Here is a 144,179-nt window from a genome sequence, read left to right on the forward strand (position 1 = left end):
GACGCAAACCACCCTCCTTTTTCTTCACAAAAAAGAAACTCGAGGAGACGGGTGACATGGAGGGCCGAATGTACCCCTGTCCCAGGGCTTCCGTGACATATGTCTCCATAGCCAATGTCTCCTCCTGGGACAAAGGATACACGTGACTCCTGGGTAGTGCAGCGTTTACCTGGAGGTTTATCACGCAATCCCCCTGTCGATGGGGTGGTAAGAGGGTCGCCTTCTTCTTACTGAAGGCGATAGCCAAATCGGCATACTCAGCAGGAATGCGCACGGTGGAAACCTGGTCTGGACTCTCCACCGTTGTCGCACCGATGGAAACTCCTAAACACCTGCCTGAACACTCATCAGACCACCCCTGGAGAGCGCCCTGTCTCCACTAAATTTTAGGATTGTGAATAGCCAGCCAGGGAATCCCCAACACCACCGGAAATGCAGGTGAATCGATAAGGAACAGACTAATCCGCTCCTTATGATTCCCCCGCATAATCATCTCCAGAGGAATCGTGGCCTCCCTGACCAGCCCTGACCCTAACGGTCGACTACCTAAGGAGTGCACAGGGGAAGGGGGGGTCTACCTTAACTAACGGAATCTTCAACCTCTGGGCGAGTCCGCAATCTATAAAATTCCCTGCTGCGCCTGAATCGACTAGAGCCTTATGCTGGAGAGAGGGGAAATACTTCAGGAAACAAATTAACAAAAACATGTGACCAACAGGAAGCTCTGGGAGAGTGTGGTGCTGACTCACCTGGGGTGACCTAGGAGTGTTCTGCCTGCCCTCTCTCCTCCCAGATGGACTCCTCCAGCACCGACCGGAAGTGTGCCCTCTCCAGCCACAATGGGTACAGGAGGAGCCTCCTCCTCCGGTCTCCCGAGACGCAGCCCCTCCTATTTCCATCGGGATGGGGGCGGGGGGGCCAGGAGGTGGAACTGACAGGACTCTTTCAGAACGTCCGCTAGCAGCCAGCAGATGGTCTAGCCGGATAGACATGTCGATCAGCTCATCCAAGCTGAGCGAAGTGTCCCGGCAAGCCAGCTCCCTGCGGACGTCCTCTCTTAGGCTACACCTGTAATGGTCTATCAGAGCCCTGTCGTTCCACCCCGCTCCAGCGGCCAAGGTCCGGAATTCCAGCGCAAAGTCCTGCGCGCTCCTCCTCCCCTGCCGGAGATGGATCAACCTCTCACCCACCGCTCGACCCTCCGGAGGATGATCGACCACAGCCCGGAAGCGGCGGGTGAACTCCAGGTAGTGGCCCCTCGCTGAGTCGTGCCCGTTCCAGACGGCATTGGCCCACTCTAGGGCCCTACCCGCCAGGCAGGAGACGAGGACACTCACGCTCTCCTCATCCGAGGGAGCCGGCCGAACGGTGGCCAGGTAGAGCTCTAGTCGTAGCAGGAATCCCTGGCACCCCACTGCCGCTCCATCGTACTCCCTCGGAGGCGTGATGCGCAGAGCGCTGGCACCGGATCCCGCTGGAGGAGATGGTAGAGTTGCTGGTGAGAGGGTAGTTGGGGTAGTAGGGAGACCACTCCTCTCCCAACGGTTCATCCTCTCCATCATTTGATCCATTGCTGATCCGATGCGATGGAGGATGGACGTATGATGAAGGACTCTCTCCTCCATCGTGGGGAGAGGGGTGGTCGCTGCTCCTGCTGACTCCATCTGGTGGTGCGGGCTTCTGTAACGGTGGGTGAGTGATGGGTGTGGAGTCAGACGCAGAGAGCAAAAGTACACAGGAAAAAACGCTTTAATGTCCTCTACAAAGTAACAGCTCCAAACATGGGGAAGCCCTAAACACAGGTGCAAACAAACCCAAAACCTTAGTTACAAAACCCGGACAGCGAAAACCCAAAAGACAACGATACACCACAAACGTAACAATAACAACAAGCCCGCACAAAACACCAGCGGGCAAAACGAACTAAATAACACCCATCCCAAAACCCCAACAAGGAACAGGTGAAAACAATTAGACAAAAGCAAACGAAAAGGAAAGGAAAAAGGGATCGGTGGAAGCTAGTAGACCGCCGAGCGCCACCCGAACAGGAAGGGGAGCCACCTTCGGTGCTATTCGTGACAGGTATTTTGTCAACCAGTACATTTGTGTTCAACCATAATATTTGTTCTATGTTCTGGGGATGAAATTGAAGTTGTAGCCAGCTCTGCAATGCTTGTTTGAAAAAGACAGATGCTTTGAAAAAAGTATAATTTTCAATTAGTCAAAAATGAGACATGGCAATCTGCACAAATGCAAAAAGACTCTTTTTAAACAATGGATGAGCTTTTCTAAGTAATCTACTTGAGAACCATTTAGGGTTCAAATAAAACTTTTGAATGAGTGAAGCTTTTAGAGAGAGGTTTAGTGTTTTTATATTTAACAATCTCAACCCACCTAATTCATATTCATTATATAGATAGGCACGTTTTCTTTGTCTGGTTTAGCTTCCCAGGTAATCCAAAATATTTTTGGCTCATATGATTTGAAAAACGAATCATCAGGAGTAGGCAGCGCCAGAAGTGAGTAAACTGAGATATGACTAAGGAGTTAATCAGGGCAATTGTTCCATAAATAGACAGGTATTTACCTCACCATGGTTGTGGATCTGTCTTATTTCTTGTTTGTTTCACAATAAAAAAATATTTTGCATCTTCAAAGTGGTAGGCATGTTGTGTAAATACAATGATACAACCCCCCAATAAATATATTTTAATTCCAGGTTGTAAGGCAACAAAATAGGACAATACCAAGGGGGGGTGATTACTTTCGCAAAGCCACTGTATATCATACATAAACACCTTCCTAACATTGAGTTGCACCGAACCTTTTGCCCTCAGAACAACTTCAATTCGTTTCGGCATGGACTCTACAAGGTGTTGAAAGCATTCCACAGGGATGCTGGCCCATGTTGACTCCAGTGTGTCCCACATCTGTGTCAAAGTGGCTGGATGTCCTTTTTGTGGTGGACCATTCTTGATACACACAGGAAACTGTTGAGCGTAAAAACCCAGCAGCATTGCAGTTCTTGACACACTCAAATACTACCATACCCTGTTCAAATGCACTTAAATATTTTGTCTTGCCCATTCACCCACCCTCTGAATGGCACACATACACAATCCATGTCTCAATTGTCTTAAGGTTTAAAAATCCTTCTTTCTTCAACCTCATCTACACTGATTGAAGTGGATTTAACAGGTGACATCAATAAGAGGATCATAGCTTTCACCTGGATTCACCTGGTCAGTGTATGTCATGGAAAGAGCAGTTGTTCCTAAGGTTTTGTACACTCAGTGTATGCATGTAAGTATGCATGTACCTGTGTGTATATATAAGTATGATCATTTTATTTTTATTTACAACAAATAGTGTCTAACAAGCCCATGTGAGCTGGGCATCATGAAGATGCATGACACTATAATAAATCAAACTGATGTCTTTTCAACCAGGCTTTGCGTACTGGACACCTTCACTGGCTTCCTGCTTTTCACTATGTGATTGCAATACTGTTAGTGCTGTAATGACATAAAGGGTCCTCTTGAATCTTTATGTTATTACAACACTCTCTGATTACTTTACAGGTAATAAAGACAATGTGCAGTACGGCTGTTTCTCCTCCTCTGGCACCCTCTGCTAAGACAGAATCTTAGCAGAGTTATTAAGGAGTAAGCAAGAACTGCTGAGAACCATCTCAAGGTCGAAATCCCCCTTCACAGAGTGGCAGTATGATTTCAAACACCGATTCAATAGAACCATTGAGAGCTAGACAACCTACAGGAGCACTGACCCTCTCAACACAATGACTGACGGATTTAACAAGGTTTATTAGAGATATATAGATTTAAAGATCTTACTGAGGCAGTGACCTGAATCGGAGCTATATAATGAAAGGATTTAGAAGGGTTGGTCTTGTTCTGGAAACACTTAGTGAATGTTAAAACCTGTAGATTTCCATTTGGACATGGTGGGGGAATGAACCTGAAGGGAAGTTCACTTGTAGGTACAGATGTAGGTACAGATGTAGGATCTTAATATGATCACTCTTTTGTTGCTGAGAATTTTCTTGTTAAACAGGAAATGCAAACTTCTAAAGTTTGTCATTTCCATTCTCAAATTTCCGACCTAATTTGCCATAAAGAAAAATGTATCAACGCCTAAATAAAAGTTCCATTAATTATAATCCACATAATAATTCACATTTCCTGTTGCTGCAGCATTATTTTCCTGCTCTAGCAAACTGCCTGAAATTAACCTCCTACATCTGTAACTATAGCTCTGTGCCAAATATTGTATATGCCTTTGGGAGGGCCAGACACGTCAACAGCAGAGGGAACACTCACTGCACACAAAGCACAAGTCGTGTTGTCGTCTGATCTGTTTCACCTGTCCTTGTGACTGTCTCCACCCCCGCACGTGTAGCTTATTTTCCCCGGTGTATTTATCCCTGTGTTTTCTGTCTCTCTGTGCCAGTTCGTCTCATCTTGTCAAGTCAACCAGCGTGTTTTTTCCGTGCCTCTGCTTTTTTTTAATCTCTTTTGCTTGTCCTCCCGGTTTTGACCCTTGCCTGCCCTGACTCTGAACCCGCCTGCCTGACCATACTACCTGCCCTGACCTCGAGCCTGCCTGCCACTCTGTACCTCCTTGACTCTGAACCTGCCTGCCCTGACCCCGAGCCTGCCTGCCACTCTGTACCTCCTTGACTCTGAACCTGCCTGCCCTGACCTCGAGCCTGCCTGCCACTCTGTACCTCCTAGACTCTGACCGTGTTATGATCTTTTTGCCTGTCCACGATCATTCACTTGCCTGCCCCTTGGATACTAATACATATCAGATACTCTAACCATCTGCCTCCAGTGTCTGCATCTGGGTCTCACCCTGTGCCAATATAGTTTTAGTCAGTTTGTTATATACCGGAATTATACATTTAAGGCTTAATTTGCATTATTTTCCAAAGAGACAGGTTTAGTGAACAAGAGAAGGGGTGCCAGAGATACAGAGAGGGGAGTTTGCCATTCCCCAATTAACCTGTGGCAGCATGCAAGTGTGTGTGTTCATGTGTTTGTTTTGTGTATGTGATAGTGAGGTCATAAGGGTCCATGATAGTTAGTGGGATTTTAATTAGTAGGTAAAGTGTGTTTATGTTGACACTGCCCTATTAGTCTTCACTTCAGAGAATGTTCAATGCAGACACCTGGGGCCATCACCTCTCTTAATGAGCTATTACATCAAACAGACTCACGCACGTACACACACACACACACGTACACCCTAAGGACTCCACACGCTACATGCGGCCCCGGGTTAACTCTCAAACACTTGTGTAACACTTAAGCTTGATTCCTCTCTGACCTTTGACAGCCACATCAAACAGCTGTGTAAAGTGCCATTCAATACCTGAAGAACATTGCCAAACTTCGTCCCACCCTCACTCAGTCTGACTCAGAGGAGCTTGTCCATGCTTTTATCTCCTCAAGGCTGGATTATTGCCTATTCCCGAAAGATTGGAAAGCTGCTTTGGTCCTATCCTTCTTCAAAGGGGGAGACCGTCTAGACCCAAACTGTTATTGACCTATATCTATCCTACCCTGCCTTTCTAAAGTCTTCGAAAGCCAAGTTAACAAACAGATCACCGACCATTTCGAATCCCACCGTACCTTCTCCGCTATGCAATCTGGTTTCCGAGTGGGTCATGGGTGCACCTCAGCCACGCTCAAAGTCCTAAAAGATATCATAACCGCCATCGATAAAAGACAGTACTGTGCAGCCGTCTTCATCGACCTGGCCAAAGCTTTCGACTCTGTCAATCACCGCATTCTTATCGGCAGACTCAACAGCCCTGGTTTCTCAAATGACTGCATTGCCTGGTTCACCAACTACTTCTTAGAGTTGTCTGGACCTCTGGCAGTCTCTATGGGGGTGCCACAGGATTCAATTCTCGGGCCGACTCTTTTCTCTGTATACAACAATGATGTCGCTCTTGCTGCTGGTGATTCTCTTGATCCACCTCTACGCAGATGACACCATTCTGTATGCTTCTGGTCTTTCTCTGGACACCATGTTAACAAACCTCCAGACAAGCTTCAATGCCATATAACTCTCCTTCCGTGGCCTCCAACTGCTCTTTAATGCAAGTAAAACTAAATGCATGCTCTTCAACTGATCGCTGCCCGCACCCGCCTGCCCTTCTAGCATCACTACTCTGGACGGTTCTGACTTAGAATATGAGGACAACTACAAATTCTTAGGTGTCTGGTTAGACTGTAAACTCTCCTTCCAGACTCACATTAACCTCTTATGCAAGGGGGCAGTATTTTCACATCCAGATGAAAAGCGTAACCCAAAGTAAACTGCCTGTTACTCATAACCAGAAGCTAGAATATGCATATAAATAGTAGATTTGGATAGAAAACTCGAAAGTTTCCAAAACTGTTAAGATAATGTATGTGAGTATAACAGAACTCATATGGCAAGCAAAAACCTGAGAACATTTTAACCAGGAAGTGGTAAATCTGAGGTTTGTAGTTTTTCAAGTGATTTCCTATCCAATATACAGTGTAAATTGGGTCAGATTGCACTTCCTAAGGCTTCCATTAGAAGACAACAGTCTTTGAACGTTGTTTCAGGCTTCTATTGTGAAAGGGGAGCGAATAAGAGCTGTTTCAACCAGAGGTCTGGCAGAAAGCCTTTAGTTTAGTTACGCACGCGGCCGTGAGCACAAGCTCCGTTCCCTTCAATTTCTAATGACAAAGGAATTGTCCGGTTGGAATATTATTGAAGATTTATGATAAAAACATCCTAAAGATTGATTATATACATCGTTTGACATGTTTCTACGAACTGTAATGGAATTATTTGGACTTTTCGTCTGGACTTAGTGCCCGCGCCTTGTGCATTTGGATTACTGGACTAAACGCGCAAACAAAAAGAAGGTATTTGGACATAAATTATGGACATTATGGAACAAAACAAACATTTATTGTGGAACTGGAATTCCTGGGAGTGCATTACGATCATAAAAGATCATAAAAGGCAAATGCATATTTATAATGCTTTTTCTGACTTTTGTATGGCTTGTTTTGGTGGCTGAGCGCTGTACTCAGATTATCGCATGGTGTTTTTCGGCGTAAAGCTTTTTTGAAATCTGATACAGTGGTTGCATTAAGGAGAAGTTTATCTTTAAAACTACGTATAACACTTGTAATTTTCATCAACATATATGAGTATTTCTGTAAATTTATGTGGCTCTCTGCAAAATCACTGGATGTTTTGGAGGCAAAACATTACTGAACATAACGCGCCAATGTAAACTGAGATTTTTGGATATAAATATGAACGATATCGAACAAAACATACATGTATTGTGTAACATGAAGTCCTATGAGTGCCATCTGATGAAGATCATCAAAGGTTAGTGATTAATTTTATCTCTATTTCTGCTTTTTGTGACTCCTCTCTTTGGCTGGAAAATGGCTGTGTTTTTCTGTGACTCGGAGCTGACCTAACATAATCGCATGGTATGCTTTCGTCGTAAAGCCTTCTTGAAATCGGACACTGTGGTTGGATTAACAACATGTTTATCTTTAAAATTATGTATAATACTTGTATGTTTGAGGAATTTTAATTATGAGATTTCTGTTGTTTGAATTTCGTGCTCTGCACTGTCACTTGCTGTTGTCAAATCGATCCCGTTAACTTCTTATGGTATAGCGGACGCTTGCGTCCCACTTGGCCAAAAACCAGGGAAAATGCAGCACGGCAAATTCAAATAAATTGATATGAAAATCAAACTTTCATTAAATCACACATGTAAGATACTCAACTAAAGCTACACTGGTTGTAAATCCAGCCAACATGTCAGATTTTTAAAAGGCTTTTCGGCGAAAGCATAAGAAGCTATTATCTGATGATAGCGCGACAGTAAACAAAGAGGGTAGCATATTTCAACCCTGCAGGCGCAACACAAAACACAGAAATAAAATATAAAACATGCCTTACCTTTGACGAGCTTCTTTTGTTGGCACTCCAATATGTCCCATAAACATCACAATTGGTCTATTTGTTCGATTAATTCCGTCCATATATATCCAAAATGTCAATTTATATGGCGCATTTGATCCAGAAAAAACAGCGCAATGTCACTACAAAATATTTCAAAAGTTGCCTATAAACTTTGCCAAAATATTTCAAACTACTTTTGTAATACAACTTTAGGTATTTTTAAACGTTAATAATCGATCAAATTGAAGACGGTCTATCTGTGTTCAATACAGGAAGACATCACACACACTTTTCAAGTCTTGCGCAACTGTCAACAGTGTTACGCAGTTCCTAGTTGGCCCTACTTCTTCATTGCACAAATGAATAACCTCAACCAAATTCCAAAGACTGGTGACATCCAGTGAAAGCAGTAGGAACTGAAAACAGTTCCTAAGAAATATCGTTTGCCAATGAGAACTCAGTGAACAGACAGAATAGACAACCGTTCAAAAACATTCTGAACGGTTAGTCCTCTGGGTTTTGCCTGCTACATAAGTTATTTTATACTCACAGACATGATTCAAACAGTTTTAGAAACTTCAAAGTGTTATCTATTCAAATCTACTAATAATATGCATATCTTATATTCTTGGCATGAGTAGCAGGAAGTTGAAATTGGGCACGCTATTTATCCAAAAGTGAAAATGCTGCCCCCTATACCTTAAGAAGTTAACGGGATTTGAGCCATAAGAAGTTAAGCATCTCCAATCCAAAAGTAAATCTAGAATCGGCTTCCTATTTCGCAACAAAGCATCCTTCACTCATTCTGCCAAACATACCCTCGTAAAACTGACCATCCTACCGATCCTCGACTTCGGCAATGTCATTTACAAAGTAGCCTCCAACACTCTACTCAGCAAATTGGATGTAGTCTATCACAGTGCCATCCGTTTTGTCACCAAAGCCCCATATACTATCCACCACTGCAACCTGTATGCTCTGGTTGGCTGGCCCTCGCTTCATATTCGTTGCCAAACCCACTGGCTCCAGGTCATCTATAAGTCTCATCTCAGCTCACTGGTCACCATAGCAGCACCCACCCATAGCACGCACTCCAGCAGGTATATTTCACTGGTCATCCCCAAAGCCAACTCCTTCTTGGCCGCCTTTCCTTCCAGTTCTCTGCTGCCAATGACTGGAACGAATTGAAAAATCACTGAACCTGGAGTCTTATCTCCCTCACTAACTTTAAGCATCAGCTGTCAAAGCAGCTTACCGATCATTCCACCTGCACACAGCCCATCTGTAAATAGCCCACCCAACTACCTCATCCCCATATTGTTATTTAAATGTTTTGCTCATTTGCACCCCTGGATCTCTACTTGCACATTCATCTTCTGCCCATCTATCACTCCAGTGTTTAATTGCCAAGTTATAAATATTTTGCCACTATGGCATATTTATCGCCTTACCTACCTAATATTACTACATTTGCACGCTGTTTCGTCTTCCGCCGAAGTCGAGCCCTCTCCTTGTTCGAGCGGCGTTCGGCGTCACCGGCTTTCTAGCTACTGCCGATCCACTTTTCATTTTCCATTTGTTTTGTCTTTGTTTCACACACACCTGTTGTCAATCCCACAATCACTTGTTCATTATTTAAGCCTCTGTTCCCCACATGGTTTTTGTGAGTGATTGTTTATCGTATTTCGGTCCGTCTGTGTGTGCTCAAGATGTTACATTGTATCATTGTAAAGCACGTTTATTTACTTGTATCTGCTGTCCTGCGCCTGACTCTCTCACCAGCTACACACAGGACTCTACACACGCAGTGCTATTGACTGTAGGTTTGTTTATTCCATGTGTAACTGTTGTTTTTGTTGCACTGCTTTGCTTTCTCTTGGCCAGGTCGGAGTTGTAAATGAGAACGTGTTCTCATCTAGTCTACCTGGTTAAATAAAGGTGAAATAAAAAATGTAAAAATAATAAAATTGCAACTCACTCTTCCTCGGGATCCCTGGCAGGAGTCTCCAGAATCTCCAATACATCCAGAAGAGCCTTGCCAGGATCTTGATGAGAGTGTGGAAACACCATCACATCTCCCCCACCCTGGCATCTCTTCACTGTCTCCCCATCTCATTCATTGCAATGCCCTTCCTTATCTTAAAATAACTGCTCTCCCTCCATAACACCACCCTCAGATCAAGCGATAGTCTGCTCCTCCACGCCCCCCAGGACCAAATGCCGCTCCTTGGGGTATCGACTGCCCCCAGCCTCTGGAATGCCCTCCTGGACCACCTGAAGGCACCACAAACTGTGGGCTCCTTTAAAAACGGCATTAAGACATTTCTCTTTAGGAAGATTTTCTGTTGATAGCTGTGCTCCTTGGTGTGCTTGTACTTTGTAGTATCAGCTGGGTTCTTTGTGTCAGTTGCCCTGTCTAGTTGTGTCCCCAAATAAAATAAAATGCACTTTTGAGATGATTCTGTACAATGAAAAGTGCTTTACGAATGTAATAAATCATGATAATTCACAGTACATCCACCGACACGAAGACTAACTGTACTTTGAAATAGGCAAACAAACACAACCATGATGTTATTCTGTAATTCCCTGCTACAGAAGAGTGTGTTGTTGGTAACAAGGTTATAATGACTTGATATGAGCTTGGAGGTTATGAGACACCCACAGGACTCATTAGGACCCTATCTGGAGGAGGGAGGGGGTGTCAGGAGGGGGCAGTGTGTGTGTGTGTGTGGGAGGGGAGGGGTCATTAAAAAGCGACTGCCCCTATAAACCAACTAATCCCTTTGTGCGACTGCCCCTATAAACCAATTAATCCCTTCGGGGCATTGATATGAGTCAGAAACATTTATTCTTGTGAAAATTGACTACATATTGTAAATAGGATAATTTGGGTCATAAAGTCAGTCTCATCTAAAATGGAGTTTGGAACCTCAATGCTTTACAACAAGTAAATTAAGGTTGGGTTTTGGATGACAATTATGTCTACAAATCAAGCCCTCAGTTGCCAGTAACAGTAATGGCAACATTGCCATCTCTGGCAAAAGTTGTTTCCTACCAATTATTTGCCTACTTTAGTAATGTCATCGTATTTCCATGCCACTCTAAGTTAGTGTAATTCAGAACTAAACAGTCCACAGCCTCTGAGGTTAAACCCATGTCTAGGGAACAAATACAGAAGGTAACCCACTTCATTCATTTGATAACCCAGTTGTGAAACATAATTTATGTAAACTGACATTATTAGTTGCTTATTTTCTATTTCCAGGGCGTAAACTAGCCTGGTGGATTCAGCCTGATTGCTGTGTTCACCATTCTATTTCACTTCACATTTTATGATATCTGAAGTGAAATAGAAAGGTGAACACAGTGATCAGGTTAGTTCCATTATACTGTACCTGACATGTGATTCGTAATAAGACTAAGCAAATAGCCTATTCAATAGACTCCACAAAGATAATTTAAACATACAAGCAAGCATTTGGAAACTAGTGACGTTGACTAGAAAATAATTGGTCTGAGAATTGGCTATATAAAAAGGTAAATATTTCATTAACATTGTGCACAAACAAGACATACAGCTTACGTTACAAGCATTAAAATACATTATTCTGAGAATATAGATCCTAAGGTTAACTTACATGACAAAGCATGAACAAAGAGCTGCTTACTAGGCCAGAGGCCTATAAGCATAGGTAATGAGAATTGCTAATACAACCTTCCTCAATGGACTGGATACAGGATAAGAGGGAGAACAAAGGCAGTTAATTATAACATCTGAAGGTGTAACCTTTCAACCCAAAACCAACAGCCATCGGCCAATCAAACAATACCAAGTTTACAGTGTAATCTGACCACCAAGGCCCACTCTCCACATGGTGTCACAGCATCAAAGAACTGGTGATGGGGATGACACCAATGTAAATAAGACATAATTCATGAGAAGATAATAAAACCCCTTTCCATAATTTAATTCAGAGTTCACCCTGTACAGATACAAGTAACCACAGATATAATACATCCACATAGATAGCATCAGAGTTATCCTCAGTGAACAACTTCAGAAAGAATAATGCTATATTATCCATGTTTGGTATCTATAACTCATTCAATAGTTAGTCCTCTGAATACTGTAACAGAGATATTTTGGACCCCTCAGAGGGGGAAGGGCTTACTAGTCCTTGTGTTCCTGGACCATTTTCCATGCAACTCCAGGTGGCAGAGCACATAAATTAGAGTCTACTGTTTGTCTGTGACCAACCAGTATCTTTGATGAGGGGCCGGGAGCTGAACTATGCCCATCAATGGGGCTCTGGCAAAGACCTCACCTCCAGCCTCACCACTTGTCTGCTCATCAACGGTTGTCGATGGGGAGAACAGAACTAGGTAGGTTTAGTCAGACCTGTTCAAACTTCAACATTGTACCTGTTTGTGTGTCAGATATTAACTATCCTAACTGCCATTGGTATAGATCAGTGACTATGTGTGTACGTGTTCATAGAAACATGTATGGAGACTTGCAAGATGATGTGATGAAGTCCAGACTGACAGACAGGCTTGATAGTGATGTCTCTGAATGGAGAGAAACCCGGCATTCGGCATTACAATTTTACTAGACAACTTTTACTTGTATTGTCTTTTTTGAATGGTATCAGTCAATATGGGGAGGGAGAAACCATTTGTATTCTGCACCAGCATCAGGGTATTCCAAACATTACACTGAGTATATATAAATATTAGGAAGGTGTTCCCTCAGAAGGTGTTGCCCTCAGAACAGCCTCAATTTGTCAAGGCATGGACTCTACGAGGTGCCGTAAGCATTCCACAGTGAAGCTGGATCCATGTTGACTCTAATGCTTCACACATGTCTCATGCTGTCTGTCTGTCCTTTCGGTGGTGGACCATTGTTGATGCACACGGGAAACTGTTGAGCGTGAAAAACTCAGCAGTGTTGCAGTTATTTACACAAACTGGTGCGCCTGGCACCTACTACCATACCCAGTTCAAAGGCTTTTAAATATTTTGTCTTGACCATTCACCCTCTGAATGGCACACCTACACAATCCATGTCTCAGTTGTCTCAAGGCATACAATTCCTTCTTTAACCTGTCTCCGCCCATTCATCTACACTGATTGAAGTGGATTTAACAACTGACATCAATACGGGACCACATCTTTCACCTGGATTCAACTGGTCAGAAAGAGCAGGTTTTCTTAATGTTTTGTATACTCAGTGTTTACGGGACACCACACAGGAAGGTATGACCACTCTGACATGTTTGCCAAGGTAGCCCAATAACCACCAGACAAAATGTTGAGAGGCACCGTATCTGTATCAGCTTGGAATGACAATAAAAGATTAACTGTGCACATTGTTATATTAGCAGAACACTGCTAATATATATACTTGTTACTACATTTGAAAGTTTGTCGTGACTGGACTACCATTAATGTGATGACTGTTATTTTATCAAATCAATTAACTACGTTTAATTGTTACATGATTAAATTAATCATGTAACAATTAACACATTAGCAGTCATGGGGCACCACGGGAAAAGTTCTTTAACCTCTCTGGGATATGTTAGCGTCCCACCTGGCCAAAAGCCAGGGAAAATGCAGAGCGCCAAATTCAAATAAATTAATATAAAAATTAAACTTTCATTAAATCACACATGCAAGATAGCAAATTACAGCAACACTTGTTGTGAATCCATCCAACATGTCAGATTTCAAAAAGGCTTTTTGGCGAAAGCAAATGATGCTATTATCCGAGGATAGCACCTCTGTAAACAAAGAGAGAAAAGCATATTTCAACCCTGCAGGCGCGACACAAAACGCAGAAATAAAAATATAATTCATGCCTTACCTTTGACGAGCTTCTTTTGTTGGCACTCCAATATGTCCCTAAAACATCACAAATGGTCCTTTTGTTCGATTATTTCTGTCGATATATATCCAAAATGTCCATTTATTTGGCGCGTTTGATCCAGAAAAACACTGGTTCCAACTTGCGCAACGTGACTACGAAATATCTCAAAAGTTACCTGTAGACTTTGCCAAAACATTTCAAACTACTTTTGTAATACAACTTTAGGTATTTTTGGAGTAAATAATCAATCAAATTGAAGACGGGATGATCTGTGTTCAATACAGGAGGAAAACAAACTGTAGCTAGCTTTCTGGTCACGCTCCTCTAACAGTACACTACAAGTGACCCTCGTTCTGAACAGGGCTACTTCTTCATTACACAAAGGAAAAACCTCAACCAATTTCTAAAGACTGGTGACATCCAGTGGAAGTGGTAGGAACTGCAAGAGGGTCCCTTAGAAATCTGGATTCCCAATAAAAAAACATTGAAAAGAGAGTGACCTCAAAACAAAACAAATCTGAATGGTTTGTCCTCCGGGTTTTGCCTACTAAATAAGTTCTGTTATACTCACAGACATGATTCAAACAGTTTTAGAAACTTCAGAGTGTTTTATACCCAAATCTACTAATAATATGCATATCTTATCTTCTGGGGATGAGTAGCAGGTAGTTGAATTTGGGCATGCATTTAATCCGGACGTGAAAATACTGCCCCCTGTCACCAAGAATTAATGTGTTACTATCTCTAGACTTAAACTCTAAAGATATTTATATCTCTTACATCAATCAGTCTAATTCTGAAAGTCACAAAATCCTTGGATATCTGCACAAACCCTAACCTAATGTATGAATCAGCAATACACATATTGGCTTAATTATTTATTTACTAACTAACTAACTAATCACACAAAAATACATAAATACACACAGTATAGGTTGAATTGATTACTAACATAATGCAATGAAAAGTCCCTAGTGGACTAACCCGATATGATGACTTGTTACACAATGGAAAGGGGTGGGGAAAGAAAGAACGGGAGAGACAGAGGGGACCCATTGTACATACAGTTGGAAAACTATGCTTGTGGGAATGTGAATACTTTGCACATGAACCACCGCTCATTCAAAAATAATTGCAATGTACATTTTTACGCTTGGAGGTCTTTGTTGTCTCTCTCTATTGAAATTGCCTGGTCGAGTTTACTAAACTAAAGTACTGAATGTTCCGATGTAGTCTTTATCTTCTTCACTCGAGAGCTTCAGAGTCTTACCATTTTCTGGTCTGGTAGTTTTAATTGTAATCATTTCAACGTCTGAATTGTCCTCACATTCTCTGGTCTCAATGATTTTGATTATTCAGGGTATAGCTAGGACCACTTTACACACCAGCAGCAACCCGGCATGTTTTGGTCTCTAGAGATTTTATTCTTCACTCGTATTAAGAGTTTCTAACCATTTCGTAACATTCAGCTCACGCTGTCGGTCACGCTGGTTTGTAGAGATTTAACCATTTGTAACATATTCAGCTCACACTGCAAGTGTACAGGTCTAATGTAAATTTAGTTAGCAGTCCTTTTATGCACTCACCTTGGAGGGCGGTTCCATCACGTTGCCACAATGTCTGTGCTCACGTGGACGTGGATACTGACTTGGAGTTTATATGAAAAACAATTCTCATTTAGAAGGCTAAAATCACATTCAATCTTCTCACAAATAGTTTCATATTTAATCATATGTTTTACAACATTTAAATCTGATAACTGGGACATATACATTTGTAGAGTTACAGTTATCTTGTTATACCAGCCTTAATGACCTCACAAAGGAATACACTTTTGATCATTGTTTGGATCCCCACCAAACATTTTCCACATTCTTTATGTTAGAAATATTGTTTAATTATCCACTTTTGGATGTTGGAGTTTTGGCGGCAGATTCTCTCTCTACACACATTAGATTACTTTGTTAAATACTGCCGAGCCAGAGAGAGAAAGTTTACGACCGGACGTTAAAGTCATAACCTCCCCCACTTCCTCTCTGGTGGGAGAGAGGGGAGGGGGCTCTCTGATCCTCACACAAGAGTGAAAGTCATGACAAGTTATTAAAACACTTAGTTTAGAATATCTATCTACATCTAGCAATTGCATTCTTCTCATATTACTCTGTAGGCTACTGACCTATTCAAAGCTTCTTCTGGCATCTTACCATACATCTGCTTGTATATATTGAACTCAACCTGCAGGAGGCTTGTTTGTTGTGATTGAGTGGGCGGGCGGGAACAGCTGCAGGTAAGGTTCTGACAGATGGGTGTTGCTTGGTGGTGGCAAGGACACACCCAAGAAACACCCACATCAAATCACAACCCCAAGTCAACTCATGTTTGGCTTCTGTCATGGCCGCCACAGCATTTCTTGAGGAGCAAGCTAAAAAATGAGGCCAAATCAGCAGGTGCAGTTCCCCTTTAAAATAGTTCCGTCTCGGTGAGAATGGATGGGTAAAGGTAGTAAAATAGTTGCGTAGGGCTGGTTCATGATATACCACTATCTCCATTGGCCATGGCATTTCTCTGTGCTCTGTAAACAACTGTTCCCTCTTAAAAGAACATATCACTGTAGTAAGTAACTCAAAGTGCTTTTAAAGGCTATGGCCATGAAACTCACTAATCCGATGGATGTCACGCAGGCACGAACCCACACACACGTCACTATTTGGCATTTTTTGTGTGGGAGGGATACAAAGGTCACTGCTTTTACATGGATTCAGTTTTAAGGGAATTTAAAAGCTGGCAAAACATCCACTCTCATTATTGTCCCAATGGGTATTTGACATCATCAGCTCAAATACCAGCAGAATTATTCAGGAGTTCAAAATGTCGAGGATACATACAGGTAACTGCCAAAATAATGAAAACACTTGAGTGACTGACGGACAAAGTATATTGAAAGCAGGTGCTTCTAAACAGGTGTGGTTTCAGAGTTAATTAAGCAATTAACATCCCATCATGTTTAAGCTCAAATATAAAAATGCTGGGCAGGGCTGTTATTTTGGAAACCATGGCTATGCCCCTATAGAATAACAATGCCCCCATCCACAGGGCATGAGCAGTCACTGAATGGTTTGATGACTATGAAAATGATGTTAACCATATGCCATGGCCATCTCAGTCACCAGATCTAAACCCAATTGAAAACTTAGGGGAGATTCTGGAGCAAAACAAAACAAAATGATGACATTTCTTGTGGAACAATGGTGTTTCATTCCTCCAATAGAGTTTCAGACACTTGTAGAATCTACACCAAGGTGCATTGAAGCTGTTCAGGCTCGTGGTGACCCAGAGCCCTTTTAAGACACTTTATTTGGGTGTTTCCTTTATTTTGGCAGTTACAGTGAGCTCCAAAATTATTGAGACAGTAACGTATACACCGGGAGTCCGGTGCAGAAGGTGAGTCAAATCAAATGTTATTGGTCAAATACGCATGGTTAGCAGATGTTAATGTGAGTGTACCGAAATACTTGTGCTTTTAGTTCTGACCATGCAGTAATATCTAACAAGTAATCTAACAATTTCACAACAACTACCTTATACACACAAGTGAAAAGGAATGAATAAGAATATGTACATATAAATATATGGATGAGCGATGGCCAAACGGTATAGGCAGAATGCAGTAGATGGTATAGAGTACAGTATATACATATGAGATGAGTAATGTAGGGTATGTAAACATTATATCAAGTGGCATTGTTTATTAAAGTGACTAGTGATACATTTATTACATACCATTTTCAATTATTAAAGTGGCTAGAGATTTGAATCAGTATGTTGGCAGCTGCCACTCAATGTTAGTGATGGCTGTTTAACAGTCTGATGGCCTTGAGATAGAAACTGTTTTCAGTCTCTCGGTCCCAGCTTTGATGCACCTGTACTGACCTCGCCTTCTGGATGATAGCGTGGTGAACAGGCAGTGGCTCGGTGTGGTTGTTGTCCTTGATGATCTTTTTGGCCTTCCTGTGACATCGGGTGGTGTAGGTGTCTTGGAAGGCAGGTTGTTTGACCCCGGTGATGCGTTGTGCAGACCTCACTACCAGATAAACTGAACAAACATGAGCGATGGGCGAACACAACACTACCTAATGACTGACACTACTGAGGGCTAAATAAAGGGAGAGTAATCAGGGTGATGATGAAGTCCATGTGTACGTAACGATGGGGAGCAGGTATGCGCAATGATGGTTGCCAGGTGTGTGTAATGTGGGTTGCCAGGACTGGTGTCATCGTGAGCAGGACCGTTGATGTTGAGCGCCGGTAGGAGGGAGCAGGAGTAGGTGTAACAGACAGTGACATTTACTTTTGTTTTTTTGGCTCTGTACTCCAGCACTTTGGATTTAAAATGATACAATGACTATGAGGTTAAAGTGTAGACCGTCAGCTTTAATTTGAGAGTATTTTCATCGATATTAGGTTAAACGTTTAGAAATTATAACACTTTTTGTACATAGTCCCACCAAATGTATTGGGACAAATTCATTTGTGCATTAAAATAGTAAAAGGTTTAGTATTTGGTCCCATATTCCTAGCACGCAATGATTGCATCAAGCTTCTACAAACTTAGATGCATTTGCTGTTTGGGTTGTTTCAGATTATTTTGTGCCCAATAGGAATGAATGGTAAATATTGTATTGTATCATCTTGGAGTCACTTTTATTGTAAATAACAATATAATGTTTTTCTAAACACTGCTACATTAATGTGGATGCTACCGTGATTACAGATAGTCTTGAATGAATCGTGAATAATGATCAGTGTCTCCTGAAGTCCACAATCAGCTCCTTCATTTTTTTTTACGTTGAGGGAGAGGTTATTTCCCTGGCACCACTCCACTAATCAAGTTTAAGCGGTCCGGTTCAAAGCCTATGAAAATCCTGTTATCTACAGTGTGTGTAGTTTGGGAGTGTATATGAATGGTTGTCATCGTGAGCAGAATTAGTGTCTGGCAGTGGATGAGGGAGATTACCCTTGTACCGTCACAACAGAACTCTCCAATGGGTTTTAAAGTTGAGGTTAAATGGCTTTTCTAATTCATTCACAAAGCCCTAATGATGTTAAAGGGTTATTGGATTACATTACTACATGTCCTATTGCACCGTCCCCCTCATTCTCTTCCATGTATCCTGTCCTATTCCTCACTACTGGAATGGATGAGTGTATAACAGTATTCCTTTCCCTTTCATGACTCACTCTGAAATGTTATCCTGGGGTTACAAAGTGAAAAAGTCAGAGGGATTTGGATATTATGAAATATTTAATACATTTAATGGCGTACTTGTACATATGCAATATAGACAAGTGATAAGCATTGGATACATTAGTCTTCTTAAGCATGGACCACTACTATTATTTTAGCATTGTCATTCTATACTATATCTACACATCAAATCTTCAACAGCGTCAAGTGCACTCAAAGAAAGTGTGCACTTCTCAGGTGTGCACTCATAAAGTACTGTCGTTCTCATGTAGTGACTGGTAGACCTGAGAAGTACACTTAAAAATACAATTGTCTAATGGATTATTCACATACAGTAAATCAGTAAAAGGACGAAGAGCCTTAAAAGTTATAGTAATATAAAAATGTGATCTTGTTAAACTGTGTGTCTTTGTGTTTATAATAGTCGCCAGGTGGCAGAAGAATTACTTTGGCTCCATTTCACAGATGAAGTTTGTTCCTGTCTCCCCTACAAAAACTTTAGACTCACAGAAAACTACTTCTGTATGAAATGAGATCAATTAAGTCCACCTCACATTGCTGAATATTAACAGCTAGTATACAGTACATACAAAACCCCACACACAGTATCTCCTGTGGTAAAAACTGAATGTTTTAGTTGGCCTACTGCCCCTCGGAGTAGGATAAAGTTACCATTAGACACTCATCTAAGGTCAGTTTGGGATCCTCCTTAATGGTTAAGGTCAGAATTTGGGAAGGGTAGGATCTGATCTTAGATCTGTGCCTGAGGGTCACTTGTAACTGGAGTCTTTTCCCTCTGCCCTCTGCACGTGCTCAGACGGCCTTGCCCATAATGAGGAGGCTCATGAGGAAGACCATGATAAAGAAGAGCCACATGAAGAGTCGGTCCATGACCTTGGCCACTTTCCTCCACTCACCCGTACGTCTCTGAGTGGAACGCTGGTCATGATAGCAGCTGGCGATGTACTCTATGTTCCTGCGGAGCGCCTGGTGCTGACACACACACTGGACGCTCACCACCACCTCCCTCCTACCCCTATCCTCTGCACCTCCTAATGATCCTTTCCTTCTTTCACCTCCTCCTTCCACACAGCCTCTCTCTCCTCCTCCTCTTGCACCTCCTCTCTCTCCTCCTCCAACTTTGCCTCTTTTTTCCTCTGCCCCTCCCATGCACCCAATTTTTCCTCTGAAACGCTTCTCTCTTTCTGCCTCTCCTCCTTCTCCCTTCTCTCTTCCTGCCTCTCCTCCTTCTCCCTTCTCTCTTCCTGCTGCTCCCTCCTCCTCTTCTGCATCTATACTTACAAACAGGTCGTCTTTCCACCTACTGGGCTCAAACATTTGGTATGACCCTTTCTTCACATCCAGTCTATTCCCCTCCTCTTTCTCTTCTGGAGTCTTTACGCCCACCCCTCCCACTTCCTCTTCACCCCTCCCTTCCATGCCCCCCCAGGCCTGCCCGTTCACATCCCAGTTAGTACCTCTAGTTTGGGGGTTGATATTGTGGTCGGGTGGGGGCTCAGGCGGGGCCTGTTTCTTGGGGGTGCCAGTGAAGCAGTTCTCTCCCACCTCGAAGACGAAGCAGATCCGTGCCAGGTAGTGCAGGATGAAGCGGCGGGCCCATTCAGGGACAGGACGCGCCTCCGGACCACAGTGATGGATATTCATGATGAAGATAGTCAGGGCGGTCGATGCGGTAATCATCGTCATGGTAGCAATGTAGTACTTCCCTGTGGAGAAATAGTGATCAGCAATACAGTCTATTCAATGTATAACAACACAAACATTCAAACATAATCATTCAATGTAATGGTATACATTGGCTAACATAACATCACTGCCTTGCAGGATTCTAGACCGTGTTAAATAGACAGACAAGTATAATTGCTCCAGAGAGAGAAGGCAGGGTATAGGTTATCACGCTGTGGTTGCAGCACATTAAATAATCTGGACAGCCAATATCGACTTGCCTGGCCTCTGTACCATTACATCAACATTATCCTACAGACACCAACACAATTTAGTACAGCAGCTCTCTAAGCCAAGCACACACAAATACTACAACTCACACACAAATACTACAAATCAAATCATTGCTATATTGAAATACAAATGCAAAAATGCCTACACTCTTGTTTAACTCTGCATGCATTTCAAAGTTGATTCAAATTGAATAAGTGCTTTTTGCTCATCCCAATACTATCACAATAAAATATGGAATAGTATAGTGAATGTACATAGAAAATATGCTTATTCAGTATTCATAAAGGTCTCCCTGCTGTGTATCACATATCTACTATTCCAGGCAGTTAAATGGAGCAGCAGAGAGAGGCTGTATGAGGACATTGTGCTGAGCAAGACCCCTTCAATATTCACTAAACATTTCTGCCCGAGTTTATGGGAGAAGAAGATCTATAAAAGTCTCTGAGGCGAGCTGGTCAGTCTCTGGTAGTGTTGGAGAAGGAGATAAAATGACCTCAAAAGCCCAGAGAAAAGCATATATTCTAATGTGTCTCTTTCTCTCTGATTGCTGTACTCATGGCAAGCTGTTTCTCTCTCCCTTTCTCATTCTCTTTTTCTCCCTCCCTCCTCCATATCTCTCCCCCCTCTCTCTTTCTAACACCCCCAAGCCCCTCACCTATGAGTGGTACGTTCTCCGAGGGTGGCATGCTCTCTGCCACCAGCAGCTGGAACACGGTCAGTGCCAGCAGCACGGTGACCCCCAGGGACACTTTCTCCCCAGAGTCAGCCGGTAGGTAGAAGCCCAGCGGGGCCAGGAAGGAGATCATCATACAGGGGATGAGTAGGTTGAAGATGTAGAAGGAGGCCCTGCGTTTCAGGTGCAGGGTGTAGGTGATGTCTGGGTAGGGGTCTGAGCAGCAGCCATACAGGATCACGTTCTTCTTGGCTGGCATACCCAGAACCTGTTGTTAGGATAGCATGGAAAATAATAGAAATGCGTGGCCTGGGGTAGTCTAGTGGTATAAGAACACACGTACACTGTATACACCAAAGTATGTGGATTCAGCTACTTCAGAAACACCCATTGCTGACATGTATATACAGTGCCTTGCGAAAGTATTCGGCCCCCTTGAACTTTGCGACCTTTTGCCACATTTCAGGCTTCAAACATAACGATATAAAACTGTATTTTTTTGTGAAGAATCAACAACAAGTGGGACACAATCATGAAGTGGAACGACATTTATTGGATATTTCAAACTTTTTTAACAAATCAAAAACTGGGCGTGCAAAATTATTCAGCCCCCTTAAGTTAATACTTTGTAGCGCCACCTTTTGCTGCGATTACAGCTGTAAGTCACTTGGGGTATGTCTCTATCAGTTTTGCACATCGAGAGACTGACATATTTTCCCATTCCTCCTTGCAAAACAGCTCGAGCTCAGTGAGGTTGGATGGAGAGCATTTGTGAACAGCAGTTTTCAGTTCTTTCCACAGATTCTCGATTGGATTCAGATCTGGACTTTGACTTGGCCATTCTAACACCTGGATATGTTTATTTTTGAACCATTCCATTGTAGATTTTGCTTTATGTTTTGGATCATTGTCTTGTTGGAAGACAAATCTCCGTCCCAGTCTCAGGTCTTTTGCAGACTCCATCAGGTTTTCTTCCAGAATGGTCCTGTATTTGGCTCCATCCATCTTCCCATCAATTTTAACCATCTTCCCTGTCCCTGCTGAAGAAAAGCAGGCCCAAACCATGATGCTGCCACCACCATGTTTGACAGTGGGCATGGTGTGTTCAGGGTGATGAGCTGTGTTGCTTTTACGCCAAACATAACGTTTTGCATTGTTGCCAAAAAGTTCAATTTTGGTTTAATCTGACCAGAGCACCTTCTTCCACATGTTTGGTGTGTCTCCCAGGTGGCTTGTGGCAAACTTTAAACAACACTTTTTATGGATATCTTTAAGAAATGGCTTTCTTCTTGCCACTCTTCCATAAAGGCCAGATTTGTGCAATATATGACTGATTGTTGTCCTATGGACAGAGTCTCCCACCTCAGCTGTAGATCTCTGCAGTTCATCCAGAGTGATCATGGGCCTCTTGGCTGCATCTCTGATCAGTCTTCTCCTTGTATGAGCTGAAAGTTTAGAGGGACGGCCAGGTCTTGGTAGATTTGCAGTGGTCTGATACTCCTTCCATTTCAATATTATCGCTTGCACAGTGCTCCTTGGGATGTTTAAAGCTTGGGAAATCTTTTTGTATCCAAATCCGGCTTTAAACTTCTTCACAACAGTATCTCGGACCTGCCTGGTGTGTTCCTTCTTCTTCATGATGCTCTCTGCGCTTTTAACGGACCTCTGAGACTATCACAGTGCAGGTGCATTTATACGGAGACTTGATTACACACAGGTGGATTGTATTTATCATCATTAGTCATTTAGGTCAACATTGGATCATTCAGAGATCCTCACTGAACTTCTGGAGAGAGTTTGCTGCACTGAAAGTAAAGGGGCTGAATAATTTTGCACGCCCAATTTTTCAGTTTTTGATTTGTTAAAAAAGTTTGAAATATCCAATAAATGTCGGTTTTATATCTTTATGTTTGAAGCCTGAAATGTGGCAAAAGGTCGCAAAGTTCAAGGGGGCCGAATACTTTCGCAAGGCACTGTAAAATTGAGCACATGCGATCTCCATAGACAAACATTGGCAGTCCTTACTTATAGCTCAGTTACTTTCAACGTGGCAGACCTTTCCAACAAGTCAGTTTGTCACATTTCTGCCTTGCTGGAGCTGCCCCAGTCAACTGTAAGTGCTGTTATTGGGAAGTGGAAAGGTCTAGGAGAAACAGTGGTAGGCAACACAAGCTCACAGAACGGGACTGCCGAGTGCTAAAGCGTGTAGCTCATAATGAAAACATTTCTGGCCTCGGTTGCAACACTCACTACCAAGTTCCAAACTGCCTCTGGAAACTGTTTGTCGGGAGCATCATGAAATTAGTTTCCATGGCCAAGCAGCCACATACAAGCCCAAGATCACCATGCGCAATGCCAAGCGTCTGCTGGAGTGGTGTAAATTGGACGTTGGAGCAGTGTAAACACTGGAGTTATGAATCACGTTTCAACATCTGGCAGTCCGATGGATGAATCTGGGTTTGGCGCTTGTCAGTAGAACTCTACATTCCCGAATGCATATTGCCAACTGTAAAGTTCAGTGGAGGAGGAATAATGGTCTGGTGCTGTTTTTCATGGTCTAGGCTCCTTAGCTCCAGTGAAGGGAAATCTTGACACTACAGCATAAAATTACATTCTAGACAATTCTTTTCTTCCAGCTTTGTGGCAACAGTTTGGGGAAGGCCCTTTCCTGTTTCAGCATGACAATGCCACCGTGTACAAAGCAAGGTCCATACAGAAATGGTTTGCTGAGGTCGTTGTGGAATAACTTGACTGGCATGTACATACTCTTGGATCTCGTCACGGTATCTCTGTGCATTCAAATTGCTATCAATAAAATGCAATTGTGTTCATTGTCCGTAGCTTATGCCTGCCACTATGGGGCACTCTGTTCACAATGTTGACGTCAGAAAACCACTCGCCCATATGACGCCATACACATGGTCTATGTTTGTGAGGCCGGTTGGACGTACTGCCACATAGTCTAAAATGACATTGGAGGCGGCTTATGGTAGAGAAATTAACATTAAATACTCTGGCAACAGCTCTGCTGGACATTCCTGCAGTCAGCATGGCAATTGTATGATCCCTAAAAACTTGAGACATTTGTGGCATTGTGTTGTGTGACAAAATGTTTTAGAGCGGCCTTTTATTGTCCCCAGGACAAGGTGCACATGTGTAATGATCATGCCATTTAATCTGCTTCTTGATATGCCACACCTGTCAGGTGGATGGATTATCTTGGCAAAGAATAAATGCTTACTAACAGGGATGTAAACCAATTTGTGCACAAAATTAAACATAATTTGTGCAGAGATAAAAGATTTTTGTATGCATGGAAAATGTTTTATTTCAGCTCATGAAACCTGGGCCCAACACTTTACATGTTGCAATTATAGTTTTGTTCAGTGTAAAAATAACATCAAGATAAGACAGTCTTACAAATGCAAAAGTGTTTACAATCAATAAAGTGCAAAAAGGGAATAAAGATCAGGCTTAGCCTGTATAGAAAAGTGGCAAAATAAACGAATCAATCTGACCTCCCACTCTACGTTGGCCACAAAGTCAGCCAGGTCAGCGCTGTCTAGGGCGTTGACCAGGTCCATCTGGTTGCCGTTGTGTGTCCAGGAGCCGAAGGTTAGGCGACACTGCTGGGCATCAAATGGGAAGAAGGACACATCCACGGAGCACGAGCTCTTAGTGATGGCCGGCTGGTCCCACATGATCTGTCCGTCGTTACGGATCACCACGTTGGTCTCCATAGAGCTGGAGAACTGGTCATCAGCACTGAGGGGGGTGCGAGGAAGGGAGAGAGTATGGGTAAAAGGTGAGTGGGAGGAGGGTGAAGGGGGAGTAGGGAGTTTGGAAAGAGGGGGAGTGTATGGGGGAGAAATAGCAAAAGGATGATGGGAGGAGGAGAGACGGAGGGAGGGAGAAGAGCCAGGGGAAAGAGTATGTGAGGAATTCATTCGCGAACAAAGAAGGCAATTAAAACCATAGAAAATGATTTCTTATCTACAATTGATATTAAAGAAAAAGAGAAAATATATACTTACTGTCAAGAGACTAAATACTCTTTAGAGGTGTGACTGGAAAAAGACAGAGGGCAGAAATGCAGGGAAGGACGATGGGCATGGAGTGTCTAATACCTTAATGACGGACGGACGGACGGACGGACGGACGGACGGACGGACGGACGGACGACAGACAGACAGACAGACAGACGGACGGACAGACAGACAGACAGACAGACAGACAGACAGACAGACAGACAGACAGACAGACAGACTTAAAGACAGATGGAGTGGTTGAAGAGGCAGATGAGAGGGTTAATGACAGTTAACGACAGGAAACCTGAATGACTCACAGAGAGATAAAGGATGTCATGATGGTCAGGCAGGATGATTGAAAGGTGATGGTCGAGGCACAAAGAGAGTGGGGAAGGCAGGAGTGGAGCCCTCCTCTCATAGCCAACTCCTACACTCAGCACTCTCACTACATTTCTGACCTTGATCACGGGGACTGGACTGAACATAGAACTTTAATAGTCACCACCCTCAAAGGAATTTTTTCAGAAGCCATATTTTAGGAACTTAATCTGCATCCTGTGGCATCCCCCTGCTACCAACCATCCTCCAACAGGGATTCAATATTTAAACAGGTAGAGTGTTAGCTCAGGAAGGGGATTATTTTGAGTTTCATGTAACACACATCCCTCACACCTGTCCAGATATAATCTCTGGTGAAAATGATATAGAACATGTTCAAATCAAACCCATCCTAAAGGGTTTACTGATTCAGTTGTGTGTTGTAATTACAACAAATAGAGATTAAATCATAACAAAATAAAGGGAGAAAAAGATACTGTGAAATAATAAACAGAAGGACTATTCCACTTATACTGTATTTCCCAATGCAAACCCCTATGCACAGCAGTACGTCAAGATCCAGGTGCTAGTTTTGGCAAGAACAACTAGTATCCAAAAACAAGCGTAAAAACCGCATACTAGAAAAGACAGGCGACCAACCTTGTCTTTAGTTCTATTTATTTTTCATTTCAGGTTGACATTGCCATAAATTATAACTAGTGCCAGGCAACCGTCCCGTCTACGTAACCTAACCAGGAAGAACCCCTGACACTAGTGAAAAAACTACTGCTCCAATACACTGTGATGAGCATCAGAAGCACACCTGTTGCCTTGACAACCCCTGAGTAATAGCATCTAGGGTGTCCAGGTTGTGTCGATAGCAGAGGAGGGTGAGGAAAAGGAATGTGAGGAAGAGGATAACAAACCCCTGCAGGAAGAACCGATGTGTCTCAATACCAGCCAGACCTACTTGTTATATAGGACAATATCAGGCCTCCATACATAACTACTAGGTATGCGGATGGTATCGAGACCATCGTAGTCCTCCTTCTTCCAAGTGAGGTAGGCGTCCGTCCACACCATCCGGATCCACAGGTACGTGGTCAGGATCTGGTTACGCTCATCCTGCAGGGAAAACAGTATCAGAGGAGGCCTATACAGAGGATAAGTAGTGCATGTGGGGTCATCGTGGTGACCTTGTGTATGTATGCATTTGTGTATATGTTTTTGTGCGTGTTTACCATGTCAATGATCTGTGAGAGGGTGATCTGCAGTGTGACGTTGATGATGTGGTCTGTGTCCTCTACCGGTCTCAGAGCGTTGGTGTAGTTAGCGAACAAATCAGTCAACAACTTCTGAGCATATCTCCCATGAGCACCCAGACACACTGCCAGAGAGAGAGAGAGTGAGTGAGTGAGTTGTAAGCACAGTAAGTAAAGCCTAGCAGAACTTAAGGAACCACATTAAATCCACATCACTCACAACCTTCATTATTATTCTAATTCAAGCCTCAGTTCCTCAAAGGAATGGGGCAAATTGACTCAACAGCATCCCAGCTTGATTAACCTAAGTGGTACCTTGTAATCCACTAAATGACTCCAAAGCTAGCCTACATGTATGTCTGGTCCTCCATGCATGACTCACTACAACCATTACATTTGATAATGTTACAGTAACTTTGGTAAGCCTCCTTCCAATACTGAACAAGACATTTTCCATACACTCAAAAAGCTTACTTCTCTCAAATGTTGTGCACAAATTTGTTTACATCCCTGTTAGTGAGCATTTCTCCTTTGCCAGGATGTTCCATCCAGCTGACAGGCGTGGCATATCAACAAGCTGATTAAACAGCATGGTCATTACACAGGTGCACCTTGTGCTGGGGTCAATAAAAGGCCAGTCTAAAATGTGCAGATCTGTCACACAACACAATGCAACAGATGTCAAGAATTTTGAGGGAGTGTGCAATTGGCATGCTGACTGCAGGAATGTCCACCAGAGCTGTTGCAAGATAATTGAATGTTCATTTTTCTACCATAAGCCACCTCCAACGTCGTTTTAGAGAATTTGTCAGTACGTCCAACCAGCCTCACAACCGCAGACCACACCCCTACCTTTTGTTAAGGTATATGTGACCAACAGATGCATATCTGTATTCCCAGTCATGTGAAATCCATAGATTAGGCCCTAATGAATTTATTTTAATTGACCTATTTCCTTATATGAACTGTAACTCAGTAAAATCTTTGAAATCGTTTCAATTATTAATTCATTCATGAGAAGTGGTGGGAGAATCCTGCAGTCTCTCAAGCCTTTGTTGGAAGAGTTGCTGTTGGGTTTGGGACAGCTTATTGAGGCCCAGTTATATTTGGAATTGGTTTGGCAACAAACAAATAAACAATACAATTCCAATCTCATGTGAATTTAATTAGAAATACAATTTGACAGACAGACACAGAGACAGACAGGCAGAGAGAGAGCGATAGAATGAGAAAGAAAGAGAGAGACAGACAGACAAACAGAGGATGAGAGAGAGAGAGTATTGAGGGAGATGAATGGAAACAGAAATGGAAAATATTGGAGTGATAAACATGGAGTAGTAAATTAGGAGTGACTTTAGGGTAAGATGAGGAAAGACACGAGAGAAAGGTATGGAGGGAAGGAGGTAATTACTGAACGCTCTGGAGAGAAATGATGGAGAGACGTTAGAGAAGGGAGGAGAAGGGAGGAGAGGGGAGGAGATAAGCAGGTAGGTAATTATAAACAGTAAATGAGATAACGTGTCCATCTAGAGCTGCTAAATGCCTGTCCATTCACTTCCTACTGCAGACCGCAAAGTGCAGCACAGCCACGCTCTATCTGGCACTACACCACCGATAGCAAAACATTTGACACACTCATTGTCTCTACACAACGGTGAACCCAGCCAAGATCTGCCCAGTGACGTGAGCCTACCAGACGAGCTAAATGCCTTCTATGCCCACTTCGAGGCAAGCAACACTGAACCATGTGTGAGAGCACCAGCTGTTCCAGACGACTGTGTGATCACGCTCTCTGTAGCCGATGTGAGTAAGATCTTTAAACAGGTTAGCATTCAAGGCCACAGGGCCAGATAGATTACCAGGACGTGTACTCAGAGCATGCGCTGACCAGCTTACAAGTGTCTTCACTGACATTTTCAACCTCTCTCTGACCAAGTCTGTAATACCTACATATTTCAAGCAAACCACCATAGTCCCTGTGCCTAAGAACAACAAGGTAACCTGTCTAAATGACTACCGCCCCGTAGCACTCACATTTGTAGCCATGAGATGCCTTCAAAGGCTGGTCATGGCTCACATCAACACCATCATCCCAAAAATACTGGACCCACTCCAATTCGCGTACCGCCCTAACAGATCCACAGATGACGCAATCTCTATTGCACTCCGCACTGCCCTTTCCCACCTGGACAAAAGGAACACCTACGCGAGAATGCTGTTCATTGACAACCGCTCAGAATTCAACACCATAGTGCCCTCCAAGCTCATCACTAAGCCAAAGAACCTGGGACTGAACACCTCCCTCTGCAAATAGATCCTGGATGTCCTGATGGACCGCCCCCAGGTGGTGAGGGTAGACAACAACACTTCCGCCACGCTGACCCTCAACAGGGGGGCCCCTCAGGGGTACATGCTCAGTCCCATCCTGTACTCGCTGTTCACCCACGACTGCGTGGCCGCTCACGACTCCAACACCATCCTTACGTTTGCCGATGACACAAAGACACACTTTACGTATGCTGCTGCTACTCCATTTATATATTCTGACTGCCTTGTCACTTTTACCCCTACCCACATACTGCATTACCTCAACTACCTCATACCCCTGCCCATTGACTTGGTACTGGTACTCCTTGTATATAGCCTCATTGTTTTTGTGTTAATATTTTCTTTATCAAATTTGTCTTACTTTTTAACCTTGCACTGTTGGGAATGGGCTCGTAAGTTAGCATTTCACTGTTGTATTCGGCGAATGTAACCAATAATATTTTATTTGAGACACCTACTACTGCCAAAGATTGTACAGGCACTAATTCTCAAACAATGCATGCGTGTGTTTGTGTGGGAGAGAGAAATTCGAAAAACAGGCAAATCCCAGCTAGCACATAACATTGAGAACTATGTTTCTTAGCACTTGGTGAGTGTGGTTGTCCTATGGTTATTTTCCATACAACCCTCCCACAATTTTATGGGAATGGTGCTGGATAGCTGCTTGACTTTGGAACAGTATCCGCACATAAGGAACTTGGAAAAAAACATATTTTCTTGGTATTTCATCACTTTACATTTAATTGAGTAGTTCAGAGAATGTTAGTAACATTCTCCTGTGGGAATTTTAATACCTCAGCATAACATTTCCTAATGGTTCTATTTAAAGTCATGTTCTCAAACTGTTCAGAGAACGGTAAGAAAACTTTTCATAAAATCTTTAGTAACGTTCAGAGAACATTAAGAAGTGTGTAACGTGTACTTAAGAATCGGGAAGCAAGTACAGGGAGTGAATTTAATAAATTAACAAACAGAACAAGAAACACGTAGCATACAGACATGAAACAAACAATCAATAACGCCTGGGGAAAGAACCCAAAGGGAGTGACAGATACAGTATAGGGGGAGGTAATAAGGAAGGTGATGGAGTCCAGGTGGATCTCATGAAGCGCAGGTGTGCGTAATAATGAGCAAACTGGCAACAACGAGCGCCAGAGAGGAGGAGCGAGAGTAGATGGGACAGTACCCTTTCCCTGATGCGCAGCTCCAGCCGCCGACCAAAGGGACAGTCCCGAGAACCAAGAACCTGCAGAGCCAGCTGAGGCGCGGGAACCTGCAGAGCCAACTGAGGCGCGGGAACCCCAGTAGCGTCGGCAATGGAAGCCTGACAAGCCAACCGAGGTTTGTGAACCTATCAAGCCAGCTGAGGCATGGAAGCTTGACTAGCCAGCTGGGGCATCCCCGGTTGCGTTGGCAGCCGCCCTTGGACCCGACGTCACCAGTTGAATTGTATTTATTTTTTAAATATGAAAAAAAAGCCCTGTTGCTTCCCTTTGGGGGAGACGTTATTCTGTAATATGTACACTAATAATCAGGAAGCAAGTACAGGGATTGAATTTGATAAATAAACAAAACAAGAAACACGAGTAGTGAACAGGCATGAAACAGAGTCAATAACACCTGGGGAAAGAACCAAAGGGAGTGACAGATAAAGGGGAGGTAATCAGGAAGGTGATAGAGTCCAGATGAGTCTCATGAAGCACAGGTGCGCTTAACGATGGTGGCAGGTGTGCATAATAATGAGTAAACTGGCGACAATGAGCGCCAGAGGAGGAGCGGGAGTTTGTTGGCAGCCCCTATTAATTGGCCACACCTGATCTTAATGAGTGCTTGTTTCCTTTGAAATGGGATCTGTTTGAACAGCTTTGTATGAGTAAAAAAGACATGGCATGCTAGCTCCACGCTGGATAGAGAACAGAAGATCATACGTTTGAATCTCACTGACGGCGTGCCACAATAAAAAACAAAACGTCATAACTTATGCCATGTTAACAATGACTAACGAAATCAATGAGGGCCCCCTGGAGGTCAAGGCCCCTGGGCATGTGCCCTGCATGCACAGTCGGTATTCAGCCATGATTACTACAAGTTTAGATAGCTGGCTAGACTAACTACCAATCTAAAAATTGTTAGTTGACATGGCTTATTGAGTTACTGTCAGTAGGAAGGGTTCCATTGACCCAGGTTTATTTCACAAAAGCAATGTTGCAACAAAAATACATTGCAACATTTGTAACATTTGGGCTCCCGAGTGGCACAGGGTTCTAAGGCACTGCATCTCAGCACTCGAGGAGCCACTACAGACACCCTGGTTCAAATCCAAGCTGTATCACAACCGGCCGTGATAGGGTGGCGCACAATTGGTCCGGGTTTGGCCGGTGTAGGAAAAGCAATGTTGTAACTAAGAATTTTTCTTCACTGACTTGCCTAGTTAAATAAAAATAGAAATGGCAGCTATAAAGATCAACAAAAATGTTATCTGTTCGTCAGGGGTAGATTTTTCTTTTGTCAAACATTCTTTATTGATGGAAACAGTGTTTTTTGATTAAATTATGATTGCAGAATAATTTTGAAGGTACCTCAGGGAATGTGATGTCATTGTGTAATATTAAAGCTCCACTCCACAATTCTAAACGCCTTGGCTAAATAAATAAAAAAGACTGTTTCTTTACAGGACAAGGATTGTGCTGACTTTAAAGAATGCCTGAAATGCTTCGCCTTGCTTTTCTGGTTGGCTGGATGCAAGTTTCACCATCCAATTATTACAGATCTACAAAAGTGCAAGTTTTGCCATGACACGGTTAATTATGGCTTGAATCCCACTAACGGGATCGATATGACTACAGTCAGTGAAAGTGCAGGGTGCCAAATTCAAAACAACAGAAATCTCATAATTAAAATTCCTCAAATATAGAATTATTTTACACCATTTTAAAGATACACTTGTTGTTAATCACACCACAGTGTCCGATTTCAAAAAGGCTTTACAGCGAAAGCACAACATATGATTATGTTAGGTCAGAGCCTAGTCACAAAAACACACACAGCCATTTTCCAGCCAAAGAGGAGTCACAAAAAGCAGAAATAGAGAAAAAATGAATCACTACCTTAGATGATCTTCATCAGATGACACTCATAGGACTTCATGTTACACAATACATGTATGTTTTGTTCGATAAAATTCATATTTATATACAAAAATCTGAGTTTACATTGGCGCGTTATGTTCAGTAGTTCCAAAATATCCGGTGATTTTGCAGAGAGCCACATTAATTTACAAAAATACTCATAATAAACATTGATAAAAGATACAACTATTATGCATGGAATTATAGATATACTTCTCCTTAATGCAACCGCTGTGTCAGATTTCAAAAAAGCTTTACCGAAAAAGCACATCATGCAACAATCTGAGTACAGCTCTTAGACAACAAATCAAGCCATACAGATATCCGCCATGTTGTGGAGTCAACAGAAGTCAGAAATAACATTATAAATATTCACTTACCTTTGATGATCTTCATCAGAATGCACTCCCAGGAATCCCAGTTCCACAATAAATGTTTGATTTGTTCGATAAAGTCCATAATTTATGTCCAAATACCTCCTTTTTGTTCGCGTGTTTAGCCCATAATCCACATTCATGACGCGCGAGCAGACGAAAAGTCAAAAAGTTCCATTACAGTCCGTAGAAACATGTCAAACGAAGTATAGAATCAATCTTTAGGATGTTTTTTTTATCATAAATCTTCAATAATGTTCTAACCGGAGAATCCTTTGTCTTCAGGAACTCAAGCTAACTCTCACGTGAACGCGCGTGGTCAGCTCATGCCACTCTGCCAGACCACTGACTCATTCAGCTCCCATTGCCCCCTCCTTCACAGTAGAAGCATCAAACAAGGTTCTAAAGACTGTTGACATCTAGTGGAAGCCTTAGGAAGTGCAATTTGACCTCATAGACACTGTATATTCCATAAGCAAAGAGTTGGAAAACTACCAACCTCAGATTTCCCACTTCCTGGATTGTTCTGTTATACTCACAGACATCATTCAAACAGTTTTAGAAACTTTAGAGTGTTTCTATCCAAATCTACTAATATTCTAGCTTTTGGGCCTGAGTAGCAGGCAGTTTACTCTGGGCATCTTATTCATGCAAGATACTCAATACTGCCCCCAGCCATAAGAAGTTAAAGCATCAGACAATCTCACTGCATATGTAGTTGATTTTATTCTAACACATATGGTGCGTCTGTCTATATATGGAAAAATAGGTTTAAACATTTCGATATACTAATAATATGCATATATTAGCAACTGGGCCTGAGTAGCAGGCAGTTTACTCTGGGCACCTTATTCATCCAAGCTACTCAATACTGCCCACAGCCATAAGAAGTTAATCCTGCTCATGCCCTTCACTCAACTCGCTCTCCTCTAGCAACTGGACACACACACACACTCACACAGAGACACAAACACATGCACACACACACACAAGAACTTTGGGATCAACTCTAATGGTAGTTTCAGAAGCCAGGACCTAATTTACTATGGCTCTGGGTCATCACTATCTGGACATAATTAACAAGCTTTCTAATCACAAATAATTGTTTATATCACTATCACTAACCATAACTTTAAACGTTACCCCTAACCATAGTATGTAACATACACTATATGACCTAAAGTATGTGGAAACCTGCTCATTGAACATCTCATTCCAAAATCATGGGCATTAATATGGAGATGGTCCCCCATTTGCTGCCTCCACTCTTCTGGGAACGATTTCCACTAGATGTTGAAACATTGCTGTGAGGACATGCTTACATTCAGCCACAAGAACATCAGTGAGGTCGGGCACTGGTGTTGGGCGATTAGGCCTGGCTCGCAGTCGACATTCCAATTCATCCCAAAGGTGGAGTTGAGGTCAGGGCTCTGTGCAGGCCAGTCAAGTTCTTCCACACTGATCTAGACAAACCATTTATGTATGGACCTTGCTTTGTACACAGCGGCATTGTCATGCTGAGACAGCAAAGGGCCTTCCCCAAACTGTTGCCACAAAGTTGGAAGCACAGAAATGTCTAGAATGTCATTGTATGCTGTAGCATTAAGCTTTCCCTTCACTGGAACTAAGGGCCTAGCCCGAACCATGAAAAACAGCCTCAGCCCATTATTCTTCCTCCACCAAACTTTACAGTTGGCACAGTGCATTGGGGCAAGCAGTGTTCCCTTGGAATTGCACATGGTGATCTTAGGCGTGTGAGCGACTGCTCGGCAATGGAAACCTAACAAACAGTTATTGGGCTGACGTTGCTTCCAGTGTCAGTTTGGAATTCGGTAGTGAGTTTTGCAACCGAGGACAGGCAATTTCTTTATGAGCTACACGCTTCAGCACTCAGCAGTCCCGTTCTGTGAGCTTGTGTTGCCTACCACTTCATGGCTGAGCCGTTGCTGCTCCTAGATGTTTCCACTTCACAATAACAGCACTAACAGTTGACCAGGGCAACCCTAGCAGGGCAGAAATTTGATGAACTGACTTGTTGGAAAGGTAGCATCCTATTTCAGTGCCACATTGAAAGTCACTGAGCTCTTCAGTAAGGCCATTCTACTGCCAATGTATATGAAGATTGCTTGGCTGTGTGCTCCATTTTAAACACCTGGCAGCAACGAGTGTGGCTGAAATAGCTGAATCCACAAATTTTAAGGGGTGTCCACATACTTTTGTACATACAGTGGATTCGGAAAGTCATCATGCCCCTTGACTTTTTCCACTTTGTTACGTTACAGACTTAATCTAAAATTGATGAGGAAAAAATGTATTTAATCAATCTACACACAATACCTCATAATAACAAAGCGAAAAGTTGATATATATATAGGATGGTGGTAACAGCATCATGCTGTGGGGATGTTTTTCAGCGGCAGGAACTTGGAGACTAGTCAGGATCGAGAAAAAGATGAACGGAGCAAAGTACAGAGAGATCCTTGATGAAAACCTGCTCCTGAGTACTCAGCACCTCAGACCGGGCTGAAGGTTCACATTCCAACAGGACAATGACCCTAAGCACACAGCCAAGGTAACGCAGGAGTGGCTTCGGGACAAGTCTCTGAATGTCCTTGAGTGGCCCAGCCAGAGCCCAGACTTGAACCCGATTGAACATCTCTGGAAAGACCTGAAAATAGCTGTGCAGCGACTCTCCCCATCCAACCTGACAGAGCTTGAGAGGATCTGCAGAGAAGAATGTGAGAAACTCCCCAAATACAGGTGGGCCAAGCTTGTAGTGTCATACCTCCAAAAAACTTGAGGCTGCAATCGCTGCCAAAGGTGTTTCAACAAAGTACTGAGTAAATGTCATGTTTCCGTTTTTTATTTTTAACAAGTTTGTAACAATTTCTTTTGCTTTGTCATTATGGGGTATTGTGTGTAGATTGCTGAGGGAAAACATGTATTTAATACATTTTAGAATAAATCAAATCAAAAATCAAATCAAATTTATTTATATAGCCCTTCGTACATCAGCTGATATCTCAAAGTGCTGTACAGAAACCCAGCCTAAAACCCCAAACAGCAAGCAATGCAGGTGTAAAAGCACTAGCTAGGAAACATTTTTCCTGGCTAGGAAAAACTCCCTAGAAAGGCCAAAACCTAGGAAGAAACCTAGAGAGGAACCAGGCTATGTGGGGTGGCCAGTCCTCTTCTGGCTGTGCCGGGTAGAGATTATAACAGAACATGGCCAAGATGTTCAAATGTTCATAAATGACCAGCATTTTTCGAATAATAATAAGGCAGAACAGTTGAAACTGGAGCAGCAGCACAGTCAGGTGGACTGGGGAGAGCAAGGAGTCATCATGTCAGGTAGTCCTGGGGCACGGTCCTAGGGCTCAGGTCCTCCGAGAGAGAGAAAGAAAGAGAGAATTAGAGAGAGCATATGTGGGGTGGCCAGTCCTCTTCTGGCTGTGCCGGGTGGAGATTATAACAGAACATGGCCAAGATGTTCAAATGTTCATAAATGACCAGCATGGTCGAATAATAGTAAGGCCGAACAGTTGAAACTGGAGCAGCAGCATGGCCAGGTGGACTGGGGACAGCAAGGAGTCATCATGTCAGGTAGTCCTGGGACATGGTCCTAGGGCTTAGGCCAGTTGAAACTGGAGCAGCAGCATGGCCAGGTGGACTGGGGACAGCAAGGAGTCATCATGTCAGGTAGTCCTGGGGCATGGTCCTAGGGCTCAGGTCCTCCGAGAGAGAGAAAGAAAGAGAGGAGAGAATTAGAGAACGCACACTTAGATTCACACAGGACACCGAATAGGACAGGAGAAGTACTCCAGATATAACAAACTGACCCTAGCCCCCCGAAACATACACTACTGCAGCATAAATACTGGAGGCTGAGACAGGAGGGGTCAGGAGACACTGTGGCCCCAACCGAGGACACCCCCGGACAGGGCCAAACAGGAATGATATAACCCCACCCACTTTGCCAAAGCACAGCCCCCACACCACTAGAGGGATATCTTCAACCACCAACTTACGATCCTGAGACAAGGCTGAGTATAGCCCACAAAGAACAAGGCTGTAATGTATCAAAATGTGGAAAAGGTCAAGGGCTCTGAATACTTTCTGAATGCACTCTGTCCTACACCAAATCCTCTTATTTATTATCAGTGATATAATAATTTGTACTACTATTATGGTTACCACTATTTATTATGATATATTATCATTTGTATTATTACTTTCATTGATGTTATTACTACAATTAAAATTATCCTCATTATTGATATTATCATGATTCATATTATGGTTACTAACACTATTAATATTAATTTCATTACTTCTGATACTACTTATCATTATTATTGGTACGAGGTATGACCAGAAACATGGACTACATTGAATCTCATGCTATAACATAAAATAATATCTGTTTGCTTAAATGCTTAATTTCAACTGAATGCTGCTCCTGGTTAAAGGTCATTTGATTTTTGTATGAAGTGCCTATATTAGTACGTGTATTATCTGTCTAATTTGAAAGGAATTCATGCATTCAGGCATTTTTTTTCTATAATTGTACAAAAGTGATATATTACAACTGAGGTGAAAGGGTAGGAAATGCTTACTGCTGCTAACCTGATTTTGTGCTGTAAGTGTCACACCACAAGGGAAGGGTTCCAATTTCTTATGGGCCCTAGAATCCTTGTGACGAAACAAACCTACCCAAGGAAAGTGGTCGCACCCTTGGAGGTCATTTTATTCATGATTTTAAATAGCCTTTGGTTTGGGCTTGGTAATGTCTTAATGTACAGTTCGAACAAAAAACATTTATGAAGACAGTGCTGGAAAAAAATATGTGCAGTGGATCAAATACAACTAAAATAAATACAGTATTATGTGGAAATGGGAGGAGACCAATGCATTTGGGGTCTACAAGAAACAAAGAGAATAACCCCAGTTAGGAAGAGTTCTCAATACTTACAGTATACATTTAAATGGCTGGCGGAATAAAAATGTAAATGGCCTTAATAGCACCATAAGTAGGAAAACAATATTGTTAAAACTGGATGTGATATCACCTTTCTCCAAGAAACACATTTATCTAAAGAGGAACATAGAAAACTAGAACAACTGGCAACAGGACAGGTGTTTTCCTCTTCCTACTGTTCAGCAAGAAGAGGGGTAGCAATAATGATAACAAGAAAAATAATAATATCCTCTTTCACTCAGAACGAACCCTTGCAAAGACAGACGATACATACTAGTAAAGGGAAGGATTGAGGGCACGGAAATAACATTATTAAATGTATATAACCCACCCGAACTAGGACCCAAATTCATATCCCCCCAAAAGATTTGGCCTCCACATTATACCTTGCCATATACTTGTCATGCACTGCGCTCTTCTGCAGTGACTCCATCATAGTCCCAAATTCAAATGTATTGGGGATACATGGGACAGACTATGATGACTCCATGCATCCCCAATACATTTGTAGTTCAGTTTAAATTCTGTAATGCTAGTATATCAGTCTATCAACCATCGACGAGTGAAAGAGACTCCGTTACTGAATTATCACTAATCAATTATTTGTCGGAAACCAAACTACAGTCGTTCTGCCAGCGTGTACTTTTATTTTTCTTGGTAAAACTGTTTAGGCCTCTACTAAATAAGAATCGGAATCCTGGAATATAATGCAATCCGTTTTGATTTTTTTATGTTATGTTATATTCTATTCTGTGAATCTTTGAGCATTTTCCAGACAAATTGCCAGCAATAAAGTGCAGAATATGTCCAAACTGATGCGCATAGCGTTCTCTAAGCATGAGCGAGGCTACTGTCCAATTTGAAGTACATTATGAAGGACTCTTTGGATTTACACTTCATTCATTTATAAAGCCATAGTATTTGCTTTACATGCATGCTCCTTTTATCCATGTTCATAATTCGACCAAGCGTCTTGCTGTAGGTTACCATAGAGGTTCTTCAAAATACAAACTTTTGGTATGCTACTCCTTCTTCAGACCTCCCTAAACAACTCAGCATACAAAGCCGTTTTACTGTTTTTAAAATATAAGGTAAGGTATATAAGATATATTAAATCATATTTATTTGTACAGCTGTGGACAGGTCGAGGATATTGAGACAGTAGCATATTATGTCGCATATCAGTCTTAAATATAGGCTGTAATAATGTGTAAAACTATTGACTATAAAAGTGTGCTGTTTTCTGTTGATTTACTGTATACAGCTTGTATCATAAGGAAGGTCCAAGGCAGGTGGATTAATTTGCATACAGGGAAGGACCAGGGAATCTGGTCACAATACGGACACTATGGGAATATAAGAGACATTTTATTACCATAGTTATCGGATCATCTTGATCGGATGACCACAACCACATGTTAATGCAAGGTGTAACCACGGCTCCTGTTTCCCCTTTATTCATCTGCTATCTTTTGTCTCCTGTCAGTATCTGCAGGACCAGGCATGAGTCTGGGTTAGAGGTCACAGGGATGACAGCATTAACCCGTTGACTGCTGGCAGATATCACGTGTCCAGACAACAGAGTTTGTAGGTGTAATGGTGTAATCTGTCATTCTCTCATCTGCTCAGATCTCTTTGTGTGTGTGTGTGTGTGTGTATTTGCTCTTTCAGCTCAGTGGTCACGTCAGAACACACGAACTGTTGGTTTGAGACCCAGATGGTGGGGATTATCAAGGGATGATATGGAGAGCAAGATAGAGGAATTATGAGAGGAACAGCTTGCCATGAGTGCAATCAATCAAATGTATAAAGCCCTTTTTATATCAGCAGTTGTCCCAGTGTTTATAAAGAAACCCAGCCTAAACCCTCAACGAGCAACCAACGCAGATGTAGAAGCATGGGCACATCAATCAGGTATTAATGCACAAACACAACATCATCTCCACAGCTTTGTGAAGAGTGACACCAGCAATAACATTAATAATAGGGTCAAGCACTATGACATGGTAGACCATCAAGTACATCACATCATATCAACACCTACGTTTTCATCCTGAAATCACCAACCCAGAGTACATAGTGACAGTTCATGGATGCATGCATGTCATATCCACAGTCCACCTTTGCCCCTTAATACATCGTTGAGGGGTTGTTCATTCATTCAGCATCCAATGTGAATGTATAATCTGCCACATTTTCAATGTTAGGTCAGTTAGGTCACTATATTGTAGTTGGCATTTTAGAACACTCAGGGAATAAAACGAAATGGCCTACTGTTAGGCTACGGACTGCCAAAGTGAGAAAAATTGCCCTCAAATTCTTCCATCGATAAGCAATCAGAACCTCTAATGCAATACATGTTGTAAAATTGTTAAGCAAAAAATGAGCACGTACCTGGAAGAAAACTAAAACAGAGGAAGAATAGCCACGTAGAAAAGACTCTCCATAGATGCATGGTGCTGTACTGGCACAATATGCCGAGTTGTTTGACACAACGGGCAGAAGAGCAAAATAGCCCCTACAGCTGAGAGAATTTAGCGTATTTGGGGAGTTCAGTGTAGGCCTGAAACGCGCTGCGAAGAGACAGCTGCGCACAGAGCTGGTTTTGGATGGACTGCCGCTGTATCCAGTAACCTAGTCTTCTTACCGCGCCCCACATGGTGCAAGAGGAGGCATGGCGCGCCGTGCGATGTTATATACACTGCCCTTAAAGTATTCACACCCCAGAACTTTATCCACATTTTGATTAAAGCCTGCATTTAAAATGCATTAATTTGAGAGAAGAAAAAGAATAGTCACCGGCCTACACAGAATACCCGATAATGCCAAAGTGGAATGATGTATCTCGATTTTTTTTTTTTTTTTACAAATGAATAGAGTTAATGAGTATTCAACTCCTTTGTTATACGAACCTAAATAATTACAGGAGTAAACATGTGCTTGAGTCACAAGTTCCAGTGCCCTTCTTTGAGTCATCTATCGGTAGATGTAAAAAATAAAGCAGACATTGAATATTCCTTTGAGCATGGTGAAGTTTTTACACTTTGGATGGTGTATCAATACACCCAGTCACTACAAAATTACAGGCCTCCTTCCTAACAGTCACCAGAGAGGAAGGAAACTGCTCAGGGATTTCCCCATGAGGCCAATGGTGACTTAATCAGTTAAGAGTTTAACGGGTGTGATAGGTAAAAACTGCAGATGGGATGAACACCATTGTAGTTACTACGCAATACTAACATAATTGACAGAGTGAAAGGAAAGAAGCCTGTAGAACATGTCAATCCACGGAGGGCTGAATGTATGCGGGTTTTCACTCTTTCCTTGATTGATAAATTAAGGTCACTAATTAGTAAGGAACTCTCCTCACCTGGTTGTTTAGGCCTTAATTGAAAGGAAAAATCAAAAGCTATGCCCTCCCTGGAATTAGTTTGAGACCCCTGATGGAGAGAATAAAAATATTCCAAAACATGCATCCTGTTTGCAGCAAGGCACTACAGTAATACTGCAAAAAAAATGCAGCAAAGCAATATACTTTTTGTCCTGAATACAAAAGTGTTATGTTTGGGGCAAATACAATACATTAGAGTTCAATTTTTTCAAGAATAGTGGTGGCTGTATCATGTTGTGTATATGCTTGTAGTTGTTAAGGACTGGGGAGTTTTTCCAGGATGAAAAGTAATGGAGCTAAGCACAGGCAAAATCCTAGAGGAAAACCTTGTTCCATCTGCTTTTCACCACACACCTTTCAGCAGGACAATAACCTAAAACACAAGGCCATATCTAGTTCACTGTCATTATGGGATATTGTGTGTAATGGGTGAGAAACAAAATCTATTTCATCCATTTTGAACTCCGGCTTTAACAATTAATTGTGGAATAAGTAATCAGGTAAAAATACTTTCTGAAGGCACTGTAACAATGTGCAGAATGAATGGTAGGTTACATGCAATACTGTAAATCCATTTGAAACAAACTTTAAAGTTATAACACGGGGCACCAGAGAAGAGTCCAACTGGCACGGACTCCATAACATAGGAGGAAAACCCACCATTAGTTGTTTAAAGAAACATCTGGAAGGAAGGGCAGGTGATGTGAATAATTGAACAGAGAAGGTAGGCCACTTGTCTGCGTTCAATGTAATGGTACCTAAAGCTGCTTGTACCGTGGACACGTCAGGTGTCAGGTACTTAACGCAGCCGTCCGGCCATCGACACGCATGGTCCCACTCAGCAACCCTGTTCATTGTAACACAATGTAAGCAAGGAACTTCATCTGGAGAAGGGAAAGCCCTTTAAAAATGCATTAGGCCTTTTAAAAACAAAGTAAATGCAGATTCTGTCCGATACAGAAGATGAACAGCCTAGAGAAGAATGGCTGCATTACAATGACTAAAAATATACCTAGTGAGGGATTCAAGATCTGACAGGGAGTGCATGAGTAAAGGTATATTATTGCGCATAATTGTTGAATACAATTCAGGAGAAAATAGAATGCATTTTATTCAGACTAATAAAAATGTTATCACCATCACAATCGTGCACAAAGCAACGGCAGCAACAGAAGTCCGGAGACCTTCCTCGTAAAAGGCACTGTGCACGAGGGGAGCGGTCTCCCACCCAAAATATACTGCGGCAGCAGCACATCAATCAATAAGTACATTTCTCTTGAAAAATCTACATACAGAAAATTAGAGAGAAAGGGGAACAAAGAATGAGATTGGAGGGTGGTAACACCAAGGACTTGTAAATAATATTTAAAATATCCTTCAAACTCCTTGCAAAGACCCGAGAAAATGGATTGGCTCATTAAAAACAAACTATTGTTGGATCACTGATTACAAAAACCAGCTCTGGTAGTCCCCATAAAATAGAAATCTGAAACATATGTGATGAAGTGCTAGTTAGATTCCATTCCAATAAACTACACACATACTCTGGGTTTCAGACAATATACAACAAAAAACTACAAAAATATAAGTTTATCCATTCTCATTTTACATTTTCTCTGTCTTTTGGTATCCAAAAACAAGAATTGTTCATTTCAAGCCTGCTATTTGTACAATATTACAATGAGTCTTGTCCATTTTCAGCTATAGATCTTCCCTACGTATACACATAGACAGTTCATCCCTGACAGCTCCCGAACCAATCTTACTATAATGACCTTTAAGTTTCCACGTTGATGTAAAACAAGTCAAACAGTTTGCAGAAAGCATTTATACTGGCTGTACACACACCAGCCAATGAGATTGTCCCTTTAAACAGGGTCAAACGCTGGGAAAGGTGAGTATTAGGAGGGTTCAGCAGTTCAATTTTTAAACACATCTTACACAAACTAAGTACAACAGAGCTATACAAAAACTTGCAAGTCATTCATTTCCACACACTGAGGAATGCTTCATCCAATAATCTTGTGCCATTTTCTTCAGGAGAAACCAAAGTCCCAAAGGAGCACACATCAAGTCCATCGCTGCATTCATACCAAACCCCAGTAGTTCTACTAAACTGTCCCAGATAGTCCCCTACCCCCACTGTTCTCATTGGCTTCCAAGAAACTACCTCAGTTGCTATTGGGCAGGGGGCAGATCATTAGCTGACAATGAGCTGTCTCAGATATGATTGGGTGAGACTGCGGAGCTCCTCGAGAGCATAGTCCTCGGGCATGGGCAGACGGCCGATGTTGGACGCAAGCTGGGACAAGGGGATCTCGCCACCCTCACCACCCTGCTGCAGACTCAACACCACACGCAGGATGTTAGCCACACGCTTGGCCATCTCTGGAGACAGGAGAGAGAACAGGGTTAGATAGTGTTGTGTGTTCCTATTTCTAAAGCAGACAGCTCGATTTCCTCACCTGATTGGGCGAGGTGGTCCTTGGCGGTGGAGCAAGGGAGGAGCTCTATCCTGCTGCAGAGTGACCTCACCTCAGTGTATAGACACTCCAGCTCATAACCAGTACTGTCCATCTGAACACACAAACAGAGAGAGAGAGAGAGAGAGAGACTCATTAATATACCATTCCAGCTGATAAACAGCCATGTTAATCTGAGTACACAGTAGAAACACCCTCCCATTAACATGCCCAAAGACACCTAAATGTGCGAGTGCTCCAGCTCATAGCCACTATTGTCCATCTGTATACGACAGAGACAAATAATCAGGAGATTAGCAGCATAAATAATTGGCTAACATAATTAACAGTAATTGAGTGAACATAATGAAGACGACAGACAAGTGGCGCTAGCTGATGCGCTGTGGGACTAGCTTTCAAATGTCTGGACGTGCTGATTATTTTGCACATTTCAAGGTGAATTTTAGGTTAATTGAGCTGGGATATTGTGGTGACGACTTTTTTCCTGCGTCTTTTGGGAATCACGACGGCACATGGCTACAGCTAGCTCAACTGATTTAGGAGAGCATAACTGACAAATTCCAATTTTGGGGTTAGAAATCTTTAGCGCGCAGGCAAAATCCCCCAAACTCAAAGTATGGTATGCATATCTGTTATAGTGTAGTCCAGACAGACACACGTACCTGTTGTATGGCGTGTAGGGTCTGTACGACTCTGATGTAGTCCAGGTAGACTCTGCCCGCCGTGTCCCAGTCCTGGATCACAGCACTGCACTCAGGAACTGCAAGCCCCTCCAGGAACTTCAAGAGGTACTCATGATTATCATTAATGATGCAATCTACAAGGGCAATCGCACAGAGACAGGGAAACAGGGTTAGAGGTTGTCTGGGTGTGTGTGCGTGCGCGTGCGTGCTCACATGCACACCTGAGGCAAGGTGCTGCATGACCAGACTGTGGCAGAGGTTCCAGTGTCCTGCTCTGTACAGGTGAAGGGCCTCTCTGTGTCTGTCTGTGTCTCTTCTGGCTCTGGTAGCTTTGGCCTGGTGGAGCCACTGTTCTGGGATCAGTAGTCTCTCTGTGAGAAAGTGCTCTTTCTTGGCAGACTCCTCAGTCTCCAGCAGGGGGCAGTGCAGCTGCAGCATCTCCCTCACCGCCCGCTCACGCAGCCTGGACAGAGGACAAAGACATGTAAAGTCGTATGAAGTTAACAAGCAAACATGTTTTAAGTTCCAACAGTGCTTGCTCACGTAATGTGTAAGCTTTCCTGAGACATGATTACTTCCTTTAGCTCACCGAGCACAGAGGGCTAACACATTGCGCAGACTAGTCGGGTTTGAACTTTGAACCCAGCTGGTCACAGTAGCACTTGTGAGATTATGATGAATCCTTGTCAGCCCATCCAGGTAATCTGCTGAGAGCACTGACCCTCAAACTCTCCTCTCACTCATCAACTTAACCTTCCTCATGACTAGGCGTCAGGTAGCCTGGCGGGTAGGATTATTTGGCCAACAACCCGAAAGGTTGCTTGATCAAACCCCTGAGCTGACAAGGTAAAAATGTGTCATTCTGCCCCCGAGCAAGGCAGTTAACCCACTGTTCCCTGGGCACCGAAGATGTGGATGTCGATTAAGGCAGCCCCCAGCACCTCTGATTCAGAGTGGTTGGGTTAAATGCAGAAGACACATTTCAGTTGTACAACTAACTAGGTATAAGCAAACCACATGTCCCTATGAGTTTATATATATATATATATATATATATATACACACACACACATATATACACACACAAATGTATGAGGACACCCCTTCAAATTAGTGGCTTCAGCTATTTCAGCCACACCCGTTGCTGACAGGTGTATAGAATTGAGCACACAGCCATGCGTTCTCCACAGAGAAACATTGGTAGTAGAATGGCCTTACTGAAGAACTCTGATGTTCAACGTGGGACCGTCATAGGATTGCCACCTTTCCAACAAGTCAGTTTGTCAAATTTCTACACTGGTCAACTAAGCTGTTATTGTGAAGTGGAAACATCTAGGAGCAACAACAGCACAGCTGCGAAGTGGTAGGCCAAACAACCTCAAAACAGGACCGCTGAAGCGCATAAAAATCATCCGTCCCTGGTTGCAACACTCACTACAGAGTTCCCAAACTGCCTCTGGAAGCAAAGTCAGCACAAGAACTGTTAGTCGGGAGCTTTATGAAATGGGTTTCCATGGGAACTTGTTCTTAACTAGCTTACCTGGTTAAATAAAGGTAAAAATAAAAATAAAATGGACGATCAGCCTCACACAAGCCTAAGATTACCATGAGTAATGCCAAGGGTCGGCTGGAGTGGTGTAAAGCTCGCCACCATTGGACTCTGGAGCAGTGGAAAATGTGCTCTCTGGAGTGACAAATCACGCTTCACCATTTGGAAGTCCGACAGACAAATCTGGGTCTGGCATATGCCAGGAGAACGCTACCTGCCCCAATGCATAGCGCCAACTGTAAAGTTTAGCGGAGGAGGAATAATTGTCTGGGGCTGTTTTTCAAGGTTTGAGCTAGGCCTCTTAGTTCCAGTGAAGGGAAAGCTTAATGCTACAGCAAAAAATAGATATTCAAGAAGATTCTATAGCTTCAGATTTTGTTTGGGGAAGGCCCTTTCCTGTTTCAGCATGACAATGCCCAAATGCACAAAGCGAGGTCCATGCAGAAATGAGATCGGTGTGGAAGAAATTGACTGGCCTGCACAGAGCTCTGACCTCAACCTCATTGCACACCTTTGGGATGAATTGGAATGCAGACTGTGAGCAAGGCCTAATCGCCTAACATCAGTGCCCGACCTCACTAATGCTCGTGGCTGAATGGAAGCAAGTCCCCAACATCTAGTGGAAAGTCTTCCCAGAAGAGTGGAGGCTGTTATAGCAACAAAGGGGGGACCAACTCCATATTAATTGCCATGACTTTAGAATGAAATGTTTCGACGAGCAGGTGTCCACATACTTTTGGTCATGTAGTGTACGTACGTGTTGTCAGGTATGTGCAGCAGTACGTAGATGGCCATGTCCCAGAGGCCAGCACTCTCCAGTTGGGCAGCATAGCTGGTGTGTATGAGGCCCTGTCGGGCCGGGCTGAGGTGTGTGTAGTGCAGCGCCTGCAGGACCGACCACAGATGCCAGCTCAGACGGTAGTCAAGACGATCCCACGTCACCGCCAGGGGGTCCAACAACTGCTGCAGGCTGTAGTGCCTGGGAGGGAGAGAGAGCCATCACTTAAATCTGACTCTAGAGGTAGTTTACTGTTATTCTGTTAAATCTGCTTGATAACGATAATGTAGGATTAGTTATAGTCAGAGAAACCTACAGCCCCACTCCACCCCTTAGTAAAGCAAAATCATTTATTTTGAGAAACATATACAGTGCATTGTGAGAAGTGTATGTAGGCACAGTGTGTTGTGGGTAGTGTAGTACCTGTTGCTGTAGAGTTTGAGCAGGTGGAAGCAGATATCGTAAAGCGGCCGTTTAGACTCTTCCTCCTCCATGTCCGGCTGGTCTGATTGGTCGAGGTAGGGGGGAAGGGGGGCGCAGGCATACTTCTGACCCTCAGCAGAGCCCTGGAAGGCAGCCTCGTACTTCACCAGGGCTTCAGCAATGGAGGCGGTGGGAGGCAGCATGTACCACAGGTGGACCGCCATACAACGCTTCCAGTCCAGTTCTGAACACACATTCACCACACCGTCTGTAGACTGCCACACCTAGAGAGACCAGTACATACAGCTCAGAAAACATAATTCATGTATTTTCCAACAAATTATGTGGATTGCAAAACCTACACACACGACAATCCAGTTAATGGCGGTCTGAACACAACGAACGGCAAGAGCTGGACACACACAGTTACTTACAGGTTTCCCAGCGAGAAGTGCAAAGATCCGTAGCCTCTCCTCCAGCAGGAAAGAGTCTGTCTGCATCCTGTTCCAGTCTCCAAGCTGCAGTGTCAGCAGCTCCCGGCCGTACTGAGAGCCCACCGCCTGGGACAGCAGCAGGGAGAGACGGTGGTCCCCTACACACAGGTTTAAGACAACTTAATGAGATCCTACAACCTGTCCCAACGGTTTCGTAAGACACCACTTGTATGCAGCAGGGTTTAGCTTCCTACCCCTCCCCTGCTCTATCCATTCCCTCGTCTTCCTGATCTCCCTTCCTCAACATCCTCAATTTCCAATCCCCCCACCTCTGTCACCCCTCCAATCCCCGCTCTCCTCACCACTCTTCTGAGCCAGCCTGCAGGCGTCACTGATCCGGTGTCCAGTCAGGTAGCTAAAGATGGCCTCCACGTTTCCTCCCCCCTGGTTCAGGCCCACTTCCTGCTCAATCCTCTGGGTGGCACTGTGGGACAGCCAGGCTGAGAAGCTCCTTCTCCTCTCCATCTGCTGCAGGTAGCCACTGGTACCAGGCCCTGCCGAACACCGTCGGCCCCACAGGGCCTCACACAGAGTCCACACCTGAGCCCAGTGACCCAGGACTGCTACAGGGAGATGGACATAAAGAGGATAGCACTAGCAAGCATATTTTTATTTTTATATCTGAACACATCGAGATTGCCATGGGAGAGAGGATTAAAACAGAAATATACAGGGGTGATGTCAGAATAATAGGGAAGTTTTGGAATTGGACCAATAATGAATGTGCACCATCTACCATTGTGTGTGTGTTGCATCTCTTACCATCTCCAGCCCCAGCCTCCTGGTTGAGGTCAGTAATCCACTCTGCGTACTCGTGCAGGGCGGCCACACCGCTCTGGGGTTGGATGAAGGGGCAGGCCCCCTCTGTACTGATGCTGCTGTGCTTCAGGCTGATCTCCAGGGGCCGCTGGTACACCGCTTGGCTCTCCTCACTGTTCCGCGGCTCCAGACCAACCACCTGCTCAATCACCACCTTGAATGGACTGTCTGACAGTCTGTACAGTGAAACACAGAAGGATGGGGAGAAAGATGGATATAGAGGAGAGGAACGAGGAATGTTTAGGCTTTAGTTTTGAGCTCTTTAAACAAACGTCAAAACAGTCCTTTCATACAAGTCTGGATCCCATTCCCACACTTCTGTGTAGATTTTCTATTTATTCCACTTATTTTACTAGAAAGTTGACAGACCAAATTCTAATTTACAGCAACAACCTGGGTAATCGTTACAGGGGAGAGAAGAGACAAATTGTAAGCTGGGGATGATTAGGTGACTGATGGTATGAGGGCCAGATTGGGAATTTAGCTAGGACACCCAGGTTAACAATAGTCTTACAATAAGTGCCATGGGATCTTTAGTGACCAGAGTCAGGACACCCGTTTTAACGTCCCATCTGAAAGACGTCACCCTACACAGGGCAATGTCCCCTATCACTGCCCTGGGGCATTGGGATATTTTTTTTAAGACCAGAGGAAAGAGTGCCTCCCATTGATCCTCCAAAACCTCTTCCAGCATCTGGTCACAGTCAGGAACCGACCAGGACCAACCCTGCTTAGCTTCAGAGGCAAGCCAGCAGTGGGGTTCAGGGAGGTATGCTGCTGGTCAAGTGGTCTGATGACAGTGGTCTGGTGTGTGTGTTGCTTACAGTCTACTCTTGGCAGGTTTGGGCAGGAATCCAAAGCCTGCAGCTCCTGTGTCTCCGTGGTCCTGCTCCTTGTCCCCGGCCCCACTTAGCCCGTCTCCACAGTGGACCAGAGTCCAGCCAGGACCCCAGCCCACCCGAAATGACCGGCCCGTGAACAAAGCCGCATCCATCAGAAGACGGCCCTGGATGGATGGGAATGGATTGATTACAACAACCCATACTTTACAGCCCTATTCACACATAATAAAAAGTGGAATCATTAAAATTATCCAGCAAAACTCAATGTCCTTGATGTAAAGTTGCATTGCTTTGCCCCATGTACATCAATGTATCCTTGTGTAAATCAGTCTACTGTACCTGATATTTCAACTCATAACTATTACAATTATATCATGAAGTCTCTAGCAAAAATTCCAGTAACTTTCCCCAAATTCCCAGGTTTTCCAGAAATCCTGGTTGGAGGAGTCCAGATTTCCTACTTAGTCCCTCTTAATTCTGTTAATCTTCCAACCAGGAGTTTAAAAAAAACCTGGGAATTTGGGGAAAGTTCCAGGAAATGTAACACATTAGAAGTATAGCTATCAATACCTTCCCCAGTGTGACTGAGTTCTCTGGGTCCACAGGTCCCCCCAGGCGCCGAGCCCCTACTGTCCGTACAGTGGCCTCGGCCGGTGGGGCTAGCAAAAGAAAAGAGGGCCAGGGGGAGACCCGCGAAGGCTCAGGCACCGCCGGCGACACCCGAGACATGGACAGCCTGCCGGGAAGGCCCCCACCGAAGGGCACGTCAGGGTGCTGAAAGAGACCGGCACCGCTGAAACGAGTCTGCAGGAGACCACCGACTGGAGAGAGAGAAAGCAAGGGGGGGAGGGGGAGAACTCGATGAACACAATCCAAGAAAACCACCTTTAATTCATCCAACTGTAAAGCTTCATTCAGAAGGACTGCTATATTAGCATTTTAGGCCTATTAGGGTCTGTAAGTAAAGGATGGTGACTGTTTGTGAGGGTTTAAAATCAGTGTTTGGGCTGTGTGTGTAACACTTACTTGAGGGCCTGCCCTGCGTGCCAGGCAGGTGGATGCGAGGAGAGGCCACATCTAGAGAACTTGTCATCCCTCCCTGCTCCTGGAACATGTCACCATCATCGGCCTCAGCAAAAAGGGATGCCTTCATAATCTGAGAAAAGGGAAGCACACACTACCGTCATTAAGCGAGTGAGGGAAAACACACCACCCACCCACATCATTAAACAAGTGGCGCATGAGGGTGTACAGTAGTATGTTACCTGTAGTGTGTGAGGGTTGATCCCCAGCGAGGAGGCGATCTGACTGGACGCTGAGACAGAGTCGTGTTCCGAAGGGGTCACATTCCCCAGCCGACTTCCCTTCTCCCCCATGCCACTCTCCCCTTCCTCCTCCCGCAACATGCTCTCCCCTGGGGCATCCTGGGTAATGTCGGCCATATCACTGTCCACCTCCGACATGCGATTCAGCAGCTCCAGCACTGCTGTGGACTGTACACACAGCGGGTCGACAAACAACACAGCAGGGACAGTGCCGCCAAACACCAAGAAGAGAGACACACAGACAAAATCAGTTTAGTGTTATCAGATTACGTAAGTTAATGTAAAATGTCAGTATGTGTATTCAGAGCAGTTGGTTCCAGGTCAGTGAGCTCCACTGGTCAGAGCAGATGGTACAGGTGTGTGGACTAGAAGACCACATATGGTGGACATCACTCTCAATAAGCATTCTTTTCTTCTCTACATACACAAGTCTGACAGACCAGCAGAATGTGTCATCTTTAATGAGTTTATTATCAGATATCACAGATGTTTATAGGAGCAGGTTTTACATAATAAGATAAGTCGTAGCTTGAGTCAATAATACCTCAAGAGTAGTAGTTTCTTAAACCCTCAACCAGACAGAAGACTTAATCCTGAATATATTCTGCAGGACTGGCAGAGTTGCCCAAGAACTGCAGGTTATCGCACATCACTCATCTTTGGTAAATTTTTTAAAGCTTGTTTGACAAAAAAGATAAAACATAAGCAACTATGAATCTGTGAAGAGATTTTTCAGGTTTAACATCTCTGCATTAATACTGGATTTTAATGAGGTACAACCTTGGTAATGTGATGTTTTCTGAAGTTACCATAATCCGTATGAATCAGTTTGTACATTTTGACTTTAAACACCTAGCAGAAGAGACTAACAGTTGGTAAAAAAATAAATAAATTACAATACAGATTTAATTTAAGAAAAATAAAAAACTTCAGAGTTAAACATTTCCTTAAGTCAGTATGATTTATTTTTATCCAGAAACCTCATTCAACACTTAGCCCTTAAAACATCTTATTTTCAATCCACTAATTACTTAATGCCTTTGCTAGTGATCCAGGCTGATGTTAAGCTCAGGATATTTAAGATTTAGAAAACAGATGAAGGTGTGCATTCTGAATCGGTTGTGAGGGGCAGAACTTAACCACTAACCAGGACTGACAGACTTGTGCAATCCACCCTGCCCACCTCCTGTCTGTGATTGGTGAGTTGCGGCACCTCAGGTACCGGTGAACCTTGGCGGAGAGGAGAACTCAGACCTCCCCACACCACTGATATATTGAACATGTGGATGTTTCCCATCTCATCATGTGATGTCAGATTGATGTTTAAGAGCCTTATTGGGGTGCAGAGACACCCATCAACCAAAGCTACCAAACGTAAAACCTTTTTTCATAGAAACCTATTGAATTACAACCCATAATAGGAGTGGTGAAACAGAGATATAGACAGAGGACCCAACACACTGCATGTGGTAGTAATGGTAGTGGAAAGGAAACACTGCTTCTTTTCAGATCATCTGGGATATTTAGGTTGTATATTGACTAAGGCCATCCAGGTGATGTAGAAAGCAGTGAGTATGACTGTCAGTGTGGATGGGCGCACTGTGCTGCTCAGTCTACCTGAGCCTGTGGTGCCACCTGCTGCTGGGAGGGAGGCAGCTGCAGCAGCCCTGGTGGAAGTCTTGTTGCCGTCTTCAGCTTCTTGGGGTCCAATTTGAGAGGGACTTCCTCATCCTCGTCAGAGTCCTGCAGGCCGTACTTAGAGAAATGGGCCACCTACAGACACAGGGAGAGAAGAGTTAGACATGGAAGGGAGAAATTGATTCACACAGACGCTGTGTGTGTCGAGGCATGCTTACCTCAAACACCCAGGACCCCGTCTCCGAGCGGTACTCGAGGAAGCGGGCGCCCTGTTTGCGTGAGGCATTCTCCAGGCGGCCCTCGTAGTTCATCTCAGACAGACGCTCAGGGCTCTTTATTTGAGTACAGGTGGTCTTATCATTAGGCCACACCCCATCCAGAGTCACCTCTGCTCGCCTGGGAGAGGGGACGAGTAAGGGAGAAAGAGGGGAGAGGGAGAAAGAAGAATATGGGGTTAGTAAAGAGATGCAGTCAAGGATGAGAGAAAGGGAGAGGAAATAAGGAGAATATTAACTTGAGTTATGCCTCAGCTGTGATCACTATCAGAATATATGTCAAATCAGTTTATGACATCTGTGATGATTGCATTACAAGGAAACTGATAACGACAATGTCCCCACTGTGAAGGGGAGAAAGAGTCCCTGTCCCATCCTATCACTGACCTGTTGAGCCCCTCCCCCTCAGCGGGCTTGTTCTTGTCGTCAAGGTAGACGATGACCTCTTTACGTCTGAAGTGGACAATCTCATCCAGGTTCAGCCCAGTCACGTTCACCTCACCATGGAAGAACACAGAGCCGTAACCTGAGAGCCAATCAGAGAGCAGAGCAGTGAGCTACCAACCAATATTTTTTAAAGAGCAGTGTCCACCCGACCAATCCAGAGAGGCTTACCTTTTCTGCCCACGGTGAAGTTTTCCACCACACACACCCCGTTTTCGTCCACCATTTTGGCCAGCTCGTCTATGGCAGGGATGGTGTAGTAGCCCACACGGCCCAGAACGATACCTGCAGGGTGGGGGGGGCCCTCCACTCGCTCCTCCTGTATGGAGTCATCTCCCAGCGATATGTCCTCGCTGCTCACCTGAAATCAGAGGCGGCAGGTTCAGAACAGTCTTGCTAAAAATGTCTAAAGTAGTGCACTATCTGAGGAGCGTGGCCCAAAAAAGAAGTGCCCTTTATGGGGAATCAGGTGTCATTTGAGACAACCATATTCACTGTCTGTCTACTCCCTTTTACGATCAGCTCACCTCAAGCCCGTTCCTGCCCCCAGCCCCCATCCTATGGGCATTGAGCTCTGAGATAGTGTCCTGTAGGTTGGGCTTGGCGTAGAACTTGATCTCCAGGTCGTTCTCGGCTCCTCCCTCCACCACCTCCCTCACATCATCATCCTCGTCCACACTGGCACTGTAGGGGAGAGACATGGTCAGCAACCAACACTCCACAGATAAATATTTGAAATGTTAACTGTGTGTGTGTGTGTGTGTGTCTCTGACCCGAGTCCGTTGAGGGGGTACTCTGGTGGAGAAGACAGGTCGTCGGAGTCTCTGTTGATTGGGCTGCTGTACAGGCTGCTGCCATTCAGGTTCTTCAGCACCAGCTTCTTGATGTTCTTCCTAGTTTATAACATCACAGAGAAACACAGATCAGACAACATACACAGATCAACTAACACACACATCAGGTACCATACACCAACATCACGGTCAGCAGACAGACAGAAGCATATAGACGCAGCTCATACAAGACGTTTCATGCAAGAGGTGAAAAGCTATTGAAAACCAAGTTCTAGTATCCGCTTAGAAAAACATAACAGAAAACAGCTGAATTCAGTAAATCAGTAGAAACAGAAACATGTGAACTAGTTAGAAGCAAATTTCCACAGACAGACACCTACCTGGGCATGAAGGCACCGTTGGTGAGGGAAGGCTCGTCGTCATCCAACCCATCAAACAGCTGGGACTTGGAGGAGCCCGATGATGTCAGAGCTTTGGGCCGCACACGTGTCGCAGGTCGCGGTGTCAGTTTGTAGTGTGTTGGTGTGGTCAACGCCTTCTGGGCCACCGGATTGGTGGGCTTCAGACGCTCCTCCTTCTTCTTGGGATCAGAGAGGGGGTTTCTGAAGAGGGGGGAGTCTCCGAAGGGGGAGTAGGCCAGAGCATTGATCTGCTGCTGCAGCACTGCCTGCTGGGCTGCCACCGCGTTAGGGTCCGTCACCGCTGAGTAGAGAGACAAGTGAAACAGGCATAAGAATTGGGAAGTTCACACCACATTGTGTAATGTTATCCAGAGAAAATCTAAATTAACAGATTTTAAGGTTGTGTTATTAGATTTGGGGTGTGGTGGCAATAAATTATTGGGGGATTTGCTTTCACATTCAGCTTCAGACTGGATAGAGAGGTGGTGATAGACAGAAGTGGTATTTACCAACGGGCTGTTGTGGCGCTCCGAATCCCAGAGTGCTGTTTCCTGTGCTGAATCCCTGCACTCCAAAACCTCCCATTGTTCCCAGAGTGGAACCCAGCGTCTTGTTATTCCCAAACAGAGACATCTGACCAGTGCCTACTGTTGACAAACACAGAACATACATGCTCAGAGAAACACACAGACTAATGACTGTTTTACCCGAGTCTTCATTATGTCACATCCAAAAAGGCAGGTCTTTGATTATGCTATTTTTTACGTGATGGATATTTGATGCATTGGTGGTTTATTTATTATCTTCCATATGATACATGAGAAGTTAACATTATATTTCACTACCAAATGTATGCCAGGCCTATTGTGCTCTGGAAGTGTCATCTGTTCTGTTCATACCTGCTCCAAAGCTGGCTCCCAGCCCAGTCCCTAGTCCTCCTGCTGCAGTCTTGTTCCCAAAAAGGCTTCCACCAGCAGCAGTGGGTCCAAAACCTTCACACAACACAGAGAGAAGAAGAACATGGTCACTGACATAGCCAATATAAGTAGGGCTGGGCGATATGGCCAAAATATCATATCACAATATTTTTCATGTTGTTACTGTATAACGGTGTCTTAAATTTTTTAACAATGAAAGTTCTAAATATGCTTTGAGTAGTAATTAGAAGGTGATTTCAATGGCTCTCTCCAGTCTGGTTGTTTTATAAAGTTCAATCCAACTTCAAACATGTTCATGAATTTCTGCATTTTTGTTATTTCCACACAGAGCAGCATGATGTGCAAAACATCTAGGCCTAGTAAAATTGGTGAAATGTTGGAAAATCGAATGATTAATCGAATTCTAGTTGGAATATAGTGGGCAGCACCTTGAATACATTGTTGTTTGACATGGCAACGAATGAATAAGCCAGGGAGGAATTATTAACAGGGTAGGAACCAAAGTGTTGGTCAGTGTTTCCAGGGGATCCTAATTAGATGTTATATCAGATTTTAAAGATACCATTGCAAAAACATGCTCATTTATGCCTACACCAGTACCGGTACCAGGCTGTATTAGCAAGCTACATTTGCTCTGACATTTCACAAACTAGCAATTAGTGGCTAACAATTTATTTTTGGCCAGAACTTGCTAAGAAAAGACAAAACAAGCAGTAGTTTGCAGACAAGATACAAAAACTAATAGGGATGGGAATGAGTAATTGAGTTGATGTCTGTTCGAGTATCATCTTTAACCATAGATAAAAAAAATACATATTGTAAAATTACTTGGTGGAATGTGCTTTGTGGCTGCCCGAATAGGCCAGTGAACCTGTGTACCAAAAAATATATATAACAAAAATGTATTGAAGACATTCATTTTTATTTGTACATGTGCATTTACAGGGTAAAACAATGAAAAGCTAAGTAACAGTCCTTCTCCTCAAATTCCCTTTCCCCTCTAAGGCTTACTCAATTGCATTCCAATCGCTCCACACAAGCATCCGCTAGGGCTACAGAAATAAATGCCTATAAAAACATAACTGACAAGATACATACACAAGCTACATTCTTTGCCAAATGATGCTAGTTTTATTACAAATTCAAAATGAAATAGTTGATTGAAGTAGGGAAATACTGTAAGTGTGTTCCAACAACGAGCTAGTTTTGGAATAATTGCATCCCATCTTTTTTTCAGCTTAGGCTACTTTGCGAACTTCTAGTGCCATTTAGCCTAAGCTAACCAATTCTATCACCCCTAAACATAGGTTCCACAGTGAAAATATGTCAAATAAAACAGTGAAATTCACAAGAGCGGAATGCAGGCCAGAGAGACTAGATAATAATTCCACCAAAGCAGTGTAAAATATCCAGTCAGAAAATATTGTATAGCATTCACTCTGCTGCATGGATGGCCATTAGGCTTATAGCATACACCTATTGTTTTTATATAACGTACACTCCTTAACTACTGTATCTTGTAGCGGTTAAAAAAGTATTGTCAGCCACCAATTGTGCAAGTTCTCCCACTTAAAAAGATGAGGCCTGTAATTTATCATCATAGGTACACTTCAACTATGACAGACAAAATGAGAAGAAAAAAAATCCAGAAAAATTGATTTTAAAAATCCTACAATGTGATTTATGGTGGAAAATAAGTATTTGGTCACCTACAAACAAGCAAGATTTCTGGCTCTCACAGACCTGTAACTTCTTCTTTAAGAGGCTCCGCTGTCCTCCACTCGTTACCTGTTAATTAATGGCACCTGTTTGAACTTGTTATCAGTATAAACGACACCTGTCCACAACCTCAAACAGTCACACTCCAAACTCCACTATGGCCAAGACCAAAGAGCTGTAAAAGACTCCATGCGAGGTTGAACTTCAAAAATAACAATGAAAGTATAAGCTATATAAGCTATAATCACAGCTTATTGAGATATGGCATAAACAATACATTTGTTATTTATTTTGAAGCAAATAAAGCAATTATTCAATGCTGAAGAATGTATGCACTCACTACTGTAAGTCGCTCTGAATAAGAGCGTCTGCTAATTGTCAACATTTTTAATGTAAAAAAATAAGAATTAAGACTGCGTATACCCAGCCCATGATGTAGGCCTATAATCGAGCTCACTACGTTAAGACTCCCGAGTGGCGCAGTGGTCTAAGACACTACATATCACTGCAGTACCTGGTTCGAATCCAGGCTGCATCACATCCGGCTGTGATTGGGAATCCCATAGTGCAGTGCACAATTGGCCAAGTGTTGTCCGGGTTTGTAAATAAGAATTTGTTCTTAACTGACTTGCTAAAGTTAAATAAAAAATAATAAAAGACAGCCTGTTCCTAAGATAGTCACTGCTCCATCATGTGCCTGCCACACAGATAGAAACCGACACGTACACAAACCTGTCCTGCTCCTCCACCCGAAATGATTTTTTTTTTTTTGCCATTACCTCATGGTTGTCATGATTGCTCCAGTTGAATTTGATTTTGCGCTATAGCTAAACTGTCGTAGCGCGATTATTAAATATATTTTATTCCTTTTAAATAATTTGTGGGGGGGGGTGTAAAAGTTATGGGAAGATCACAACAGGTCAAAAGGTTGACATCACCCAACCCTAATGCCATAGGCTTCCACAAGCAGTTACTGCCTTTTTGAAGATTGTGTTCCACGATATAGCCAGTTGATATTATGGTTAAATATATTTTAAGATGCACTTGTTTTTTTTGACACTATATTAAAAGAAATGGGGAAATTTAGCCATTAGGATTTGTTATCTGTAATGGTTATGATAAATTAGTCATTGTTGGCATATAGATAGTGCCTTCAGAAAGTATACACACCCATTGGCCTTTTCCACATTTTGTTCTGTTACTGCCAGAATTTAAAATTGATTACATTTAGATTTTGTTTGGCACTGGCCTACACACAAAAGCCCATAAAGTCAGTGGAATTGTGTTTCATACAAATTATTATTATTATTTTTAATGAAAAGCCGAAATGTCTTAAGTCAATAAGTACTCAACCCCTTTGTTATGGCAAGCCTAAATAAGTTGAGTAAACTAATTTGCTTAACAAGTCACATAAGTTGCATGGACTCATTTTCTGCAATAATAGTGTTTAAAGTAATTTTCTTTAGGACTACCTCATCTATGTACCCCACACATACAGATAATTGTAAGGTCCGTCAGTCGATTAGTGAATATCAAACACAGATTCAACCAAAGATCAGGGAGGTTTTCCAATGCCTCGCAAAGGGCACCTATTGGTAGGTGGATACATATAAAAAAGGCAGACATTGAATATCCCTTTGACCATGGTGAAGTTATTAATTACACTTCATTAATTACACCCAGTCACAACAAAGATCTATGTGTCCTTCCTAACTCGGTTGCCGGAGAAGGAAACCAGCAGGGATTTCACAGAGGCCAATGGTGACTTTAAAACGGTTACAGAGTCTAGTCTAATGGCTGTGATAGGAGAAAACTGAGGATGGGTGAACATTGTAGTTACTCTACAATACTACCCTAATTGACAGAGGGAAAATGAAGCCTGTACAGATTAAAAATATTCCAAAATATGAATTGTTTGTAACAAGGAACTAAAGTAATATTGCAAAAAATGTGGCAAAGCAATTCACTTTTCATTCTTAACTTCTTAGGGCTAGACGTCCTGCTAGTGAGTCAACTTCCAATGAAAATGGAGGGGGCGAAAATCAAATAAATAATAGTAAAAATTATGGATATTAAACATTTAGGTACATACAAGTGTCTTATATCGGTTGAAAGGTTAAATTCTTGTTAATCCAACTGCACTGTCCGATTTACAGTAGCAATTACAGCAAAAGCATGCCATGTGATTGTTTGAGGACGGCGCCCCACATCAATATTTTTCCACCGGCACAGGTTTCATAAATTCACAAAAAACTATTAAATATTCACTTATTTTTTTGAAAATCTTCCTCTGATTTGTCATCCAAAAGGGTCCCAGCTATAACATGTTGTTTGGTTAGATAAAATCCTTCTTTATATCCCAAAAAAATCTATTTAGTTGGCGCCATCGATTTGAGTTATCCACTTGATCAACATGCAGATAAAGGAATCCGAAAGTCCACCGCTAAACTTTGTTAAAACAAGTCAAAATATGTTTCTATTGACTCCTCAGATACCCTAAAAAAGGTAATCAAACTATAAATATTTATTCCGGAAAGAAGTACATTCAATAGGAAACCGATATTAGCAGGTGCGTCTTGTCTTCATCGCACGCTCAAACACGAATTTACAAGTGTGTCCTTCTACAAAAACTCATATTTCTTACTTGTTTTGGAAGTTACAAGCCTGAAACCTTGAACATAGACTGCTGACACCCTGTTTTATTTATCCGTTATTTTACCAGGTAAGTTGACTGAGAACACGTTCTCATTTGCAGCAACGACCTGGGGAATAGTTACAGGGGAGAGGAGGGGGGATGAATGAGCCAATTGTAAATTGGGGATTATTAGGTGACCGTGATGGTTTGAGGGCCAGATTGGGAATTTAGCCAGGACACCAGGGTTAACACCCCTACTCTTACGATAAGTGCCATGGGATCTTTAATGACCTCAGAGAGTCAGGACACCCGTTTAACGTCCCATCTGAAAGACGGCACCCTACACAGGGCAGTGTCCCCAATCCCTGCCCTGGGGTATTGGGATATTTTTTTAGACCAGAGGAAAAGTGCCTCCTACTGGCCCTCCAACACCACTTCCAGCAGCATCTGGTCATCCAGGACCAACCCTGCTTAGCTTCAGAAGCAAACCAGCAGTGGTATGCAGGGTGGTATGCAGGGTGGTATGCTTCCTGTGGAAGCCATAGGAATTGCATCCTGTGAGCTAGAATTCATTATGCCCCTATACTTTCCATTGTAAGAGCATGGGATCTCAAAAGAAAAATAATTCCAGTTGGTTTTCTTTGTATTTTCTCCTACCTTATCTATTGTGTTACAGTCTCCTACATTATTCTAACATTTATACAAACAGTGTCCTTTCCAATGGTACCAATTATATGCATATCCTGGCTTCAGGGCCTGAGCAACAGGCAGTTTACTTTGGGCACGTCAGTCAGGCGGAAATTGAGAAAAAAGGACCCAAGCCCTGACAAGTTTTAAAACATTTCAAATCCCCATCCCGATAACGGAAGTGAAATTATAGAACACTTGTAGAAAGCAGAGTCTTTGTCACCAACATCTTTCTGCATCTCCAGTGCTGTGAAAAGGTATTTGCCCCCTTTCTAATTCTCTACTTATGCATATTTTAAATACTGAATGTTATCTGATCTTCAACCAAGTCCTAATATCAGATTTTTTTTTTTTAACTTGAGTGAACAAATAACATTAAACTTATTTCATAATTGAAGTTATAAATCACCCCTGTGTGAAAAAGTAATTGCCACCTGACACTCAACTGGTTGTTGTGCCACCTTTAACTGCAATGACTCCAATCAAATGCTTCCTGTAGTTGTTGATCAGTCTCTCACATCACTGGAGGAATTTTGGCCAACCCTTCCATGCGCAACTGCTTTACATCAGCAACATTTGTGGGTTTTCAAGCATGAACTGCTCGTTTAAAGTCCTAACAACATCACAGTGGGGATTAGGTCTGGACTTTGACTAAGCCATTCCAAAACTTCAAAATGTTGCTTTTTTTTTTTTTTTTTTACTGTGGAATGCAGTGTTGCACCAGGCATAATGGGACTCATGTCGTCCAAAAAGTGATACTTTTGACTCATCGTCCATAGAACGTGGTGTGGGAAACGGCATGCAGTAGGAGAAAGACGACAAGTAGCAAACACAGTAAACTATAGGAATGGACATTACACGTGCCAGAGTTGCCGATCACATTTGACAAATCATTTAAATACCGTTAAAGAATTTAAAAACCCAAACCGATCAATGCATCATACCTGTACATCGTAAAACACGGTATACCACCCAGCCCCTACAGAGGGTTTATAAGCATGTACTAGCCTTCGTCACACAGGTGCATACAAATAAGGGCAGATTATCAACTCACCAAAGTTGGATGTGTTGGTAGCTGTTCCGAGAGAGAGGGCAGGTTTGTTGCCGAAGAGGCCGGTGCCCGTGCCAAACGACGGGGCGCTGGTGGTGGTGACACCAAACCCTGCCGTTTTATTACCAAACAAGCCCTGCTAGGGATAGGAGCACAGACAGACACCATATTAATATACATCCATCATACTGTACGGAACTTTGTAAAGGCATGAGCAGTTGAGTCAATTAATACCTGTGTGCCGACGTTGCCGAAAGCGGTGTTGGTTTGTCCAAAGAGTCCGGTGCCTGTCCCAAAGCCCGTAGCTGGTGCGGTCTGAGCAGTGTTTCCAAACAACCCCCCTGCCTGGGACGCTGCCGTGGCCCCAAACAGACCCCCCTGGGATGGAGAAAGAGTTACTCTACTGGAATGGTACTATGTTAGGCATGTATTAACATGTGTGTGTAGGCTCTCACCATGGTGCTGGTTTGTTGGGGCTGGCCCATGGTGCTGCCGAAGGAGAAGCCTGTGTTGGGGGTGGTCGTGGCCTGGCCGAAGGGCTTGAACAGGCTGACTGCCTGCTGGACCTGCTGGGGCTGCTGCTGCCCAAACAGACTGCCTGTGGCTGCACCAAACCCACCCGCACCTGAGGACGGAGGGAAGGAGGTGAGAGGGAGTTACAACATTCCGCTAGAAGTTATGGTATTTATATTTTCTATAGGGCTCGGTCTATGGGCCTGTGTGACTTACTAGTTCCGAAGGAGGTTTTGGCCTGGCCGAAGGAGAAGCCTGTGTTAGTGGCTGAGGAGCCAAACAGCCCTGTAGTCCCCGTACTGGGGGTGGCTGCGGCTGCAGGCCCAAAGAGACCCCCTGTTGGTGCAGCCATAGGGTTAGTGGGTCCCTTCCTCCCTGCCTGGTAGTCCTCAAACCTCAGCTCCTACACAGAGGCAACACAACACAAAGGAGAGAGGGGGTGAGAGGCCTGGCTGTATCTCAATACTCTGAAGTGGATCCCTCTCCTCATCTCTTTCCCTTCCATTTTCACTGATCTGAAAGATAGAGGACAGGTGAAAGTAAATGCCTAACAATGACCCACCTCCAGTGATTTGTTCTCATACTCCTTCATGGCCGTGATGCACTGGTGCTTGGTGTTGATGCTTGTCGTCACACCCCCTTTCACCATGGTATCACTTCCTGTTGGAGGCTGGACAACAGCAGAGGAGATTCATAGGGATACAAACTCTACTGTATTAGAGCAGGTTTAACAGATTACTTGTACACATAGCAGAGAAAACTGACCTCGGAATTAGGATCACAGTAAAGAGTCACAGACATAGAGCATTAAGTACAGTACATTCCATATGAAATAACATTTGGTACACGACACATGGCAAAGAGTCCTAGTACAGTAGTTCGGCCCAGGTGTAGTTGGCTAGCCTAGGTCGCAGGGATGCAAACTAGTGAGGGCACATTTTCGCACAGAAACACTGGAAAAATCTGTAAACTGCAAAACATTTAGCCTACTTTCAGAATGAGGTTGTCATAATACCAACGATGTGATACCAGGCCAAGTATCACGATACCGGGTGGTAGTGGCTGTGGCCAATGGAGCGGTCTCCGACCACAAACTTTAGAGGCCCTCCTCTTGGCCGCAGACTGTTGCTGTTTTAAAGCCAACTTCCTGCAAAGCTACACATTTTGCCATGGCTTATGCTAGGTGAGTGACTCAAAACAAAAAGGACATTTTTGGAATTTTTGATTCTCCCAGACTGTCCGTTTTCATTTTGGTGATTGTAAGTTCTCAAAGATTATCTTCATTTCAAGAACTATGCATAAAAACACTGAAAACTTTACACCGTGATATTTTTGAGAGGCGGAAACACTGCACCTTTCACTGCATAATAGAAAAGGCTACTGCAGAAAATACCTGATTTGAATATATCCAAAGGCCTACCATGTGCAGGAGGAATGTTATAGATTTTTTTTTTTTTACCTTTATTTAACTAGGCACGCCAGATAAGAACAAATTTGTATTTTCAATGACGGCCTAGGAACGGTGGGTTAACTGCCTGCTCAGGAGCAGAACGACAGAATTGTACCTTGTCAGCTCAGGGATTTTGAATTTGCAAACTTTCGGTGACTAGTCCAACGCTCTAACCACTAGGCTACCCTGCCGCCCCGGTAATGAATATACACACAGAGTACAAAACATTAGAAACATCTTCCAAATATTGAGTTGCACCCTCTTTTGCCCTCAGAACAGCCTCAATTCATTGGGACAGACTCTACAAGGTGTGAAAAGCATTCCACAGGGATTCCGGCCCATGTTAACTCTAATGCTTCCCACAGTTCTGTCAAGTTGGATGGATGTCCTTTGGGTGGTGGACCATTCTTGATACACACGGGGAAAGGTTGAGCGTGGAAAACCCCAGCAGAGTAGCAGTTTTTGGCAGAAGTAGTAGGTGCACCGTTCAAAGGCAGTTAAATCTTTTGACTTGCACAATCCATGACTCAAGCTTAAAAATCCTTCCTCAACCCATCTCCTCCCTTCATCTACACTGATTGAAATGGACTTAACAAGTGACATTAATAAGGGATCATAGCTTTCACCTGGTCAGTCTGTCATGGAAAGAGCAGGTGATCTTAATGTTTCCTGTACTCAGTGTAAATGCATAAATGATCTGCATTGTCATTGTGGCAGTTAAGAGGAACCATCTTTAGCCAACTCAAGCTCCCTCCCACACAAACTTACTCCCTCTCACACCTCCCATAAGTTAAGCAGAAACCAGAATTTTATGAACACCAGAAAAAAATATTTGATTCAGATTTAACTTACAATTACATTGATTAGGCATATGCATCCTACCTTTAAAGCATCTCTTTGAGAAGGCTATACATCCCTTTTTTTCCTGTGCCATCCAAATGTGTGCATAGTCAAGGGTGTTAGCTAACTAGCCATGACTAAACAAGGCTGTTTGTTATCAAACCAAAAACTTGTGGCCCGTGACATGGTTTATAAAATGATATAACACGCGCGCCCAGTTGCAGTAGAATGGGGTTTGGGCTATAAACTTGAGGATTTCAGTTACGTAAAGGCACAAGGTTGACTGTGTTCTGTTTTTCCTCCATTAACACAAACCCCATCACTGTCTGCACACCCCAGCATCACGGTGAAATAACATTTTAAAACTGATGGAGATGCAGACAGAACAGACAGAGAGAAGCAGCAGAGGAGGCTAATTAATGGTTGTTTAGGGGATGCGGCTGGCTGCCCACAGCTGTCACACATCAATTTGCATAAAGCAAGCATCACTGAATGGGGGACACATTCTGCGTCTGTGCACCTTGTCAGTGCCCCCCCCACCCACCAAACTCAGGCCAAACTCACGTTGAACTTGACGGTGGTGCCTGGCTGGGCAGCCTGCTGGGTAAACCCTGATGCTCCGAACAGGGAGGTAGACGCCCCTCCGAAAGGGTTGGAGTTGGTTGCCCCAAACAGCCCCCCACTGCTGGCCGTGCTCGTACCGAACGCTAAAAAAATTACACACATCATCACGATCTAGTCAGACATCTATGATGTCGACGTGACCCGACTAAGAAAACACATGCCCCTCATGAGTGATCTAAAATCCTTCTGAAATGGTACAATTTATTTCTATAGCGCTTTTCATAATCTCAAAGCACTTAAAAAGCATTACACAAACAAGCAATACATCATGAGTAGCCTAGCTATAAAAATACATTAAAAGAAAATAAACAAAGGTATTACACATCCTGATCTCATTATACACCAGCAGAGAATCACAATTACTAGAATAGACCAGAGCCCTCTATTTACTACTATTTGGTAGGCTAAATAGAAGGCTCTGGAGTGGCCATCGGAGTGCCAGCAAAAAATCATCAAAATCCAAAACAAGTTCTATTTGCCATTGTTGCACGCATGGAACTATGAGAAAGGCACAGAACTCTAAGCTCACACTCCATATAGAACACCTAATATGACCATTGACCCACCGGCCACAGATCATTTACTTGAATGGGAACGCCTATTGGTACTACTGATTCTAATTATATTGTAAACTGGTTGTAAAGACCAATGCCAGACAATTAAAAAAAAAGACTGACTGCCAAAAGAGGCTGGCTTGGCGGCGCCGAAGGCATTGCTCTGCTGGGAGAAGAGTCCTCCGCCGCCGCCCGTGCTGGTGCTGCCGAACAGGCTGGTGGAGGTGCCGCTGGGCGCGCCAAAGCCAAAGCCGCTACTGGTGGATGATGTCACAGGCTGGCTGAAGGTACTGGAACCAAATAGGCCACCTGGGGAGGGACACACACACCAAACTAGCTCACACATAGGTCCCTTTGGCTTATTGTGGGAGTGCACAACTCAAATTCTTGTAGGACCCCGGGCCAATGGTTTGGTTTCATGTTCACCAAGGATCCTCTAGAATTGTAGTTGTGCATTGATGATCAAAACCAGTACAGGCCTTTCAGTTCAGCTCAACTACTTTATAGAAGACCCGATCATTTCATTCATCACAAGGAGACGTCATCACAAAACATGCATCCCTTCATCCCGCTCTCCACAGCTCCATTTTCTTCCTCTCACTCAGCACAAACAGGCCACTTCACTCTCACATACAGTTGAAGTCAGAAGTTTACAAACACATAGGTTGGAGTCATGAAAACTCGTTTTTCAACTACTCCACAAATTTCTTGTTCACAAACTATAGTTTTGGCAAGTCGGTTAGGACATCTACTTTGTCCATTTTACCAACAATTGTTTACAGACAGATTATTTCACTTATTTATTTCACTTTTCACTGTATCAAAATTCCAGTGGGTCAGAAGTCTACATACACTAAGTTGACTGTGCCTTTAAACAGCTCAGAAAATTCCAGAAAAGGATGTCATGGTTTTAGAAACTTCTGATAGGCTAATTGACATCCTTTCAGTCAATTGGAGGTGTACCTGTGGATTCATTTCAAGGCCTACCTTCAAACTCAGTGCCTCTTTGCTTGACATCATGGGGAAATCAAAAGAAATCAGCCAAGACCTCAGAAAAAAAAGATGTAGACCTCCACAAGTCTGGTTCATCCTTGGGAGTAAATTCCAAACTCCTGAAGGTACAACGTTCATCTGTACTAACAATAGTACGCAAGAATAAACACCATGGGACCACGCAGCCGTCATACCGCTTAGGAAGGAGACGTGTTCTGTCTCCTAGAGATTAACGTTTTTTGTGCGAAAAGTGCAAATCAATCCCAGAACAGCAGCAAAGGACCTTGTGACGATGCTGGAGGAAACAGGTACAAAAGTATCTATATCCACAGTAAAACGAGTCCTATATCGACATAACCTGAAAGGCCGCTCAGCAAGGAAGAAGCCACTGCTCCAAAACCTCCATAAAAAAGCCAGACTACGGTTTGCAACTGCACATGGGGACAAAGACCGTACTTTTTGGAGAAATGTCCTCTGGTCTGATGAAACAAAAATAGAAGTGTTTGGCCATAATGACAATCGTTTTGTTTGGAGGAAAAAGAGAGAGGCTTGCAAGCTGAAGAAGACCATCCCAACTGTGAAGCACGGGGGTGGCAGCATAATGTTGTGGGTTGCTTTGCTGCAGGAGGGACTGGTGCACTTGACAAAATAGATGTCATCATGAGGAGGAAAAATATGTGGATATATTGAAGCAACATATCAAGACATCAGTCAGGAAGTTAAAGCTTGGTGCAAATGGGTCTTCCAAATCGACAATAACCCCGAGCATACTTCCAAAGTTGTGGCAAAATGGCTTAAGGACAACAAAGTCAAGGTATTGAAGAGGCCATCACAAAGCCCTGACCTCATCCTATAGAACATTTTTGGGCAGAACTGAAAAAGTGTGCGAGCAAGGAGGCCTACAAACCTGACTCAGTTACACCAGCTCTGTCAGGAGGAATGGGCCAAAATTCACCCAACTTATTGTGAGAAGCTTGTGGAAGGCTACCCGAAACATTTGACCCAAGTTAAACAATTTAAAGGCAATGTTACCAAATACTAATTGAGTGTATGTAAACTTCTGACCCATTGGAATGTGATGAAATAAATAAAAGCTGAAATAAATCATTCTCTCAACTATTATTCTGACATTTTACATTCTTAAAATAAAGTGGTGATCCTAACTGACCTAAGAGAGGGAATTTTTACGCGGATTAAATATCAAGAATTGTGAAAAACTGAGTTTAAATGTATTTGGCTACGGTGTATGTAAACTTACGACTTCAACTGTATGACAATAGGGCCATACACAGTGCCACCTGTCTACATGATCACTCCCTTTAAGAGAAGAATACAGACTGTGGCTTTGCGCCAAACACTACATATTGCATATACTTTGTATGCACGGAAGACCCTTTTCAAGAGTATAACACCGACTGTGAGTGTCCAGCCTTTTCGTGTGCACAGCCGCCTGTTTAAGAGCGGGTTGTGTGTGTGCGTGCGGCAGCCAATGCTTACCTCCTCTACCTGCACCAGTGTGGATTTGCTGAGGATTGGCTGTCACCACTTTTGAGAGAGTAGAGCATTACAGGGTGGGGTTAGACACACACACACACACAGACAGAGACACACACAGACAGACATATATATTCAACCACCACATGTCAGTAGCAGCATCACGGCGGGCACAGATAACATTCACCATCGTATATTGAATAATAGAAAAATGTATAGAGCACATAGTCAGCTCTCGGTCTACTGTGAGTGGCAGTGTGATCATGCAGGTTCACGGTTCAGGTAGACGGCACAGTACAAAAGTTAGTTTTAAACATGCCCAACATCGTACTTTATCAGTGCCATCACATCAAAACATATAAAACCTTTTATTAATACACCAGTGGGAAATGTAACAGAATCTAACTTCGTTGTGGTTATGCAAGTTATACAATAATGCACGAGGGGGTGCGGTATATGGTAAATATACGACAACTCAGGGCTGTTCTTAGGAACGCCCTTAGCAGTGGTTTATTGGCCATATACCACAAACCCCCTAAGGTGCCTTATTGCTATTATAAACGCAATTAGAAATGTTTTGTCATACCCGTGGTATACCACAGCTTTCAGCCCATCAGCATTCAGGGCTCCAACCCCCCAGTTTATAAAATACCTTATACCACAGACACCTTTCTTCGGTGGCTTTTCATTCAAATGAAGAACATGGTCACCCTAAACACTCAGATGTCAGCCATGTTAACCCCTAAACCACTGCAATGGAGAACTACGGCCTGCTCCTAAACCAAGAATGTTGTGACAGAAACCACACTGCTATTGGGCCTAAGCTGAGATTGTAATGAAACAAAGTCTAAAAGGAAAGCAGCTATGGCTCCTGTACTACAGGATGTTAAGCAGAAATGATATTCGCCAGGCCTAGGTGGGTACTGAGGGATTAAGTGTTAAAGTCAGGCTCAGGGAGATGTGGCAAACCTGGTTTATTCTGCGTTGCCCCAAAGAGTCCTCCAGTGTTGTTGGTCGCCCCAAACGCTGAGGCTCCGAAGCCACCTGTTGCCGCCCCAAAGCTAGTGTCTGCAAACACAGGGTCAACACCACCACTCTTATAATCCACAACAATTTAACTTGACTGGAGAGTGAATCCCAAGGCGAAGACATTGATGAGACAAGCGTGAAACCATAAGGGTACTCAAGTTGCCAGGACATACATTAAAGCTAACTGTACACCCTGCACCAACTGTTGTTACTTACTTTGTTGCCCAAATGTGGATGACGTCCCAAATCCTCCAGTCCCTCCCCCAAAGGGAGCACCAAACGACTTGTTGAACATCTTCCCCTGCTAGTAGGACTGCATATGTCTGCTCAGCATGACAGATAGAACAACTTAAGTTTACATCCCCAGACACACAGAATTGACAAACATATTTGATAGTTAGAGAGCAATTACAGTAATCACACATGTTCTAAGTTACCAATACGTAGATCGATATAGCTAGCTTTCTATGTATGATTTTTGGGCATGGTGAAAAAAAAACATGGGTCACAGTCCATATATTTTAGGTATTCTCGTAGCCATACAAGCAGTTGATAACTCTGGCGGGAACGCAGTAACTTGTTTACTTCAGGGTGTTAATGACATTCACATTCCAAAAGAGGCTTCAGGCTACGAGATAGCTGATTGGGCTCAGCAACAGGTGTTTAACCTGTCTTCTATGGCATTTATGACACGTTTGCCAACAACAAAATATCAACTTTAGCTAGTTGCTATTTGGAACTGAGATATCAACTTTAGCTAGTTGCTATTTGGAACTGAGAGAAGCGGTTTAACTTAGTTAATTCGTTCTGGTGTAAGGTTAACTAACCACCGTCCATACATGTTCAATTCATACCACCTGCCAGTCTCCCGTCTATATTTTCCAGAGGCAAGATCAAAAGTCCATTTCGAAAGCTTTATAACAATTTAGTTAACTAATGTCAGATATCGCTAACATGGCGTCTACCAGTCGGCTGGTTTGCTAACTAACGACTGACTGAAAGCCAGTTAGGCGACAGAAGAATATGCTTTCACCTGGTGGCCTGCCTGGCAGACGTCGTTGGGTAACGTTAGCTACAGTCGCTAAATTAACACAACTCTAATGGTCAAACATTGCACGAAATGAAATTATAGATCACACTAACACCGTACCCGTCGCACAATATAAAAACAGATATGACCAGTTTAGCCTGCTAACGTTCATTGTAAACATCCGCAAATGTCGCTGGTGAGTCAGAACCACAACACTGCTAACATGGCTAGTTGTGATGCTAATTGTGATGTAAGCTAACGTGTTAGCACAACATGGTTGAAAAAGGGACGGCATGACAATGTTAAAACTCACCGTAAATAAGACTATGGTCTATCCAGTCACAATATGGGTGAAAATAAGGTCGAAGTTTCTAAACGGGGATAGCTACCTAGCAATGCTAGTTTCCGTAACTAATCTCGTCGCACTAGGAGGCAATCTGCGGTAAAGAGGCCAAAATGCGTCAGGCTTTGAAAATGTCGATGTGAGCCAAAGTTTTTTTTCCTTCTTCTTCTTATTATATATTTTTCTCTTTATTGGCAGACCACACTCACACGGTGCATTACCGCCACCTACGGTACGGGGTTGTAAACAATATCCCCAAAACAAAACATGTTTTAGATGAACAAATCATACTAATTACCAAAAACAAAAACACTAACCAAAATCACGCAACTACCCTGAATTTCCAACAAAAACTGTACTATTCAGATCTCTACACAGGCTCAGGAACCTGGTAGGAGGGAACTTCTTCATTCAGTAGTACCTGTAACCTATCGGCTGAAAGTTCCGCCACCTACGGTGGGGGAAAGAAACATGATTCCCAAAAATTGAGAAAAAAAAACACCCCTCAAAATAAAAATATAACTATCAAAAAGTAAATAAAGAAACTAAACTAAATCAAACAAGTTTTCAGTTAAAAAAATAAAACAGATCTAATCCCTACACAGACTCAAGGGGAACCTGGGAGGGCGGGTTTTCCGGCGCCAGTACCCCTTGCAAATCTTCAGATATAAAACCCTTAAATCTCAAAAATGTTTCTGCCGTAGCCACAATAATGTTTCGTTTTTTTAGACTTCTTCGAGACTTGTGCTGTACAGTTTATAACTGTGGCAATGAACGCCACAAAATCCAACTTTTTTTAACACACGGTATCTTTTGACTGGCAGTAAACATTTACTACACACTAGCGTTTTTCATAGCTAAGAGGGAGATGGAGGATCGGGGCAGGCAGGCAGAGAGACCGTTAGAACCGTGCGCATACTGTAGGCTATACCTTATTTAGCAATGCCTCGTAAATTCACCAAAAGTATATTAAAGTATATATTAAGATATCAATTAGTATGGCAAAGCTATTCTTCATAGTGTCAGTGAATTGGAGTTGAACATCGCCAAATGCATCAGTTTAATTAAGCCTAAATGTGCAATAAAAAGTACTGCCTATAGCTTAGGCTATTCAGTGAAATAGGCTCTCCAACCCTGTTCCTGGAGAGGCACCAACCTTCCTGTAGGTTTTCGCTCCAACCACAGTTGTAACTAAGCTGATTCAGTTAATCAACCAGCTAATTATCGAAACAGATGCGCTAGATTAGGGTCGAAGTGAAAACCTACAGGATGGTAGTTCTCCAAGACATAGTTGGAGAGCCTGTCCTAGGCAATAGATCGCAAAGCTGCATCCCCGCTAAACTTTTTGGAAATGGCAAGTTCGGTTTCTCACCGAGGTCAAATTATCCGATGTTCGCCTATAGTTTCCTTAGGTCCACCAACAGCAGTTAGGGACCATCAACATAGTGACAAATCTAATTTTTCAAATTTCAATAGTTCTTTAACCATTACTCATAAAACGTTAAAAACTGGTTGTAGCTAACCCGATGGCGTAGACATATATTGCGCATACCTTTTTTCATCAATATACATCTGGCACTATTTTAAATTATTTATTTACATTTTGAATTTCAATAGCTCTTTGGTCATATGACCTACTGACTTCAAACACGGTTCCGAATGTACAGTCAGTGGGCCTACACATTGCACAATCTTTAGTTTGTCCATTTTCATCTCACACGTTTTTACATTATTTTTTCAAACTTTCAGAATTTAATAGCTCCTTGGTCATGTGACCTACTGACTTCAAACAAGGTTCAGAATGTCCACTGACTACCCATCTATATTGCACACCCTTTAGTTTGTCCATTTTCATCTCACTCGATTTTATTTTTCAAACATTAAAATTTAAATAGCTCCTTGGTCATGTGACCTACTGGACTCAAACAAACTTTAGAATGTCCACGGACTAGCCTTATATATAGCACACTCTTGTTTATGTACTGTAAGATCACGCGGTGTAACGGTACATTTTTCATAGTTTTACATTTCAATAGCTCATGTCAATTACACACCTAAGAAGTGTGCAGTGGATAAACACCCAAATTGTATAGCCTCTAGTCATGTATCTTCTATATTGTTGTACATTAATATTAGTTTGACAATTAGGGGTTCAGTCCAGTGTTATGTGTACCCCTTTAATATTTATCTATAATAATTGGTAGTTCTAAGTATTTATTTTCCCTGTTTTTTTATTTTTCCACAGCAGTACAAAATAGGAGAGAGACATATAATATCTCCTTTCATCGTTAATATCAACCATAAAGGAAAAGGGCGAAGTACAAGAGTCGTGTTATTATGGTATGGATCAAGGACAGGAAAGGTGTTCTAACAAAGGTGCTTGAAGGAAGGCGTACAGGTAGGCCTCATGAAAAACAATGTTTCATGTGCTCTTTTTAATCACAGTAATAGGCAATGATTTGTAAGTCAGAGTGAGCTTGATAATGTGAAAGAATCCTTTTCATAGCATCACTTTCCCGTACTGTACATTAAGACAAATATTTCTACTGTGAGTATTAGCACGCAGTTTACATGACTTGATATTTGAGTGCATTCACAACAAGCCACCTGCAGACAACTTACAAAATGCAATAGTGTATTTGAGGGTTCCTGTTTCTGAAAATAGTTATTTGATGCATGGCCTACTATTTCTAACTGGAAAAATAAATTCCTACGTCTTTTGTGTAACACCAAAATGTATTGTCACGCCCTGACCTTAGAGAGCCTTTTTATTTCTCTATTTGGTTAGGTCAGCGTGTGATTAGGGTGGGCATTCTAGTTTTTCGTTTTCTATGTTGGCCTGGTATGGTTCCCAATCAGAGGCAGCTGTCTATCGTTGTCACTGATTGCTGATCATATTTAGGCAGCCTTTTCCCACCTGTTGTTTGTGGGATCTTGTTTTTGTATAGTTGCCTTGAGCACTGCAATATTCTTTGTTGTTTTTGTTGTAAGGTTCACTATTAAATATAATGTGGAACTCTACGCATGCTGCGCCTTGGTCCACTCATTTCAACGAACCTGACATGTGTAACATTCACACCATTACATGTTGAAACTACATTTTTGTTTCCTGTGCAGTGATCAACTTACATTCTCATAGCTTTTTGTATTTCTGAGTGACGTAAAGGTATTGACATAGTGATTAATTAACTTTTAATGTCATTACAGAAAACATACAACAAAATGATTGACTTAACAACACATTAGAAACAGAGCATGTCATGAAACTGGCAAATAAAGATGACCATTGGAAAGGGAAATATTGATGATGACCAGAAATTCAGTCAACACCAAATAGATCATTATTCCAGAGACAGAGGGATAGAAAGTGAGGCAGAGGCTCGAGAGGACAAGAAATATGACATACAAGCACAAAGTGACGAAGAGTACTCCGGAAGACAGAGGGACAGAACAAGTGATGCTAAACGAATGACCAGACCAGGGGCAAAGTCATTTTCCATTTCTATTAAGATGGGCAGGTGGAAGAAAATAAAGCCCTTACCAGGAACCTCAAATCTACAACAGCCATGGACAGATGTGCTTTATTCTGAATTTAATAAGGTCAATCCATGCTGCACCTTGGCATTCAAATACCAACATATCAAAACTAGTCACAGCCGGATAAAAGCCTCACCTTACTTCTGTGCCTCGGCCACCTGCACCTTTCAGTCGTGTAAAACGAAATACATGTTTAGACGACAAAAAAGGCCTAGGCAATATAGCAAATATGTTAACATCATAGTATTCAGATTTGGTGAGGTGACACACCAACGAAGTGAGAGAAGATGTTGGCCCATAAGATATAATTGCAGAGGTGCAGTAGCAAAGGCAGCACAAAAAGGTGTCCGCAACTACCACTACAGCCAGTTAAAAAACACACGTACAGAAGAGATTTTGTCAGGCAACATAAGAAGCCTTTCAAAAGATATTCTCAAAGTGATTGTGGCTGAAATTAGAAAGAGCAGAAGGCTGTACGATGACATGATGCTAGAGCTCATGCTTGCACAAAAGGTTTTGAAGGAGTGTGCCACAACTTCAGCTACTACATCTGGATAAATGCTACACCTCCAAGTCGAGCCGTTTGGCATTAACTTGTACACAGAAGAGGGTTTGAAGATCCTAATTGAACATCTGAGAAAGCGCAGTTCTGTACTATGTTCTGGTTCTGCCCGGAATGGGCAAGGATAAAGGACAACCCCCCTGTAACTGACAGTTAGACTTACAGGTTATGTCGTTGTCTTTTGTTTGAATTGTTTATGTGTCCGCTGTGCGGGGGAAATGATAATACAAGCGGAACTACGTAGCTAATACTGTTGTAACGGGGATCCTTATTGTAGCAACACACTTTTGGAGGGAAGGCAATCCTGCGCTGCGCGTTAGCTAAGTTTTCATGTCACCGGGTGTAGTTCATAAAGGTTGAAGAGTGTATGTTAGGATGAAGTGTGAATTCATGCCAGGAATAATAAGTGTGAAGTTTGATTTCCTCCCTTCTGTAATAAGCAGCCAATGAGGTATTTGTTCCTTTATTCATGTGTTTAATCTGAACCCGTTATAACGCCGGTTAAACTGTTATGTATGTAAGCACTTCAGAGTTATACCAAGCTAATAAGTCACTCGTAAGATAAGGTTGTAAGAGTGTGCTTAACTGTATTTTTCATTTACTTTATAGTTCTCACGGAAGGTGATAATTCTGACTAAAACTACAGAATAAAGCCGCCAGTTAAAATCAAGGAACGGTTGTGCTCGTGGTTATTGAAGGGAGCTACACCCCCCCCTCGTAACATGACAATAAGCATTTTTTCAATCACAATTCTAAACATATCTTGAGGGGGGGAAATCATGCAGTATGAAGGATGAACATAGACTTGGTTAGGTGCACATCTAATGTACTTCTAAGGACATGTAATATCATTATGTAGTTAACTGAAATTGGAGTTGAATGTTTCTGATGAATATTTATGGCCCTTATTCTGTCACTTTAAAGTAAATAGTGAAAATGTGTCATCACCTAAACACAGTATTGTCAGCAATAAAACACTTTGACTACATAACACCTTCTGTTTGACACTTAATCTCCCTAACAAGGCATATATACTGTATGTGACAATGACCCATTAAATTGCACGTAGACAGAATATAAATGTAATTACGTTTGTTTTAAATCTCGATAAACAATCCTAACTAACCAATATTCTCTGAAATGTCTATGTATTTCAGTTTATGCTTAATTATTTGTATGATGTTCTTCACATTCAAAGCATTTGTGGTTTTACTTTCTCTTCTACAGTCAATCGAATGGTACTTTCAAGCAACCACAAAAAGCTGCGGTCACGGGACAATGATTTAAATCATTACCCAGCCCAAGTCATTTTAAATGGAGAAAGAAGTTTAGTGCGTAAGCAAAGTCTGCCCAAGGTACTAATACAATCTGTTAGTGTAATTTTAAAGGATTAACTATTGATACATTTTGGGGGCTTAGTGGCAAGCATGTGAAATTATTTATTTCAGGTGAACTTCAGTAACTAGAATGCTGTCATGAGTTTCTTAAAATGTGAACCAGAACCACTGGAAGTTCATTGTGAGTAAAATCCTTCTTCCAAAATTGATTTAGGTACATTTTTGTGAAGAGGTATGAGGGTTGTGATATGGGTGATTTAATAGTAAAATCATTTCACGGATCAATACATTTCTATATTGCTTCGCCAGTGTCTCCATGAACCATCAGGCCAAGTGTTTTTGGTTGACCCTGCTGGACAGAAAGAGAAGGAGGAATTGGAACACGCTGCATTAAAATTCAGGTCTTAGTTATTCCATTGTACTGGATCTAATACATATTAGCATTTTACATACATTCATAAGTGTAATAATTTTTTATGACATACTGTGAAAAACTCTTGGCTGCTGGCTCTGTCAGACATGCGCAGAGCAGACTGAAATGGGAAGGGTAGCTCTTGACTTGAACCTCAGGGGTTCTCTGTAAAGAGAGAGTAATCCAAAAGGCACAGACACACCCTTGACCTGTATGCATTCTCTCCTAATTGGGTCTGTGGTGCTTAGTCAATGGGAACTCCATTGCCGGCCCCATCATAAAGGTTTTACACAGTCTGGCAGTCTGATTAAAGTGCCAGAGGTATGAGAGACATCATCCTTTGTATTTACGGGAACAAATATTTCCAAACACTTTGGATCCTATTCTTGGACAGTTAGAAGACACAAATGTGTAAATGCAAAAATAATAATTACTCATTACTGTCCATGAGTAACCTCAACCTTGTGGGTCTGTGGGTGTTTGGGCCAATAAAGTACCAACTCAATTCTACCAGTGACGAGTCTCTCATGCCCCTATGAACGGGGACTCAGGGCAATAGTATTTCATCTAAACCAGCCTTTTCTTTTACTGGAGTACACTAACCCCTAATCGGGGCTATTTTCTTGACACACAGTAGCAGTTTACCAGATAAGAAGTCAAGAAGTGTAACGGCTGTCGTCGGAAGGATGAGACCAAGGCGCAGCGTTCCTTGTGTTCCACATAATATTTATTACTGAAGTGAAACTTTAGACAAAACAATAAAGAAAACAGCGTCCGAACAGCTTCCTTGTGCAAACTAACTGCACACAAAACGGAGAACAAGATCCCACACAGAAGGAAGGAAAAAAAATCTACCTAAGTATGATTCCCAATCAGAGACAACGATAGACAGCTGTCCTTGATTGAGAACCATACCTGGCCAAACACAAAGAAATAGAAAACATAGAAACATAAACATAGAATCCCAACCCAAATCAACCAAAAATAGAGACATAAAAAGCTCTCTACGGTCAGGGCGTGACAGTACCCCCAAAGGTGCGGACTCCGGCCGCAAAACCTGAACCCATAGGGGAGGGTCTGGGTGGGCATTACTCCGCGGTGGCGGCTCTGGTGAGGGACGTGGGACCCTCACCGCCGACCCCGGACTGAAGGCCCTCGTAGAGAGCCCCGGACTGGAGGGCGCCACTGGACTGAGGGGAGCCGCTACACTGGCAGCTCCGGACAGGAGGGCGACTCTGGCAGCTCCGGACAGGAGGGCGACTCTGGCAGCTCCGGACAGGAGGGCGACTCTGGCAGCTCCGGACAGGAGGGCGACTCTGGCAGCTCCGGACAGGAGGGCGACTCTGGCAGCTCCGGACAGGAGGGCGACTCTGGCAGCTCCGGACAGGAGGGCGACTCTGGCAGCTCCGGACAGGAGGGCGACTGGCAGCTCCGGACAGGAGGGCGACTCTGGCAGCTCCGGACAGGAGGGCGACTCTGGCAGCTCCGGACAGGAGGGCGACTCTGGAGGGAGGAGACGGAGAGACAGCCTGGTGCGTGGGGCTGCCACAGGGAGACCTACAGGAGGCCTGGTGCGTGGAGGAGGCACCGGATGGGACCAGGCTGTGGGGGAGCACTGGAGCTCTGGTGCGCAGCCTTGGCACCACTCCAGGCTGGATGACCACTTTAACCCGGCCCCACCAGAGTGCAGGCACAGGTCGAACCGGGCTGTGGGGGAGCACTGGAGATCTGGTGCTTAACAATCACACCTCTCCCTTAGGCTCAATGCCCACATTTGCCCGTCATGGGCGGAGCGCAGGCATAGGACACAGTAGGCTGAGCCAGCGCAGGATACCCTGGACCGAAACGGCGCACCGGGCACTGAGCTGGCACAATCCGCCCTGGCTGGATGCCCACTCTCGCATGGCACTTGCGGGGGGCTGGTCTATAGCACTCCGGGCTATGAGCGCGCACTGGAGACACCGTGCGCTTCACCGCATAACACGGTGCCTGACCAGTACCCCGCTGCTTCCGATAAGTACAGGGAGTTGGCTCAGGTCTCTCGCCTGACTCCGCCAATCTCCCCGTGTGCCCCCAAAACATTTTTTTTGGGGGGGGGGGGGGCAGCCCATCGCGCCTGCTGCGCTGCCTTGCCTCATATCGCCGCCTCTCCGCTTTAGCTGCCTCCAGATCTTCCTTGGAGTGGCGATATTCCCCAGCCTGTCTCCAGGGTCCCTGTCCGTCTAAAATCTCCTCCCATGTCCAGGAGTCCAGGAAACGCTGCTTGGTCTCTTTGTGGTGGGATCTTCTGTAACGGCTGTCGTCGGAAGGATGAGACCAAGGCGCAACGTTCCCTGAGTTCCACATAATATTTATTACTGAAGTGAAACTTTAGACAAAACCAAACAATAACGAAAACAAAAAAACAACGCCCGAACCGCTTCCTTGTGCAAACTAACTGCACACAAACAAAGAACAAGATCCTACACAGAAGGAGGGGAAAAAAGCTACCTAAGTATGATTCCCAATCAGAGACAACGATAGACAGCTGTCCCTGATTGAGAACCATACCTGGCCAAACACAAATAAATAGAAAACCTAGAAACATGAACATAGAATGCCCACCCAAATCCCACCCTCTATGGTCAGGGCGTGACAAGAAGATCAAAAAGTAGATTGTTGTAAGAGTGTATTACGTCCTGTGCTGGCCCCATTGTCATATCCATTATGGATTCTGAGTGGTAAAATCAGAGCTGAAAAATTACTCTAACACACAAAGTGTTAGAAGTGTGAGTTTGTCAAAATAATATCTGAAAATGTCAGTTGTTGACCATAATACTTCTACTTGCAATAGCAATTTATGAGGAATATTCCATGTATCAACACTACATGTAGGACAGACATAAGACATTCCCACATACAGTATGTATGATACATGACTAGAGGTTATGCAATATGGCTGTATATCAACTGCACACTTCTTAGGTGTGTAATTGACATGACCAAGGAGCTATTGAAATGTAAAACTATGAAAAACGTATGTTACACTGCGTGATTTTTATTTTATTTATTTTTTATTTTACCTTTATTTAACCAGGCAAGTCAGTTAAGAACAGATTCTTATTTTCAATGACGGCCTAGGAACAGTGGGTTAACTGCCTGTTCAGGGGCAGAACGACAGATTTGTACCTTGTCAGCTCGGGGGTTTGAACTTGCAACCTTCCGGTTACTGCAGGGTGTCACTGCAGACACCCTGGTTCAAATCCAGGTTGTATCACAACCTGCTGTGATTGGGCACCCAATACCTTGGCTAGTTAAATAAAGTTTCAATTTAAAAAAAATGGTAGCCTAACATCAATCATTGTTCAGTACTCTGAAAATAAAAAAATAAAAACACATTAACTTGATTGACCATGCTGTAGGTCATGTAACTGTTTGTTACAGGCACTATGCTTTGTGGACTTGACAGATGTTGTTCTCCGGTTTTGTGATGAAACAGGTGTGGTTGAATTTATTCTGCCAACGTCTTCTTTTTGTCTCAGCCTTAGGCCTTTATATCATGGTGGCAAGGCAATAACAGGTTAAAGAGTAAACGCAATTATTACTTGACAGGTTGTAATATGGCTATTCTTTCCCTGGCATGGCTTCCCCAGTGATCTTACTCATGCACTGCTACTGGTTATTCATCCTTGTACCAATCATAATCTGAGCAGCACTGCACCACTGCAAAAAAAAGACTAGGTCTACCTGGAACACCACCCATGGGGATTTTAATGGTAAAACATTGTAACTTTACCTATAGCCTGGACATTTGTCTAGGATTCTGGCTAAATCCAAACAATGTTAATGCATGTACTGGTCTTCAAGTGCCTCATTAAAATGTATGTATGCTGAGCGAACAGCTGTGCAAACCACATTCCAAAATGTATTTAAAGTTATGAATCAATGATGTGTGCCTACGGCTGTGGCCGTCATGACATTTTGTCCACAGGTGTATTGTCATGCAAAAGCCTGCCAGTCTCACTCAATTAACATAAACACATAAACACATCTCCAGGCGTCCAAGTGATGAGCGCCTTTGGAACCTTTACGTTTTAGAAAAAGTCTAAAAAAGCTATTTAATATACACCATCACAATAATCCACTTTTTATTTTAGGCAGGTCAAAATAAACATGAAATTAAGAAAATGTACTTAAGAAGAACAGAATTTGAGGTGGCCTACATTATGTTATCTGGCTATGCGCCATGCTGTAGGTTTGTTAATTTAGCAGACAAGATCTGTGCCATTGTTTCATATTATTTTATAGTAAGAAGAATATCATTTTTCTTAGGTGAATAAAATAGAAAGGATATTTTTCCCATTGCAGTGCAAGTGCTCATATGAAGTAGCTATGTTGAGCATAAAGGGGATAATTTGAAACAGGGCCTATATGCTAGATTTAGTTATTTGGCAACTTTAGTTGTGAATTCTAAGATACAAATCTTAGAATTTCTTAGAAATCAAAACATATATGGACTGCATGATGCCACAGGCTATTGACGATTTGAGAAAGTAAAAAAAAAAGTGATGATTCGAGAAAGTCAAAAAAGAAAAGCTTGCCTCAGGCTGGCTGTACACGCTCTTCTCTCATCAAATGATCATATTTTCACTCATCAGACTATTCTCAAATTAATCTTGTCTTTACTAATATGTAAAATTGGTTTAGATTTAGAATGGTCCATTTATCAAATGGGCAGGAACAGGGGCAGGGGAAGAAATACATGTCATCTGTATGCACTCGAAGAGCTGATGGCCACTTTCCCGCCAGTTCGTTTTTTCTCACTCATGCCAGGTAGGCTACTCCTGTTATTTCACTCCACACATCAACCATTATTTGAGGAGCATGCAGCCTCTTGCTGCACCACAGATCATATTTCGCCATTGGCTCTCCTTCCGTGTTCCTGCAGCTACCCAGAGCTTAATTTGGGATACCAAATGAGAACATCGATCGTAACATGTTTTCACAACTAAACATATTAAATTATTGACCGACCATCTCTCTGCGCACTTGAGAAAGGAATGAAGGAGAGAGAGGAGGAGACAGAAACGCAAGGTGGTGAGATATTCTGTAGCAAATACAGTATACAGTATGTGGGTGTGTCATCACTTTTTTGTCAGTGTCATGTTCAGACTAGTGTGAGTGAATCCATTTATCAGGTAGTAGAGATTTCTTTAAAGTCAAATAGCAGAGACTTCACATGGCAGACCAGACATATAAGACCTTTGAGAAAATAGAACATCTGCTTTTACAACATGGACAGGTGAATTTCTCTCACCTGTTGAAAGGGTCTTTTTGGAAGCACTGCCTCCACACCATGGATGCTACAGCACGCGATATGAGGTAGGAGTAGTACGTCACACTGTTGCCAATGAGGTGAATGAATCTCAGCTGCCAGGCCTTGAGACAGAGTACCAGTTACAGCTAAAGACACTTATTTTCACTATACTGGAAAATGTATATTTTTTAACTCTCCTAGGCACCTTCTCAAATATGGCTTACACAAAGGAAAGTATTTCATCCAAAATTGGCTACAGAACATACAGTGCAGAAAGTATTCAGACCCCTTCCATTTTTCCACATTTTGTTACGTTACAGCCTTATTTTAAAATGTATTAAATGCATATTTTTCCTAAACAATCTACACACAATACTCTATGATGACAAATCGAAAGCAGGTTTTAGAATGTTTGCAAATGTATTAAAAATGTTAAAAAACAGAAATACCTTATTTACATAAGTATTCAGACCTTTTGCTATGAGACTCGAAATGAAGCTCAGGTGCATCCTGTTTCCATTGATCATCCTTGAGATGTTTTTACAACATGATTGGATTCCACCTGTGGTAAATTCAATTGATTGGACAGGCACACACCAGTTTATGTAAGGTCCCACAGTTGACAGTGCATGCCAGAGCAAAAACAAAGCCATGAGGTCGAACAAAATGTCCGTAGAGCTCAGAGACAGGATTGTGTCGAGGCACAGATCTGGGGGAGGGTACCAAAAATGTCTGCAGCATTGAAGGTCCCCATGAACACAGTGGCCTCCATCATTCTTAAATGGAAGAAGTTTGGAACCACCAAGACTCTTCCTAGAGCTGGCCATCTTGCCAAACTGAGCAATCGGGGGAGAAGGGCCTTAGTCAAGGAGGTGACCAATAACCTAATGGTCACTCTGACAGAGCTCTAGAGTTGCTCTGTGGAGATGGGATAACCTTCCAGAAGGATAACCATCTCTGCAGCACTCCACCAATCAGGCCTTTATGGTAGATTGGCCAGACAGAAGCCACTCCTCAGTAGAAGGCACATGATAGCTGCTTGGAGCTTGCCAAAAGGCACCTAAAGGACTCAGACCATGAGAAACAAGATTCTCTGGTCTGAATACCAAGTGTCATGTCTGGATGAAACCTGGCACCATCCCTACGGTGAAGGATGGTAGTGGTAGCATCATGCTGTCGGGATGTTTTTCAGAGGCAGAGACTGGAAGACTAATCATGATCGAGGCAAAGATGAACAGAACAAAGTACAGAGAGATCCTTGATGAAAACCTAGTCCAGAGCGCTGAAGACCTCAGACTGGGGCGAAGGTTCACCTTCCAACAGGACAACGACTCTAAGCACACAGCTAAGACAATGCAGGAGTGACTTAGGACAAGTCTCAATGTCATCGAGTGGCCCAGCCAGAGCCCGGACTTGATCTCGATCAAACATCTCTGGAGAGAACTTAAAATAGCTGTGCAGCGACGCTCCCCATCCAACCTGACAAAGCTTGAGAGGATCTGCAGAGTGGATTGAGAGAAATTCCCCAAACACAGGTGTGCCAAGCTTGAAAAGTCATACCCAAGAAGACTCAAGGCTGTAATCGCTGCCAAAAGTGCTTCAACAAAGTACTGAGCAGCAGTCAAAGGCACTGCATCTTAGTGCTAGAGGCATCACTAGTCCCTGGTTTGATCCTGGGCTGTATCACAACCTGCCGTGATCGGGAGTCCCATAGGTCGGCGCGCAATTGGTTCAACGTCGTCCGGGTTAGGGGAGGGTTTGGCCGGGGTAGGCCAAAACTGTTCGGTTCTAATTTTGAGTAAATAACTCACTGACACTAGAGAAGCATAACCAAGTATAATTATTCCCAAGGGTCGATACAGCTGTAATTCAGACAAAAATACATTTCACACAAGCACTAATATTTAACCCTTTCTCTGAGCAGCCAATGCATCTCTGTTGCTAGACAGAACCTTAGTGATATCTGTTCTTCCTCACTTCATCTAACCTGACCTCTACCCCAAAGTGCTCACTCCTCCCTAAGTCAAGGCAGTCATAGTTATTGATAGCAGACTGTGTCTCGTATCCTCCCAGAGTATCCCTGATGGCTAACAATAACATATCCTGACATAATGTAAACGTTATACATGACCCTCTCTCCTTCAGTGACAATGTTAGGTTCTAAGATCTCCACCCGTCTCCCCTTATCAATGCCTGCCACAAAACCTGTTTTTTCTTTGTCATTATGGGGTATTGTGTATGTATATTGAGGGGGAAAAAACGATTTAATCAATTTTAGGATTGGCTATAACGTAACGAAATGTGGAAAAGGTGAAGGGGCCTGAATACTTCCCGGATGCACTGTAAATGAGACATGCAGTGCTTATCATCTCTTGGAGAATGATTTTGTGTATTCTTTCTCTGGCCAGTTATTTCTAACTCCTACACAATCTCGTTTTGATGATGATAGCTCGGCTGTCTGTGTGGGGGCTTGTTATAAGCCAAACCCAGTGGGAACCCTCCCTTTTTCTTCTCACAGTCAATGACAGGTAAGGACCTACCAAAAGGCTGGCTGAATGTCACAGTCCCAAACAAAGACCGGGGTGAAAGTGATTCCATATGGTCACTGAAACAATCTGTAGTTTTGCCTGTGTGGACCAGGCACAGATTTGAAAACTCTATAAACTTAAATAAACCTGAAATTAAACACTACATTTTCCAACTGTAAATAAAAAGTTTTAACAGTACCAGTCAAAGGGGCTTTTCTTTATTTTTTCCCATTTTCTACATTGTAGAATAATAGTGAAGACATCAAAACTATTATAACACATAATCATGTAGTAACCAAAAAAAGTCTTAAACAAATCAAAATATATTTTATATTTGAGATTCTTCAAAGTACCCACTCTTTGCCTTGATGACAGCTTTGCACACATTCTCTCAAGAGTGTGTGCAAATGCTATTCCAACAGTCTTGAAGGAGTTACCAAATATGCTGAGCACTTGTTGGCTGCTTTTCCTTCACTCTGTGGTCCAACTCATCCCAAACCATCTCCATCTGGGTTGAGGTCGGGTGATTGCGGAGGCCAGGTCATCTGATGTGACATGACGTTGGCCTGGGGATAGGTTTATGACCGTCATAAATACCTCTTCCCCCCTTTTCCTCTCTCTACCCTACTGATGTGAAATTTGAAAACCCCTTGGTTAACATAGAGATTCTGGGAACATCAGAAGGTGGGGGGAAATGAACTATATTCTGGTAATCCGACCAATTGAACATATGCGGTGGTACTTAATGAATATGATGTCAGTTCAGTGGTCATCTGAATCATTCTCATCAATGATAAGATGACATAGACTCTACAGTGGAAAGTCTGCACATTGTAGTTATCGGATTCACATGGAGTTGTTATTCAATTTAAATATTTGAATATAAAATTATTGGTGAAGAGATGAAATGTAATTTTAGCTTCCAAATGAGAGATTTGGGTTTTCATAAGGTTAGGGCTCTGCTCAATCAGTGGCTCGCCCCTGTGAAGGGACATGGGTTATAAAACCTTTCAAACACGCCCTCCTCTCCCTTCCTATATAAAGCCTTGACGACAATATAACCTCCTGTTCCAAGTACGTGAGGTCTGCAGCCTCTGCGTTAAAAGGACTAACATGTCAACTACAGAACTAAGCCAACCTCAGTGTGAGTTTGGTTGTGAATGGTATGAACTTTGAACTCTTATTCACTACAGAAGTGATACCTCCTAGCCGTTGAGTTAGCAACAGCAGCTGCAAACGTGGGCTAGGAAAGAACAGACAGAGTATTCCATCTAACACACAATGACTTTACTACAACGTATGCAATTGACCACTAGAGACATTCTTCAAAGGACTCGGTTTGGCAACACGGCCTTCCATCTACCACCAACCTACCGAAGCACAGCTCAGAGTAAATATTTATTGCATTTTACTTTTCCAAATGGGCGGTAATTTAGAATGCATAAGATACTGTATACCAGCTGTCATATCTGTTCCGCCCACTAGGGACGTTTTCCTTTATGACGTCATTTGTTATCAAGGTATAATTAATTCGGTGTATATGTAATTCTGTGTGATTAGTTAGGTATTTATTAAATAAATAATTAAACCCAATGTTGTATTGCTGATTCAACTTGTTAGCCAGGGTTCGTGAAGATAACCAAGAATTTACAACTTTCAGATGAGACTGAATTAAGGTGACGATTAATATTGACTGCTATTGATGTAAAATATTACTAGGTCTTTAAGAGTTTATTCGGAAGATAACAGCTCTATAAATATTATTTTGTGGTGCCCCGACTCTCTAGTTAATTACATTTACATGATTAGCTCAATCAGGTAACATTAATTACGGAGAAAGGATAGCATGTCATATCACTTCATCCGGCATAGCCAAAGACACGACAGATGCAACACTCCATCACTCTCCTTCTTGTTCAAATAGCCCTTACACAGCCTGGAGGTGTGTTGGGTCATTGTCCTGTTGAAAAACAAATGACAGTCCCACTGGACTGGGATGGCGTATCGCTGCAGAAAGCTGTGGTAGGTTAAGTGTGCCTTGAATTCTAAATTAATCACCAACAGTGTCGCAAGCAAAGCACCCCAACACCATCACACCTCCTCCTCCATGTGTCACGGTGGGAACCACACATGCAGAGATCATCTGTTCACCTACTGTGCATCTCACAAAGACACGGCAGTTGGAACCAAAAATCAGACCAAAGGACAGATTTTCCCCGGTCTAATGTCCATTGCTCGTGTTTCTTGGCCCAAGCAAGTCTCTTCTTATTGGTGTCCTTTAGTAGTGGTTTCTTTGTAGCAATTCGACCATGAAGGCCTGATTCACGCAGACTCCTCTGAACAGTTTATGTTAAGATGTGTCTGTTACTTGAACTCTGTGAAGCATTTATTTGGGCTGCAATTTCTGAGGCTAGTAACTCTGATGAACTTATCCTCTGCGGCAGAGGGAACTCTGGGTCTTCCTATACTGTGGCGGTCCTTATGAGAGACAGTTTCATCATAGTGTTATTTCATAGTTTTGATGTGTTCCCTATTATTCTACAATGCAGAAAATAGTACAAATACAGTTGAAGTCGGAAGCAAGTCGGTAATGACATTAACTTGTGCATGACAAGTAATTTTTCCAACAATTGTTTACAGACAGATTATTTCATTTATACTTTAGTGTATCACAATTCCAGTGGGTCAGAAGTTTAGGCTAATTGACATAATTTGAGTAAATTGAAGGTGTACCTGTGGATGTATTTCAAGGCCTACCTTCAAACTCAGTGCCTCTTTGCTTGACATCATGGGAAAATCAAAAGAAATCAGCCAAGACCTCAGAAAAAAGAATTGTAGACCTCCACAAGTCTGGTTCATCCTTGGGAGCAATTTCTAAATGCCTCAAGGTACAAACAATAGTCTGTACAAACAATAGTACGCAAGTATAAACACCATGGGACCACACAGCCGCCCTACCGCTCAGGAAGGAGACGCGTTCTGTCTCCTTGACATGAACATACTTTGGTGTGAAAAGTGCAAATCAATCCCAGAACAACAGCAAAGGACCTTGTGAAGATGCTGGAGGAAACAGGTACAAAAGTATCTATATTCACAGTAAAACGAGTCCTATATTGACATAACCTGAGAGGCCGCTCAGCAAGGAAGAAGCCACTGCTCCAAAACTGCCATGAAAAAGCCAGACTATGGTTTGCAACTGCACACAGGGACAAAGATTGTACTTTTGGAGAAATATCGTCTGGTCTGATGAAACAAAAATAGAACGGCCAATGGCCATAATGACATTTACATTTACATTTAAGTCATTTAGCAGACGCTCTTATCCAGAGCGACTTACAAATTGGTGCATTCACCTTAAGACATCCAGTGGAACAGCCACTTTACAATAGTGCATCTAAATCTTTTAAGGGGGGGGAGGGTGAGAAGGATTACTTTATCCTATCCTAGGTATTCCTGAAAGAGGTGGGGTTTCAGGTGTCTCCGGAAGGTGGTGATTGACTCCGCTGTCCTGGCGTCGTGAGGGAGTTTGTTCCACCATTGGGGGGCCAGAGCAGCGAACAGTTTTGACTGGGCTGCGCGGGAACTGTACTTCCTCAGTGGTAGGGAGGCGAGCAGGCCAGAGGTGGATGAACGCAGTGCCCTTGTTTGGGTGTAGGGCCTGATCAGAGCCTGGAGGTACTGAGGTGCCGTTCCCCTCACAGCTCCGTAGGCAAGCACCATGGTCTTGTAGCGGATGCGAGCTTCAACTGGAAGCCAGTGGAGAGAGCGGAGGAGCGGGGTGACGTGAGAGAACTTGGGAAGGTTGAACACCAGACGGGCTGCGGCGTTCTGGATGAGTTGTAGGGGTTTTATGGCACAGGCAGGGAGCCCAGCCAACAGCGAGTTGCAGTAATCCAGACGGGAGATGACAAGTGCCTGGATTAGGACCTGCGCTGCTTCCTGTGTGAGGCAGGGTCGTACTCTGCGGATGTTGTAGAGCATGAACCTACAAGAACGGGCCACCGCCTTGATGTTAGTTGAGAACGACAGGGTGTTGTCCAGGATCACGCCAAGGTTCTTAGCGCTCTGGGAGGAGGACACAATGGAGTTGTCAACCGTGATGGCGAGATCATGGAACGGGCAGTCCTTCCCGGGAGGAAGAGCAGCTCCGTCTTGCCGAGGTTCAGCTTGAGGTGGTGATCCGTCATCCACACTGATATGTCTGCCAGACATGCAGAGATGCGATTCGCCACCTGGTCATCAGAAGGGGGAAAGGAGAAGATTAATTGTGTGTCGTCTGCATAGCAATGATAGGAGAGACCATGTGAGGTTATGACAGAGCCAAGTGACTTGGTGTATAGCGAGAATAGGAGAGGGCCTAGAACAGAGCCCTGGGGACGCCAGTGGTGAGAGCGCGTGGTGAGGAGACAGATTCTCGCCACGCCACCTGGTAGGAGCGACCTGTCAGGTAGGACGCAATCCAAGCGTGGGCCGCGCCGGAGATGCCCAACTCGGAGAGGGTGGAGAGGAGGATCTGATGGTTCACAGTATCGAAGGCAGCCGATAGGTCTAGAAGGATGAGAGCAGAGGAGAGAGAGTTAGCTTTAGCAGTGCGGAGGGCCTCCGTGATACAGAGAAGAGCAGTCTCAGTTGAATGACTAGTCTTGAAACCTGACTGATTTGGATCAAGAAGGTCATTCTGAGAGAGATAGCGGGAGAGCTGGCCAAGGACGGCACGTTCAAGAGTTTTGGAGAGAAAAGAAAGAAGGGATACTGGTCTGTAGTTGTTGACATCGGAGGGATCGAGTGTAGGTTTTTTCAGAAGAGGTGCAACTCTCGCTCTCTTGAAGACAGAAGGGACGTAGCCAGCGGTCAGGGATGAGTTGATGAGCGAGGTGAGGTAAGGGAGAAGGTCTCCGGAAATGGTCTGGAGAAGAGAGGAGGGAATAGGGTCAAGCGGGCAGGTTGTTGGGCGGCCGGCCGTCACAAGACGCGAGATTTCATCTGGAGAGAGAGGGGAGAAAGAGGTCAGAGCACAGGGTAGGGCAGTGTGAGCAGAACCAGCGGTGTCGTTTGACTTAGCAAACGAGGATCGGATGTCGTCGACCTTCTTTCCAAAATGGTTGACGAAGTCATCTGCAGAGAGGGAGGAGGGGGGAGGGGGAGGAGGATTCAGGAGGGAGGAGAAGGTGGCAAAGAGCTTCCTAGGGTTAGAGGCAGATGCTTGGAATTTAGAGTGGTAGAAAGTGGCTTTAGCAGCAGAGACAGAAGAGGAAAATGTAGAGAGGAGGGAGTGAAAGGATGCCAGGTCCGCAGGGAGGCGAGTTTTCCTCCATTTCCGCTCGGCTGCCCGGAGCCCTGTTCTGTGAGCTCGCAATGAGTCGTCGAGCCACGGAGCAGGAGGGAGGACCGAGCCGGCCTGGAGGATAGGGGACATAGAGAATCAAGAGATGCAGAAAGGGAGGAGAGGAGGGTTGAGGAGGCAGAATCAGGAGATAGGTTGGAGAAGGTTTGAGCAGAGGGAAGAGATGATAGGATGGAAGAGGAGAGAGTAGCGGGGGAGAGAGAGCGAAGATTGGGACGGCGCGATACCATCCGAGTAGGGGCAGTGTGGGAAGTGTTGGATGAGAGCAAGAGGGAAAAGGATACAAGGTAGTGGTCGGAGACTTGGAGGGAGTTGCAGTGAGGTTAGTGGAAGAACAGCATCTAGTAAAGATGAGGTCGAGCGTATTGCCTGCCTTGTGAGTAGAGGGGAAGGTGAGAGGGTGAGGTCAAAAGAGGAGAGGAGTGGAAAGAAGGAGGCAGAGAGGAATGAGTCAAAGGTAGACGTGGGGAGGTTAAAGTCGCCCAGAACTGTGAGAGGTGAGCCATCCTCAGGAAAGGAGCTTATCAAGGCATCAAGCTCATTGATGAACTCTCCGAGGGAACCTGGAGGGCGATAAATGATAAGGATGTTAAGCTTGAAAGGGCTGGTAACTGTGACAGCATGGAATTCAAAGGAGGCGATAGACAGATGGGTAAGGGGAGAAAGAGAGAATGACCACTTGGGAGAGATGAGGATCCCGGTGCCACCACCCCACTGACCAGAAGCTCTCGGGGTGTGCGAGAACACGTGGGCGGACGAAGAGAGAGCAGTAGGAGTAGCAGTGTTATCTGTGGTGATCCATGTTTCCGTCAGTGCCAAGAAGTCGAGGGACTGGAGGGAGGCATAGGCTGAGATGAACTCTCTGAAATGACCATCGTTATGTTTAGAGGGAAAAGGGGGAGGCTTGCAAGTCGAAGAACACCATCCCAACCGTGAAGCACAGAGGTGGCAGCATCATGTTGTGGGGGTGCTTTGCTGCAGGAGGGACTGGTGCACTTCACAAAATAGATGGCATCACGAGGCAGGAAAATTATGTGGGTATATTGAAGCAACATCTCAAGACATCATTCAGGAAGTCGAAGCTTGGTCGCAAATGGGTCTTCCAAATGGACAATGACCCCAAGCATACTTCCAAAGTTGTGGCAAAATGGCTTAATGACAAGAAAGTCATGGTATTGGAGAGGCCATCACAAAGCCCTGACCTCAATCCTATAGAAAATGTTTGGGCAGAACTGAAAAAGCGTGTGTGAGCAAGGAGGCCTACAAACCTGACTCAGTTACACCAGCTCTGTCAGGAGAAATGGGCCAAAATTCACCCAACTTATTGTGGGAAGCTTGTGGAAGGCTATCCGAAACATTTGACCCAAGTTAAACAATTGAAAGGCAATGCTACCAAGTACTAATTGAGTGATGGAAACTTTTGACCCACTGGGAATGTGATGAAAGAAATAAAAGCTGAAATAAATCACTCTCTACTATTATTCTGACATTTCACATTCTTAAAATAAAGTGGTGATCCTAACTGACCTAAAACAGGGAATTTTTACTAGGATTAAATGTCAGGAATTGTGAAAAACTGAGTTTGACTGTATTTGGCGAAGGTGTATGTAGACTTCCGACCTCAACTGTAAATAAAAACCCTTGAATGAGTAGATGTGTCCAAACTTTTTACTGTTACTGTACATTGTCAGAAGAGCAGCATCATTTTGTGGTCCAACCTACATTTTTGAGTTTCGCTATTATATGTCTTTTCGCATTTGGGAAACGACTTTTATCTTAAATATACCCCAAGGAAGACTTGAGCTCTGCTATTTAATAACAAAACAGATGGAATGAATATTGAACATTTTCTCTTGGAGTAGAGATTAGTTAGCTGTGTTTTTCAGCCATTTCAGGGAGCACGATCATTCTTATCGGCATTTCCCCCAACAACTGTGATTACGGTTGTGAAGAAATAGCCTCTGGAGGTCTCTGGGTTTTTCTATTCTATGTTTTATGTTCCTCTCTGGATAATAACTCTCTCACACAAACTAGGAGTGCAGGGGTACAGAGCGGATGGTTTATATCAGGGAGAGAATAGTTGATCTGACATTCACAGTTCACTATATCATCCACAGTTTCCGTAATGAGACTCACTCTCTGATATCTATGCACGTACAGTGTTTGGAATGTAAGGTAGTCCATAGAATTTGTCTTGCAACTCTTTTAGAATGTCTGTCGTTGAGCGATTTTTTTGGCTTGCCTCTGGTGGTAGTGTTATAGGTTCGGGGGGGTGTCACAAATATTTTTGCAATTTTCACAACTGGAATTACAGGCGCAGTAGCTGGTGGTGGATATTTTTTTTTATGAATAATTCAATTGTGGGTGTGTCGAGCAAAGGGTGTTGAGGTTTGGCCCCTCACTGGCCAATCAAAATGTGCTCCACGCCTAAATATGTGGTTGGTTCAAGTTGTGTATTTACAGTCTTTTATGTATTGCGTTGTCATCAACTCCAATTAGAATGTTGGTCCGTTATATTGACAGCCTTGTTCGTTAAATAGCCTGCCCCATATATGCTAAATATGTTGAACGTTTGCAGTCCATATTGTTCTAATTGCTTTGATATGGAAATACATTGTTAAACATAGGCTATAGCATTCACATTGATATAGGGGCTAGGCCTACTGTAAATTGCAGACTGGACATCGACATGCCAAACTTAGTCAAAAAGCTAAATTGTATTCACTAGGCAATTGATAAGGCCTAAAAAGACTGTGTATAATTCTAATCAAATATCGAATAAAAACAAAACAACTTGTTTTAAATAGGCTCTGTCTAAATACAGTTACCGGCACCATAATTGCTCCCCGTGGGCATATAACACAGACAAGGCAATTAACACAGACAGCATTCACAGACTATGGAGGGTTTTACATACATTCAAACCAATTCTCTCGTTCCATGGCACTGTGTGCAAACGTTGGCTTAAATGTTTTTTCGCATAGCATTTACATATCTATACAAAATGCTGGGCTCCTGTCAATTATATCGTTACCTATGTGCGAGGCAGATTCTCCAAAAAAACTACAGTTAATATGTCATTATAGGAGGACTGAATAGTTTGGAGGAGTGTGTCTTTGTCGGACGAGGGGAGATCTTTGAAAAGGGAGATGGATAGCCTATTTGAACAAGCGAAATGCAGGTATGCGAATTGTGAATAATGAAAAAGGGAAAAAAACTCAAATATTAAAAATAGAAAAATAGAAAATAGAAAAATATGCACTTATGCCATGCTGCTAAACCAGTCTTGATTAAGGTGAGGGTAGGCTATGCTTGGATTTTGATCAAATTAAACAAAATGGGGGGAAACCATATATTTATATTCTTTCTAAATACAAGATACACCGGCACAAAAGGCACATCTCTCCTTCCATGGGCACTGAGCGTCACAGCAGTATAGGCTGTGCTTCTGCTCTCAAAATCCATGCCATTATCAACTGCGTTACCTTTAAGACCTGCTTTTGTTGGGTCTGAAAACCTCCCTTAACTTCTTGGCGCACCCATCCCGTTAGCGGGATCATTTTCGTCAACATCCGCTGAATTGCAGATGCCCAAAAATATTTAATTTTCATGAAATCACAAGTGCAATATTGCAAAACACAGCTTAGCTTGTTGTTAATCCACCTGGCGTGTCAGATTTTTCGGCGAAAGCTATCCAAGCGTTCGTGTAAGGACATCTCTCTCAGCAGACAAAACATTACAAACAGCTAGCAGCAAAGTAGATTGGTCACGAAAATCAGAAAAGCAATAAAATGAATCGCTTACCTTTGATGATCTTCGTTTGCACTCACGAGACTCCCAGTTACACAATAAATGTTCCTTTTGTTCAATAAAGATTATTTTTAAATCCAAAAACCTCCATTTGGTTGGTGCGTTATGTTCAGAAATCCACAGGCTCGAGCGGTCACGACGAGGCAGACGAAAATTCCAAATAGTATCTGTAAAGTTCGTAGAAATATGTCAAACGTTTTTTATAATCAATCCTCGGGTTGTTTTTACAATAAATAATTGATAATATTTCAACCGGACCGTAGCTTTTTCAATAGGAGTGAGAGAGAAAATGTCTGCTCCAAGCTGCTCGCGCATGCAAAACTCTGCTGGCACCCAGTCATCCAATGACGCGATGTGATCTTTCTCGCTCATTTTTCAGAATAAAAGCCTGAAACTATGTCTAAAGACTGTTCACACCATGTGGAAGCCATAGGAAAAGGAATCTGGTTGATATCCCTTTAAATGGAGGGAAGGCATGCAATGGAACAGAGAGGTTTCAGGAAAAACAGCACTTCCAGGTGGATTTTCCTCAGGTTTTCGCCAGCATTATCAGTTTGGTTATACTCACAGCCAATATTTTGACAGGTTTGGAAACTTTAGAGTGTTTACTATCCTAATCTGATTATATGCATATTCTAGATTTTGGGCCGGAGAAATAGGCAGTTTCATTTGGGTACGTTTTTCTTCCAAACATCAAAATACTGCCCCCTACACTCAAGAGGTTAAGTGCTGCATGAAATTGTAACTTTTAGCTTGTCTTTAAGGACACACCTCATAATATTGCAGCACAAGCGAGTGGATGTTAGACAGGTAAATTGCTGAACTTGCCATTAGGGCTGGAAAATGCTACTGTGCTAGTTTTTACATGACAAAATTGCAAACTAATGTGTGTTTGACATTTGCGCCACCTTAGCGCCAGCCGAAAATAAAACTCGAAATATACCATGCAAAAATGACAGAAGGGAAATCCCGTCAGCATCAGGACAACCACAGGGTGTTGGTACTCCCCATCAACTTTCAGACACTGCCCTCGGATGGTGAAGTGGCAGTCCTGGGGGCACAGAAAAGGCCTTGGTATGATCAGCATTGGTGTCTTACTGTAGCAGAGGCTTTAGACAGTATTTCTACAGCTGCTTGTCTTACCTGGAGTGGTTTGTCAGGCCTTCGGAAGAAGTCACAGTAGATGTATCCCTGAGGACCTTCTGCCTCAGGGACAACAGCCCTGTGAACCAACAGACATGCAGCACTGCTTGAAATAAAATCCATCCCCAGCTAGGTAAACAGCACAGTAACGAGACTTTAAAATGACAAAAATCCAAGCAGCAACTAATACATTTTCTGCTGATTCACTCAAAGGGGCCCTCGGACATTGGTGTTGAGTGTCATACAGACAGACAGAGACTGTTCTCTCACCATCTTGCGGAGGTCTTCGCTCCACACCTCCCATGCCATGGGCTGTTCATTCTGGAAGGAGACCCCCAGCAACTGACTAAACAGCATGTTGAGGCCCTCCATGCAGGCCGCCAGGGAGAAGTAAGGACTGTACAGGCAGGGATCTATCTTATACCTGCACACACACATACACTCATAACATAGCCTTATCACAGACTGTTTTCTGAATCACATTAAGCAATACACAAGCCCACTCTAGAGGCATTTCAGTAGAAAATAAAGCTCAGGTACTCCTGTCAATCCTTCAATTGTTTATTTAGGATATTCCCTACAATTCCTTGTCCTTATATTCTGTCCACTGAGAATATACACATAGGTTTATTACAGTACTATATAGACCTTTGTATAGGTTTCTTACCTATCTGCCAGCACAGCACCGCTGAACTAGGGGTAGTCCCATGGCATGAGTTCCTGAGATAAAAAAAACAATTGAAAGTATTGTCTTAATCTCCTAAACATGAACGTCAGAACAGAGCTAATTAAATACATTTATAAGATGACTCACGATACTTCTTGAGTTAATTTTCATCTTCATATCCCTCATCAGGTTAAAATCTTTGGCAGTTCTGAAATGCAAAATAGGGACATTATTGTATGAGCATGTGCCACATGTACAACACATTTATTTGTTGTACAGAGTTGTCATGCCAGTGTCTGGGTCTCTGACTCCGGAGAGTTTGTCTGTCCGCAATTCAAGGAATTTCATGACAGTCTCTGCTAATGGCCAGAGTGCTTTACCTGGGGTCTTGGCCATGGTTCCCTTTCATTCTCTGGACAGTTATTTCTAACTCCTTCATGACAGTCTCTGCTAATGGCCAGAGTGCTTTACCTGGGGTCTTGGCCATGGTTCCCTTTCATTCTCTGGACAGTTATTTCTAACTCCTTCATGACAGTCTCTGCTAATGGCCAGAGTGCTTTACCTGGGGTCTTGGCCATGGTTCCCTTTCTTTCTCTGGACAGTTATTTCTAACTCCTTCATGACAGTCTCTGCCAAACAAAACATACACAACACACTGGTCAACACAGTACACACATTTCTGTTTGTAGAATCAAAGTCAATTAAATAGTTTATACAAGCAGCGGAGCACTAAGAAATTAGGCTAATGGCCAGAGTGCTTTACCTGGGGTCTTGGCCATGGTTCCCTTTAAAGCCCTGTGTGAAAAAGATTCATAGCCCACTAAGTTGGCTAGATTATTCCTACAAGCCAGCAGTTCATCCACACAAAGCAGCAGACTTGAATTCGGGAAGAGGAAGATTTTATAAGTAGCCTCCCGCACCTCAGAGAAAAGGACAAGTATATAATAACTATAGGCTACTGCACTGCAAACCATCATGCCCAATACCATTTCCTACTTTGGGATGGTAGATGGAAGACCACTAATTATGTACAGAGATAAACCTGTGGGTTGCACCTGCAAACACAAAAACACACCAGTTCATCAGGAGAGTCTGCATTGAGGCCTATCTGGATGGAGCTGCCGTCTATGGAGAAGCAGTGTCGGATGTGTTCTGGTAGGGCCATCATCTTGTGGACAGATTCCACAAACATGCTGATGTGGCTGCAGTCTGAGTCCTGCCACTTTAAAGTTTTTGTTGGCACCAGAGTGGCCAACATTCAAGAGCTAACAGATCTCTGTGCATGGTGTTATGTGGATTGGGCGAGGAATCCCGTATACGACATCATGAGAGGCAAGACTCTGAAATACCTTGCAGAGTCTTGCCCAACAGATGGAGCCAAGAACCACCATTCCTCCTTCAAAGTCCAGATGAGTGGTCAGCTAAGCCAAACGTTCATCCTGCGGAGGACGCATCAGAACTCGGGAAGCCCACCTACAGTGATGTCAATGCAGTTGCTGCTCCCAAGACCCAGATGTGAGCCAGTGTACTACCTGGAAGGAGTTTCTAGAAGTTACTATGGAAGTGCTACATGGGGTGGCAGGTCAGGGTGGTGACCCTTCCACAGAAGACTACCAAGAAGCTGAGACAGACATCTTCAAAAGAGCCCAGGGAGAGAGTTTCTCAGATGAGCTGCATCTCCTGAAAGCTGGTAAGCCTTCCCTAACGGAAATATGCAAATAAATGCTAGAATGGCCAATAGGATCTCACTAGCTCGTGCTTGGCTCTGCCCACCTCATTAGTTGTTCTGCCCACTATGGCTAACTTGCTCCCATTGAAAATGACAGGCTCTGGTCTATCTTGGGTTAGTTAAAAAAAATCTTTAGTATAATGTCCCCCAGTGCCTTTGTTATATGCCCTGAAACTATAGATATGTGTGCAGTATAGTTTATGTGGGTATTTGATTGTGTAGATGCATTCAAGTTCATGCAGTTGTGTGAGGATGATGGTGCTGCATTGTAGTGCTGTGTGGCTGCATCCCTCTGATCTTTCATTATTGACGTCACAGCCATGTTAGGTGGTATTGTCCTGTGCAGCACATAACCTATGGTAGCCATATTGTTTATAGCCAGTGCGTAATTTGACCCAGATTCCCCTGGAACAGGACATGGCACCTCTCCATTTTAGACTGTTTCGATGCAGAACCTATTTGGCTGGATCTGGTACCTCTCATGACAAAATGATTCACTTTTTGCCATGCTAAAAAAAAAATGTTTATTTGGGTTGTGCTGGCCCGGGTTTATGGTTTGCGCAACATAGGTTACAATGTTTGAGAATAACATGTAGCTGTGTGAGAAGTGCTCCTGTATCTCAAAAAGAACTAGTGAGATTCACTTTCTATAATCTCTCTCTGCTCTGATATACATGAGCCTGCAACTCTCATTCTTCTGGTGTTGCGCTTCATCCTTTATTTCCCTATAGACAGGGCTCTAACTCCTCTAGCTCCACAATGAAATAGGGTGCAGGCCAGGCAGCAGGCTGTTAGCCAGCCTGCCAGCATAGTGGAGTCTGCCACTAGCACAGTCAGTGTAGTCAGCTCAGCTATCCCCATTAAGACCGTGTCTGTGCCTCAACCTAGGTTGGGCAAAACTAAACATGGTGGTGTTCGCCTTAGCAATCTCACTAGGATAAAGACCTCCTCCATTTCTGTCATTATTGAAAGAGATTGTGATACCTCACATCTCAAAATAGGGCTACTTAATGTTAGATCCCTTACTTCAAAGGCAATTATAGTCAATGAACTAATCACTGATCATAATCTTGATGTGATTGGCCTGACTGAAACATGGCTTAAGCCTGATGAATTTATTGTGTTAAATGAGGCCTCACCTCCTGGCTACACTAGTGACCATATCCCCCGTGCATCCCGCAAAGGCGGAGGTGTTGCTAACATTTACGATAGCAAATTTCAATTTACAAAAAAAAAGATGTCTTTTTCGTCTTTTGAGCTTCTAGTCATGAAATCTATGCAGCCTACTCAATCACTTTTTATAGCTACGGTTTACAGGCCTCCTGGGCCATATACAGCGTTCCTCATTGAGTTCCCTAAATTCCTATCGGACCTTGTAGTCATAGCAGATAATATTCTAATCTTTGGTGACTTTAATATTCACATGGAAAAGTCCTTAGACCCACTCCAAAAGGCTTTCGGAGCCATCATCGACTCAGTGGGTTTTGTCCAACATGTCTCTGGACCCACTCACTGTCACAGTCATACTCTGGACTAAGTTTTGTCCCATGGAATAAATGTTGTGGATCTTAATGTTTTTCCTCATAATCCTGGACTATCGGACCACCATTTTATTACGTTTGCAATTGCAACAAATAATCTGCTCAGACCCCAACCAAGGAACATCAAAAGTCGTGCTATAAATTCACAGACAACACAAAGATTCCTTGATGTCCTTCCAGATTCCCTCTGTCTACCCATGGACGCCAGAGGACAAAAATCAGTTAACCACCTAACTGAGGAACTCAATTTAACCGTGCGCAATACCCTAGATGCAGTTGCACCCCTAAAAACTAAAAACATTTTTCATAAGAAACTAGCCCCCCTGTATACAGAAAATACCTGAGCTCTGAAGCAAGCTTCCAGAAAATTGGAACGGAAATGGTGCCACACCAAACTGGAAGTCTTCCGACTAGCTTGGAAAGTACCGTGCAGTACCGAAGAGCCCTTACTGCTGCTCGATCATCCTATTTTTCTAACTTAATTGAGGAAAATAAGAACAATCCGAAATTCCTTTTTGATACTGCCGCAAAGCTAACTAAAAAGAAGCATTCCCCAAGAGAGGATGGCTTTCACTTTAGCAGTGATAAATTCATGAACTTCTTTGAGGAAAAGATCATGATTATTAGAAAGCAAATTACGGACTCCTCTTTAAATCTGCGTATTCCTTCAAAGCTCAGTTGTCCTGAGTCTGCACAACTCTGCCAGGACCTAGGATCAAGAGAGACACTCAAGTGTTTTAGTATTATATCTCTTAACACAATGATGAAAATAATCATGGCCTCTAAACCTTCAAGCTGCATACTGGACCCTATTCCAACTAAACTACTGAAAGAGCTGCTTCCTGTGCTTGGCCCTCCTATGTTGAACATAATAAACGGCTCTCTATCCACCGGATGTGTACCAAACTCACTAAAAGTGGCAGTAATAAAGCCTCCCTTGAAAAAGCCAAACCTTGACTCAGAAAATATAAAAAACTATCGGCCTATATCGAATCTTCCATTCCTCTCAATTTTTTTTAGAAAAGGCTGTTGCGCAGCAACTCACTGCCTTCCTGAAGACAAAAAATGTATACGAAATGCTTCAGTCTGGTTTTAGACCCCATCATAGCACTGAGACTGCACTTGTGAAGGTGGTAAATGACCTTTTAATGGCATCAGACCGAAGCTCTGCATCTGTCCTCGTGCTCCTAGACCTTGGTGCTGCTTTTGATACCATCGATCACCACATTCTTTTGGAGAAATTGGAAACCCAAATTGGTCTACACGGACAAGTTCTGGCCTGGTTTAGATCTTATCTGTCGGAAAGATATCAGTTTGTCTCTGTGAATGGTTTGTCCTCTGACGAATCAACTGTAAATTTCGGTGTTCCTCGAGGTTCCATTTTAGGACCACTATTGTTTTCGCTATATATTTTACCTCTTGGGGATGTCATTCGAAAACATAATGTTAACTTTCACTGCTATGCGGATGACACACAGCTGTACATTTCAAAGAAACATGGTGAAGCCCCAAAATTGCCCTCGCTAGAAGCATGTGTTTCAGACATAAGAAAGTGGATGGCTGCAAACGTTCTACTTTTAAACTCGGACAAAACAGAGATGCTTGTTCTAGGTCCCAAGAAACAAAGAGATCTTCCGTTGAATCTGACAATTAATCTTAATGGTTGTACAGTCGTCTCAAATAAAACTGTGAAGGACCTCGGCGTTACTCTGGACCCTGATCTCTCTTTTGAAGAACATATCAAGACCATTTCAAGGACAGCTTTTTTCCATCTACGTAACATTGTAAAAATCAGAAACTTTCTGTCCAAAAATGATGCAGAAAAATGTATCCATGCTTTTGTCACTTCTAGGTTAGACTACTGCAATGCTCTACTTTCCGGCTACCCGGATAAAGCACTAAATAAACTTCAGTTAGTGCTAAATACGGCTGCTAGAATCCTGACTAGAACCAAATTTTTTTATCATATTACTCCAGGGCTAGTCTCCCTACACTGGCTTCCTGTCAAAGCAAGGGCTGATTTCAAGGTTTTACTGCTAACCTACAAAGCATTACATGGGCTTGCTCCTACCTATCTCTCTGATTTGGTCCTGCCGTACATACCTACACGTACGCTACGGTCACAAGACGCAGGCCTCCTAATTGTCCCTAGAATTTCTAAACAAACAGCTGGAGGCAGGGCTTTCTCCTATAGAGCTCAATTTTTATGGAACAGTCTGCCTACCCATGTCAGAGACGCAAACTCGGTCTCAACCTTTAAGTCTTTACTGAAGACTCATCTCTTCAGTGGGTCATATGATTGAGTGTAGTCTGGCCCAGGAGTGGGAAGGTGAACGGAAAGGCGCTGTCTCTGCCTGGCAGGTTCCCCTCTTTCCACTGGGATTCTATGCCTCTAACCCTGTTACAGGGGCTGAGTCACTGGCTTACTGGGGCTCTCTCATACCGTCCCTGGGAGGGGTGCGTCACCTGAGTGGGTTGAGTCACTGATGTGATCATCCTGTCTGGGTTGGCGCCCCCCCCTTGGGTTGTGCCGTGACGGAGATATTTGTAGGCTATACTCAGCCTTGTCTCAGGATGGTAAGTTGGTGGTTGAAGATATCCCTCTAGTGGTGTGAGGGCTGTGCTTTGGCAAAGTGGGTGGGGTTATATCCTTCCTGTTTGGCCCTGTCCGGGGGTGTCCTCGGATGGGGCCACAGTGTCTCCTGACCCCTCCTGTCTCAGCCTCCAGTATTTATGCTGCAGTAGTTTATGTGTCGGGGGCTATGGTCAGTTTGTTATATCTGGAGTATTCCTGTCCTATCCGGTGTCCTGTGTGAATTTAAGTATGCTCTCTCTAATTCTCTCTTTCTTTCTCTCTCTCGGAGGACCTGAGCACTAGGACCATGCCTCAGGACTACCTGACATGATGACTCCTTGCTGTCCCCAGTCCACCTGGCCGTGCTGCTGCTCCAGTTTCAACTGTTCTGCCTTATTATTGGACCATGCTGGTCATTTATGAACATTTGAACATCTTGGCCATGTTCTGTTATAATCTCCACCCGGCACAGCCAGAAGAGGACTGGCCACCCCACATAGCCTGGTTCCTCTCTAGGTTTTGGCCTTTCTAGGGAGTTTTTCCTAGCCACCGTGCTTCTACACATGCATTGCTTGCTGTTTGGGGTTTTAGGCTGGGTTTCTGTACAGCACTTTGAGATATCAGCTGATGTACAAAGGGCTATATATAAAAATATAAAAAATAATCATAGCCGTGCAAAGGGTCCTGGAATAGCTGTTAAATTAAAAATTACATTTACCAAAGTTATAGAATTACTGCTGTCTCTTCAGAAAGAAGTTAAATAATTCAGAATGGTCGACTACACCATGAGAATGCCTGTAATTTAGCCACAAAGGATCAATAACTTATTTTTTAAATGCATAGCTATGGTTGTAGCCCAATAACAAGGCATAGCCTAAAGTCAAGAACTCTGTCAAATCTGTCAGTGAACAAACATCATGTAGACAAAACAGGCCTTTGGCAATATTTCAAATACAATCATGGTAAAACACAGGTTGGAAAGCAAATGGCTCCTGCTGAAAAGAGAAGACTAAGACAAGACTAATCTGTCTGTTGTAGACTATCAAAATCAACTTCCAAATATTGTTTTACAAAGTAAAACGAGAGAGAGGCTTTTGGCACGAGCACATCTGCCATTACCAGTGAGTGAGCTGCACATCAGTGGTTGAGTCAGTGAAAATGGAAAGCATTTTTAGGACTATAGTTCCCTCCTCATATTGTAGTCTACAATATGTTTCTCCACCCACCTAGGCCTAGGATATTGATGGGTTCAAGACAAGGTCGTTTTATTGATCTGAGCTTCTCAGTTTGTCAGTGTCTGTCACGGTAGTCCTCCTCTTCATCTGAGGCTACCTAAGTATGATTCTCAATCAGAGACAACTCATGACACCTGCCTCTGATTGAGAACCATACTAGGCCGACCAGACACGCTGAGCAGGCACCATACGCCCTGGCTGGATGCCCACATGCATTTTAATAAAGAAAACACTGAACACTATACAAAAACAATAAACGAAATAACGACCGTGATGCTAATGAGAACTGTACTGACACAAGCAATCAACATAGACAATCACCCACAAACAAACAGTGAAACCCAGGCTACCTAAGTATGATTCTCAATCAGAGACAACTAATGACACCTGCCTCTGATTGAGAACCATACTAGGCCGAAACATAGAAATCCCCAAATCATAGAAAAACAAACATAGACTGCCCACCCCAACTCACGCCCTGACCATACTAAATAATGACAAAAACAACAGAAATAAAGGTCAGAACGTGACAGTGTCAAAGTAGCCTGCCATTTTGATAATTTGTGTGGTATAAAATAATATTCTGCCAAAGTCTCCAGTTATTTAAAATGAAGTAGAATTGCATGAAATGCATTTATAAAATGGTCAATTTTATCCCAGGCCCCAGGCTACTAAAAATGTTCCCTAGGTGTGCAACTTCACTAAGTGCCTCTACTCTACTGCTCTATGCCATGACGCAAATAGGATGATATGCATGCAATGATTTACGATAATGATTTTCTTAGATTGTATTATTAGAAAAACTATATACAGTTGAAGTCGGAAGTTTACATACACCTTAGCTAAATACATTTAAATTCAGTTTTTCACAATTCCTGACATTTAATCCTAGTAAAAATTCCCTGTCTTAGGTCATTTAGGAACACCACTTATTTTAAGAATGTGAAATGTTAGAATAATAGTAGAGAGAATAATTTATTTCAGCTTTTCTTTCATTACATTCCCAGTGGGTCAGAAGTTTACATCACTCAATTAGTATTTGGTAGCATTGTCTTTAAATTGTTTAATTTGGGTCAAATGTTTCAGGTAGCCTTCCACAAGTTTCCCACAATAAGTTGGGTGAATTTTGGCCCATTCCTCCTGACAGAACTGTAACTGGTGTAACTGAGTCAGGTTTGTAGACCTCCTTGCTCGCACACGCTTTTTCAGTTCTGCCAACAAATTTTCTATGGGATTGCGGTCAGGGCTTTGTGATGTCCACTCCAATACCTTGACTTTGTTGTCCTTAAGCCATTTTGCCACAACTTTGGAAGTATGCTTGGGGTCATTGTCCATTTGGAAGACCCATTTGCAACCAAGCTTTAACTTCCTGACTAATGTCTTGAGATGTTGCTTCAAAATATCCACATAATTTTCCTCCCTCATGTAGCCATCTATTTTGTGAAGTGCACCAGTCCCACAACACCCCCACAACATGATGCTGCCACCCCCGTGTTTCATGGTTGGGATGGTGTTCTTCAGTTTGCAAGCCTCCCCCTTTTCCCTCCAAACATAACGATGGTCATCAGACCAGAGGATATTTCTCCAAAAAGTACGATCTTTGTCCCCATGTGCAGTTGCAAACCGTAGTCTGGATTTCTTTATGGCGTTTTTGGAGCAGTGGGTTCTTTCTTGCTGAGCGGCCTTCAGATTATGTCGATATAGGACTTGTTTAACTATGGACATAGATACCTTTGTACCTGTTTCCTCCAGCATCTTCACAATGTCCTTTGCTGTTGTTCTGGGATTTAATTGCACTTTTCGCACCAAAGTATGTTCATCTCTAGGAGACAGAACGCGTCTCCTTTCTGAGCAGTATGATGGCTGTGTGGTCCCATGGTGTTTATACTTGCGTACTATTGTTTGTACAGATGAACATGGTACCGTCAGGCGTTTGGAAATTGTTCCCAAGGATGAACCAGACTTCTGGAGGTCTACAATTATTTTTCTGAGGTCTTGGCTGATATTTTTTTATTTTCCCATGATGTCAAGCAAAGAGGCACTGAGTTTGAAGATAGGCCTTGAAATACATCCACAGGTACACCTCCAATTGACTCAAACTATGTCAATTAGCCTAGAAGCTTCTAAAGCCATGACATAATTTTCTGGAATTTTCCAAGCTGTTTAAAGGCACAGTCAACTTAGTGTATGTAAACTTCTGACCGACTGGAATTGTGATACAGTGAATTATAAGTGAAATAACCTGTCTGTAAACAATTGTTGGAAAAATTACTTGTGTCATGCACAAAGTTAATGTCCTAACCGACTTGCTATAGTTTGTTAACAAGAAATTTGTGGAGTGGTTGAAAAATGAGTTTTAATGACTCCAACCTAAATTTATGTAAACTCCCGACTTCAACTGTATATTCCTATATATATATATATATGCGTTCTGGTACCTCAGAGCTCCCAAGGTCACCCACACCACCTCACTTTTTGTTCTGGCCTCTTACAATTTACAAATTAACCTTTTTTCAGCAGTAGGCTGAATCATTTAAATCAGGTCACACAGTGTTTCTTAGTAACAAAAGTATACACCTCACACACATGGTTATGGTCTTTAAACAAATAGACACCTGTACCTTGTCAGATATAGAGTTGAAACATATTCAATCAATATTACACTTTGATAAATCACAGATGACTGAAATATAACAAAATCGTTTGACATATAAACACTGGCTTTTTGGCTGTTTAAAATAAAAATAAAAATTTTAAAAAAATAAAATAAAGTTGTTTTATTTATGAAAAATATTAATAGCATTCCAGAAAAGGGTTTTAAGCACTCTTAATAGCCTATGTATTAAGGTTGTATTAAGATTATACCTGCCATTTACCGTTGTATTTATTTTCTCATTTTACTTTCTGAACCACACACATGCACTTAAAATGCATTAGCCCATACACTGTGCTGTGCTGGTCCTGCTCTATGTGAATCAGCATCATTAAACCACCTCAACTGGAATCGTACATGTCTGTCATCTGTGCCGTTACAAGCACCTGGGAAAGAACACATAAAGTGCTAATAAAACCCTAAGAATATACAGTCCAACAGGTCCTCCACTTCACCTGTAGATCTGATATAATTGGATGGTAAGACTTGCATCCAGCCAACCAGAAAAAGCATTTCAAGCATTCTTGAAAGTAAGGACAATCCTTGTCCTGCAAAGAAACATTATACAAATAACGTCAAAAAGTAAACAGTTAATTGTTTTTCTTTTGCAAGCAGTAGGCATTTAGAATGAAATGTAGGGTGGAGTTGTATAGGTACGGAATGACATCACCTGCCCTGCATTCCTTCAAAATTATTTGCCGATCATTTATTTGTAAAACACAGTTTCAAAATTTGCCACAATAAACAAAGTTTGACAAAAGAAAAATCCACCCCTGTTGAACAGATACAATTTTTGTTGGGGGCGGGGTTGCAATCTACTGCAGAGATAGCCTGCAGAGTTCTGTCTTACTATCCAGGTCTGTACCAAAACAATTCAAGCTTCTACATTTAAAAATCCACCTTTCCAGAAACAAGTCTCTCACCGTCGACACTTCCTACAGACCACCCTCTGCCCCCAGTTGTGCCCTGGACACCAAATGTGAATTGATTGCCACCTATCTATCTTCAGAGCTCGTGCTGCTAGGTGACCTAAACTGTGACATGCGTAACAATCCGGCCATCCTACAATCTAAGCCTGATGCCTTCAATCTCACACAAATTATCAATGGACCCACCAGGTACAACCCCAAATACATAAAGACGGGCACCCTCATAGATATCATCCTAACCAACTTGCCCTCCAAATACACCTCTGCTGTCTTCAACCAAGATCTCAGTGATCACTGCCTCATTGCCTGCATCCGTAATGGGTCAGCGGTCAAACGACCACCCCTCATCACTGTCAAACTCTCCCTAAAACACTTCAGCGAGCAGGCCTTTCTAATCGACCTGGCCCGGGTATCCTGGAAGGATATTGACCTCATCCCGTCAGTAGAGGATGCCTGGTTATTCTTTAAAAGTGCCTTCCTCACCATCTTAAATAAGCCACCCCCGTTCAAAAAATGTAGAACCAGGAACAGATATAGCCCTTGGTTCTCTCCAGACCTGACTGCCCTTGACCAGCACACAAACATCCTGTGGCGTTCTGCATTAGCATCGAATAGCCCCCGTGATATGCAACTTTTCAGGGAAGTCAGGAACAAATATACACAGTCAGTTAGGAAAGCTAAGGCTAGCTTTCTCAATCAGAAATTTGCATCCTGCAGCACAAACTCAAAAAAGTTCTGGGACACTGTAAAGTCCATGGAGAATAAGAGCACCTCCTCCCAGCTGCCAACTGCACTGAGGCTAGGAAACACTGTCACCACCGATAAACCCACTATAATTGAGAATTTCAATAAGCATTTTTCTACGGCTGGCCATGCTTTCCACCAAGCTACCCCTAGCCCGATCTTCCACCCCCCACAGCAACTCACCCAAGCCTTCCCCATTACTCCTTCACCCAAATCCAGATAGCTGATGTTCTGAAAGAGCTGCAAAATCTGGACCCCTACAAATCAGCCGGGCTAGACAATCTGGACCCTCTCTTTCTAAAATGATCTGCCGAAATTGTTGCAACCCCTATCACCAGACTGTTCAACCTCTCTTTTGTATCGTATGAGATTCCCATAGATTGGAAAGCTGCCGCGGTCATCCCCCTCTTCAAAGGGGCAGACACTCTAGACCCAAACTGCTACAGACCTATATCTATCCTACCCTGCCGTTCTAAGATCTTTGAAAGTCAAGTTAACAAACAGATTACCGACCATTTTGAATCCCACCGTACTTTCTCCGCTATGCAATCTGGTTCCAGAGCTGGTCATGGGTGCACCTCAGCCACACTCAAGGTCCTAAACGATATCATAACCGCCATTGATAAGAAACATTACTGTGCAGCCGTATTCATCGACCTGGCTAAGGCTTTCGACTCTGTAACTCACAACATTCTTATTGGCAGACTGAACAGCCTTGGTTTCTCAAATGATTGCCTCGTCTGGTTCACCAACTACTTCTCTGATAGAGTTCAGTGTGTCAAATCGGAGGGCCTGTTGTCTGGACCTCTGGCAGGGCCTGTTGTCTGGATCTCTATGAGGGTGCCACAGGGTTCAGTTCTCGGGCCGACTCTCTTCTCTGTGTACATCAATGATATCGCTCTTGCTGCTGGTGGTTATTTGATCCACCTCCACAGTTCCTCTGTGAAGATGGAAGAACATTCTAGAAGGACAACCATCTCTGCAGCACTCCACCAATCAGGCCTTCATGGTAGATTGACCAGACTGAAGCCACTCATCAGTAAAAGGCACACGACAGCCCGCTTGAAGTTTACCAAAAGTCACCTAAAGGACACGAGGTCACGTCTGGAGGAAACCTGGCACCATCCCTACGGTGAAGCGTGGTGGTGGAAGCATCGTGCTGTGGGGATGTTTTCAGCTACAAGGACTGGGAGACTAGACAGGATCGAGGGAAAGATGAACGGAGCAAAGTACAGAGAGTGATCCTTGATGAAAACCTGCTACAGAGCGGACTGGGGTGAAGGTTCACCTTCCAACAGGACAACGACACTAAACACACAGCCAAGACAACGCAGGAGTGGCTTCGGGACAAGTCTCTGAATGTCCTTGAGTGGCCCAGGCAGAGCCCGGGCTTGAACCTGATCGAACATCTTTGGATGGTAGCTGTGCAGCGACACTCCCCATCATACCTGACAGAGCTTGAGAGGATCTGCAAAGAAGAATGGGAGAAACTCCTCAAATACATGTGTGCCAAGCTTGTAGTGTCATACCCAAGAGACTTGAGGCTGTTATTGCTGCCATAGGTGCTTCAACAAAGTACTGAATAAAGGATCTGAATACTTGATATTTCAGTTTTAGATTTTTAATGCATTTGCAAAATGTTCTAAAAACCTGTTTTTGCTTTGTCATTATGGGGTATTGTGTGTAGATTGATGATGAACAAAAAAAACAACTTAATTAATCAATTTTAGAATAAGGCTGTAACATAACAATGTGAAAAAAGTAAAGGGGTCTGAATACTTTCCGAATGCACTGTATATATTTACGGATATCTGACACTTCATTGGATATAAGATACGCATGCCCTTAATTTCATATACAGAGCTCCGATATTCTCCATAATGGGACAGTTCCTACATGCATCCAATCCGGGCCTCAGAAATCTCTCTGCTACCTTGAGTCAAGGCACGCACCTGATGTGTGTACCCCGTCTACATATTTTTAGAATATTTTAAGTCCGGAAAGGGTATGTGTCAGCATATTGACATATCTAAGCCTTTATTCTTTATTCCAAAGTGGTAGGCCACGCAAACTCACAGAACGGGACTGCTGAGTGCTGAAGCGCGTAGCACTACTGTCCTCAGATGCAACACCCACTACCGAGTTCCAAACTGCCTCTGGAAGCAAGGTCAGCACAATAACTGTTTGTCGGGAGCTCCCTGAAATGAGTTTCCATGGCCGAGCAGCAGCACACAAGCCTAAGATCTCCATGTGCAATGCCAAGCATCGGCTGGAGGGGTGTAAAGCTCGACCCCAATGGACTCTGGAGCAGTGGAAACTAATTTTCTGGAGTGATGAATCACTCTACACCATCTGGCAGTCTGACTGGCTGCATAATACCAACTGTAAAGTTTGGTGGAGGAGGAATAATGGTCTGGGGATGTTTTTTATGGTTCGGGCTAAGCCCCTTAGTTCCAGTGAAGGGAAATCTTAACGCTACAGTATAAAATGACATTTTAGACACTTCTGTGCTTCCAACTTTGTGGCAACAGTTTTGGGAAGGTCCTTTCCTGTTTCACCATGACAATGCCCCCGTGCACAAAGCGAGTTCCATGCAGAAATGGTTTGTCAAAATCAGTGTGGAAGAACTTGACTGACCTCAACCCCATCGAACACCTTTGTTATGAATTGGAATGCTGACTGTGAGCCAGGCATAATCGCCCAACATCAGCGCCCAACATCAGCGCCCAACCTCACTAATGCTTTTGCGGCTGAATGGAAGCACGTTCCCACAGATATGTTCCAACAAAAAAAGCTTTCACTAGGATTTCCACTAGGAAAGCCTAGTGGAAAGCCTAACAAGAAGAGTGGAGGTTGTTATAGCAGCAAAGGGGGACCATGATTTTGGAATGAGATGTTCGACGAGCAGGAGTCCACATACTTTTGGGCATGTAGTTTATTTTCCGAAATGTATCACATCTGTAATCATTCCCTGATCATTTATGTATTCGTATTTCTAAAAAAAGTCATAATTTCAATGTATATCCTTAGATGATATGTAATATTCATCCTTGTACAGTACCAGTGAAAAGTTTGGACACACATTCAATGATTTTTCCTTATTTTTCCAATTGTCTACATTTTATGAAATAACACGTATGGATTCATGTAGTAACCAAAAGAGTGTTAATTAAAGAAAAAATATATAATATATAAATAATATATAAATATATTTAATATTGTTTTATTCAAAGTAGCCACCATTTGCCTTGATGACAGCTCTTGGCATTCTCTCAACCAGCTTCACCTGGAATGCTTTTCCAAAAGTCTTGAAGGTGTTCCCACCTGAGCACTTGTTGGCTGCTTTTCCTTCACTCTGCGGTCTAACTCATCCCAATCCATCTCAATTGGGTTGAGGTCAGATGATTGTGAAGGCCAGGTCATCTGATGCAGCCCTCAATCACTCTCCTTGGTCAAATAGCCTTTACACTGCCTGGAGGTGTGTTGGGTCATTGTCCTGTTGAAAAACAAATTATAGTCCCACTAACCGCAAACCAGATGGGATGGTGTATTGCTGCAGAAGCCATGCTGGTTAAGTGTGCCTTGAATTCTAAGTGAATCACAGATAGTGTCACCAGCAAAGCACCCCCACACCATCACACCTCCTCCTCCATGTGTCACGGTGGGAACCACACAAGCATAGATCATCCGTTCACCTACTCTGCGTCTCACAAAGACACGGCGGTTGATACTGAAAATTGCACATTTGGACTCATCAGACCAAAGGACAGATTTCCACCCGTCTAATGTCCTTTGATGGTGTTTCTTGGCCCAAACAAGTCTCTTCTTATTGGTGTACTTTAGTAGTGGTTTCTTTGCAGCAATTCGACCATGATGGCCTGATTCACGCAGTCTCCACAGTTGATGTTGAGATGTGTCTGTTACTTGAACTCTGTGAAATATTTTTTTGGGTCGTCACTAGTTACCACTTGCCTGGCTACCCAGACTCCTTGCTCCGGCCAAAATCTACACCATGCCCAAGGACATTAGTTTCTTCTCTGGAATGAGTCTGGATCAAACACATTCGGGGCCATCTGATAGGTTCAGAAACCGATGGGTTGGGCCAGAAGACACGTGGGTAACACAGCGGTTTGAAAATTCATCATTGGCTTTTATACTCTGACTGGTGAGAGACGATCCAATCGCTGATTACTTTGTTTTGTACAATGGCCCTCGTGGCAGTCTCTGACTAAGGTATGTAGCGAACGATAGAGAAGTGAAATAATTCAGTGAGTTAACACAGCCACAAAGTCATAATGATGGCTACACCCCACCTTAACATTTTTTCTTCTTAAAATCAGATTTTACAACTAACTCTAAACTTAACACGTTAAACTTTGAGTGGTTGCTTAAAGGCATCTGCATACTTAGGTTCGGTTTGATCCTAGCAGATCTTGGCTAGGTGAACGTCTGTGCTGGCATACTCCCTTAAAAGACCTTTACTTGGAAATATGGAAAAAAGCTTCAATATTACAGTTTGTCCCTCTTGAGACGCCGTAGCAACATAGCCAGTACACACTTCCTCAAAATAGTCCGAATTAATCTAAGATAAATCAAGAAGTCCGTAATTAATTTTGACATTTTTGCTGATGTGGTCTTAGTTGTTCAATTTTACATCAAACTAAGATGTTTGGTGCAGTTTTTCCTCAAGTAAAACATTTAGCATGAAAACTAGTCATCTCTCATTGAATGAAAACAAACACTTAATTGAAGAATCCCATCCATAGTTCCCACTCCTACTAGTAGTACTGTTGACCAATCACTGACAAAAGGGTTACGAAGGGGTGACTTTAGCTACCGAAATTCGATTTTGAACAACTGAAGACCAAAACAAAAAACATCACAACATTTTGTCATAATATATGCGCAAACTGTTTTGACTGGGAAGCATGTGACACGCTTCAATTTTCGTCCGGAAATAGAAAGTGACATATCATTCAAAAGCTACAGCACTTGTCTTTTTGGAAATCGAGGTCAAATCATACTGCTGGCAATGTCATAAGAATGCCCCCGCCACAGCAAGGGTCATTTTAAGATGTAATTAGGGTAATTTTAAGATGTAAGGCTTGAAAATCCATTCAGTCATTTTCGCACATTGTAGTACAACCCAAACCAGATTTTGCAGTGGTGGCGCTCTAAACATTTGCAAATTCCCATAGGAACACAACCATTTGAAATGCACACGGCATGTGCAATGTGCCATGCCCTCATTTTTTGTCTTGCGGGAATGATATACATATGCGGAGAAAGCTGGAGTTGTTAGTTTGGTATGTCGTTGGTCTGTTGGTCCTTAAAATATATATATATTTTTATTTTGCCTTTATTTAACCAGGTAGGCAAGTTGAGAACAAGTTCTCATTTACAATTGCGACCTGGCCAAGATAAAGCAAAGCAGTTCGACACATACAACAACACAGAGTTACACATGGAGTAAAACAAACATACAGTCAATAATACAGTAGCAAAATAAGTCTATATACGATGTGAGCAAATGAGGTGAGATAAGGGAGGTAAAGGCCAAAAAAGGCCATGGTGGCGAAGTAAATATAATATAGCAAGTAAAACACTGGAATGGTAGATTTGCAGTGGAAGAATTTGCAAAGTAGAAATAAAAAAATGGGGTGCAAAGGAGCAAAATAAATAAATAAATAAATACAGTAGGGGAAGAGGTAGTTGTTTGGGCTAAATTATAGATGGGCCATGTACAGGTGCAGTAATCTTTGAGCTGCTCTGACAGCTGGTGCTTAAAGCTAGTGAGGGAGATAAGTGTTTCCAGTTTCAGAGATTTTTGTAGTTCGTTCCAGTCATTGGCAGCAGAGAACTGGAAGGAGAGGCGGCTAAAGGAAGAATTGGTTTTGGGGGTGACCAGAGAGATATACCTGCTGGAGCGGGGGACTTTACCTAGCAGGGTCTTGTAGATTACCTGGAGCCAGTGGGTTTTGGCGACGAGTATGAAGCGAGGGCCAGCCAACGAGAGCGTACAGGTCGCAATGGTGGGTTGAATATGGGGCTTTGGTGACAAAACAGATGGCACTGTGATAGACTGCATCCAATTTATTGAGTAGGGTATTGGAGGCTATTTTGTAAATGACATCGCCGAAGTCGAGGATCGGTAGGATGGTCAGTTTTAAGAGGGTATGTTTGGCAGCATGAGTGTGAAGGATGCTTTGTTGCGAAATAGGAAGCCGATTCTAGATTTAATTTTGGATAGGAGGTGTTTATCGTGAGTCTGGAAGGAGAGTTTACAGTCTGACCAGACACCTAGGTATTTGTAGTTGTCTGCATATTCTAAGTCAGAACCGCCCAGAGTAGTGATGCTGGACGGGCGGGCAGGTGCAGGCAGCGATCGGTGGAAGAGCATGCATTTAGTTTTACTTGTATTTTAGAGCAGTTGGAGGCCACGGAAGGAGAGTTATATGGCATTGAAGCTCGTCTGGAGGGTTGTTAACACAGTGTCCAAAGAAGGGCCAGAAGTATACAGAATGGTGTCGTCTGCGTAGAGGTGGATCAGAGACGCACCAGCAACAAGAGCGACATCATTGGTGTATACCGAGAAGAGAGTCGGCACAAGAATTGAACCCTGTGGCACCCCCATAGAGACTGCCAGAGGCCCGGACAACAGGCTTCGACACACTGAAATCTATCAGATAAGTAGTTGGTGAACCAGGCGAGGCAATCATTTGAGAAACCAAGGCTGTCGAGTCTGTCGATGAGGATGTGGTGATTGACAGAGTCGAAAGCCTTGGCCAGGTCAATGAATACGGCTGCACAGTATTGTTTCTCATCGATGGCGGTTAAGATATTGTTTAGGACTTTGAGCGTGGCTGAGGTGCACCCATGACCAGCTCTGAAACCAGATTGCATAGCGGAGAAGGTGCGGTGGGATTCGAAATGGTCAGTAATCTGTTTGTTGACTTGGCTTTCGAAGACCTTAGAAAGGCAGTGTAGGATAGATATAGGTCTGTAGCAGTTTGGGTCAAGAGTGTCCCCCCCCTTTGAAGAGGGGGATGACCGCAGCTGCTTTCCAATCTTTGGGAATCTCAGACGACACGAAAGAGACGTTGAACAGGCTAGTAATAGGGGTTGCAACAATTTCGGCAGATAATTTTAAAAAGAGAGGGTCCAGATTGTCTAGCCCGGCTAATTTGTAGGGGTCCAGATTTTGCAGCTCTTTTCTATGATTTGGGGATTTCTATGTTTCGGCCTAGTATGGTCCTCAATCAGAGGCAGGTGTCATTAGTTGTCTCTGATTGAGAATCATACTTAGGTAGCCTGGGTTTCACTGTTTGTTTGTGGGTGATTATCTATATTAGTTGCTTCTGTCAGCACAGTCCTTATGATAGCTTCACGGTCGTTATTTGTTTATTGTTTTTGTATTCAGTGTTCAGTGCTTTCTTTAATTAAATATTCATCATGAACACATACCACGCCGCATTTTGGTCCTCTGATCCTTCTCGCCTCTCCCCTTCAGATGAAGAGGAGGAAGACCGTGATACCGTAGAAAAATGCTTATTGAAATTCTCAATTATAGTGGATTCATCGGTGGTGACAGAGTTTCCTATCCTCAGTGCAGTGGGCAGCTGGGAGAAGGTGTTCTTATTCTCCATGGATTTTACAGTGTCCCAGAACTTTTTTGAGTTTGTGTTGCAGGAAGCAAATTTCTGGTTGAAAAAGCTAACTGCTTGTGTATATTCGTTTCTAACTTCCCTGAAAAGTTCACGGGGGCTGTTCGATGCTAATGCAGAATGCCATAGGATGTTTTTGTGTTAGTTAAGGGCAGTCAGGTCTGGAGAGAACCAAGGGCTATATCTGTTCCTGGTTCTAAATTTCTTGAATAGGGCATGCTTATTTAAGATGGTGAGAGAGTCATTTAAAAAAATAACCAGGCATCCTCTACTGACGGGATGAGGTCAATATCCTTCCAGGATACCCGGGTCAGGGCGATTTAGAAAGGCCTGCTCGATGAAGTGTTTCAGCGAGCGTTTGACAGTGATGAGCGGAGGTCGCTTGACCGCTGACCCATTACGGATGCAGGCAATGAGGCAGTGATCGCTGAGATCTTGGTTGAAAACAGCAGAGGTGTATTTAGAGGGCAAATTGGTTCGGATGATATCTATGAAGGTGCCCATGTTTACGGCTTTGGGGTGGTACCTGGTAGGTTCATTGATCATTTGTGTGAGATTGAGGGCATCAAGCTTAGATTGTAGGATGGCTGGGGTGTTAAGCATGTTCCAGTTTAGGTCGCCTAGCAGCACGAGCTCTGAAGATAGATGGGGGGCAATCAGTTCACATATGGTGTCCAGAGCACAGCTGGAGGTAGAGGGTGGTCTATAGCAGGAGGCAACGGTGAGAGACTTGTTTTTAGAGAGTTGGAATTTTAAAAGTAGAAGTTCAAATTGTTTGGGTACAGACCTGGATAGTAAGACAGAACTCTGCAGGCTATCTCTGCAGTATATTGCAACACCGCCCCCGTTCTATCTTGTCTGAAAATGTTGTGGTTGGGGATGGAAATGTCCGAGTTTTTGGTGGTCTTCCTAAGCCAGGATTCAGACACGCCTGGGACATCCGGGTTGGCAGAGTGTGCTAAAGCAGTGAATAAAGCAATCTTAAGGAGGAGGCTTCTAATGTTAACATTCATGAAACCAAGGCTATTACGGTTACAGAAGTCCTCAAAAGAGAGCACCTGGGCAATTGGAGTGGAGCTAGGCACTGCAGGGCCTGGATTCACCTCTACATCACCAGAGGAACAGAGGAGGAGTAGGATAAGGGTACGGCTAAAAGCTATGAGAATTGTTTGTCTAGGACATCCGGAACAAAGAGTAAAATTAGGTTTCTGGGGACGATAAAATAGCTTCAAGGTTTTTAATGTACAGACAAAGGTTTGGTAGGATGTGAATACAGTAATACAATATAATACAATATAATATAAATCATATAAAGTAATACAATAGTAATACAATATCAACAGTAAAGTATCATTAAACTGACTTTTCAGAACTCTGGTACTGCCAGATTGAGATTTCTATCACCTGGCACATGCGCAAAACCATGTAAACTACAAGATTTAAGGTTTGAAAGTGTGAATCGCGTGCATGTGCGTACGTCTTGTGCACGTGCCATTGGTTATTAACAAAAAAAATGATGAGCCACACACAGACACTCATGTTTTGAAATCGGTTTAATAATACATTCCTGTGGATCTTTTGTCAAAATAAGGACCAACCGCACAGATAACCAGTAGAATGAGTTCAAATGTAATTTTATTCAACATTCTGGCTTAATAGGAAAGGGTCACATTTTTTGCAGTGCTTTGTTTCAGACTGATTATCAAGAATTGGAATCACCGTCTGATTTATTAAGCCATGCACAGTGATCAGAGCAGGATGGGCTCCTCTTCTCTGAGTTGGAGACTCATGCTTCAGCATAGGTGCTAAATGCAGTGGGTCCCTCTGTAAAACTATACCCCTATGTTTACTGGGGTCCTATACACATAACGGCATGGTACAGAGGGAAATCTTCCCTATATGTTAATCAAAGATAAGTTTAGTTTTTTTCATCTTGCTGTTTAGGTCAAGAAAGGTGAAAAGTCAAATCCATATCAACTCCTATTTGCAACCGCTGGGAGTATCTAGCTAGATCAGTGTTTCACAAACTTGGTCCTGTGGCCCCCCTGGGTGCACGTTTTGGTTTTTGCCCCAGCACTACAAAACTGATTCAAATAACCAACTCATCATCAAACTTTGATTATTTGAATCAGCTGTGTTGTGCTGGGGCAAAAATGAAAACATGCACCTAGGGAAGGCCCCAGGACCGAGTTTGGGAAACCCTGAACTAGATCAACATGATTTTATACAAAAATATAAATGCAACATGCAACAATTTCAACAATTTTACTGAGTTACAGTTCATATAAGGAAATAAGTCAATTTATCCATTGGGGAGACAGGCCCAGCCAATCAGAATTTGTTTTTCACCACAAAAGGGCTTTATTGCAGACATAAATACTCCTCAGTATCATCAGCTGTCCAGGTGGCTGGTCTCAGACAATGCCCACAGGTGAAGAAGCCAGATGTGGAGGTCCTGGGCTAGCGTGGTTACACGTGGTCTGTGGTTGTGAGGCTGGTTGGACGTACTGCCAAATTCTCTAAAACTACGTTGGAGGTGGCTTATGGTAGAGAAATTAACATGCAATTCTCTGGCAACAGCCCCTGCAGTCAGCATACCAATTTCACGCTCCCTCAAAATTTGAGACATATGTGGCATTGTGTTGTGTGACAAAACTGCACATTTTAGAGTGGCCTTTAATTGTCCCCAGCACAAGGTGCACCTGTGTAATGATCATGCTGTTTAGTCAGCTTATTGATATGCTACACCTGTCAGGTGGATGAATTATCTTGGCAAATGAGAAATGCCCACTAACAGGGCTGTAAACTAATTTGTGCACAACATTTGAGAGAAATAAGATTTTTCTGCATATGGAACATTTCTGGGATCTTTTATTTCAGCTCATGAGACATGGGACCAACACTTTACATGGTGCGTTCATATTTTTGTTTAGTATATGTGCTAGCCTTTGTTCTAGGTGTGATACTTCTTTAATGAACTGAATATATGGTGAGTTTCTTTCTTGAAGCCCTACGGTACTTAAATGAGCTATATGTTTGCATTGTAATTTCAGAAAATGTCCTTAATATACAGTATCTACAGTAATAGTGGAAAGATAGTTTCACAATATTTTCCCCCCAAAAAACATATTGGAGCCACACAAAATTGCATTCTAATGGTGCATCCTTCTTATTGGTCAACAAAAGATGGATCTCTTGTTGTCAGATTGACTGGGGCCAGCAATGGGCAAACTTCTAACATCTCTCAGCCCCAGTCCATTTGACAAGATATTTGCTCGCCCCCGTTAATTTTACAATCTTTTTTTTACCAAAAAGAAGGCTGCACCATTAGAATGCACTTTTAGTTGGGCCCAATAACATTTTTGGGGATGAAATGTTGTGAAACACAAATGTTCCACTATTTCTGTAGATATAACATTTGACATTATAAATCAAAAATATTACATACAGCTCCTTTAATGTATTTGTGTCTGAGCACCCTCACAGTATCTTCTGATCTTAATTTTATTTCAAATTGTGTCCAATTAAGACCTAAACAATGAGGTGAGTTATTACTAATCAGCCACCTCAATTGATCAATCAAGTAAACGGGTGGAGTGAAAACAATGTGCCCATGGAATGAGTCTGACAGGAGTCTAACAACCAAGTAACGTTTTTCATGTCAAGGAGATACTAGCTGTTGCCATGTCATTTTCAGAACTGAACTGGTATTATTTAGCTACGGCATTACATACGTGGTCAGAACTGGCATCTAAAATAATTTAGTTTTTATATGATTATTTGGATTCAGACATTGTCCATTTCCATCACACAAAGAACAAAACAAGTACAACCAAATTTTTATTGGTTTGTTTATACCAATCATTACACAGATACATCTATAAACAAAGGATAAAAGAACTGTACACTTGTACTTGATACCTAAACCCCACATGAATATTGCTACTGCTGGTTTGTGTATTTGACAGCTCAAATGGATGTAGTTTCTCAGCATCCAAGGAACCATAATCGTCAGTATATTTAACTTATGTACTTCTTTAGCTTGGCTAAGAACACAATTCCATTTTTACCATACTCACAATGTACCATTACACACTGCATATAGAAAGTTGAAAACCTCTTTTAATAGCAGCTATACAAATTTATTGCAATGCTATCACAGAACAGAGACAACCAATTACACCCAATGCACAGGCCTGATAGGGAGGAACTCCAATACTAGGGAATAGGTTTATTAAGCAGAATGGTAAAGAAAAACATAATGAGTACAAGAGTTAACATATGGAACACAGTTTAAACACCTTAAAATGTTTTCCTCATTATAAACAATAAAACAATGTGTTCCCCCCTTGAGTTAATTCAGCCCCACCACACAATGCAGGTTACGTATACCTTCCCTCATATAGCCTATGGAATGTTAGTCTCTCAGACAAGCTCTCTGTTGTTTTGACCGGATCCTGTAAACGACGTGCTTGCATGTTCTTGGTGTAGTAACCTGTCCCATTCCCACCCCCATATCGAAAATAAAAACCGTTGACATTTACAATGACCGTAATTGTTCCAGAGATGTAAAAACATGGGATGCAATGAAATCCCCATCTCAAATTGTATTTTTTATTTCATAAAAAAATGTGTTTCTACAATCAAACTACTAAAAAACCTGCATTTAGAAAATAGTCGATAAAAATATACCCCTGAATTGTACAAGAAAAAGAGGTACAGGGAGCACTGATAAAAGATGTGGTTTGAGAGATGTTATTCGGCCGCCTCTTCCTCCTCTTTCTGTTCAGGTTCTTCTGGTGCCTAAATGTAAAACATAACGGAATAAAACTGTTGCAATAGTTGAGAGAACTTATTCATAATTGACATTCAATATCTTATGTTTAAAACAGTATAAGATCATAAACTATCAATTTGATGTTTTTCTTGTCCTTATAGGACAAAATGCCTACATATCCCAGCAGTCCCTTACATCTTCCTCAGCTTTGGCTTCTCCATTCTCTGCGGGCACCTCCTTCTCAGGCTCGGTCTTTTTCACCTCTTTAGCCTTCTTGGGCTTAGGTGCTGCCTTCTCCTTCTGGAAATAAATGTGTTTAATGGGATAAGACACCGTAAGTCCTAATTGCAATTAATTTACTATTAAATGTACATTTGTAATGAATGTCTGCACTTCCTCACCTTTGGCTTGGGCTCTGCCTTTGCAATTGCGGGTTTCTGCAATGAAAGATTTGTGATTCTTTGCTGAAATTGTTTTTGGGTGCATCTTTAATTAAAGTGTCAATAATGGTGTGTAAATACTCACATTTACCAACCTCTCAGATCTCCTCTTAGGCTGAAATATTTCAAAAGAAAATACCAATTATTTACTCATAAATGGGACAACGTTTGACATGGGTTGCTGCTGACCCCTGGTGTCAGAACAATGGAATTGTATTTTGAACATTTAATATTTTACAACCAGCAATCACCTTGATTAAATACAACACACATTATATTTCAGTAAGATGTGTATGACTCACCTCTGCTGCCTCAACATCAGCGTTTGCCTATAATAATAATAAAATGTTAGTGACAGCTCAGCAGGGCAACCGTGTCAAGTGGGTTTTACTGGGTGAGGGACAGTTTAAATGCCAAGAGTATTAGGGCAATTATGTAATCCCCAAAAGGCGTAGGGATATAAGGAAAAGCATTGCAGCGTGTTATGGTCAGTCTCGATATAACTGCTTATTTTTCCTTTTTTTTAAAAATATACATCACCCACGAACTACCTAATAAACGGATAATAGTGTCAATTTGCTCAGATCATGTTCCCATTTCCTATGACTATACCATGTTGCCTGTAATCTCTACGGAGAGGGGGGAATGCCGACTCCGCCTACTCCCGACGCATTCATTCACTCGTGATGAATGGGATTTGCCAGGCAACATGACTGTGCTCGCTACTCCGACCAGACAGTCTACTATGCGTTCCCGCCATTCATTCGAATTTCAAACTCCGAGATCCTCAGCGATTCTCCAAATGGTTACAGAATCTACTAGAATCCCCAGCAACAAGAGCGCCCCTGTGATGTCGACGAATCGCCATTGCATAACCCAGAATTGGCTCGAGCCAACAAAAGGGCACACGGAAATGTAATTAAACCAAATATTTTAACGATGCAGCATGTTACATTAGCGCACTTAAACGCATTTTACGTAGTTTAACTATGAACTTTTATATTGCAAAATAAGAAAAACGTCGTCAGTGTTCCCCTTGCCCACAAGGGCAGCCATGACACAAGTCTTCGTGCCCTTTTCAAAGCGCCCTAGAAGCAGTCTTCTGCATGTGCATACCGCCCACCGTGCGTTGAGCATTATGCTACCAACAATTAAGTTATATTTTAATGATGCAGTGTTTCAATAAGTGTAAATGCAATGTAATCTAAATGTTATTTGCAATAGACTTTGCCTAGTAAAAAAAATCGGTCACCAACTTTATTTCTGCAGAATCGCCATCTTACGACGTAGCTAGCGACCTACACCTCTTTGTCCTTTTATAGGTTAATGTATTTGTAAACAACCACCACTAAGACGTGACAAAACCCCAATTTGAAATGTATCTGATATAGTAAATATTAAACACCAAACATGTAACCAGTCCTAATTTTCGAAGACTAAAATCACAGCGTGAATAGGTAGAAAACCCGCCACTTCCCAAATCAAAACAGTCCGATACATTTTAAACTCTTGATTGAACACAGCAGTGCAACAATGTTGGAGCGGAACAAAACATGGATATGCGGCTACATTTCACATGCAAAAATAAATGCATTTGTTTTTTCTATCAAAGGATATATACAACCAATAAAACATATCCCACTTACTTTGCTCCTTTTAGGCATGGCTGTTTTGCGTATAAGTTCAAATAAAGAGGGAACTGTTCCAAAACGGAGCAAGAAAAATACTGTATGTTGGTATAAGATTCAAACACTACGTTCTATTACAGCGTAGCAAACCTTAATGTTCCATTGGAACAAAACTAGCTCAAACCGGATTGGATTCTCCCCCTCCCTCCCTATTGAATTCATTATAGCATCAATCTGACGGACAAGCTACTCTCCGCCCCTGGTAGCCATTGATTGGCTTTAGGAGCCGTCAACACATTTTCAAATCATAGCGAGATACCTGTGTGGATAATTTTACATGGCAATCAGATCTATATTTATTTGTCTTTAGCTGAGCACTCATCAGGGGGTAACTATGACACATTTTTGTTTTTATCTCCATATCGTTTTACCCATATACTTTTTTTTTTTGCAAAAGGTTAAAACTGCAAGCTCCACACACGGATATTCCCTAAACTTACACACAATACCCCTTATTATCAGAATATTAGGCTACCAACAATGCATTATCTTAATACATATATTTGAGAAAAATAAAGACAACAGTCCAACTTCACTAGGCAAAAATACAAAGTATTCAGTAAAAATACCCTGCACCCTGGGTAGAAAGCGAGTGGTGTGTGCTTCCCTAGCGACGGCTATTGTAAATAATCAAAGGAAAATGGCGACCGGGTAGGTCCGGTTGCTATTGCAACATTGTCAAAAGGTTGTTACCGTCAATTTCCTCCTATGTGAGTATATTATTCAAGCGGTAACGTTTACAAATTGTAGCCCTATTTTACCGGTAAAGCTGTGTTCAAACTCTGAAGTTGTGTCGACATGTTTCTCTGTAATAGTCTAGCACAGGGACATGATGTTCATTCTCCTACTGGGAGAGATTGACAAAGACCCGCAAACATTTAATGGCTGGTGATGGTGACTCAGAGTTTATCTCCCTCTCCAAAACTGTCATCTGCTCTTCAACCTTATGACTATCCTTCCTGGCTCTTTTTAGCACCATAAGCGTTGTAGGCTGAAGAGTAAGGCATCTCCGTGATATACGGGTAAATGCCACATTTGGGAATATATAAAAACAAACATGTCATTGATTTTACTGAGTTACAGCTCATATGAGAAAATCTGTCAATTTAATTAAATTCATTAGGCCCAAATCTATGGATTTCACGAGTGGGAATACAGATATGTCACAGATATATACCCCCAAAAATACAATGGGCCTCAGGAGCTTGTTAGGGGTATATTTGTGCATTCAAATTGCCATTGATAAAATGTCTGTAATTTGTCAGTATTTTATGCCTGCCCATACCATAACCCAACCATGGGGCACTCTGTTCAAAACGTTGACATCAGCAAACTGCTCGCACACACAGCGCCGTACTTATGGTCTGCGGTTGTGAGGCCGGTTGGACAAAATACCAAATTCTCTAAAACGATGTTTGAGGTGGCTTATGGTAGAGAAATTAACATTTAATTTTCTGGCAACAGCACTGTTGGACATTCCTGCAGTCAGCACGCCAATTGCACACTCCATCACATCTGTGGTGTTGTGTGACAAAACTGCACATTTTAGAGTGGCCTTTTATTGTCCCCAGCCCAAGGTGCACCTGTGTAATGATCGTGGTGTTTAATTATCTTGTTGATATGCCACACCTGTCAGGTAGCTGAATTGTCTTGGCAAGGGAGAAATGCTCACTAATAGGGATGTAAACAAATTTGTGCATTTTAAAGAAATAAGCTTTTTGTGCATATGGAAAATGTCTGGGATCTTTAATTTCAGCTCATGAACATGGGACCAACACTTTACATGTTGTTTATATTTTTGTTCAGTGTTGTACACAGAAATCTGGTAAACGACATCATTTACATTTACATTTAAGTCATTTAGCAGACGCTCTTATCCAGAGCGACTTACAAATTGGACATCACATGTGGAATGGATGGGCAAGCAGTCTGCTTTGCATATCTCATGGTTAAGTGCTATGACGAAGTGATGTTGATCCAAGGGAGTTTTCTGCATAAGTATAATTTAAATCTTCTCAGATCCACAAACACCAAATCCTGTTTTGACCACAGTAGCAAATAGAATACTGTCCATGTATGTTTCCATCAAATCATCAACAGGAGATGACGCTGGGCCAATTGTGCGCCGCCCTATTGGACAACCAATCATGGCCGCTTATGATACAGCCTGGAATCGAACAAGGGTCTGTAGTGACGCCTCTAGGACTGAGATGCAGTGCCTTAGACCGCTGTGCCACTCGTGACCCCAATCTGCCATGAATTGGTGCTAATTCCTTTATTTTGTGCTAGCAACCTGCAGCTTGATAACATAATGCCCTGTGATGATACCTTACTGCACAGTTCACGGCCAGAATGGCCAAGGCCAGAATGGCATGTTGATTTTACGAGTATCCCTGATTTCCAATGCTTTCTCAATGGGAGTCATACGTTGACAGTCGGCAGAGATGACGCGTTCATATCCATACAATTTCCACGGACAGAAAGTTCAGATGTGTTGAACTTTTGACGGGCCGATGGATACGCAACCATCCATTTAGAAAAGATAGCATTTTATACAGCTAGGACAGTATACCATATACCAGGGTATTTGGAAATAGCTACTGGATTTTTTTATTTTAATACCGTTAACTATTTATTTTAAGTTCAGCTACTTATGAATTAAATACCTGCATTCAACTTGAGCAATAGGTTAGAATATAAAGCAGATTGCGTTTTTCATTTTGAGTTTACCATAGTTCCCTAGAACAGTTGAGCCAGTTATGTTTGTTTGTAAATAGCACAAAGCGGGAGCAGGTCCAACTGTGTATTGACAGGGGTCCTGTTTTATACTGAAAGTCACCTGTGTTATTTTTGCTTCAATAGAGTGATCAGGGACCTGCAACTATAGTTTTCCTTCACAGAAAATACATTAATTTTCCTCAGATGACAACAGAAGTGCAACTCTATTTGGCTGGCATCCACACAAGGCTAAATTAGCTTACAATGAAAAAGCAAGATATTTTTTGCAAAAACTATACATGGCCATACTTCTGTTTTATAATAGAAAGAATGTAGCCAGCTACATTTCCTAACTTTTTTCTCAAAGTTAATCTTGCATTTTACCAGAGAAAAGTAGGCTGGCTACACAGAGAAGTACCATAGAAAATTAGCTGCACATAAGTCAGAGTGCTGTCTGTCTGCTGATAGAATGCTGTTTGTGAAATCTAGAGAGGTTTAACTGAAACACCTAATGAGTCTGCAGCTGAGTAGAAATTTAAATAATAAGCATTTCAGATCTGTGTTTACAAAACACAGCAAGATATTTCTTATGCATTTTCTTTTTTTCTGCGTTAAAACAAATTGTTCTGCGTCAACACGTACCCTGCGTTTAACTTGCAACTTATCTAAGTGGCTGAATTAATAAGGTGACTGGACAAATTTTGACTTTATGCCATGTTTGAGAAGTCAAAGCCCTTTAAATGCGTTATCTGTACAGCTGCCACTGCAGCTCCTCTCCGTTCTCGGCTGTCTACTTCTCCCCATCTTCTCTGAGCAGGCATGCCCGTTGCCCCAGCGACTCCAGACTCCACACAGACACAGCGTGTACACATGCTGCTCCAGAGCCAGTACTCTTCATGTGCACAGTGTCTCTCATTTGCTTCTAAATGTCCAAACTCACCAAAAATTATATTTGGTTGCTCCTACTTCCTACCTACAGTACATTCGGAAATTATGGTAAATTCAATTGATTGGACATGATTTGGAAAGGCACAGATCTGTCTATATAAGGTCCCACAGTTGAGGGTGCTTGTCAGACCAATAACCAAGCCATGAGGTTGAAGGAATTGTCCATAGAGCTCCCAGACTGGATTGTGTTGAGGCACAGATCTGGGGAAGGGTGCCAAAACATTTCTGCAGCTTTAAAGATCCCCAAGAACACAGTGGCCTCCATCATTCTTAAATTGAAGAAGTTTGGAACCACCAAGACACTTCCTAGAGCTATCTGCCCGTCCAAACTGAGCAATCGGAGGGCCTTGATCAGGGGGTTGACCAAGAACCCGATGGTCACTCTGACAGAGCTCCAGAGTTCCTCTGTGGAGATGGGAGAACCTTCCAGAAGGACAACCATCTCTGCATCATTCCACCAATCAGGCCAGATGGAAGCCACTCCTCAGTAAAAGGCACATGACATCCTGCTTGGAGTTTGCCAAAAGGCACCTAAAGGAGAAACAAGATTCTCTGGTCTGATGAAACTAAGATTGAACTCTTTAGTCTGAGTTCCAAGGGTCACGTCTGGAGGAAACCTGGCACCATCCCTACGGTGAAGCATGGTGGTGGCAGCATCGTGCTGTGGGGATGTTTTTCAGCAGCATGGGGCTGGGAGACGAGTCAGGATTGAGGGGAAAATGAAAACCTGCTCCAGAGCGCTCAGTAGTGCATTCGAAAGTATTTAGACCCCTTGATTTTGTTAAATTACAGCCTCATTCTAAAATTGATTAAATTGTTTTTTCCCCCTCATCAGTCTACACACAATACCCAATAATGACAAACCAAGACCAGGTTTTTGATTTTAGATAGCTGGCCGCTAGATTTACCAATCAAAAAATGTTTTTCTCACATGGGCTAATTGAGTGACTCAGTGAATGACATAACGAGGAAAAACTGCTGATGTGTAAAAGTCTTGCTTGCTTCTCTCTCCTCATTGTATTGTTATTTTTTCATGTTGGTTAATTGATCTGCGGGCCACCAGTTGCCCATCTCTGTTCTAAAGAGATATTTGTTTTATCTCAAGTCCACACATACAAGTATGCATTGTTCCCTTAACTTCTAGAGATTTTTGTCAAATTAAATGTAGCCTATAGAATATTTACCATTAAAAACACTATTAGTATAATGAGACATGGTGGAGGTATGGCCTTGTTAATATCACCAATTTTTCCTTCCTTTCTCTTAGCTGGTTTAGTAGGTGGGAAAACTCTACTGCACAATTTGCTCCATCTTTCTATAGGGGACTTGGTACATGTATGTTAAAAAGGATGTGGGGAAGAAAAAATTGAAGAAAACAAAGGGCTGGGAGGGAGTGGTGGCCAGGGGGGTTTCAGATAACTGCTCTGAGTGTTCACTTAGGAGGCCTCTGTCACAGCTGCAGCCTGTTGCCATCGGCCTTCTCTTGCCCTCTCTGTTTTCTAATTTTCCCGCTCGATCTCTTGAGTCCCTGACAGTAACAGAGGAAGGAAAAGGGCTCCCTTTCAAGAATGTGCCATTTAGCAGCACACCACTTCCACGGACCAGTGGTGACCCAATACAGGACCATTATTTTGTTCGAATGGAACTAATATATACTTATAGATACTATACCCCATGCAGATTTATTTTAAGGGAAGAATGTGCTGAACATTTCTGTCAAAGATAATTCTACCACTCCTCTATAATTTCAAATGTGAAACCAAAGCACAATGACACAGTGAAATAATTTAATGGAGAAGTTTTCATATCTTTAGGGTGTTACCTCCCTTAAATTAATGTGATGATGCAGTAAATGCATCGATCAGTATGAATACATGGAGGGTTTCAAATTAGAATCTCCCATAATCCTCAGGATAGAGCTTGAGGTGGATGAAGGAAGGTAAAGGTGACCTTGACGTGAGACACTTCCTGTGGCTTGACCAAAGCTTCTTTGAGGAGGGGCAACACTTCTGCTGACATCTCCACCCCTTCTAACCAGCTGCCGTACAGTCTCACCTGTTGGCCTTACAGTTCCACTGTGATACTGTCTCTCTGTGTCAGAAACCACACTCTGTTATCAGTTTGTTGCCTGAAGTTTGTATTATTCTCTCTTCCCCCAGTTAATTCCAGAAATGGTCAGCAGCCCACAGTCAAGTACGGTAAGCGATGTAAACCTGAGATGTATGGAGTATAAACTAAAAAAAATATATATAATTAAAATTCATTGGTATATTTTCACAGTAGCTAGGCTTATTTCACCATCTTGCAATAGGAAACTACAAATATTTAATAGATGTGGGACTGGATGATGACGGACAGATGCACAGTCCAATGGGAGCAAGTGGCAGAGAGTGACGTCCTCTCTCTGTATCTCCCAGGCCGTGCTGATGATGTCTCTGATCTGGAAGTACTATGCTGACCCAGTGACGGTTCTGCCCAGTAAGTGGCTTTTCTCCTCTAGAGCAAATAGTGGCCTTCCCATCTGGAGTAGCAGGTAAGCCAGATTACAGTGCCTGCCCTGAGAGGGGCTCTTAACACCAGGTGGGGTTGCGTCTTCAATGGCTCCCTATGTAGTGCGCTATTGTATTAATGCTCTTCCAGGGCTCCAGACTGCGACCATATAGTTGTATTTTGTTACCCTTTGACTTGGCTTTGCAAGTTACATTTTTTGTTGGTCACACTGGTGCGGCTGTACATTTTACCTGGTCACCTCACTCAAAACGTCTTGTTTTTTTTACGCATAAAACCATTATTTGGTCTAACGGTGAAGTGCATGATTCCTGTAATGAAAGTGTCGGCCCTGCTGCTGTGCCTGGTTCACACTTTTACAATCGAGATATATGATATGGCTTTGAAATACGGAGCTGTGCATCGGCCATTGCGAGTGCACTAGGCCTCATTGGGTAGTAGGTTTGAACTTGGTAGGAAATCAATTGTGTTCAATGCATTGAACTCGTTAAAACATTTATACATTTTCCCAAGTGTATAATAAGACATTTTTATTTCACCTTTATTTAACCAGGTAGGCCAGTTGAGAACAAGTTCTCATTTACAACTGTGCCCTGGCCAAGACAAAGCAAAGCAGTGCGACAAATTAGAAGAAAAAAAAACAGAAAATCACATTGTAGGATTTTTAATGAATTTATTTGCAAATTATGGTGGAAAATAAGTATTTGGTCAATAACAAAAGTTTATCTCAATACTTTGTTATATACCCTTTGTTGGCAATGATAGAGGTCAAACGTTTTCTGTAAGTCTTCACAAGGTTTTCACATGCTGTTGCTGGTATTTTGGCCCATTCCTCCATGCAGATCTCCTCTAGAGCAGTGATGTTTTGGGGCTGTTGCTGGGCAACACGGACTTTCAACTCCCTCCAAACATTTTCTATAGGGTTGAGATCTGGAGACTGGCTAGGCCACTCCAGGACCTTGAAATGCTTCTTACAAAGCCACTCCTTCGTTGCCCAGGCGGTGTGTTTGGGATCATTGTCATGCTGAAAGACCCAGCCACGTTTCATCATCAATGCCCTTGCTGATGGAAGGAGGTTTTCACTCAAAATCTCACGATACATTTCCCCATTCATTCTTTCCTTTACACAGATCAGTCGTCCTGGTCCCTTTGCAGAAAAACAGCCCCACAGCATGATGTTTCCACCCCCATGCTTCACAGTAGGTATGATGTTCTTTGGATGCAACTCAGCATTCTTTGTCCTCCAAACACGACGAGTTGAGTTTTTACCAAAAAGTTATATTTTCGTTTCATCTGACCATATGACATTCTCCCAATCTTCTTCTGGATCATCCAAATGCTCTCTAGCAAACTTCAGACGGGCATGGACATGTACTGGCTTAAGCAGGGGGACACGTCTGGCACTGCAGGATTTGAGTCCCTGGCGGCGTAGTGTGTTACTGATGGTAGGCTTTGTTACTTTGGTCCCAGCTCTCTGCAGGTCATTCACTAGGTCCCCCTGTGTGTTTCTGAGATTTTTGCTCACCGTTCTTGTGATAATTTTGTCCCCGTGGGGTGAGATCTTGCGTGGAGCCCCAGATCGAGTGAGATTATCAGTGGTGTTGTATGTCTTCCATTTCCTAATAATTGCTCCCACAGTTGATTTCTTCAAACCAAGCTGCTTACCTATTGCAGATTCAGTCTTCCCAGCCTGGTGCAGGTCTACAATTTTGTTTCTGGTGTCCTTTGACAGCTCTTTGGTCTTGGCCATAGTGGAGTTTGGAGTATGACTGTTTGAGGTTGTGGACAGGTGTCTTTTATACTGATAACAAGTTCAAACAGGTGCCATTAATACAGGTAACGAGTGGAGGACACAGGAGCCTCTTAAAGAAGAAGTTACAGGTCTGTGAGAGCCAGACATCTTGCTTGTTTGTAGGTGACCAAATACTTATTTTCCACCATAATTTGCAAATAAATTCATTAAAAATCCAATGTGATTTTCTGGATTTTTTTCTTCTCATTTTGTCTGTCATAGTTGAAGTGTACCTATGATGAAAATTACAGGCCTCTCTCACGTTTTTAAGTGAGAGCACAATTGGTGGCTGACTAAATACTTTTTTGCCCCACTGTATATGTATGTGTGTATATATATATATATATATATATATACTGTATCCCACACTATTGAATCTTACCCGCTCTGTCACTGCTCATCCATATATTTTATATATTCTCATCCCATTCCTTTACTAGATTGTGTGTATTAGGTTTTGTTGTGGAATTGTTAGATATTACCTGTTAGATACTGCTGCACTGTCGGATCTAGAAGCCTAAGCATTTTGCTACACTCGCAATAACATCTGCTAACCATGTGTATGTGACCAATAAAATTTGATTTGATTTGACGAAACTTGCTCTCATGAGGACCGCTACAGGAAAAGACCCAGAGTTGCCTCTGCTGCAGAAGTTCATTAGAGTTACCATCCTGTATCTTCTGGTGCCCTAATTTTGACTTTCAAATCTAAAGAATTATAGCCTATTTGTTAACCTAACAATCATGACAATCACTAGATTAGGTTGCAAATCAAAATCTTTTCAATCATGCATTCCTGCTTGGACATGTTAGATGTAACAACTTATTTATTGAATACCAGTAGTTTATTACACATCTTATAAAGCATTATGAATGACTTGATAATATAATAAAAAATATTTCTATTGTGTGACGCTGTAATTAATTTTTGTTGGGGTGCAAATCATGGTCTTGTGCCATCAACTGAAAAAGTTGGTGGCAGGGGAAAACAGTAGTCTGGAGCGCTGTATTCAATCCATTCAACTCAATATCTGTTTTGTTTTAAAAGTCTGACTAGAACCGAGCAAGGATTTTACCTTCATAGGTAGAGGTTTACATGGGCTCAATGTGAACAGAATTAACACCAGTTGCCCAAGCTTTAAAGTCATACACTGAGTATACAAAACATTTTAAGAACACCTTCCTGATATTGAATGCCCCCCCCCACCCCCCCAGTCTACAAGGTGTCAAAAGCGTTCCACATGGATGCTGGCCCCCATGTTGACGCCAATGCTTCCCACAGTTGTGTCAAGTTGGCTGAATGTCCTTTTGGGTCACCACCATTCTTGATACACACAGGAAACTGTTGAATGTGGAAAAACCCAGCAGTGTTGCAGTTCTTGACACAAACCGGTGGGCCTGTCAGCTACTACCATACCCCGTTCAAAGGCACTTCAATATTTTGTCTTGCAAATTCACCCTCTGAATGGCACACATACACAATCCAAGACTTTAAAATCATTCCTTAACCTGTATTCTCCCCTTCATCAACACTGATTTGAAGTGTATTTAGCAAGTGACATCAATAAGAGATCATAGCTTTCACCTGGATTCCCCTGGTCAATCTACAGGGGTCTGAATACTTTCCAAATGCACTGTATGTCATGGAAATGTTCTTGTTTTGTACACTCAGTGTATTTCGGAGAACTTTTCCTCAGCTCTGTTTAAACCCCAAAGTCTCTGTTTCTATGAGAACAGTAATACCTATGGATCTTCATAAGTCCCTGCCTGTAAATTTGTCACATTTTCATGGTTTGCATTTTTTAGCTTGATCTGTGACTTTCAGAATCTTGAACGCTTACGTTTAGAAATCAGGTTAGATGACATGGATATGGTCTCTGGGACTGTATCCAACTGGTAGTATAATGATGCTTCATTAACCAGCTCTTGTGCCTGTGTTTCAGATGGCGTTGGAATCCCATGGCGGCTCATTGTTTGTAACAAGGCTGTTACATTTTGATAAACCATCAGGATTGTTTTGTAGCATTTTCTTTCTTTACCAATCCATTCCTCGTCATGAAACTCAGACTTCTCAAAGTTGTCTTATGAACTAAGTCTGGCTTAATAATGGTTACAATTGGTTCCTTTTCTAAATTATTCAAGCCATATCACTCTTTTACCTACATGCAACAGTGTTCTGCTGTGCATCTTTGTTTGTCGGTTGCCTACTTTATAACCCTCTTCCAGAATTATTATTATTTTGACTTATCAATAAAAACCTGCAAAACATTATTTGTTCTTGGCATCGTAAGTTAAAGGGGGGCTGAACTTCCTAATTTGGCTTTATTTTGGGGCTTTGCTCATTAGAAATGCTAGCGGCCATGACAAGCGAAACGAGAGTTGTGTTGGGGGTGTGGTTTGATGTGGATGTTTCGTGGGTGTTTCTTTGCCATTCATTAACAACAGACAAGGGCGGTAACGTTAATGTAGTGACAGGTCATCCCTTGCATCTATAACCCGAAATCAAAACCCTGCCCCTTTCTACAAATGAGATTTTAAACCTAACCTTAACCATACTGCTAATTTTATGCTTACCGCTAAATTTAATTGAAGCCTGTGTAATCTGCCTTTGTGGCAATAATAATAATTTATTGAACTGGGTGTCGCGCTTTTCATTACAGCAAATTATCTCAAAGCGCATAAAAAGCAAAACAAACAACAAATGTAAATTGAGATGGTAGAGATCAGTGTTGTAGTACACGATTTGTCGCAGTGTTGGATACATCTGTACTCTGTCTTGTTTCGGACAGTGAAACCAGCGGATTAAAAAACAAATTGTCAGCTTCCATTCAGTCAACATATAAAACCTCTTCGCCAGGCCAAAGTTATTTACTTCTTTCTTGAAACATGAATATCTTAACAGCCTTAATATCTAATATAGACATGTTTGCGCAGTGGCAAACCTATAAACCTTCAGTGTGTGTGTCAGTTTCATGATTCTGAAAGGACAACAACTGTAATACCAGCGCACTTGTGTAGTAGAGTGCATTTTTTTGTAAAACACAAAGGGCCAGTGATGTAGTGGAGGGATATACGCAGGTATTGCTTACTTTTTTTCAGTGGGCATTGCTTATAATCACGTTTTAACCTCTACTGATGCGTATCAAAGTAGTGTAGTGGAGAAATCCTGCACAAAGTAGCCAACACAACCGCAAAGCACGTGATATAAATTCACATGCGTGCCGCACACACCCTAGTTTCAACGGAATATGATCTGCAGGCAGCAAGTGTGCAGCTCTCAACTGGTTTTGACATGGAGCAGCTCACAGAAGAATGACATTGGTAGCCGGGTAGGAAAGACGTTTAAATGTAGGATATCTACCAGTAAATGCTGACAAAGGCAACAATCGGTATGCAAACCAGGTATTTAAAAAGTTAATCCGAAGTGTTAGTAGGCTATTTGTGATGCGCAATTGTCATCATAAACTGTTTGCATCAGGGGCGTAGACATGGATGGGCCTGGGTGGACAGAGGCCCACCCACTGTGGAGCCAGGTCCTGACAGGCCCACCCAATCAGATATAAGCATTGTCGTCTATTTAGACCTTAACATTTATTTTTTTTAAATAAAAAGTGTTGATGTTGAGAGTGAAAATAAAAAAAATCTATAGGAAAACTCATAAAAACATAGGGTTTTTCACAGGGGGCCTTTCCTTCGCTGGGTGGGCCGTTTGGGGACTTTTTGGCAAAATTAGAGTATACCCACTTCTCCAGGCACCACTGCATAGGGCTGATGGAAAGACAGCAGTCACACACAGCATGATGTTAAAGGATAAGCAGTCCATAAACTCTGACATAATAAGCCAGTAGGTCCCAATCATAAGAATACAAAAACGCAACCATTAAGCATTTCCCAGTCAAAATGTAGAACTATTACTTCTCATTGCAAAAAACATTTAACTTTTAGCACACACGGTAACCTAAAGTTTAAAGTGGAACTGCCAGCGTTTTAACTACTTTGCAGATATGAAATAAACAGACAATCATATCAGTTAAAAATATCAAATTCCCCTCATATTGTTTTTCAGTGGCTATACACAGGTAGAGATTTGGGTGTCATTTGGTTAGCTAGCAAGAACTTGAAAGACTGTTATCCAGTTAGCATATCTATTGCGTTCGCAAATACACTCTGGCTATGTACTTCGATTTAAGAGCACTCTCGTTTGAGTGTACCAGAGCGCAGAACAACTGATGAATCTATGAACGTGGCAACACCAACTGAATATGACCGGTGTCAGTAAACGTAGGCAAAAAAAAATCAAAATGAGTCAAAAACGCTCTAGATAACATGTAAACAGCCTAACCAGCTCTGCTACAGCGAGTAAAATGGTCGGGCTGAGATGTTCTCTCATTTGTGTCTGGAAGTAGCAAGCTAGCCAACTTTAGCTAGTTAGCTTGGGTGCTTCGTTGGGACAAGAATGCATTGGCAGGCAAGATGCAGAAGAATGAGGAGGCTACAATTCCCCATCGTTTATCAGTGCAATTTTGACAGCCAACTAGATTCAAAAGTTTGTGAGGGTTTATCTAATGTTCCTTCGTTTGATTTTAGATCTTCTTGCTCTGGCTAGCATTAGTTGTTGATCTTGTTGTTGATGTGCATAACTGAAGAAGAGAGAGCCTACCTTTTTCATGGTTGTTTGATCAAGACTGATGTTTTTATTCAGTTTTAGTTGCAGTGTCTATTAATGGTCCAAACGCATGGCCACATTCCCACTCTATATTGCTATAGGGTTTTCACAAATTCCTTAGTATATGTAATTTCTAAACATTGTAATATGTAATTATGAAAATGTCTAAGTGATTGCTTGTCAGAACATTTCAAAATAAAGTGTAATTCTTCCTGGGGGTGTATATGAACAGATTTGAATAAGATTTCATGTTGCTAAAATGCTGTCAGTTCCACTTTAAATGCATCAATGTTTCACAAACATACTGTATTTTCGGAAAGTAATCAGACTAGGGATGCACTATATATCGGTGAGCATATCGGAATCGGACGATATTAGCTAAAAATGCTAACATCAGCATCGGCCAGATGTCTAGTTTAACACCGATGTTAAAAACCAACGTCAAAGCTACCGTGCATACCTATATAACCTAGGTACATAGCGTAATGACTCAACGTAAAATTTTGCGCTGCATGTGCAACACAGCATTCCTAACCTAGCCCACAATATCTGCTGTGTGGATCGAGCAGTCAAGTTGAGCAGTAATTTGAAAGAGTAAGAACATTTCAGCGAGGCAAGTCAAAGGCGAAATCCATTAAAGCCAAGATAACGGAATTCATTGCCCTTGACAATCAACCTTTCTCTGTCGTGGGTGATGTTGGCTTTCGCTGACTGGTCGGGCACCGGTACACACTACCAAATCAGCTATTTTTCAGATGCTTCACTACCGGAGTTGCACAGTAATAGCGTCACAACATGCATACAATGGAACACTATTTGGGTCTTTATGTGGCAAAAAAAGATATAGTAGCACTGTCAAAGCTGTACTTGTCTGCAAACAAGCAAACATCGGCCACGAACGATGTGTTTACAATACCGCGCTGGTAATAAAGCATTACTTGTTCGACCGCAACTTCTGTGGCAGCTAGCTTTACCTTGGTACCTAGCTAGCACCAATATAACCAGCTAGCAGTCATTTTCATTATTCTAAGCAATGATTTAGGAATCCTTGTGAGTAAGTATTAGTTAGGTTGCCACATGTTTGCCTATTGAAATTCAGTTCATGAAAATAAATGGCTAGCCAGCTACTTAACCCTGTTTCCTGAAGCTAACGTTAGAAGCAGCCAGCTAGCTTCACCTGGCTAATGAGGCTCGACCGGACCGGGTTATGTGTTGTGAAGCTAGCCACAATAAGGAGTAGGGCACAATAGTGGAATTTGCGGTTTGCCTTCAAAATATAGTATGTCATTGACAGTGATGCAAATGAATACAAATAGTAGAATCATGCCATACTTTTATTTTTTATTTTGAAGGTTAACTATTGTGGCTAATCCTTATTGTGGTTAGCTTCACATAGATGGGTCCTACCACCATTAATCAAATAAGAACTGTCTTATAAAATAGGGTTATTTTAGATTTATTTATTTTCACCTTTATTTAACCAGGTAGGCTAGTTGAGAACAAGTTCACATTTGTAACTGCGACCTGGCCATGATAAAGCAAAGCAGTGTGACACAGACAACAACACAGAGTTACACATGTAATGCTGGCCTTCTAAAAGAAGCTGATCTACACCCCCCCCCCAGCTTTAATATTGCAGGTTGACAATTAATGTAATTTTCTGCATCATTTCCACACACACCGTTCAAAAGTTTGGGGCCACTTAGAAATGTCCTTCTTTTAGAAGGCCAGCATCCCGGAGTCGCCGCACATACATACATGCATACAGTTGAAGAAGGAAGTTTACATTTACATTTAAGTCATTTAGCAGACGCTCTTATCCAGAGCGACTTACAAATTGGTGCGTTCAGTTTACATACACTTATGTTGGAGTCATTAAAACTTGTTTTTCAAGCACTCCACAAATTTCTTGTTAACAAACTATACTTTTGGCAAGTCGGTTAGGACATCTACTTTGTGCATGACACAAGTAATTTTTCCAACAATTGTTTACAGACAGATTATTTCACTTATAATTAACTTAATCACATTTCCAGTGGGTCAGAAGTTTACATACACTAAATTGACTGTGCCTTTAAACAGCTCGGAAAATTCTAGAAAATGATGTCATGGCTTTAGAAGCATCTGATGGGCTAATTGACATTATTTGAGTCAATTGGAGGTGTACCTGTGAATGTATTTCAAGACCTACCTTCAAACTCAGTGCATCTTTGCTTGACATCATGGGAAAATCAAAAGACCTCAGAAAAACAATTGTAGACCTCCACAAGTCTGGTTCATCCTTGGGAGCAATTTCCAAATGCCTGAAGGTACCACGTTCATCTGTACAAACAATAGTACGCAAGTATAAACACCATGGGACCACACAGCCATTATACTGCTCAGGAAGGAGATGCATTCTGTCTCCTAGAGATGAATATACTTTGGTGCGAAAAGTGCAATTAAATCCCAGAACAACAGCAAAGGACCTTGTGAAGATGCTGGAGGAAACAGGTACAAAATAATCTATATCCACAGTAAAACGAGTCCTCTATCACCAGAACCATAAAGGCCGCTCAGCAAGGAAGAAGCCACTGCTCCAAAACTGCCATAAAAAAGCCAGACTACGGTTTGCAAGTGCACATAGGGACAAAGATTGTACTTTTTGGAGAAATGTCCTCTGGTCTGATGAAACAAAAATAGAACTGTTTGACCATAATGACTATTATGTTTGGAGAAAAAAGAGGCTTGCAAGCCGAAGAATACCATCCCAACCGTGAAGAACCGGGGTGGCAGCATCATGTTGTGGGGGTGCTTTACTGCAGGAGGAACTGGTGCACTTTATAAAATAGATTGCATCATGAGGGAGGAACAATGGGTCTTCCAAATGGTCAAAGACCCCAAGCATACTTCCAAAGTTGTGGCAAAATGGCTTAAGGACAACAAAGTCAAGGTATTGGAGTGGCCATCACAAAGCCCTGACCTCAGTCTTATAGAACATTTGTGGGCAGAACTGAAAAAGCATGTGCGAGCAAGGAGGCCTACAAACCTGACTTCATTACACCAGCTCTGTCAGGAGGAATGGGCCAAAATTCACCCAACTTATTGTGGGAAGCTTGTGGAAGGCTACCCTGAAAGTTTGACCCAAGTTAAACAGTTTAAAGTGTATGTAAACTTCTGACCCAGTTGGAATGTGATGAAAGAAATAAAAGCTGAAATAAATCATTCTCTACTATTATTCTGACATTTCACATTCTTAAAATAAAGTGGTGATCCTAACTGACCTAAGACAGGGAATTTTTACTAGGATTAAATGTCAGGAATTGTGAAAAACATAGCCAAATACATTTAACCTAAGGTGTATGTAAACTTCTGACTTCAAATGTATGTATGTGTGTATATTTATTTTATTTGTTTGTTGGTTGGTCTGTGGTGTGTAATGAGGAGCAAACAGATGCTGCATTCGACACATTTATTAAATTGCTTATCCCAGTTACTAATAAGCATGCACCTATTAAGAAAATGACTGTAAAAACTATGAAATCCCTGTGGATTGATGAGGAATAAAAAATGGTATCGTTGAGAAGGATGAGGCAAAGGGAATAGCAAATAAGTCTGGCTACACAACTGATTTGCAAACATACTGCAAATTGAGAAATGATGAGACTAAACTGAATAAAAATAAACTACACTTCGAAAACAAAGATAAATTACATAAAGAGTGATAGTATAAATATTTTGATCACCTTAAATGGTTCATCATTCATTGAGTCAGATGGTTCATTCATCACAAAACGACCTTATATTGGCAACTATTTTAAGGATTTTTTTTATTTGGCAAGATCAGCTAAATTAGGCATGACATGACAACAACAAACACTGACACTACACATCCAAGTATGTCTGACCCAATTATGGAAGACAAACATTGTAATTTTGAATTCTGTAAAGTGAGATGTGAAAAAAAAATGTTTGGTCTGTCAACATTGACAAGCCACCGGGGTCTGTCTGACAGCTTGGATGGAAAATTACTGATGATAATAGAGGACGATATTGCCATTCTTATTTTCCATATCTTCAATTTATCCTACCAGAGAGCGTGTGCCCTCAGGCCTGGAGGGAAGCAAAAGTCATTCCGCTACCTAAGAATAGTATAGCCCCATTTACTGGCTCAAATAGCTGACCAATCAGCCTGTTACCAGCACTTAGTAAATTTGGGGGAAAAACAGATAAAAATACACCTTATGGAACAGCGGGGACTGTGAAGCAACACAAACATAGGCACAGACAAATGCATACACACACAATAACATATGCACTATAGACACACACACACACACACACGTACACATGGATTTTGTGTTGTAGATACCTGGTAGTGGAGTAGGGATCCTGAGGGCACACACTTAGTAGGTTGTGAAATCTGTTGTGAATATATTGTAATGTTTTAAAATTGTATAACAGCCTTAATTTTGCTGGACCCCAGGAAGAGTAGATGCTGCCTTGGCAGCATCTAATGGGGATCCATAATAAATACAAATCCTCAATGAAAACCTGCTCCAGAGCGCTCAGGACCTCAGACTGGGGCAAAGGTTCACCTTTCAAAAGGACAACAACCCTAAGCTAAGACAAAGCAGGAATGGCTTCAGAACAAGTCTCTGAATGTCCTTGAGTGGCCTAGATTTGAACATGATCGAATATCTCTGGAGAGACCTGAAAATGGCTGTGCAGCGACGCACCCCATCCAACCTGACAGAGCTTGAGAGGGATCTGCAGAGAAGAACTGCAGAAACTCCCCAAATACAGGTGTGCCAAGCTTGTAGCGTCATGCCCAAGAAGACTCGAGGCTGTAATCACTGCCAGAGGTGCTTCAGCAAAGTACTGAGTAAAGAATCTTTTGATTTGTCATTATGGGGTATTGTGTGTAGATTGATGAGGGGGGGAATCATTTTTTATCAATTTTAGAATAAGGCTGTAACGTAACAAAACTTGGAAAAAGAAGGGGTCTGAATACTTTCTGAACTCATTATGCAAATCTTCCTCTCACTTTACACTTTAGGGAGAGGCTACCCAAAAAAATGCTAAAGTTTACTATAGAATAGTACAGTACTTACTATAGAATTATTTTGTAAACTGTAGAATACCATACACTGTATCCCTCTCGTGTCGTACTTAGTATAGAATTTTGTATACTAAGTACTAACATATTATCCACACACAAAAGAACACTGGTAAATACTACAGAAATATCTGCTAAACACTACACACCGCAAAAACCGTTTAAAAACTATAGTAATTACTACTAATTTGCATTTTCTTTATTAAACCTTTTATTTAACTAGGCAAGTCAGTTGAGAACAAATTCTTATTTACAATGACAGCCTAGGAACAGTGGGTTAACTACTTTGTTCAGGGGAAGAACAACGTTTTTTTTTACCTTGTCAGCTCGGGGATTCAATCTAGCAACCTTTCGGTTACTGGCCCAATGCTCTAACCACTAGGCTACCTGCATATACCCTGCCCATTCCCCTCCCCATATCCCAATTTGTGCCACCTGTAAGTGAGAGACCTACATGCCAAGTATAGACCATATATTATGTTCCCTATGGTTATATGAAATAGTACAGGCTCTGACCTCTGTTCAGAACCCATTCCTACCTACATACATACATGCATACCTACCTACATGTTATGGAAAGTATTTTAAATATTTCTCCAGTAGGTTCCCTCAAGGAGAACCCCTCCCACTTCTACATGACGTAAAATCTGTAGTACACTTTCCTGCCAAAGCATGGCGCCACAGATTTACAATAACAGACAGATGGGGTTCTTGTTTCTCCTGCCCACAGAGGAGGCAGGATCCACCAAACGTTGGCCTGTGGGTGACTTTATTTGCATAAAGTTCTGTAAAATCACCAGGAAATAATCTCAGTGATTTTACTTTCGGAAAAATTTTGTGAAATACTGTGGTATATATGATCATTATTAGGATGTAGTTATCTTTCTTAGACATACTGTGAACAGCATGTAGGGATAAAAAATAGAAATGATCTGTGTTTGACTTTCCATTTGTACCAGCCAGGACATGGACTATAAATGCTTGGGTAACTTGTGAGGGAATAAATAGTGTGCTACTTTGCTGTGTAATTACCCTATAGTAACAGCCAGCTCCCGAGACATAGAACAGTATCTAGTTGACCTTGTCTTTAAACCTGACCAGATCCCTCTTATCAACACTCATCAATTGTCCGTCAGTGCTCCACATGCCACCCCAGTAGGAGTGTGACCTCTTCAGGTGGCCTCTGGTTATGATGACACCTGCACTGGGGGGACACCTGTTCAGTGTGATATTGACTTATGTGGTGTTTATACTTGTTGTTTTACCATACATGTTGCTGACTGCTGGTTGAAGATATAATTAACTGTACCTACTGCATTTACTGATATATCATTTTTTATGTTTAACATTTTTCTCTGTGCCTTAATACTTTTGATTTGAACTGTGTATTTTACAAGATATGTTGTTTCTGTAATTCTTTCCTATTGTTCAGTGTGATTCCCTACATCTGACGGTGGAGGCTCTCATCTGCCTAGGTTATTGTCAAAAGCACCAGGTGAGGGCATTTGTTTCACAACCAACACTCTTAGAAAAAAGGGTTCCAAAAAAGGGTTATTTGGCTGTACCCATAGGAGAACCCTATTTGGTTCCAGGTAGTGCTACCCAGAACCAAAAAGGGTTCTTCAAAGGGTTCTCCTATGGGACAGCTGAAGAACCCTTTTAGGTTCTTTTATTCTAATAGTGTAGTCAAAAGGCCAGGAGAACCCACACACAAGCAGGCCCGCATACACACAAATCCATACTTGGACAAACAATGGTATGTTTGTGCATGAATGCTTTCTGTAAGAGGGTTTGGATTATGTATGCTTGTAATTGGTGAGCATATAGTAGGAAAAAGCTAAATGTCTTTATGGGTCAGGCCACATGTTGGAAAAACTCAGACTTAAAAGATACCTTAGGGAGTGAACGCTATTTATAATTTATAATAATAATCTTGTTTTCATCAGACCAGAGCATTTTGTTTCTCATGGTCTGAGAGTCCTTTAGGTGACTTTTGGCATACTCCAAGCGGGCTGTCATGTGCCTTTTACTGTGGAGTGGCTTCCTCTGGCCACTCTACCATAAAGGCCTGATTGGTGGAGTGCTGCAGAGATAGTTGTCCTTCTGGAAGGTTCTCCGATATTCACAGAGGAACTCTGGAGCTCTGTCAGAGTGACCATCGAGTTCTTGGTCACCTCCCTGACCATAGCCTGGTTCCTCTCTAGGTTTCTTCCTAGATTTTGGCCTTTCTAGGGAGTTTTTCCTAGCCACCGTGCTACTACACCTGCATTGCTTGCTGTTTGGGGTTTTAGGCTGGGTTTCTGTACAGCACTGTGAGATATTAGCTGATGTACGAAGGGCTATATAAATACATTTGATTTGATAGAGGACTGAGGGTCTTCCAAATATTGAAAATGTGTAAATAGTTACCCATGTTATTTTGTAAATGTATATATATTTTTCTTCATATTTTTCCCCCCATTTTTTCCCTCCATTTTTTTGGGGAGGGGGGGGGTGTTAGAATACCATTTTGGCATTTTGTATATAGTTATTTGTTTTAAAATGTATACCTTCACCAATTTGGCCACTTGGGTACATTTGGGCTACTTGTGTGGGACACCTGGGTGACTTCATGATAAATGTCATGTAGCACACTCATTTTGGAAGTTATCATTTTGAAACTTTGCACAAGTACTGTTGCCCTCTTATGCTTTTCACCGAAAACGTCCCCATCATCCTATCTGAATGTTTGTTTTATCTTGTTCATTTTTAAGATGATGATACAACAATAAAAAAAAAAAACGTATGTTTTTTTCATTGTATTATCTAAACCAGATCTTTTGTGTTATATTCTTCTACATTCAATTCACATTTACACAAACGTCCGAGTGTTTTCTTTCAAATGGTACCAAGAATATGCATATCCTTGGTTCTGTGCCTGAGCTACAGTCAGTTAGATTTGGGTATCTCTTCAGGCGGAAATTTAAAAAAGTAGGGGTAGCTCTAAAGCTAGTGAGGGATATAAGTGTTTCCAGTTTCAGAGATTTTTTGTAGTTCGTTCCAGTCATTGGCAGCAGAGAACTGGAAGGAGAGGCGGGCCAAAGGAGGAGTTGGCTTTGGGGGTGACCAGAGAGATATACCTGCTGGAGCGCGTGCTACAGGTGGGTGCTGCTATGGTGACCTGTGAGCTGAGATAATGGGGGACTTTACCTAGCAGGGTCTTGTAGATGACCTGGAGCCAGTGGGTTTGGCGACGAGTATGAAGCGAGGACCAGCCAACGAGAGTGTACAGGTCGCAGTGGTGGGTAGTATATGGGGCTTTGGTGACAAAATGGATGACACTGTGATAGACTGCATCCAATTTATTGAGTAGGGTATTGGAGGCTATTTTGTAAATGACATCGCTGAAGTCGAGGATCGGTAGGATGGTCAGTTTTAAGAGGGTATGTTTGGCAGCATGAGTGAAGGATGCTTTGTTGCGAAATAGGAAGCCAATTCTAGATTTAACTTTAGATTGGAGATGTTTGATATGAGTCTGGAAGGAGAGTTTACAGTCTAACCAGACACCTAGGTATTTGTAGTTGTCCACATATTCTAAGTCAGAACCGTCCAGAGTAGTGATGCTGGACGGGTGGGCAGGTGCAGGCAGCGATCGGTTGATTTAAGAGCAGTTGGAGGCCACGGAAGGAGATTTGTATGGCATTGAAGCTCCGCCTTCTCCCCCGATGGCTCAGTTTGGCCGGTCGGCCAGCTCTTGGAAGAGTCTTGGTGGTTCCAAACTTCTTCCATTTAAGAATGATGGAGGCCCCTGTGTTTTTGGGGACATTCAATGCTGGAGAGATTTTTGTTACCCTTCCCCAGATCTCTGCCTCGACACATGGCTTGGTTTTTGCTCTGACATGCACTGTGGGACCTTATATAGACAGATGTGTGCCTTTCCAAATCATGTCCAATCAATTAAATTACCCACTGATGGACTCCAAGTTGTAGAAACATCTCAAGGATGATCAATGGAAACAGGATGCACCTGAGCTAAATTTAGTCTCATAGCAAAGGGTCTGAATACTTATGTAAATAAGGTATCTATTTTTTTTTTTGAAAACCTGTTTTCACTTTGTCATTACTGGGTATTGTGTGTAGATTGCTGAGGACCTTTTCTTTTTAAGGCTGTAATGTAACAAACTGTGGAAAAGGTCAAAGGGTCTGAATACTTTCCGAAGGCACTGTATATCACTATGGATGACAGTAGTGTAATGACTGGCTTGTGCTCTGCAGAGCAGTAGTACACACTGTAAACCACTTATCTATCTGTAAGCTCAGAGAGTAGATAAGTGGTAACACACTGTAAACTCAGAGCATAGAGAGGGATAACAATCTGCCTGCTGGGCACACAACGTCATTTCAATGTGGAAATGTGGGTACAATTTGGTTGAGAAGTTGATCATTTATTCACCCACTCAAAAAGGACAGACAGAAGTTTGTTTAATTCCAAATGTGTTATTATTCTGCTTTCAACCATCTAAAAGCACAATGTCTGATTATTGGTTTAGTTGTCATCTAAATGTGTTAGCACTACACTTTCAACCATTTAAATGCACACAAACAATTAAATGGCAATACAATGTCAAATATTTTGTATTTATACAGCAAATTAATGTGTTATTACTGTGCTTCATCTAATAACCCAATTACTGTACCTGGATTGCAAAATGCTTCCATGAATGTGAATCTAATTTTAAAGGTTGAATAAATACTGTTATATTAGTTTGTAAGGTACAGTGTCTTCAGAAAGTATTTACATTCCTTTACTTTTTCAACATTTTGTTATTTTACAGCTTAAATTTAAAATGGATTACAATGGCCAACACACAACAATATACCCCATAACGTCAAAGTGTGATTTCTTTTACGAATTAATAAAAAATTAAAAGTTGAAATGTCTTGAGTCAATAAGTATTCCACATCTTTGTAATGGTAAGCCTAAATAAATTAAGGAGTACAGATTTGCTTAATGAGTTGCATGGACTCGATAATATAGTGTTTACATGATTGTATTTACATGATTGACTACCTCATCTCTGTAAACCACACATACAATTACATGTAATGTCCCTCAGTCGAGCAGTGAATTTCAAACACAGATTCAACCACAAAGACCAGGGAGGTTTTCCAATGCCTCGCAAAGAAGGGCACCTATTGGTAGATGGGTAAACATTAAAAAAGCATACATTGAATATCCCTTTGAGCATGGTGAAGTTATTAATTACACTTTGGATTGTGTATCGATGCACCCAGGCATTACAACGATACAGGCGCCCTTCCTAATTCAGTTGCTGGAGAGGAAGGAAACCGCTCAGGGATTTCACTATGATGCCAATGGTGACTTTAAAACAGTTACAGAGTTTAATGGCTGTGGTAGGGGAAAACTGAGGATGG

The 144,179-nt window shown here is 42.5% G+C and overlaps 3 protein-coding genes across 12 annotated transcripts; all 3 read right to left on the reverse strand.

The window, feature by feature from the left end:
* Positions 1-19,159: 19,159 nt before the first annotated feature.
* Positions 19,160-40,834, reverse strand: LOC115136473 (neuronal acetylcholine receptor subunit alpha-10-like). Its single transcript, XM_029672053.2, has 6 exons — positions 40,579-40,834; positions 27,356-27,501; positions 27,085-27,239; positions 25,287-25,533; positions 21,751-22,036; positions 19,160-20,842 (listed from the first exon to the last, which is right to left on the reverse strand). Exons 1-6 carry the CDS (start codon positions 40,637-40,639, stop codon positions 19,929-19,931), a joined length of 1,809 nt encoding a protein of 602 aa, XP_029527913.1. The 5' UTR covers positions 40,640-40,834; the 3' UTR covers positions 19,160-19,928.
* Positions 40,835-42,661: 1,827 nt separating this feature from the next.
* LOC115135864 (nuclear pore complex protein Nup98-Nup96-like) lies at positions 42,662-70,586 on the reverse strand. Of its 10 annotated transcripts, none has more exons than XM_029671015.2 (33): positions 70,394-70,586; positions 69,267-69,373; positions 68,991-69,089; positions 68,025-68,072; positions 65,658-65,843; positions 64,921-65,063; positions 62,629-62,736; positions 62,283-62,469; positions 62,009-62,178; positions 61,788-61,931; positions 61,557-61,692; positions 55,423-55,515; positions 55,033-55,170; positions 54,503-54,824; positions 54,102-54,221; positions 53,856-54,012; positions 53,500-53,689; positions 53,272-53,410; positions 52,828-53,005; positions 52,589-52,744; positions 50,912-51,139; positions 50,673-50,802; positions 50,217-50,467; positions 49,629-49,810; positions 48,748-48,980; positions 48,288-48,545; positions 47,926-48,083; positions 47,492-47,775; positions 47,048-47,269; positions 44,963-45,204; positions 44,721-44,875; positions 44,041-44,152; positions 42,662-43,963 (listed from the first exon to the last, which is right to left on the reverse strand). In XM_029671015.2, the coding sequence occupies exons 2-33, from the start codon at positions 69,343-69,345 to the stop codon at positions 43,776-43,778; spliced, it is 5,436 nt and encodes a 1,811-aa protein (XP_029526875.2). In that variant the 5' UTR covers positions 69,346-69,373; positions 70,394-70,586; the 3' UTR covers positions 42,662-43,775. The 10 variants fall into 10 exon arrangements, with proteins under 10 accessions (XP_029526875.2, XP_029526874.2, XP_029526878.2 ...); XM_029671014.2 differs by having other exon boundaries at positions 48,288-48,548; positions 70,394-70,585; XM_029671018.2 differs by lacking the exon at positions 68,025-68,072 and having other exon boundaries at positions 61,557-61,689.
* Positions 70,587-117,956: 47,370 nt separating this feature from the next.
* LOC115135866 (non-histone chromosomal protein HMG-14-like) lies at positions 117,957-121,170 on the reverse strand. Its single transcript, XM_029671019.2, has 6 exons — positions 120,993-121,170; positions 119,649-119,675; positions 119,432-119,461; positions 119,308-119,343; positions 119,102-119,206; positions 117,957-118,932 (listed from the first exon to the last, which is right to left on the reverse strand). Exons 1-6 carry the CDS (start codon positions 121,008-121,010, stop codon positions 118,885-118,887), a joined length of 264 nt encoding a protein of 87 aa, XP_029526879.1. The 5' UTR covers positions 121,011-121,170; the 3' UTR covers positions 117,957-118,884.
* Between the last annotated feature and the right edge of the window lie 23,009 nt (positions 121,171-144,179).

The sequence above is a fragment of the Oncorhynchus nerka genome, linkage group LG10, assembly GCF_034236695.1.
Source record: "Oncorhynchus nerka isolate Pitt River linkage group LG10, Oner_Uvic_2.0, whole genome shotgun sequence".
NCBI lineage: Eukaryota > Metazoa > Chordata > Actinopteri > Salmoniformes > Salmonidae > Oncorhynchus > Oncorhynchus nerka.

What these genes read in the sequence shown, in the direction of transcription:
- LOC115136473 (XM_029672053.2), bottom strand. Translation starts at nt 40,639, where the DNA reads ATGCATCTATGGAGAGTCTTTTCTACGTGGCTATTCTTCCTCTGTTTT. An exon ending in GATATTGTCCTATATAACAA is followed by an intron (nt 25,534 to 27,084) that starts GTAGGTCTGGCT and finishes CACCCCCCTCAG; the next exon opens with TGCTGATGACCAGTTCTCCA. An exon ending in GGAGAACGTACCACTCATAG is followed by an intron (nt 20,843 to 21,750) that starts GTGAGGGGCTTG and finishes ATTTCTCCACAG; the next exon opens with GGAAGTACTACATTGCTACC.
- LOC115135866 (XM_029671019.2), bottom strand. An exon ending in GATCTGAGAGGTTGGTAAAT is followed by an intron (nt 119,344 to 119,431) that starts GTGAGTATTTAC and finishes CTTTCATTGCAG; the next exon opens with AAACCCGCAATTGCAAAGGC. An exon ending in AAGCCAAAGCTGAGGAAGAT is followed by an intron (nt 118,933 to 119,101) that starts GTAAGGGACTGC and finishes TTTTACATTTAG; the next exon opens with GCACCAGAAGAACCTGAACA.
- LOC115135864 (XM_029671009.2), bottom strand. Translation starts at nt 69,345, where the DNA reads ATGTTCAACAAGTCGTTTGGTGCTCCCTTTGGGGGAGGGACTGGAGGA. An exon ending in GCACCACCGTCAAGTTCAAC is followed by an intron (nt 62,737 to 64,920) that starts GTGAGTTTGGCC and finishes GCTGTTGTCCAG; the next exon opens with CCTCCAACAGGAAGTGATAC. An exon ending in AACGGTGCCTTCATGCCCAG is followed by an intron (nt 54,222 to 54,502) that starts GTAGGTGTCTGT and finishes GTTATAAACTAG; the next exon opens with GAAGAACATCAAGAAGCTGG.